This window comes from Adiantum capillus-veneris, chromosome 16 (genome assembly GCF_014529385.1).
Source record: "Adiantum capillus-veneris isolate H3 chromosome 16, ASM1452938v2, whole genome shotgun sequence".
Lineage (NCBI taxonomy): Eukaryota > Viridiplantae > Streptophyta > Polypodiopsida > Polypodiales > Pteridaceae > Adiantum > Adiantum capillus-veneris.
This window is the reverse complement of record NC_140946.1, coordinates 101,479,701-101,623,879: the sequence shown is the minus strand read 5'-3', so window position 1 is coordinate 101,623,879 and position 144,179 is coordinate 101,479,701. Positions and strand designations below refer to the sequence as shown.

The 144,179-nt window shown below is 41.4% G+C and overlaps 1 protein-coding gene across 1 annotated transcript; it reads right to left on the bottom strand.

Moving 5' to 3' along the window:
- Positions 1–38,755: 38,755 nt before the first annotated feature.
- On the bottom strand, positions 38,756–134,244 carry LOC147439548 (uncharacterized). Its single transcript, XM_086484036.1, has 5 exons — positions 134,125–134,244; positions 127,909–128,106; positions 127,408–127,645; positions 126,863–126,869; positions 38,756–39,380 (listed from the first exon to the last, which is right to left on the bottom strand). The coding sequence occupies exons 1-5, from the start codon at positions 134,242–134,244 to the stop codon at positions 38,756–38,758; spliced, it is 1,188 nt and encodes a 395-aa protein (XP_086340162.1).
- Positions 134,245–144,179: the final 9,935 nt, after the last annotated feature.

Sequence of the window (144,179 nt, the reverse complement as noted above, 5' to 3'; positions counted from 1 at the left end):
TGCATACTCTTTATTTCATATATAAATAATTTCATGCAAGCTTCTCTTATTTTTGGTGTAACTCCATCCCAATAAAAATCCAAAAAAACTAGTTTTATTTATGTGTATATTTTTTCACTATTGTGATTTTTTCCTTCCTACCAGTATTCCCTATTACTCTCATAAATTAGACCACCAAAAATATTCATCTTTTTATGTTAGACTTATAATGAGAGAGATTTATTTTGACCCCTTTATATTTTTTCCACCTATATTATTTATATTTAACATGTACATATTTTTTTAGACCCCTCAATATTTGATTTTTTTAGTTGTACTATTCACTTATATCATGATCTCAACAATATCTTCAATGATAGACCTACCAAATAAGGTCAAGGGTATATGGCATGCATGCATGCACCATGGGGAGCTCACTCTTGGAGGTATTCAAAAGAATCATCCAAAGAAGGACCTCACAAGGATTTTGTGCAGTGGAAAAAAACAGTCGGTTTTGCTGAATTTTTAAAGATCACATGCTCCCCGAATTTGAAAACGTGATACAAACAAAAGTTGTAGCTCGTGAGCTGAAATTTTACCTCAACTTTTTTCATTTTTTTTTGAGCTACGAGCTGTGAGCTATGATTTTATTGGTGGACCCCAGTTTGCCCATGCTATGCAGCCACACTCCCTCTTCCACTTTATCATTTTCCTCTTTCACACGCACTTCTCCACTCATCATCCCTACCTCTCTCACCACTCCTCTTTGCCCCCTACTCACCTTCTTCTCAACCTTGAAGAATAAGAGAAACCATGGTGAACTCATATCTCCTACACACACTTCCATTCCAAAATTAACCACCTAGTCTCATTTTTCCTCTTCCATATTACCCATATCTATCAAAAAAACCACAAAATTCAGCCTCTTCTCTTGAAAGACAGCATCATGGTGATGGATTTCTCATGTTCACTTACCTTGGCTCTCAAGAAAGGTCAAGAGTGGAGAAAAAACGTACCGTCAAAGTTAGTGGACCGTGAACAAGCGTCAAAATTGACTCTACTCAAGACACTTGGAGAATCAACATTGTAAGAAATCCATGTTTTCTTACCTATTAAGAGTTTTTTCTTCCTTATTTGTATCCTACATGGATACTCCCATTGTAAATATCCAATTCCATTTGTAAATCAATAAAAATACTAACTCTACTAATTTACTAACACTAACCTACTATGAAAAGTCCTATCACCTCCACTTCTCTCCTCTCTCTCTTCTTCATCTATCCCCACCAACTTCTTGATAATTCCAAGCAAATGAAAGTAGATAAGTGCTGAAAATATAACCCAACCATGGTTAGAGGAGTAACCCTAGCCCTCAAAATTGCTATAAAAAGAGGGTGTAGCTAGCACAAAAATGGGGGAGCCATAAGCAAGAGCACTATGCTATAGCTTGAGAAGCTAAGCTCAGCCTCTCTAGAAGGAGCTCTTGAGTGGAAGCTCATTGTCTTATGCATATGCATGTATTGTATTAGGGGTGATTAGCAAGGGAGATCTATGGCATTGTAAGAGAGAGTGATCATTCAATTGAGAGTAGGAAATCTATCATTTCTCCTACTAGTGTAAGCCCAACATTTGTTGAATCAAGGAGGGTGGATTTGGACTAAGCTTGGATACTTTGTCTCTCTTCCAACGTGAAGTAATGGACAACAATGATGTGTAAGTGTCTCGGTGCGGTCATCAATTTAGCCATAAATCCCACATACTGTAAGAGGGTGACAGGTTGGAGAGGACTCCCCTGGCCTTAAGATAATGATTGGGGTGGCTTTTCTTTTGATGTGTTGTGGTGTAATTTACTCAAGCTATGTTGAACAAGTACTAATCTCACTTTGATTGGTCATGTAAGAAGGTATTAATGCAACAAGCACCCCCCTCCCCCCTTCTCTCTCTTTCTCCCATATATAATTGTGTTTGCTTGATCACTGCCGATACATTTCAAAGCAGCCCGGCACTCTCTTTTTGTCTCTTTCTCTCTCTCTCTCTCTCTCTCTCTCTCTCTCGCTCTCTCTCTCTCTCTCTCTCTCTCTCTCTCTCTCTCTCTCTCTCTCTCTCTCTCTCTCTCTCTCTCTCTCTCTCTCTCTCTCTCTCTCTCTCTCTCCGCGTCCTAGTTCGCATCCAAACTAGGTGGTGCCCCAAATTTTTGTAGGGTTAGGTTGTGGGTTTGTGTGATTGTTTGTTGTTTTTTCCACCCCCAACCCAATTGAGTAGCACGGGAGCCTAGAAGGGTGCTTAGAGGCCACTCTTCTTGTTGCCCGCCCCGGACCGCCTCAATAGATGCCGACTTGTTTGGGGTCACTGTTGAAGGCTCGCATGCAAAAGGGGAGGTGCAACTACAGGTTGGTGGCATAGGTGTGGAGGATGTAACTGCTATGCTAAGTGAAGATTTGACCAAGAAAGAGAGAGAAGGCTATGTTGAGTTGTGTGCCTCTTTTCCAAATTTATTTGCGACGAAGTACAAGGATTAATTTATGAGGAGCGAAGGGTGCAGAGCACAAAATAGTTCTTAAAGAAGGGTGCAAACCAAAGGTGCAGAAGCTAAGGAGGTTAGGGGAGATTTAGAAGGAGGCTCTTTGGCAAGAGATTAACCAGTTTCTAGATGCAGGTATCATATACCCCATGAAGGAGTCAGAGTGGGTTTCTCCAGTGGTTATCACCCCTAAGAAGAATGGAAAATGGCGGATATGCGTCGATTACAAACCATTGAATGCGGCGACCAAGAGAAACCACTACCCGCTGCCGTTCCAAGATGAAATCTTAAATCACGTGGCAGGTCATGAGAGGTACTCTATTATGGATGGATTTTCAGGGTACTTTCAGATAGGGATTGGGTGAAATCATGTTAACCTGTCATGCTTTTTCATGTCCCGGAAAATGCTAACTAGCACAATTTTGACATATGCCAACTAGTACAATAACTTGAGCTACATCTCCAAGATCTATGACATATGATATATCAATAGAAAGCACTTGAAACAAGGAATCCAAATGTACAACCTCCGTCAAATTTTGATATTATTTGTAAAAATTACCGGATGCCCAACTTTTCGAAGATGTGCTAACTTGAAACTGCTAACTAGCACAAAAAGCGCGACAGGTTAACATGCTTTCACCGGATTGCTCTTGAAGACTAGTTGAAGACGATATTTATCTCTCCATGGGGATGCTTTGCCTATCGCAGGATGCCTTTTGGTTTAGTGAGTTCCTACGCCACCTTCCAAGACTAGATGAATAGGGTGTTTGGTCCCTACTTGGGCAGATTCATTAGGGTTTTCATGGATGACATTGGGTGCTATAGCTCAAGGGCGTATCATTTGTCAAAGCTCTGGCTATTTTTTCAAAGGCTGGACGAAGGAGGTCAATTAAACCCTAAGAAGTGCAAGCTAGCACAACCTCGAGCGCAATTTCTAGGTCATGTGGTGTCACAAAATTGAATTGAGGCGGATCCGGAAAAGGTCAAGGTGCTAGTCTTGATGGAACCTCCCTCTAGTGCGCAAGGCTTGGCCTCCTTTATACATAAGCTAAAGTACTTGTCATGTTTTTTCTCGATGATGTCATAGTATGTGTATCCTATCCAAAAGAGGGCTCAACAGGTGCATGATTTTGAATGGGATGAAGATGCTCAAGAATCTTTTGACAGGGTGAAAGAAATTTTGTGTCAGCTGCCATTTGTATACCCTCCAAGCCAAGAGGATGATTTCTATGTGTCAATGATGGTAGGTACCATGGCTATTGGGGCTATGTTACTGCAGAAGGTGCTATAAACGGAAACGTTGCGAGCCCTGCAAAATAGCAAAAACAATATACTACAAGCCATGAAACGAAAAAATTTGCATACCTCGAATCACACAAAGCATAATCCGAGTTGTACACGAGCAGAGAGAGAAAGAGGGTGTGATAGAACGAGAGAGCACGTGCAAGCAACCTCCTAGAGCGGAGTGCTACGCTGGCACGGCGAGAGAGAAGAGGGGAGATGAGAGAAGAAGTACACAGACACTGGGTGCAATCTCCCCCCGTGCAAGAGTGACCATTTCCCTCTTGTACGTATTTGTTTTATAGATTTCTTGAATGGTCATATTGGTTACAGACTGGCCGGCTGGTCATAAATGGCCAAAGCTCATAAAACAGCGATTGAATAATAAAATGTACATAAAATATGATATCCTTTTGCAATAGCTTAGCTCGGTCAAGCATTTTCCACCTGTCATAGCTGCAAGAAATAATAAGATATTAATTCCATAACATACCTCTCCGTTGGAAAGAAACTGTCCTCAGTTGCGAAGATAAAAATCTGCAAACCATACTTGTCAAAAATATGGTACGGGGCAAGGGTTGAGGTTGAAAAGTTAGCAGTGTCACTACTTGTAGCTTTTGAATCATGAAATAAATAATGACAATTGTGTATACTTTGGCAAGCTCTATCAAAGAAAACCATAGACAGTTAGAAATATAACAATGTAAAGAAGTTTTGGACTATCATTTGTAACAAAATGTAATAGAGGATGAGTATTTGTGCCCATCAAAGATAATAAATTTGCGTTTAAAAGCTTTAGTAAAGCCTTACCATGGTCATATTCGATCGTTATTTCATTTCAAATTATTTTTAGTTGAAGGTCCGCAAATATGTTGTGATATACCATAGACTCACTAGCACAAACAATTAGAACATACCAAGGACTAGAAAATGGTGTTCAAATTGTGACTACTTTTACTAGGAAATATTGAATATTACAGCTTGAGAGTATGCAAAGACAAAACAAAACCACAACAACGACATACTAATAAGATTTATTTATTATTATTTTTGTTAGATCTGGGTGAGCACGGATAGCCGAATAACAAGTCGAGTATCCCTCGAGACGAGACATGATAAGTCTCATTGTAATCTGCAAAGCCATACCAAACGAAACATGATTTCTTGCCTTATGGGGGCAATCTACTAGAGATTTTGCCTACCTTTTGTTAGCAACAGATACACACGATTGACGTCAAATTGCATTAATCGTAAACCTACACAAGTATATTGGGTCTTGTACAAAGCTTGTGGGCCTGTAGGTAAGAGAGAGGGTAATTGGTTATGCATCATCAACGTTGAGAGAGAGAGAGAGAGAGAGAGAGAGAGAGAAATGAAATGAAATGGTATATTAACCATCTTTCACAGGGAAATGGGACCTCACTTATACAATCTGGGTACAAATTGAAATGAAGCAAAGTAAAAAAATTCATCAAGCAATATCGTCAATGCTCTGTAGTCGTTTGAGTCTTGCAGCAGCCGCTGCGGAGCTTCCTCGATGTCACCCTCTGTAAGCAATCCCTGCCACGTTTGCTTCTTATTGTGATGCCCATCGTAATATGAAAGCACAGCTTGTATTGCCAGTGCATTGCATGATCTTGTGCTGCGCCATGCGATGATGCGACGAGAATTTGGTCCCAAAAAGAGAGATATGGTTGCATGGGTACGTGGGGGATGGGTTTGGTCCAATCAACTTCAGGTTGGCGAGACAGAGAGAGAATGAGTCGGACTGGAGTTGATTGGTAGGAGAGAGTGAGAGAAGAGCGACTCCTGCGTTCAATACTAGGCGCTAGTATGCATAATAAAGATAGCAAAAGAGTGGTGACCCTTTCTGCTGCATGCAACGGCTGCTCCGTCGAAAGTGTGCATGGCGGTTGTAGAGAGTTAGGGATTTGGTTGAGGAGAGAGAGAGAGAGAGAGAGAGAGAGAGAGAGAGAGAGAGAGAGAGAGAGAGAGAGAGAGAGAGAGAGAGAGAGAGAGAGAGAGTGGGAGGATCCCGTGTATTGCATGTGTGGGTTGGCAGACGATCACAGCTGTAAGGGAGTGGTTGGAGATGCCATGTGTGTGTAAGAGAGAGGGACAGTTAAACTGTGGGCAGCATGGGAAAGAGAGAGTGGGACGACAGCCTCAAAAATATGAGCGCCAGTGAAGAGAGAGATGGTTAGAATAGTATGTTGATTGTGTGTTCTACATTCATGAGAAGGGAGTTTGGGTGTGAGGTGGGCGGCGTGTGATCAGGAGCACCACTTATTTTTGTTGAGTGCATGCACCAACTGCAGGCCTCTTCAACTGCAACCCACAGTGTGTTTGACACCAGTGGCGCATGCAACTTGCTACGAGGGGTTCCGCATGCAAAATGAAACATACTACAGTTTGCTCCCCTTCCTACAGACCGCCCTCAGCCTTCGATCAGTACTAGCGGCTCATGCAGAGGTGGGTTGATGAGTGGGGGCAAAAGCGTGGACGGCAGTTGGCTAGCAGAAACCAAGCTAGCGTTTACCACAATTGGCTGAGTTTGAGGATGGTGACTACGGTCACTAGTTGATTGAGCAAAGAGAGAGCGTACAACTGTTCACTCCCAGTGAGAGAGATGGAAAGAATCTTATTATTATTATTTATTTATTTATTTATTTTGTCTTTGCATGCACTCTCGTGCCCATTCACTTGGACGGTTGGAGTACATGGACGCAAGGGATTGGCTGCTGCTTGTGCGAGTTACAGAGCCAGTTTGGCACGCTTGAAAAAGTGTCGAGATTGGCAGGGGGCTGCAATGGAGATTCTTGCCATTTGTGAGGGCGCTGTAGATGTTGACGCCAGAGGTTGCTATTAAGTTGCATTTTTTTATTTTGTCTCATCTTCCTACATCTATGGATTCTCCCCATTATGACAAATGAGGTTTCTTGTCTATAAGTCGTGCTCGCACTCGCTGCTATTTGCCTAGGTGGTGTGTGCAGACTGACGAATGTCAATAGCCCTACGAGAGAGAGAGAAAGAGTAATATATTTATTTATTTATTTATTTAAGCTCACCTTCTTCTTTGAGTTGTCTCCTTCCTAACGGGCTTAATATCCAAATTGCTACCCTATCTTGCTCGTCTTGCCGTCATAAACCGTCATCTTGCTACGCTTTCAGAAGAAAAATCATTATTACTCTATGTTAATCCCCTGAATAAAGTACTCCCTATTTCTTCCCTATATAGCAACATCTCCAAGATCTTCTTTTTATGAGTATTCTCATAAGATTCAATTTTAATATGTTATTATGTTTAATTATCATAATTACATTGCTAATCACCATATTACGACAACAAAGAAGGGATTCTCATTCATTTTCAAGACCCCTATCTGTCTTGTTCAATCACACTAATTACTACAAATGAAAGCAAATAACAAACTCTACAAACATTAAAAAAAACCAAGGTACTTAGCTGTTGATTATCTTTAATCTTTGGAGTGTAGCCTACGCCCTGATACCACTGCTATAACCGGAAACGTCGCGGGCCCTGCAAAATGGCAAAAACAATATACTACAAGCCATGAAACGAACAAATCTGCATACCTCGAATCACACAAAGCATAATCTGAGTTGTACACGAGCAGAGAGAGAAAGAGAGCGTGATAGAACGAGAGAGCACGTGCAAGCAACCTCCTAGAGCGGAGTGCTACGCCGGCACGGCAAGAGAGAAGAGGGGAGAGGAGAGAAGAAGTACACAGACACTGGGTGCAATCTCCCCCCGTGCAAGAGTGACCATTTCCCTCTTGCACGTATTTGTTTTATAGATTTCTTGATTGGTCATATTGGTTACAGACTGGCCAGCTGGTCATAAATGGCCAAAGCTCATAAAACAGCTATTGAATAATAAAATGTACATAAAATATGATATCCTTTTGCAATAGCTTAGCTCGGTCAAGCATTTTCCACCTGTCACAGCTGCAAGAAATAATAAGATATTAATTCCATAACAGAAGGTAGGAAGAAGCTATAAACCTATCTACTTCAAAAGCAGGGTGATAAGTCAGTGGCTTACACTGAAGCGGAGCAGTGGGTCATGGCATTGGTTTTTCCTTGTAGAAAGTTCAAAGTGCATCTCATTGTGCATAAGTTTTATGTGTTAACGGCTAACAATCTATTGCCGGAAATAGTACTACACTTGAATCCAGGGAAGTGGATCATGAAGTGGGTGATAGAGTTGCAAGAATTGGAGTTGGAGTTCAAGATTGACAATACAAGTCTGTCCCATTTGGCGGACATTTTGGTCATCAAAGCCATAGATTTCCCAATTTATCCAAGAGTGGTACGAGATGAAGCCAAAGAGGACCTCGACCTGATGGGAGCTTTTACCATGTGGTTTGATGGTGCATATAGGAGGGTGATAAAGAAAGCTGGTGGAGGTATGGTGATACACGATCCACACGGCAAGGTAATCTTCTCAAAAGCCTATGATTTGGAGGATGTTCATACCAACAATGAAGCAGAATATCTCGCTCTCCATCTAGGTTTGAAACAATGCGTCGAGTTCGGCATTTCCAGGTTGGTGGTCAAAGGTGATGCGTTATTGGTCATCAAGCAACTCCTAGGCCAATGGCAGGTAAAGCGCGATTCCTTAAAACATTTGTTCTTTGCCATCAAAAAGTTGTTGAAGTTCTTTAGAGAGATCCAAATCAAGCATGTGAAGAGAGAGCACAACCAAGAGGCAGACCAGCTAGCAAGCAGTAAGGTGCAGGTACATGTTGCGGGTATATATGTGGCCTCGGCCACATACACAGGTAGGGAGTCATTGAAGTAGGTGGAAGATTTTTTGAGTACCGGGCAGTGTCCTCAAGGTTTGTCTAAACTGCAAAGGAGGAGGATAGTTCAGAAAGCACACAAATTTACACTAGTAGGTGAAGACCTAATGACTTACGGCAGAGACGGGGTGCTAAGGAGAGTGCTCTATAAATAAGAGATTAACTTGGTGCTCGAGCAATGTCATGAGGAGAGCGGACACCAGGGGAAAGGTCAACTATTGTTTCGAGTGTTGAGAGCGGGTTTTTGGTGGCCTTCAGTGGTGAAGGATGTGCATGATTGGTGCAAGACTTGCCATGAATGTCAGACTATAGGAGAGAGGCGTTTGACAACTAAGTCACAGGGAGCAATTGTTGCTCAGAATGCTTTCGAGAAGTGGGGTTTGGATGCCATCGGTCCACTCCCTAAGTCTACAAGTGGTAAGAAATATGTTGTGGTAGCCATCGACTACCTCACTAGGTGGGTCGCGGCCAAAGCTGTGAAGGAGGTAAATGCACAGGTTGTGGCCCACTTTGTTTTTGATAACATTTGTTACCGTTTTGGAGTGCCGTGGGTACTCATTTGTGATAGAGAGCAAGGGTTCAGAAGCAAATTTATGCAGGCATTGGTGGAAAAACTAAAGATTCAGCATTGATTTTCCTCGCCTTATCATCCCCAATGCAATGGTCTTGTGGAGAGTGCCAACGGACAAATCATCAAAATGCTCATGAAGTATGTGTATAAGCACGAAACAGAATGGGAGATCAATCTAGAAAATTGTCTATGAGCCTACAGGATGTCCTAGAAACTGGCGACCAACTTTACTCCATTTTAGTTGGTTTATGGTAAGGAGGCAGTGTTGCCAGTGCATGCACATTTGGGTGTTTGAAAGGTATGTGGTGCATCAATGCCACTCCACAAGATGTCTTACAAGATTGGATTATCGTCCTTGAGGCATTGCAGATGGATAGAGAGGCAACAGCAGACTACTACGTGAAGCAGTGGGAAAGGAGAATGGCCAAAGTCAATGAGAGTCTGCCAGAAAGAAAGATAGAAGAAGGGGACCTAGTAATGAAGTATGAAAGCTACTTGGACTTCACCTTCCAGAAGAAGTTCAAAAAGTGCAAAAGTCCTTTTTGAATGGGACCTATCAGTTGGTGAGAGCCAATGGTAAGCTTCTCAGGCACAGGGTAAATGGCGTACGGCTCAAGCTGTACTTTGATAGGGAAGTGGTGCCCGATGTACATCAAATTGTGACCAGGGGGGTTGGGCAACCCACTTAAAGAGACTCAAGAGTAACAGACATGCAATTTTGTACATATTATACATATTGTACATATGGTGGTGTGTTTTCCAGTGTACTTGAGTATTTGTAGAGTGTTGCAAGTTTCAAGTTCAATAAAGCTACTTTTGGTTGAACATGAATGTTCAATAGGGGGGTAGGAAATTATGGTGCAACCAAAGTTGGTCCGCGCCATAAGGTGTGCTATACAGTGCAAAGGGTGCCAACAGGTGCATGGTAGAGGGCTAAAGCCAGTGTGGGAGACCTCACTAGGACAATGGCAACGGAAATGCGTGCTTAAAGTTTTATTTTAGGCCAGGGGGGCCTCCAAAATGAGATAATGATGATAGCAAGCCAAGGTGTTCAAAATGCAGAAAATGTGTCCCGAAATGTGGTAATCAATATGCTCTAGAAGCTCGTCCAGACAGCTTGCCAAACGGAGTCCAAGTGTGAAAGTTATGATTGCCCGAAGATGGAATGCTTTGTAGATCCTCGACGGGCAGGGCAGATACAGACAGGTGTTGAAAAATGGGATCAATGGATACGCATGTCAAGCTCGAGCTATGGAGCATGCCGGTCTTTTCGGTTTGCCATTCAGAGCTTAGACGAGCAAGTTATGGCGTGTTGACTATTTATCGGGGGTCGGGTATGTGCTCATCGGTAGGCGCGCCGACATGAGCTTTTTGATCTCGCTAGAGTTCTAGAAAGTGGCATGCAATATGGAAAGTCAACTGGAGTTTACGGCTCGTTGATCGAAGTTGCGGGCGCTGGGATACGTCCAAGTGCCAAGCTCACGGACGATCGACACAAAGGCAGATCGGGTTTTTTCCAGCGTTATGAATCTCCCTTCGAAGATCTGAGACAACTGAAAGGTGGCAAAGTTCTTAGGATAGGGCTTTGACGAGGAAAAAATTCAGTATGCCAGGGACAAAATGTGTGTGGTTTCGCTCATTGTCTGCATGCGAAAGGGAGGTTTGAAAATTGAGGTCCTTGACTGTAAGGTCAAAAGTGAAAATTTAACCTCAACGCTAAAAGGAAAAAAAAGAAGGGGTGAGTAAAGACTAAAGAAAAAGAAAGCTGAAGGGCACTGGCGCCAGGCGCTACCGCCAAAAAAAGGAGGTTTTTATTTTGCCTTATTTTGCCTTGAAAAGAAACAAAGGAAAAAAAAGAGGGAGGCATTTTTTCAACGGGTTTTCTGCTTGAGTTTTTGGCTTTGGGAAAGAAAGGGCAAAAAGAAGAATTGGAAGGAGAAGGGTGTGTGAGCAATTGGTGATCGAGGGCGGCACGCACTGTCCGCGAGGCGGCTTGGAAGGGCATGAACTTTGCAGGTGAAGAAGCTAGCGAGGGCTACCAAAACACGGAGCTACGGTCGAAGTGAGGCAAGAGGTGAATTTTCTATTCAAGACGTGTGCCGATCAATTCGGTTTGTCGAGGGAGGTGTGTGCCCCTCTGTATGAAGCGGCGATGACCATGGAGTAGCTTTGAGCATGGTTCATGGAGTTTGTACATGGTTTCTTGTTTGAAGCAGAAACTGTGATTGTTTATTTTGGCGTTGTCTCTCTCCCCTTCCCCCCTTTCTTCTTTGCTCATCCCCAAGGTGTGCGGTACCGATGTGTATAAGCGTGTGCGCCCCCCCGGACCCCCTGTGTCTGTGAGAGAGAAAGAGAGAGAGGTGTTGAGTTGTGGAAGACCTGGAATCATGCAAGATTGGGGTGATCGTTGTTTGGTGATCGTGCAAAGCGTGTGTGCATTCGGCAAAGTGCAAGCGAGGCCTTGCTAGTGTGAGTTTCTTATTTTGAAGGTGTTTTTGAGAGGACAGGGGTACTCTGAATACCCTAAGCTATATAGGGGCAGTTGTTTGTGTGTCGGGTGTGTTCCCCATTCCCCCTCTCCAACGTAAGTTTGAGGCTTTAGACACATCTCGCGACTTTAAACCCACCAGCTCTCCCCACATTTAGACTTCATCTTGATGGCCAATCAAGGTCTCAGAAAACAGAAAAACCCAACTGTGACCTCCTCACTCCCAACTGCTCCCAATTTGACTAGGCCTTAACTTGGCCATCAACGATCCGATTGACAAGCTATGACTTCCCTGCTGACCCCGCATGGTATGCTCTATCTTTTTAAACCATGTGGAGCCCAAAAAGATGCTAGATGGTACAACTCCCGATGTGGTCAATCTTTTCCCATAACTAGCCCCCGAAAAATCTTTTAATGTCCATAACTTGCAATACGGAATTCCGATCTGTAATCCAAAAAGACGGGTATGATCCATAATTCAAGCACTACTTTTTTATACATTGACATCCACTTGGGCCACCTGTCCCAAGCTGGCGTGTCCACTGGGGACCTTCTAAATCTTCTAACTTCAAACTTTAGTATCTTGCACAACATGGTTCCGTTTAACGAGCCTTTTTAGACCAGCTTGCATAGCACCTTGACCTCCACATTCTAGAGCACTGACTGAGCACTTTGGGCACCATTTCCTATCATCCTAGCTACACTATCCTTGAGATTTTTTTGGCCTAAAAAATCCACTTGAGACATACATTCCTGCTGCCACTGGTGTGCCTAGGGACGTCATATCTGCTCTAGCCTTTTGCACCTGCCTACAGCCTTAGCCTTGCCTTGCACATTTTCCAGCTTGGACCAACTTTGGCTCCACCAATCTGATATGAATAGTTTCTTAAAGGTGCAACCCCCAAGTTCAGTTCCTTCTCCAACACATGTTTTTTACCAGCTGATATAGAGCCTCCAAAAACTAATAAAACTTCATTCTCATATGTCACAGCTAATCTAATTCCATTCCATTCTCTTCCTATAATTTTTACCTTTGAAACAAGATGGGCGATTGCACTAATGGTCATCCTATTTTCAAATGTAGTTCGAAAGTCAGTGGTTATGCTAGTTGTGAACATTATCTAATACTCACGAGAACGTAGGGGATGAAGACAACAACTTATTTGCGATTGCTTCAAGGGGAACAACGTAGGTAAAATTTGTGGACCACTGAAGATAAAAAAATAGAGAGAGCTGAAAAAGGTAAAGCAGAGTGGGTCAAAAGGACAAAAGAGAGGGAGAGATTAAATGTGTCGCTCGTCTACATGGGTGTTGTCACCTGTAGCTACAAGCTAGTGGTGCATGCGCCTGTTCAAAGTGGTGGGAATGAGAGAAAAAGTGATGGAGAGACACGAAAAGAGTTTTTGATTGGCTGACATTTAAAAGCTAGTCCTAGCTTGTTGCATGGCGGCGGCAGCCAACAAAGTGGTGGCTATGGCTATGAGAAAGAGGAGCCGTTTGTCATGGATGAGTAAGAGGAAGACAAAGAGTTCATGGATGGTGATGTGGAATCCGAAGTACCACAGATATCATGTATGATTAGCGGTAATTAGCGCTACTATTCAAAAGAGAGAGAGAGAGAGAGAGAGAGAGAGAGAGAGAGAGAGAGAGAGAGAGAGAGAGAGAGAGAGAGAGAGAGAGAGAGAGAGAGAGAGAGAGAGAGAAAGGTTTTCTTGGCAGGTGGTGGGGGTAAAAATGAGGGGGGCTTGCAATTCTCAAAAGGGCCATGCAAAACACCCTTACATGCAACCGACATCGTTGCTCAATTTTGCAGATGTGGTAGGCGGCATCTGGTGACTGATTGAGAGAGAGGGAGAGGTAGATACTGCAAATTTGGCTCACGTTTTTGTGATGTTCTCATGCAGGTAGGTGTTTTTTTTATTTTGGCGATTATACTGGTGGTGTTAGGTAACTCACTTGCACTATGGAGACTAGTTGAATGGCTTGAGACTGGGCTAGTAGTGCATGCCTCGTTTTTGCATGCAAGTCTGCAAGAGCATTGGCAGGTGATCATGCTACCCAGTGGCTCAAAAGCATCTCTATAGTGTGTCCGTCGTCAAATGCGAGGCATTGCACCTTGAATCACAATGAGGGATGTCGACATCATGAAAAATTGAACCCGCATGTCAAACTTGGCATCCCAATTGTTGTAACCTGCAGGCATGACCTCTGGTTGCCCTGCACTTTCGTGCCGTATTGTCCATAGCTTCTAATGTTTTGTGTCTTTTCTTTCAACGTTTCTAGGGATGTTTCCCAACTTCCTCTTTAGTGTTTATTTGACAAGAGCGATATGCCTATATCTCAAGCCTCGTTCCACAGGTCTTTTCTATTGAGATTGATTTTATGATGTTTAAATCACATTCCCTCTGTAGCTCTTCTTCCCCCTTTCCTCACAACTACATGGTCTTGTAAGATTACTCCTTTAATGTAGATCTCCACTTCATCATCTTCTTCTTCTTCTACCTCGAAAGAAACTAATCAGAGCTCCTTTTCTTAAAACTCTACCATTTTAGATCTAATGTATATATAAACAATATGATAGCCAAATCTTTCTCTCTCCGTACTTGAGTTTGATTGCATGCATCCTATTAACTATTATTATGCTCTACATTGTACTTACCATACAACCAATTATCCTTACCTACATAGATTTTTATTCAACCACAAAAATCTAAAAACCCTAAAAAATCTAAACTACTTGTGATCCAAGGAGATTCATAATAATCACATACATACATTTTTAAATGGGAGAAACTAATTGCAAGTAAGCATGACTTATCTTTGTTTTACAATAATCTCCATAATCAACATCGCTGCAAGTCCAAGAGAATAACCATAGCTATGAGACCACTCCTACAAACACACGCAAAGAGAGCCTTGCACTAATACTCAAAATAGCATAATATGAACCATATAACAACAAATATGCATACCTGATGAATCCAATAGCATATAATCAAGAATGCACACAATAAAATAGAGATAGAGACTAGGAGAGAGCAAGAGATCAAATGTAGGTGCACCTCCTAGATCGGAGTGCTTCACAGGCATGGCGAGAGAGAAGAGAGGAGAGGAGAGAAGAAGAACACAAGCACCGGGTGCAATCTCCTCCCGTGCAAGAGTCAAAATTTCCCTCTTGTACCTATTTATTTATAGATTCTTAATGCTAAAAAATGAATACACATTGGTTGGTAGGACACAAGTGGCTATAGCTCATGATGAGCACTTGAGTAATAAATGTACATAAAATGTGGTATCCTCGCCTGGTTTTAGCTTTTGCCACCTGTCAGCTACAATAAATAAAGAACTATCAATTTCCATTACACTCATACATATTGAAATCACTGTGGGCTTAGGCTCTTGGGCCCTCCCAACACTCTAGCACCCCCATCCCTATTCCTCATGATCATTTATGTCCTTGTAGACTTCCCTTGGAGGTTGTGCTTGTAACATTTAATGCACTAATAACTTATGTGTAGCAGAAATTGACAAAATAGTGAGCATTTCATTAAGAACAAGCTCCTAATGAGCATAGATAGAGTACTTAATTTGAAAAAGCAACATAGCAATTTACACCTAGTAAAATTTGACATTGACAATACTTGAGATGAGAGAGAACTAGAACAATTGACAACAGTTGCGGACCGGATTTACATGGGGCCGGTCCCCTCTCTATAAAGGCTTTGTATTATAGCTTCTCCCATCAAAGGAGACTTTTGTACAATACAATCTTTGTGTTTCTTGATAAAACTAGTTGGTGTAATGAAGATGGAAGCTTCATACACCAAACTATGCTTGAAAAACACACCTAGTGTCCCTAGCCTCAGTCCCAAGACCTCACACACCTTCAAAAATGGTGAGAGATAGCAGGGAATGAGGATAGATTAAGAGGAAAATGAGGTATCTTACAAGAAAGGAGTATTCTCCTCACATAAACACTCTAATAGCATAGCTTTTCTTAGTAATTAGCATGGTAGAGGATTTGAGCATGCCATTGAAGCTTGTCTCTTGGTTGGATTTGCATTCCATAGGTAAGAGTTGTTGGTGTAGGCCTCTAGTTCTCAATGCTTACAGAAGGAGATTGAATTCTTCTTGCACACATGAGTTGTGTGTGTGTGTGTGTGTGTGTGTGTGTGTGTGTGTGTAGAAATGAGTTAGAGTAAAATGAATCCTTATCTCTCATCTTGGTCGACCCCTCTTGCTATTTGCTCATGCTAGCATCCCATTGGCCCATGTAAATTGTAGCCAATAACAAACTAGAATCATAATTGCTAGCCTTGTGACATGTGTCCCCCTTTCCCTTTTTGTGAGAGCTTTAGGTAATTAAATAATTCAATTAAAATCTCATTGGACCTCTTAGTCTTCTGGCCAATAGGAATCAGGCAAGCCATTGGGCTGTTCAATCCTCATTGGACCCCTTGGTAGACTGTCCAATAGTCTTCTAGGGAGCTTAATTTCTATTGGTTCTTTTATCAAGAATTCTTATATTGATTATACTAAATTTACTCTAGCCTAATTATCATTGGTCCACCTCTATGGCCATCCAATGGGATTTGAGAGAATCTTGGGGGCAACTGGGCTAGGGATGAGAGATAACCACACATCCTTTAATTGTATGCCTTGCATCCATCTAGAAACTTGAGAAGATATCATTGGATAGTCTTACCGCCTTGTAATACCTTGTCTTTGTGTCGGAGAATGGACTCGGGTTGCAACACCTCTTTTTTGTCCTTGATCTCCGGTGAGTCTTCAATGGTTGCTTCTTAAGGTGGCTCTCCTTTGTAAGGCTTTAATACGCTCACGCGGAAAGCATTTTGCATGAGCCAATGGTTGGGAAACTTGGTTTGATAGGTTATCTCATTGACTGGCGTAAGAATATGAAAGGGATCATAGTACCTTTTTGCTAACTTAGCATAGTGCTTTTGGTGTCTTGTAGGATTCTGTGCCTTAATCAAGCCTTGGGAAACTTGAGCAAGGCCCAATCATTTTTTTTAAAGTCTAGGGCTCTTTTGTGCTTATCAGCAGCAGCCTTTTTCCTTTGTTGTGAGATGGATATACCATCCTTAATCTTTTGAAAAGATTCTTGCAGGTTTTGGCTATATTCATCTGCACCGAAGATCTTCGCATGTACATTGAGTAGCATGGGACTTTTTGATCTTCCCTCTATCATCTCAAAAGATTCTTTTCCCTTGGAAGTATGTACAAGGTTATTGTGAGCATACTCCACTAAGGGTAAGTACTTTACCCATTGGGACTTTTGGTCTACTTTGTTGACATAAGATTTTAGTAGATCAAGAATTGTTAGGTTAGCTATTTCACTTTGTCCAACCGTTTGGGGATGATAGGCCTAGGATAAGTTTAGCTTTGTACTTCAATTCTCAAAGAGACCCTTCCAAAAATTACTAGTCATTCTAGGATCTCTATCTGACACTATAGACATTGGCAAGCCATGATATTTGAAGATTTGTGATATAAAGAGGGTTGCCATTTGATGGGATTTAATAGTCTTTTTGATAGTCATGAAATGTGCTGGTTTGCTAAACCTGTCTACTATCATCCATATTCATGTATTCCCATGGATAGACTTGGGCAATCCAAAGATAGAATCCATGGATATGCTCTTCCACGGTGAATTAGGGACTGGAAAAGGTTGAAGCAATCCAGGTTGCTTCCCTCTATCAAACTTCGTCTTTTGGCATACCATACATTTTGAAACATACTCTAGTGTATGTTTTCTTTCGTGGCAGGCCAATAGAAATATGTTTCTATCCCTTTTAGGGTAGAATGAATCCCTCTATGCCCCGCATAAGGAGGAGCATGAGATTCATACATTACCTTCTCACGTAGTGAGTTAGTAATGCATAGTCTATTGCCATAGAGAAGATAACCATCTTGTAGGGTAAATGGGTTTCCCTTCTTTCTTAGTGCAAGGGTTGAGATCACATCTCTAAAATTGAGATCATTAGTGTACTCATCTATCATAGAAGATAGATCATTGTGAGTTGCTATGGATATCGCATTCACTCTCGGCCGTCTTGAGAGTGCATCAGCTACTTCATTATTCTTGCGAGCAATGTGAGCAATATGAAAATGATTTTGCAAAAGGAAATTGGCCCACCTCATTTGTTTCTTCAAGAGCTTGGTTTGCATCATGAAGTACTTATGACTTTGGTGATCCGTTCACAAAATGAAAGGAGTCCCTAGTAAATAGTGCTTCCACAAATCTAGAGCATGTAGAACTTCTAAGAGTTCCTTTTCATATATTCCTAGAGCTTACTCAATAGGATTCAGCCTTTGACTTTTATAGGCTATGGCGTGCGTTTCTTGGAACAAAACAACTCCAAGGAAATCACCACAAGCGTCGCATTGGACCTCAAATGTCTTTTGAGAGATCTGGTAGTGTAAGCACAGGTTGAGAGATAAGCTTCTCTTTAATCTTTTTGAAAGCATTGTTCTCCTTGGTGGACCATATATACCTATTTTTTTTCTCTATTAGGTCATTTAATGATCTCTTGATTCATGAGAACTTTTCTATGAAGTGTCTATAATATGCACACATACCTATAAATCTTCTTAGTTCATGCAAATTCCCGTGGATTTGGCCATCCTTTTACTACCTCTAGCTTTAATGGAGCCATTGGAATACCATCTTGAGAGATAGTGTGACCTAAATACAGGATCTCTTGTAAGAAAAATTCACTTTTCTTTCAATTAGTATAAAGTTTTATTCTCTCATAAAACTTGAAATATTACCTGGAGGTGTTGTTTGTGTTCATCGAATGAAGTATATTAGATGATTATATCATCAAAGAACACTCTGGTAATTGTTTGGTGAGGCTTGAATAGATTCTCCATCAAGTAGTTAAATGTGGTTGGTGCATTTGTCAAGCCAAAGGCATGACAATGTAATCCTAAGGACCAAACGTAGTGCAAAATGTAGTCTTTACAATGTCTTGATCAACTATCTTTATTTGATGGTAGCCACTTTTTAGGTCAATTATACTGAAGTAGGTTGACCCTTGTAGCTTATCAAATAGGTCTTCTACCCGTGGAATGGGAAACCTATTCTTGATAGTGATCCTATTTAGTGCTCTATAGTCGACACACATACGATATGTGCCGTCTTTCTTTTGAACTAATACATTGGTGAACAAAAAGAAGATGAGCTAGGCCTAACCATGCCTTTCTCAACTAACACATGCAGTTGACACATAAACTTCTCTTGTTGAGCTTGGGAAACTCTATAAGGAGGTTTATTAGGCGGTGAGCTTCCTGAAGAAGTTCAATTGCATGGTCCTCATTACTACGTCATGGTCCTACAATAAAAAAGGTGTCATCGACGTAGATATCGACGCACTGCGTCGATATCCGCGTCCTTGTGAACCTGTCGCTATTTGCGACGCAGATATAGACGCAGATAGCGAGGCAGATAGCGACGCGCATAGCGACGCAGATAGCGACGACCATAACAAAAAAAAAATCTTTGACAGAGGGCAGGTAGGCTGGCATGTGCCCAGTTAAAAGATGGACACAGCCACAGCCAGACTTCTTGCCCTCTGCCCAAGAAAGCGAGCAGCACAAAAATCAACCATGCTCCCGCGCGCAAAAATGTCGACAGAGTTCCCTTTGTTTTAACATAAACTTTTCAAAAAAAACCATATCATGTATACGCCTCCTACATGCTATCCATGTAGGATCTCACATGAGATTTAAGGCCAATGAAAGACAAGTACCGTACCAACTGAAAAGGATAACCATAACGAACCATAACCATAACTTAAAAGCATAACCATAACGAACCATAACCATAACTTAAAAGCATAACCATAATGCAGATAACCATAACCATAAACAAAATTAACAATAACCATAAGAATAACCAAAAAGTTAAACATAACCATTAACAAAACCTGAACCATAACTATGTCTATACAAGAATAGGAGAAATAACCATGTCTATACAATGACAATGACAATAATCATAACCATAAGGGAAACAATAACTGTCTTAACAATAACTCTCTGTACAAAAAAGAGACACAGAAGCGTGTCTGTGTCTCACAAAGCATATATATGAAATCCGGTCCACTAATGACTAGGCGTCGCAACCTGCACATAGGACAACTCACAAAATTAGTATTGATATTACTTCACATATTACTTAATTAATTAAATTAACTCACACATATTAACGTCTCACCTCAAGTGATCAGCGAGATTGTACGGCCTCCCAGTCTACAGGCTCTCTTGAAGCTTCAAGATCATTCAATACTTCATAGATACCTCTGCGATATCCATCTGACTCCTCCTGGCGTGTCGGAGCTTGATGCATCGCAAGATTCTGCGTTTATACAAAAATCAAAGTAATAAGAATACATGATTCATCGCGTTTTAAAAAACGCCATAGTTAAGATTGGATTAGAAACTCACAAACTCATAGCGAAAGGTGTCGAAGCCTCCACTGCCAAGATGAGATGTCCCCCTGGTCATTTGTCGTACTTGTGCGGCCTCACGTTGCTGTCTGAACCGCGTGTCCGCTGTCCGCTCATCCTCCCTGATCTGCAACCACGTCTCGTGTGGGATGCCCGAAGGCTTCGGCGAGCCGGTCCTGAAAGCCTTCCGAGATGCATCTTGTCGATGTTTCAAGGTGTCCGTACAACACCCTTGATCCACCTCCTCGAAACAACAAATGAACCCGGAGCAGGCTGGTACTCTCTCAGGATGGTCTCCACTATGTAATTGACTTTGTCCCCATCCTGATCACCCCACGATGTCAGAAGGCTGGTCGAAAACTGCAGCTCCGTGAGCTGGCAAATTCGCTGTCGCATCTCACTCCCGACTCTATCCATGTCAACAAAACTATCTGCCTGTACAATATAGAGCTTGGAGGCACTAGGATCCTGTGCCCCCCAAGGTGTGCCAAGAGGTGTGTCAAGAGGTGTGCCTGGGTAGGATGGGGGTCGTGAGCGAGGAGGGGTCGAAGCATCTGTGGACCCTCCTCCAGAGCAACCACCACCTTCACCTAACAATCTTCGAGATCGGTGAGTGCGCCTGTGCTGTGGAGATGAGGACGTGCACGCCTCTGTCCCACCCCTAGGTGTCGAAGCGGACGTGATGGGAGAAGCAGGCGTCGTACCCATAGGCGTCCTCCCCCCCGTAGGCGTCCCCCCCCTAGGCGTCGGACCCTCCGGTGTGAAGCCTGGAGGCGTAGTACCCGTGCCTCTTGCTACCCAGTACTGAGAAGCCTCTGCCATCTAAGCAGGCGTCATCCATGTAACGAAGCCCATGAATGCATCTGCACTCATGGAAGCGAGATCTGGATTCTGGTCTGCCATACTAAAGTCCTGCACAAAGAAAGTAAAATAAAGCGTCAGAACACAATTGTTTAAATTAACTTTAAGCTTAATTTTAAATCAACGTCTATCGATAAGATCTTGCACCGTATCATCGTCTATCTCTAATTGCAAACATAACTCTGCCCCAACTCGTTCTGGCAGATTGTCTTCATCCATTGCATCTTCATCTACAAGTGTCAATTATGGCTCGTCTGCGTCATCCCTCGTATATCTGTCAGCTTCCTCTCCCATACCTTCATCCATCTCATCTAATGTCACAGCAGTATGGACGTCGTCTGACTGACTTTCCTCCATGAGATCTTGCCCTTCAAATACTTGTTTATTTCTTGGAGCAACCTGAACCACAAACCACCATTGTCGCTCTCGAGGGTCCGGTAAAAAGACCACTTGCTCGCAATGTTCAGGGAGAGCATATGTGTCGCTCGCATCTGTCCAAATCTTTGTAGAATCTATTTGCACAATTTTGTTTCCATCTTTGTGTACCGTTGCATTGTGACCAGAAGTAATCACCTTGAACCACTTCACATCCAGCAAAAACATCTCAAAACGCCTGAAGCTTACTTTCAGGATATGTGACACCAGACCATAGTAATCCAGGTTGCTAGTGCTTTCATTCGTGTCTCTAGCACTGGCCCTGCTCTTTTGCATAAAACTAACCATTACCCCACTGTCAAACGTGTTTCTTCTGCTGTCAATTTGTTGTGTTCTAAAATGCTTTCCATGTGACCACAGTGCCATGTATGTATGATACTTCTAGTCACATCCAATAGCCAGCTCTTCCTCTTCTAGGGATATGGGTTCTCCGATCTATCGAGCTGCTCTCACTGTCTTGTCCAACCATGCCATTGTAGGGAATTCAGGTAGAGGAGCAAGATAGTCTGGCAAGGGTAAGCCTCTAGTCGTTCGACTTTGCCTGAAATCCTGTCGCTCCCTATTGCGTCTCTCTTTCACTTCTTTGTACCTTTCAAGCCATTTTTGCATCGGCGCTGAATTTAGTATACAGAACTTCATGATCTTTTCTCGCATGGCCAGATTCATTTTCTGCGGCACCCCTTGTCCTTGCGGCTCCTCTCCCACCAGTCTTTCATCCTCCTCATTGCTCCACAATCGAGGCATTTCTAGGTCATAAACGGATAGAAATTCGATCGTTAATACAAGAGACTCTTGCACCAGTCATTCCTCTGCCATGCTCCCCTCTGGACGTGCTTTTTGGCGAACAAAACCCTTAAGTGTTTTCATGAACCACTCTAGAAAGAACATCCAACGTCTGTGGACTCTACCTACCACTGCAACCTCATCTACTACATGGACGAGCAAGTGCATTTGGATAGTTAGGCAGCTCGTGGGTAGATACTTCTCAATCATGCAAACTGCCTCAATGGAGTTAGCCCTTGCAACTGCAATAGATTCCTCCCGTATCTCCTTGGAAGAGATCCACCGCACTAGCTCTGAAATCTTATATATGCAAGTCCACACTTCCTCCGTTAAACACCCCTTGATCGCAATTGGAATAATGAATTGCAAGAACTTATGCCAGTCGTGCGATTTCAATCCTCACAGTTGATCGTCACGGGTGAATGCTGTCTTGAGACATCGCATATATCCTGTTGGCGTCATGAACTCTGAAATCACCCTTTTCACTTGTCGCTCTTCGTTTTTTAGCAATACCCATGGCGCTCTTGGAATTTTTGTTTGGCCAGCTGCATTGGTGAAAGGCCATAGCTCTGGCATCTTTCCAACTGACTGCAAATCATCTCGTGAAGCTCGATTGTCTTTCATTCCCATGATTGTCTTCCAGAGGAGCTCTCCCACATTCTTGAATATATGCATTGGATCCAGCAAATGGTTAATTAGTAGATCACCCCAGTACGACAACGTATGGAGAATGGACAAACGTTTCATTCCTGGAACAGGTTGCCCCTCATGTTGCTCCCATCGGCGACGCCTCTCTTGTACATGCATAGGTAAACATTCGACGCGACCAAGCTGACCTTCGTGCAAGTGATGGCCATCTGGAAGATAACGGTGGTGGCCTTGATAAATTGTCTTTCGAAGAGAGGCAGAATAGCGCACATCCAAAGACTGCCCGCAAATTGGACATGCATTGCATCCTGAAGTTGTTAGCCCTGCATATATTAAAGCATGAATCAGGCCAAGGCAAAGGGCTTGCGAATAGGGAGAATTTTGTAAATCAATAACCATTACCAGAAGATTCTCCGTATCCTGGCCAATCATGCATAGTCCACATAAGAAGTCCATGGATTCTTGCATGCTGTTGTCCTACTGGTTCAACCGCATCTGCTATGTCGATCCCATGCTATAACTCCTGGAGCTCGTCAACTAGTGGAGCTAGATAAACATCCATGTTTTTTGCCTTGAACTTACCAAGTACAATCAAGCTTAATATCAAATGACCCTTCTTGATGGCAAGCCATGGCGGGAGGTTGTAATTGATAAGGCACATAGGCCAAGTGCTCCATGACGAGCTTCTCAAGCCAAATGGATTGACTCCATCCATTGCCATGCCCAAACGCAAATTGCGTGGTTCACTCTTAAAATGTGGCCAGGTATATTCAATGTGCCTCCAAGCCTTTGAATCAGCGGGCACCCTAAATGTTGCGTCAGTGGATCTATTCGTAGAATGCCACCGCATCAACTTTGCAATGGAACCACAACGAAACATGCTTTTTATCCTAGGAATAATAGGGAAATGCCGCAACACTTTAGCTGGCACTGTCTCGCAAACTGCATCTTGTTTGTAGCGCATCGCTCCGCACTTAAGACACGATAGACAATCTGCGAATTCATTACGAAAAAGAATGCAATCATTTGGGCATGCATGAATCTTGTTGTAGTCCAAGCTATCTGAGGTCAGAAGCTGATTTGCGTCTGGCCTGGAGGGGGGCATTTCATTGCCATCCGGTAGAAGTTTCTCCCGCAATAACCTGTTTAAGCCACATTAAATTAAAAATCTCTCCGACCTCATCACAGTTGCAATCGAAAAATCTCTTTTGTAAATTACGTACCTAAACAAAGCAGTGATGCTTGCATCTAACCACCCGTACACTCATTGAAGATTCAAAAACGCCAGACAAGTACGAAGCACAGATATTTTGGCGCCTTCATAGATTGGTTGACGTGCCAACTTCCTCAACATGTCTTCAGGAGATAGGGGCACGGCTTCTGGTGCTGCTTCGTTCGTGTTCTCCTCGCTTATCTGGAAAAAGGCATCCAGCATCTCCTCCATGCCGTCGTCTTCTATCTGTAAGCCCTTTTCTGTTTCCATCCGTGGCTCTATATTGGTCGGACCTTCACGCATAATCTTTTTTCTCTCTCTCTTAGATGTAGGTGCTATGTTGCAGAAATCAATGCCCGTTCCGTAGGAGACGTATCGCAGATTCTGTACGGTTTCTCTAGCAAACTCTCCGTACTTGTGCACATGCTCATTACATATCCTACGCTTGCGCAGGATTTGATACTTGCAGAGCGTGCACGAGCATGCAATCTTTTCCTCCATGTTAGTTGACATCTACAATGATTATGAATGTTGTTTTAATATATATATATATACTCCTCACAATGTAAACTACCTCGCATTCTCTAGTCTTGCCCAATCTCCGTACACCTCGGTCCAGAGGTGTACGGAGATCAGGACCACCGGGTGAAAATCTCGTCTTTATTGGTCAAATCCTATATGGGTAGACACATACGTGCACTCCCAGGTGTACATGTCAATGCATGTAGCAGGCAAAACCCCTTTGCCTCTTTTAGTTCCATAGTTTCTTCTCTGTCTACGTACCCTATCTCTCGTTCTTTCTCTCTCGATCTCGCTCTCGCTATCTCTCTTTGTCTCTCTCTCGATCTCGCTCTCGCTATCTCTCTTTCTCTCTCTATTTCCCTATTTTCCTATCTCTCTCTCTGTCTCGACTCTCCACTTCCCTATCTCTCTCTCTCTCTCTCTCTCTCTCTCTCTCTCTCTCTCTCTCTCTCTCTCTCTATATATATATATATATATATATATATATATATATATAACTCTCTTTCTCTATCTCTCTATTTCTTATCTCTATCTCTCTCTACTTCCCTATCTCTCTACTGATCAAACGAGCGACTGAGCTAGGGAGATCTAGACGCCAACGACTGCGGAGGACTACACAACATCGATAGAGGCTGCATGAGAGGATCTATCTAGGTCACTTTGGCTCGACATGCACAACGCCCGGTGAGACTACTGACCATGGAGGAGGTTGATGAGATCCGCCAGCGACAGATGCTGGATCTCCTATGATCTACCTATCCCAACTAGCTGGTTTAGCCGTTTAGTCCACACCCAGCAGTTTAGGATTCCATAATACTTTATTTTGTCATCTTCTTACTCTGACTTTGTATCAGATCCATCACATTGTAACTTTCTTGTCTCATGTCTCATAGGTCACTTTGGCCTTTCGAAGACGTTAATATAACATTTCATTTCATTTCTCTCTTTAATTTTTTTTCTTTAATTTTAATTTCCTAAGCATACATTAATTCTCTCTCTCCCTCTCTCTCTCCCTCTCTCTCTCTCTCTCTGTCAGATTACCTACACACACACACACATTTCTTTCTCTCTCTCTCTCTTTCCTACACACACACCTCTCTCTCTCTCTCTTTCCTACACACACACCTCTCTCTCTCTCTCTCTCTTTCCTACACACACACACACACCTCTCTCTCTCTCTCTCTCTCTCTCTCTCTCTCTCTCTCTCTCTCTCTCTCTCTCTCTCTGATTACCTACACACACACACATATTTCTTTCTCTCTCTCTCTCTCTTTCCTACACACACACCTCTCTCTCTCTCTCTTTCCTACACACACACACACACAACGCTCTCTCTCTCTCTCTCTCTCTCTCTCTCTCTCTCTCTATTTCCTACACACACACACACCTCTCTCTCTCTTTCCTACACACACACACACACCGCTCTCTCTCTCTCTCTCTCTCTCTCTCTCTCTCTTTCCTACACACGTACACACGATGTAGAGAGAGAGAGAGAGGGAGGGGTTGGGGGGGGGGGGGGGGGAGGAGGGGGGGGTGTGGAGATGGACATAATACCTGCGCAGCAGATTTCGGCCAAGATGTGAGCAGGCGAAAATGACCCCTGCGCGCGGGTTTCGCTTTTTTCCCCCAAATTTTTTGCGTCGCTATACGCGTGGATATATGCGTCGATATACGCGTGGCAAATAAAGCCTTTCCACGCGTATATCGACGCACACTGCGACGCATATAGCGACGCACGCTAGTTACGTCGATATACACGTGGAAAAGCATGGCCGTCGATATATACGCGTCGATATCTTCATGTAGTGTTGTAGTGTGCGCGCATTGGGAGGTAGCTCACAAGGGATATCGTCAATAAAAATATATTGGAATCCCTTGAGGAAATTGGATAACTCTAATTCATTTTGATTTTTTATATTTTCTTTTGCTAAAGCGTTAGGTTTATTCCGAGAATCTTTAACAAAAATCATGTACACGGAAATAGAGCTCTTTATTGACTTATTGAAAGCTTGCTTATGTACAAGAGGTATGGTACTACCAAACTCCTTAGCATCTATGTACATATCTTTTTCCCTGAATCTAAAGTAGATTTGTCTTTCAAGGGATTTAACATTGGAAGCCATGCAATCAAACCATGGTGCCCCTAGGATTACATCCTCGTGCTTGAGAGGACAGATAAAGAAATCCTCCTTGTCCACATAGCTTTGGACATGAAGCCTCAATTTTTCAATTAAGGGAGTAACTGAGGCTTCTTGCCCGTTAAAAGAATCATTGGCAGGTAGGACATCTCCCATGCCATAGGTGGATTCCTAGCTTGGTGGAAAACTCTGTGGATATAAAATTGTGAGTAGAACCAAGGTCAAAGAGAATAAAAGCATCATGTTCTCAAACCTTTCCCAAATCATGGCATAGAGGAGATCCTTTGTGATGAGCATCCTCTTCTTGAGTTTTGACCAAGGTAGCTCTAGGAGGCTCATTACATGTATTCTTGTGGGGACAAGCACAATAGGCATGCCCTTGCTCCTTGCACTTGAAACAACGGCTATCTTTTTTATAACTCTTTAGCTCTTTAGGAGAGAGTTTATTTTTGCCTTTATAAATTCCCTTCTCCTTAGCTTTGTTGTTGTTGGCGTTACCTTTGGGAGACTTTTCAACGTTGTCCTTCCCCTTAGGCGTTACCTCTGGTAGACTTTTGGACATTATCCTTGTTTTCTGTGGGCTTAAGATTTCTCTTAGCCCCTTGTTGGAAGTTGATTTATGAAGCCACCATGGTATGGTATATGACTACATGTATGGTGCGTGGCCCTTGGGAGTTAACATATTTCGCCATATCCTCAGTTAAACCCGCACAAAACTGTTGTTTTTGCTCTCAAAAATTCATATTTCTAAAAACAGCGGCTTTGAGATGTAAATCCCAAAACTTGTCTACATATTTGTAGATAGATTTGGAGGGGGAGAGCTTCAAGCTTTGCCATTTGGTGAGTACTTTGTCTTCGGCATGGGTAGCCAGAACCTGCTTCATAATGAAAGCTCTTAAAGATTTACATGTTTGCGAAGATTCACCATTTGCTCGTAGGCTAGACCACCATTGCCTGGCAGACTTTTGAAAATGCATAGCTATACGGTGTAGCTTAGATGACTGCGTGAAGCCCTCATCTCCAAACTCCACATCAAATTATTGGATGAAGGCCAAGACTTTGCCCGTAGCACCAAAAGTGCCATCATAGGTAAGAAAAGATATGTTCTTTCCTACCTCTTTGAACTTTTTGAGCTTGGACGACCTCTTCCAGACGGCATAGGATTTCAAGAGCTGAACCGTCACTTTTTTCAGAAGAGGAAGAACATGAGTAGGATGGAGAAGAGGATGACCTCTTTCTCTCTTTTTTCTTCCCTTGTTCCTCCTTGTATGCACCATCACTTTCTTCAGAAGAGGAAGAGAATGAAGAAGATGGAGAAGAGGGTGACATCTTTCTCGCCTTTTTTTATCTTGTTTTCTCTCGTCCCTCTTTGAATTATGGTGTAGATAAGTATGCAATGGTCTTCTCCATCTAGGGGGTGTTGGAGAGCGTTTTTCCCACCATCTTCGTGGAGCCATCTCCGTCGAGGTGGCTGGAGACTCATTTTTTTCTCGTTCTTACGGTGGGATATTCTCTACCGTTGAAACTTGGGTTCTCCTTTGGGAAGGAGATGCGTCATCGAGTACTAGATTTTTGAGCCCTTCATATAGATACTCTTCTTCCTTTCTTATTGGAGAGAGTCCTCTTATAGAAGTCTCACTAGGAGGCTTTCTAGGTACTCTCTCTTCTTGGTGGGGAGTTTAGAGAATACCATGGGTGCGCAATTGCTGTAGCACTTTACCTTGGAGGGATGGGTTGCCGAGGGCTTGTTGAAGCTTAGAAACAACATAGTTTACAAGCATAGGGGTATCATTAGTTGCTCTTTCATTAGCAAAATCATAGCTATCAACATTCATTTCAATATCCTTTCCTTTGTTAGCCATACTAGCAAATTTTAATGGTAAAATTTTACTTGTACTTTGGCACTTCAAGCCCTAGTTAATTACTCCTCTTTACCTTCAAAGATAAGCACTCAAGTATCTATACCCGTGGCTCGAATGTTATTAATTGCAAGGAATAGAAGAGAGGGTTCAACAGAGGCAAGATATCACCAATTTCTATCAAGCTTATAATAGCTCAATAATGGTTAAGCCATAGACAAGACCCGTAGGACTCCATTATTAAGACCATAGCTCTCGACGGTGTTCCTGTTAACTGCATAAAGCAGGTATGCTTCAAGGATGAAAAATCCATATTCTACTTACTCTTTTGCATTTAATAACACCAACCATTTGTAGCAAGCTTGAAGACCCCTCTTCTTGAGCAAGAAAAGAGTAACCAATAGCTATGATGCCAATGTAACATTTAATGCACTAGTAACTTGTGTGTAGTGGTAATTGATAACATAGTGAGCTTTCATTAAGAACAAGATTCTAATGAGCATAGATAGAGTACTTAATTTGAGAAAGCAACATAGCAGTTTACACCTAGCTAATTTGGCATTGATAATACTTGAAAAGAGAGAGAAAGAGAAAAATTGACAATAGTTGAGGACCCGATATACATGGAGCTGGTCCCCCCTCCATAAAGGTTTTGTATTATAGCTTCTCCCATCAAAGGAGACTTTTGTACAATACAATCTTTGTGTTCCTGGATAAAACTTGTTGGTGTAATAAAGATGGAAGCTTCATACACAAAATTATGCTTGAAAAACAAACCTAGTGTCCCTAGCCTCAGTTTCAAGACCTCACACACCTTCAAAAATGGTGAGAGCTAGCAGGGAATAAGGATAGATTGAGAGGAATAAGAGGTATCTTACAAGAAAGAAGTATTATCCTTACATAATCACTCTAATAGAATAGCTTGGACTAGTATTTAGAATGGTAGAGGAGATGAGCATGCCATTGAAGCTTGGCTCTTGGTTGGATTTGCATTCCATAGCCAAGAGTTGTTGGTGTAGGCCTCTACTTCTCAATGCTTGGAGAAGGAGATGGAGTTCTTCTTGCACACATGAGTTGTGTGTGTGTGTGTGTGTGTGTAGCAATTATTTAGAGTAAAATGCAGCCTTCTCTCACATGTTGGTTGATCCCTCTTGCTATTTGCTCATGCTCGCATCCCATTGGCCCATGCAAACCTTAGCCAATCACAAATTAGAAGCATAATTGCTAGCCTTGTGACATGTTTCCCCCTTTGCCCTTTTGTGAGAGATTTAGGTAATTGAATAATTCAATTAAACTCTCATTGGACCTCTTAGTCTTCCGCGGCCAATAGGAATCCGGCAAGCCATTGGGCTGTTGAATGCTCATTATACCCCTTGGTAGACTGTCAAATAGTCTTCTAGGGAGCTTGATTTCTATTGGTTCTTTTATCAAGAATTTTTAAATTCATTAGACTAAATTTACTCTAGCCTAATTCTCATTGGTCTACCTTTATGGCCATCCAATAGGATTTGAGTGAAGCTTGGGGGCAACTAGCCTAGGAGCCTGACAAGTGTCCATTATTCCCTTTGTGTAAAGGGGGAGCTTTGGAGTGTGTGTGTGTGTGTGTGTGTGTGCGTGTGTTTCTCTCTCATCCCCTACTCTCACGCTCGCCCCCTCCTTGATAGGGATGTGAGAAGACTTTTTATTCTCCCCATGACCATCCAATTTTCCCCTACATTGGCCTTTGTTAAAAAACTAGGAACCTTAGCCTATTGAAGTCTTAAGGGAGCTAAACCTTAGGTCTTTTAAGCACCATTGCAGCACATTGCTCTCTTGAAGACTGTCCCCCTTTGGATTCCTGTTTTCCCTCCTTTAGATCTTTGCAGAGACCAGTCTGGAAGCCTTGCCAATATTCTAGCTTTTACTCCCCTGGTACTTCTACATATTAAATGATCAGTTTAACATGAGAAAATTATTTGGGAGAAAATTATTTGGTAGTTTGGCCTCTCTTGCAAACTACCAACTCATTGAGTCTTCACTTCATTAGTGATTTCTTAGAACCTACAAGCAAAGTGTGTCTGGTGCGATGTTATATTTTTCTTTGGCATTAACCAAATGTGTCTAAAATAATTGGGTGACCACATGACCAAAGTACATGAAACAATAGTGACTACATCAAGAGAAATGCTTTTTTGGACAATTCTAGATCTGAATATCCACCTCTAGGTGCATTACAAGATAAAAACTTTGATGTTGACAATTCCAAGATAAAAACTTGAATTTCCAAGAAAGAAGGTTTCTGCAAGAGCCATTAACTAACCATCTCAACTTCCTCATATCAACTTCCTACCTAAATTGACATGCCTTTTAGATGCAAGGGTAGGTGCTTACATTGAAATAGAGGACCTCACTTTGACTCCTTTGAGACTATCTAGAGCTTCTTGTAACTTCTTACATTGGAATATCAGATCTCACTTTGCCTCCTTTGAGACAATCTAGAGCTTCTTGTAACTGCTTACATTGGAATAAAAGACCTCACTTTGGCTCCTTTGAGAAAATTTAGAGAATTCTCACCCTTTTCCATTGGCATATGTAGTAATAGAGAACATGGAAACCACCAAGAACTTATTGGGCTTTTTTGAATGCACCATAATTGCGGATGAAAGATATATCATGCCGTACATTGTGATTTTGTAAGTGATTTATTAAGTCTATGTGAAGTTATTTATGATGCCACATTCCATCAGTACAAACCAAGCATAAGTTAGCGCCACTCACCTTGCATCCTCTCTTAATGGTTGTTCGGACCCAAGATTCACATAGGTTGCCCTCTAGAGTCTAAATTGGCATCTTCAACACTCAAAGCAAGTGTGTGTTGTAGGAATTTGTTGCCGAGCATCCATTGGCATCATTTAGTAACACTAGAGAAAGACATTCCTTTGTGCATATGTGGTGGAAACAAGAGAAATCTTCTCCCTAGACATGTGCTTTTCACTATCCATGTTGAGAGAGAGAGAGAGAGAGAAATGAAACAATATGAAATGATATATTAATGTCTTCAAAATGCCAAAGTGACCTATGAGACAAAAGAGTTTGCAAATGGTGAATCTAATACAATGTCTGTGTAAAAGACTAGAAAACTGAAATTAAACTGAACTGAAGTGAAATGGAACAAAATGAAATGGGATGAAATGAAAGGCTGAGATATTGGAATCAAGATCTTATCCTATGATATCGAGCATGGGTCTTTGGCTGAGCTCATCAATGTCCTCCTTATTGAGTACTCTTATTGGGCATCTCACATGTTGTGCCAGAATAGTCCCGGACCCTCTGATGCCGCTTACACCGATGTCTCGATGACCCTTGCGATTGTGGGCATCTAGATTTCCCAATCTCATTGGCTCTGTAAGTTAGTGTACCTCTGGTACATGTGGACTTTGAAGTTTGTTGTGATGCCTGTTTATATGAATGTCGTGCACGTAGTCTAGAAAAATCGGTGATCTGGTCTTCTCACGAGGCTCTCCCTATGTCTGCACAGCTCCAATAAAAATATCCCGCGAGAGAGAGAGAGAGAGAGAGAGAGAGAGAGAGAGAGACCCAAAGCTTGCTTCCTTGCCCTTCCTTGAATGGACATATCCTTCAATCAATGAATTCTGAGCAACCGCTTTCCGAACCAGAAGCTCGTTTATTCAAAATTGTGCTTTCAAAACCTACATACGTGAGAACCAAAGATCTCATTAACTACATGGCAAATTAATTCTAAAGCCAAATCTTTGAATAGCGCTTGCTAGAAAGTAACAAAGGGCTATTAACATAAAGTGTTAGAAAACAACAAATGGCTATTAAGCATATGTCGCTACCCCATCTTAAAATTTTGTTCTTTTGTGGTGCATTCACAATGTCATTTGATCATCAAAGCTAATAACGTATTTTTCAACGGAAAATTAAAGAGGACTTATGGAAAAAATGTAAGCATGTAACTCTCTCTCTCTCTCTCTCTCTCACACACACAGACACACACACACTCACACACATCCTCACCCCCCTTCGTTTATTTCCTAGTGTTACTTAGTGCAGAGCTTATCAAACCCAGGGGCATCTAACAAAACATCCGCATGCTTGAGAGGGGAAATGAAGAAGTCTTGATCTACATAGCCTTGGACATGTACGCTTTTAGGTGCAATGGCATACTTTCCCTTCATGGTTTTCTAGCCATTGTCATGCAATGTACAACCAAGGTTACGTTTTTACGAGCATTTCTCGTCTCTGGATATTTTGCTTGTTTTTAACTGACGAAAATGTGAGTTGTCTTGCAAAAAATGCATTTAAACTACCAAAAAAAACTATAATTCTAGGAAATTTCCAGGACAAGTGTGCATGTCAAAATGTAACCGTGTGTACAACACATTCTTTGCAAGAGAAAGTGAGTTGTTAGCTTGTAATTAAGGATAACTTGGCAAGTTTTGGTCCAATTAGGAGGGCCAAACAAGGCCAAGTTAAGTAGCTTAGGTTTTAATTCGTTACAAGTTAAAATGTCCACCTTATAAATATATCTCTCTACTACTCGGTCTACTTTCAATTTTTATTAGATAGAATCTTCCCAAGATGCTTTAGCATCTCCACGATTTAAAATCAATCCTGATGGGTAGGATTTGACCTCATCACATGGACATATGTAAAGCTCAACCTTAACCACTAAGCTACATGCTTACGCTGCCCTTTGAGCTCCCTTTAAGCATTAAAAAAAAACAATTTACACCCCCACCCCTACCCCTAGCCCCCCCTTCTCCTTTTCCTCCATTGAGACCATTTGAGACTTTTTTGCACTGCAGGGATAGACAAATCAGTATCTATTGGGAATTTGATTTCTCTACAAAGTGCGTATGAGGCCTTCTTTAGCTCCACGACTAGCATGGGAGTTAAAGATGTAATAGCATTCCTAGAAAGCTAAATGAACCATAATATTATTCCGGAGAGGAATATGCGTGATGATACACATGCACAGCATTAAAAAATAATTGGATGCACCCCTAGTGGTGCCACTACATGGCTTTCGTGCAAAACAATCAAGGGATTCCTAAGAGATATCGTTGCATGCCATCTTCCAAAGCACTTATTGCTGTTATATTTTGACTTGAATATTTTTCTTCTAGGCATCTTTTGAGCTTTGTATATTATCTATCATGCAGTTACAAGAAGTCAATGAGTAGAGGTTCCTTGTACCTTATTATGTCCTTCTTAACATCTCCTTGATGATCAATGACTCTCAATGCATAAGGAACGTGGACATGTGGGTGGAAATTGATAGTTTTATATAGAAAGCTCGTCAAGCACTTTTTGCACTATACTGCAAAGCCTGATGTTCTTCTCAAAGATCCAATGATTAGCAACCAAATTGTGAATTTGTTAGCCCTTGCAACTAGAGTTGCAACCATGCCCTATAGCTAAGAAACTCTCACTTTGCATTAGCCAATGAAAGCAATTTATTGCTTCTTGGCTTGCTCGGTGGTCCATGTCTTGCAATCATTGCACTCTTAGTGACGACATCTTGGACATGAAGCAATGCCAAGCACACCATTTTTCACAAAATTCTTCTCATAGTCTCCTCATGAGACTTTACTCTACTCGCTACATCATTTGCACATAGCTTTCGCCCATCTTTGACAGCTTCCACTCAAGCTCAAAAGGTCCAACCATCAAGCTTGGGTCACCAACATTGAATGTACACCATGATGGTTACAAATCATAGATAACATACATTTAACACCTCCAACTTGGTCATAGTATAACGATTGGCCCCATTGACTCAGCTCGTAGAGAAGGGATTTTTGAAATCCGTATCGATCAAGTGGTTTATTATCTGAGGTCATTGGGCTCGTTGTCAACCCTCAAAAAACTTCGTATGAAACCTTTAAAGCTGTAAAATGCGGGAGAGAGAGAGAGAGAGAGAGAGAGAGAGAGAGAGAGAGAGAGAGAGAAGGGCCTTTTGACATCGTTATCAATCAAGCGATTTACTGTCTGAGGTCATTGGGCTCTTTGTCAACCCTGGAAAAACTTCTATGAAACCTTTGAAGCTGTATGGAGAGAGAGACGATCATCATGCTACGAAGAAAGAGATCAGAGAGAAGAATAAGTTCAAACCTTTATAGGAACACCGCAAAGAACTCCGAGAGAGAAGAGGGAGAGAACCTCTCATGGGGCATCAGAAGCGCCCTCTGTGGGTGACATCCGAAGATGAAAAGAGATAGGATGGTCCTTACCCATTCTGAAGGAAACTACTCACACAAGAGGATTTAGGATTTTTCTCATGTGGAAAAATGGAGTGTTTTTCATACAATGCATAACATCATGAGCTTCTGTTCGAGAGGCACCACATACCTAGCTAGATACGATTGGGGGCTCGGGACCACCGGTCCCCCCACCGGGCCGATGGTCCCCTTCCCCCAATCATACCTAGCTAGGTATGCGATGCCTCCCTCACAAAAGCTCATGATGTTGAGGTAAGTCACAATGTGGGAATTATTGTGAGAATTTGTCTAAAACTTCTTGTGTCCTCTATAGAGTACAGCCGTTGTCCCTCTTTGATCAGTGTCATGTATAGTTAAGGCCACTTGACCATTCATCGTCAAGACATGTGATCAAATTGGGTTCTACTATGGCTCCTCGATACTACGTTTTTGTAGTCATTCAAGTCAATGTTTAGGGTCAATCAAAAGCTTCATCCTCTTTTGAGGCCATCCATCCAAGAATATAATAATGTTGTCAACCCGTATACGAATGCACCACTAGAAAAAATATCACCCTTGGCCATTATGAACCCTCGGTAGCACTCGTACATGTTGAAAACACTGTGGGCTTAAGCTCTTGGACCCTCCCAAAACTCCATCACCCCCATCACTATGTCTCATTATCATTGCCACCCTTGTAGACTACCCTTAGAGGCTGACCTAGTTTAGCCATTGATGCAAGCAGCCAACTCATCAAGGCTTCACTTCATTAGAGCTTTCCTAGAACCATCAGGCAAAGTGTGTTTGGTGCAATGTTGTATTTTTCTTTCACATTACCAAAGTGTGTCTCACCCTCGTCCAAAGTAAGTTGGTGATCACATGGCCAAACTACATGAACCGATAGTGACAACGTCATAAAAATGCTTCTTTGGATAACTCTAGATAAACATATCCACCTCTAGGTGCATTCCAAGATAGAAACTTTGATGTTGACATATAGCACACTGCCGCCCAATCAAATTTCCAAGCAAGATGGTTTTTGCAAGAGCCATTAACTAGCCATCTCATTATGAGCATGTTTTCTTGTATTAACTTCCTACCCGAATCGACATGCCTTTTAGATGCAAGGATTAGTGCTTATATTGCAATTATAGAAGACCTCACTTTGCCTCTTTTGAGACAATCTAGAGCTTCCTGTGAGTGCTTACATTGGAATAGAAGACCTCACTTTGCCTCCTTTGAGACAATCTAGAGATTTCTCACCCTTTTTCTGCTCACATGTGTAGGAATAGAGAACATGGAAACCATAAAAAACTTATCAACGGGCTTTATGAATGAACATTCTTGTGGATCAAAGATAAATCACACAGAATGTGATTTTGTAAGTGAGCTATTCTGTCTATGTGAAGTTATTTCATGATGCCACATGCCATCAATAGGAACCAAGCATAGGTTAGCACCACTCACCTTGCAGCCTCTATTAATGGTTTTTGGGCCCCAAGACTCGCATATGTTACCCATCTTGAGTCTAAATTGGCCACTTCAACACTCAAAGTCGGTGTATGATGTAGGTCTTTGTTTCCCAACATCCACGTCTACCATCATTTAGTATGGGCAACAAAGGGGGAGAGAGAGAGAGAGAGAGAGAGAGAGAGAGAGAGAGAGAGAGAGAGAGAGAGAGAGAGAGAGAGAGAGAGACGTTTGTATGGGCACCACTCTAATAAGGTTTTGTAACATCTCAATTTTGAGGTTCAAACATCTTTTTTTCTTCTTCTATCTCTCTCTCCCTCTCTCTATCTCAGTCTTTGTGCACTATCATGATGCAAAAACAAATAGACTCTCATCCTTCTATCACTTTAATGAGCTAGGTTGGCTATCTTTGTTCCCTCTTAACTAGAAGTTTTTTAGTTCAAAGCCCATTAGATAGATCTATAAGTCTATTGAGATTATTCTTATGACATTAAAAAATTCTCCTCTTGTTCTTCTCTGCCTCTCTTCAATGTCATGGTGCACTAATAACATGCAGGTGAGATTCGCAAACAGATTCTTAGATTCTCTTTCTCTCTCTCTCTCTCTCTCTCTCTCTCTCTCTCTCTCTCTCTCTCTCTCTCTACAAATGGAGGCACTAAAGGCTACCAACGTGCCTGCTCAATAACCTCAAAATGCACAAAGTTATTGCCTACCATAGTTTATGACCCTAGCCAAGACATTATGCGACCTTTCAATGGGCAACAAGTGTTGGGATGTGTGATATCGGAATGTGTGTGGTTTAGCTGGGAAGGTGCAGAACCTCTGGCTATGAGAGTTTGTGATGAAAGTCACAAACAGTTTTAGATAAATCGTTTATGGAAAATCAACAACTCTCTTTCTAAATATGAATGGAAATCCTAGAGCGTTTGTAACAAGATAGTCACAAGCCCTCTCTCCTATTATGCTTGAAAATTGCTTGTTTTTGTATACGGGTTCATGATGAAATGATAACCAATTCACATCCAAATTTACTTAAAAAGAGCAATAAAGAACAATAAACTTCCAGCCATGAAACTTCACCTCTCATAGAACATCTTTCAATCAAAACCCAAATCTCTTTCATGGTATAATGTAGCCTCGCCCCCAATTACATAGTCATAACATCAAACTAGATGAAAGCAATACACGAACTTCCAACTTCATGGCGACCATTTTTGAAATTTTCAGAGATTTAAGAGCTTCTAAAGTGAATCCTACACACCATTTTGATAAGGGGAAAACCTAATTCACTCCTTCACAATCTCAGATACAAGATTACGAAGAGGCAGGACTGCCCTACACATAGATTGAGCACCCATGGAAGCAATTACATAGTAGTGATAGATTTCATGTTTTTTCTATAAAAAGCAGCCCTCTCTATCTTCCCTGCGGCATTCTCAACTGATCTCTCAATTTTTAGGCCATTTTCATCTCATTTTTGACCCAAATAATACCATTTTGGATGCAAAAATTCCCAAACAGAGTTAGAAAAATCCCCAAATTTGTGGGATCACTCGCATAAGCATAAAAGGCATAGATAGGCATCATTTTTTTATATCAAAATACCATTTTGAGTCACTTTTCACGCAATTCTACGATGGCCCTTGTTAGTTGTTATTTTTGAGAGTTTTGGCCCGCATCAGTCATTATAGGCGAGATGAGTGTGCCACCATGAAACAATTGGATATGTACATTTTCCAACAAGATGAGAAATCTTGTCAAGTGGGAAAGCATGCAAAGGTGCCACATCTAGGGCCACGATTCCCCGTATAGGTATGCACATGATACCGACCGCAGTATCAGCTTTAGCATATATCACAATAGGTATATTATCGCTTTTCTTTCCATGCATGAATAAGTGTCAAAAGTGAGGTGAGTGTTTATATTTCACACTACGTATGTGCCACGGCACGACAACGCTTTTGTTGCAACTCTTGTGGGAACAGCTTCTTCCTCCTAGAAAAGTGATATGTCACTAACCCATGTGAAGAGCCTCTTACAATCCATCTGTATAGCATATCCACTTGTGTTTGTGTATAACTGCACTGTCATGGCATATGTGTATACATGTGCCTTAGTTTTTTATTGCAATATCAACACCAACTAGTGTGGGTGGGAAACATGTATTAGCAAAACGAGTAGAAAAAAAGGCCCCATAGAAACACTATTGCGATCATCCAACATCATAAACAACACCACCAACATCAGATACATAATATATCAACAAAACCCCAAACAGGTTTCAACCAACACAATAACATACTAGTAGTTACAAACCACATGATGGGGAAGCAAACCTCTTTAATCACCTTGCAAGATACCTTGACCAAGAAAATTGGAGCATCAAGCCATTCGAGTGGGCAATGTTGCATTGTCCTGAGTATCTAATGTAGAAGAAGATCAATATCAAACAACTAGGCTATAAAAGTATATATAATGGCTTATTGGCCATCTGTGCCTGAAGCCCAAAGGGCTTCCCCGGTTTCCTGAAGATAAAGGACAAGGTTCCCATCATCTTGTACGGCAAGGTAGGTTCGAGACCAGCAACCAGGTCCGCTAGTGCATTGTGTAGGGGTCCACCAAAGTGACTTACCATTACTATTGTACACAGCAAAAGTACCATCTAGGTTGATGCGAGCAAAACACTGTGCTCCATGTCCAAAGCATTTAGAATCTGGACATGCCCATAATGGCTTGTCTCCATAACCAATTACAGAATGGTATAACACCAAATTGCAATCCTGTTGCATAATCAAATAATATGCCTTACTAGGTGAGTATATGAGGTCTGGGAAGCCAGTGTGAGAATCTCCACTCACAAGAACATTGATATCATAATTAGATGTAAAGTGACCATGATTCCACGGAGGGCAATCGTTTGAAGTATCTTCTCGTGAAATAACGCTCGTTGTATTGCTAGCATTGAACGATGTTCGTGAAATGTTGTTGGTTGTGTTGCTACGAAGAATATGTGGATGCTGAGAAGGATGGCTCTGATATGTGGTGGTGGTTGAAAGCGATTCCGTAGTCTCGTTTGCTAAAGAGCTTTTTTTTCTATGGGAAACACTTGAATATATATCAAAGTGCATGATTAGATATCCAAAATGATTTTCTAGCTAATACATAACTCATTTCAAGAACATTCCTGCAATCAAATAAAAGCATACGAAATCATCACTGCAATCGTCATCTTCTAAAGGAACCCTCTCTCTCTCTCTCTCTCTCTCTCTCTCTCTCTCTCTCTCTCTCTCTCTCTCTCACACACACACACACACACACACACACACACACACACACACACACACACACACAGTGCACGTCTCCACTTGCCATTCACATTTACCCTCCTAAGAAAAGTTTGGTCTCTTCTTCAAAACTCATCTTTGGCAATTTCAATTCAAAAACCATTTTTGGCATACCAAAACATTGGTAGGGCTAGAATCCTATCTCTCACACATATAATCTCTCTCTCTCTCTCTCTCTCTCTCTCTCTCTCTCTCTCTCTCTCTCTCTCTCTCTCTCTCTCTCTCTCTCTCTCTCTCTCTCTCTCTCTCTCTCTCTCTCTCTCTCTCTCTCTCCCCAAACACACACACACACGTGCACAAACACACGTAAGGCATCAAGAAGATTATGCACAAGGGAACTGTCTAAAATGACTTCACCTGCAAAATAACTTGCAGGTTCTGGAAAGTGACTCTTTAATAGCAATGTGCACAATGCATCGGACTTAACAACTTCAGGATTTCCTTGGGTCATAAGCCTCCAAGTACTAGCAAAAGTATAGTAAGGCATGAAGAAGAGTCTGCACAAGGGAACTATCTAAAATGAATTCACCTGCAAAAATAAGTTGCTCATTTATATCCTTGACACCAGCAAGAAAAGTGTCCATATCATCTTCCTCATGCATAATCTTCAATTCCATCTCTTTACGCAACAAAGCAATTTTAGCCTCATTGCGGCTTGCATAAAGAGCAGCGAGAATATCCCAAGCCTGTTTTGCAAATTTTGTTGAACGAATGTGAGGAGTGATGGTGTGCTTCACAAACAATGCAATCAACACATGAGCCTATGCATCCTTTACATCCATACGAGCTTGTTCTACCATAGGCAAAAAAACTCTAATAGAAGCAATCCTTGTAGCAAGAATTGCAACATCCTCAACATTGCCTACATCCTTAGAACCAGGGCATACATCAATGCCCTGCACAATATTTCGGATGCTCTTTGACACAAGAACATGTTGCATCATGTAAGCCCAAATACGGTAATTATCCCCATCCAACCTGTCCTCAACAACATACATCTTGTACACATCTATGTTGTTGTCAACCATGGAAAATATATGCACCTTATGTGAAAACTACCCGAAATGAGGAGTAACCGAGTGACATCATCACTCCTATATAGCACAACCTGCAGTAGGCTGTATAGGACCTGTTATGCAAAAAATGACACCGACAAAGATTTGCACCAAATGGAAAAATTGCCTTTGTAGACCTTCCTATAGTGGAAACGAAGGCCGAAATGAGCCCGAATAAAAGATTTGAGAAAATTTAGATCTATGAGCTTTCCCAAGATATTTGTCAACCTGTGAAGCTCGCCAAACCTCACTGAAATCAAAGAAAGTGAGCAGGCGTGTGCTGTAGTAGTTGTCAACTAAGCCCAGGAGGATGCAACCTGCTCTAATATCAATTGCTGGAATTAGGGTTGCAGGAAAACACACACAGGTTAGAGAAGATGAAGGAAGCTCAAGGCACACAACGTAGATTTTATTTCTTAGTGCGTAATGGAAAGATAGATAGCCCTAGAGTGAATGGGCATATATACAATGCATGGGGAGGGAAACCTCCCCGTGCAAAACCTCCTAAAGAGGGAAAAAATGCCCCGATAGTCCTAGTGTGTTCACACACATCACTACCACATGTATATGGTAATAGTGTCATCTCTTGGTGTTGGATATGATTGGTTTCATTGCACTGATGATACAGACAAAGTAGCAGATAAATTTTTTGATGTACATGCTGAACTTTGTGCTACAGAAGCGAAAAGATATTTGGATGAGGGTGAAAGACTTGAAGGGAAGTTTACAATAGATGTGTTTAGTATGCATGTCATATGTGGAAATCTTAGTTTACAGCAGCCTGATACGTGCAAGATGAAGGAACCTTCTAAAGCGGTGGACCTAGATCTTCCATGCTTATTGGATGAAGCTTTGGAAGGATTCTCAAAATACAGATGCTAAGGATACCAATCAATCTAGATTCATGCATGATCAAGTTTGCGCAAATGCAAAGGATGATGACCTTGTGCATTTGTTGGATGATGCTATACTTGATTTTGAGCCTCTACAAGATAGAGAATTGTTTTTTGATGCACCTTGCGAGCCTTATGAAGAGAGTTTTTCTAAAGACTTGATGTATTCATATGCATGATTAGGATTCCAATACTAGTGAGAGCGAAGATGCACTATTAATGCTTTTATCTGTGATTGATTGTCGACAATTGGATGAGCCAATTGCACACATGATATGGAAGTATCTAGTGATACCTGATGCTATATTGGATCTGATATTACCCTATGATGTAGGGGATTTTGAGCTAGCTTTTGAACCAAGAGGTGACATAGATATGCATGGTCCAGGGCAATTAACTTACATGCCATATGATCCAAGTGGTTTTCATGAAGATTTGTCGGTTAATTCATGTTTATGCTCTACTGATTAGAAATTCTTCTGTTTTCTCTATGATCCTTGAGGATGGTGCAATTTTTTTTTGAAGGAATGCTCACAGTGGGGCAAATGACTGGTATCCTGTTTGATCACGTGGTCTACTAAAGTGCAAGTTGCAAATTTGAAGAGTAGTAGTTATCTATTGTAGCAGGTTGAATGGTACAAGGTTTTGGTTTCTGGATTATGATAAGTCAAAAGATTTTTTGGTTATGCGTTCAATAAGATTACATGACTGGCTTCTAGTTGACTTCTTTCGACAATTGATGAAGTATCTTCACATCTTTTGAATTGGTTATGCTACCAAAACTTGAAGTAAAGGACTTGACGGCCATTCCGTGTGCAGACAAAGTAAGACATACTTGAGCAGACAAAGTCCAAGTTGATGAGATAATATGGCTTGATGCCGGTGTCAGTTGCTGCACTACAAGAGATTGTGTGCATTTGTGACATTTTTAGTGAGGGAAATACATTGGGTTTTTATATCCCTAGTGTCGCTAAGATCGTCGCTATGTGCGTCGCTATATAGCGATGTAGATAGCGATGCAGGTAGCGACAGTTGCAGGCTTCCTATAGCGACGCTCATAGAGCCTTATATAGCGACGTCCAAGAGTTAACAAAACTCGGTGGCAGGGCATTCACCCATCAACCATATTGAATATTCAATAATAGAGTAAACCTAAATGAATCCAAGAAAAGCCTAGATTCACCTTTGAAAGAAAGTGCAAGGTATAGACACATAGGCGATGAGTGGAATAAAATGGTAACCATCTTTTTGCAACATTTGTCAGCCTACTCAACGTCCTCTTCCTCATATGTGTATATATTTTTCTACGCTATTAAGTTATCTAGAGTAAATTCCCCCTCTTCGTTTAACGTTTGTGGTGACACATACATTATACTCTTCCCAAAAATGTCACCTTAGTCATATATTTATATTACCACCCTTTTCTTTTTTGCTTTGTAAATAGAATAAGCATACAATAACCAACTATATACCCCCAAACTTTCTTACCTCTTGTGAATTAGTAGTAGAAAAATAATATATTCATCTTCCGCCCCATATAGATAAATTCCCATGGAAATCAACTCTCCACTTGTCTTTACCAAAGATTATGGTCCCTCTCTACAAGTCTTCTATGCCCCCTACATAGGTGGCCCAATATCTCTTAAGAATATACATATAGTTTCTCTCCTTTCAAAAAGACTCCAATTGTATATTCTTTTCACAAGAAAATAATATTGGGCCCTCCTCTATTTGTTTAAGCATCATAGCCTTTTGAAAAAGCATGATTCCCCTTGGATGCATACAAGCAAAGGGCCCATACAAGAAGACTTGGAAGCAAAAGGTTCCCTAGCCTACTGTGGACCTTCCAAACCGAATTCCTTGGTGCATGGGCGTGAAGAATAGTCCAAATTCATAGCAAACATGTTGAGAAGGTCAATTTTTCCTTTTGAAGCATGTCATTCCGAGCTACAGGTAAAAAGTTATGGTCAAAATAGTGTAAATCTGTCAGATTCGCAGCAAACGAGAACTGTAAATCAAGTAAATCAAGAGGGTGAGATCTTATTTTTCCCCTACTCATCTTCTAGAAGAGCAATGAGTATTCAAGGTCACTTGCATGTGATGGGACCAACCTAAAGATGCTTTCTAAATGCCAAGACAGACAAGTTGCGATACCCCGCAGGAGCCACCCATAGGGCCTCATGGTGGGGCCCACCTACATTATGCACCCCTATGGAGCCTTCACGGTCTAAAATGATATTTTTGGTGAATAAATAGTCCCTTTTATGTCCAATATTCAATGAGTGGTCAAAGGACACTTAATTAGGTCTAATCACTTACTCTAATTAAGTGTAGCATAATCCCACTCCTACACAACTATAAATAGCCCCCCTTGGAGAAACTCAAGGACACACACCTATATTTTCAACTTCATGTTGTTTCTTGATCAATAGTAGAGAAAACCCCAACTCTCCCTCTTTCACATCCTCCCTCCTAACCCTCCTCTTTGGAGGAAGTGCAACTCTATTCTCCACTCTTTCCATTCTACAATCTCTTACTCCATCAACCCAATAAATCATTTGTAGCACCTCAATAACTTGTAAATACATCATGATCTCTCTCATGGTTATGTTAATGATCATGAAATCATCTTCAAAACTTTCAAGTGTCGCAATTCGTGATGGTTAGCTAGCGTCTGTCCTCCCCTTAAAAGGTGTGCGAGAAATCAAGTAAGTGTTCTATTCTCAATTTACCATTGGTTTGTTTCTCCACACTTATTCAATTGGTCTAAAGAAATTTCTCACTCCAACTCTCTTTTGCTTCATTACATATGCATGTGGCTACCTCTCATGGTGATTTTATTTGTGTCACGGCATTGCATAGATGGAGGTGAGCTCTCTATGCAAAGTGTGTTAGTTTGATGTAAGTGATTCTCTTGTGTGTTTGAGAGGCAAGTCTTGTGCGCATGATTTTTTGATGAGTGCTTGAGAGAGGAAGAGTTTGGATGTATTATGGGTATTATTATGGGGAGAAGGTGAATGCTATTCCACAAATTGCATATTTCATTTTGATGCACGGCATTGGGTTGCATAATCGTTGATGGTGTTCAAGTGTCCAAAGTGTATATAGAGTAAGGGGGTTTTCAAAGTGTGTTGCTTGAGTGGGTGAGTGCAAGTGTTATTTTGATTGGTTTCCTTCTCCACCCCCAAAAGAAGGTGGTGCCCCAAGTAGTGTGCGTACCTCTTTACGAACATTTTGTGAGGGTAGGCCCATTGGTTTGGGTTTAGAGGCCCCATTTCAAAAAGCTCGCCCTCATAAAGTGGTGCCCCCACTGAGGAACATATTTCTAAGTTACCTTCAAATTTTTTAGTGATGAACAATGGAGTTCCCATCTATCCATTTCATTTTGCACAACACATTGGAGTAAATGTTCACATAGATAGAAAAGTCTTTTTCCAACAACGCATTGTTTTTATGTTTGGTGCAGAAAGACTTAGAGAAATACTGGCATCACCCAATCCAATTATACTTCCAATCATCAATTATGAAACTTCTTTTGATGTTCACGTTTTCATTTTTTTTAAAAGGCAGGAACAAGGAGTGGTGAAGGGTTGCTCAAGGGCCATATGAAGGAACGAGGTCTTCAAACCAACAACGAGGAGTAGCACATGAGTCACGATCAAAACAATGAACCTTTTAGGCCTATTGCTCGGCAATCCATTCATATAATCATTGCAACTAAGTTTAGGTTTCAATCTATCATAAGGAGGATATTTGGATCCACTCGCCTCAATGAAATCAATGCTTCAATTAATCCATTTATTCTACCTATGATAAAGTACGAATTAACAATGGATGTGTACATCTTCATTTTAATGTAATCAGATTTATAGTGTCAATAATCTTGTGCGGCCCGTAAGAGAAAAGTTTCTTTAAAAAAAAGAGATTTCAAAAAGTCTAAACAAAATGTCAAGTTCTTTTCCCACGTTCTATGCAAGAAGTGGGGAAGATGCGCAAGAGTTTCTTGACAACTTGGAGATGGCACATCTCATATCCGGGAGAGATGAAGAGGAAGTAAAGCTACGAGCCTTCCCGTTGGTTCTAAAAGCAAAAGCTAAAGCATGGCATGAGACCTTGCAACCCCAAATCAAGTCCAATTACGAGCCTTCTGGTGTACGGGTCTGAGCCCACTTGGTTGCATTGAAGGGTGTGCCATCTGGCGTCATTTTAGCCTCCCCAAGGTTCTCGGTGGCAGTGTGCATCATGAGGAATCAGCACAAATTGACGGTTCACCAATCGGGTTCCTGGTCCGCAAGATACTGCAGGTCAAAGTTGGGGGCTATCGCTTGGGTTGTGGTTACAGATGCTTTTCTTGTGTTTTGTCAGCCTGGAAGAAACAAGAGTGCGGTGAGAATGGGGGGTTCAAAGTCAGGAAGCAACTCCATCAATTGAACCGAAATCCGGTTACCGGGTACCAATTGGCAATAAGACAAGCAATGCGGAAAAATTGTTTTTTTATGGAGTGTTTTCAAAAACATTACAAGGCTTTGAAGGCCATGGGCCAGCAGCAGCCATGTGGCACCAAAATGAACCCACATGCGCTAAGAGGAGCCGGAACCGCGGGGTATAAGTGCTGGAGCGAGCACCATATTGGGTATGTGTGAAGCGAAGAGGAGCTTCGAGCTCCGTGGCTATGGTGTTGGCAACCGTGGGTGCTGCGCAGGCGGAGACGCCGGAGGTTTTGGCGTGGCCGGCAAGTCGGGGCGGCGCGCCCGCCGCAGAGAAAGGTGCAGTGGTACCCGTCGGTCTGATTGATGACGTGACACGGTAGTTCCCATGGGGTCTCGAAATTTTGAGGAAAAGGGAGAGGGCAATAGCAACATCGCTATTGCCTCCCCCCCTCATGTAAGGGGAAAGTCCCACATCAGGGTAAGCGAGCCAGAGAAAGGGAGAAAGAGAGGAAGAGAGTTCGAGGGCAGTAGAGGCCATCCGAGCAAGGGCCAAATGGGCCAAACCAAAGGTTGTCCAGGCAAAGACAAAACCAAGTGAGCCAAAGGGCCAAAGGGAGCGAGAGGTCGGATAGAGAGAGAAAATCAAAGTCAAGCTAGTCAAGCAGTGCAAGGCTAAGCCCAAAGAGGATAAAAATGAAGATGAAGGAAAGTTAAAAAAATAAAAAGCCAAAGGGGCAATAGCGACATCGCTAATGCCCCCCCCCCCCCCCCCCCCCCAAAAGTGCAAAGAGCGAAAATGATAGAGATAGAGAAAGGCGGTGCCCCCCTTCCCAAAAGATACCAAAAAAGGATGCCCCATGGACCAATTAGATAGCAGTTTCCGCAAATTAAACCCCCCCCCCTATAAAGGTCAAAAATGAATCAAATGAGGGGATTCTTTTGGGATTTTTTTGGCCTTTTGAGGTGCCGTTTGAAGCCTGCAAAGTGGAGTTCTCAAGCAAGCTAGCCCCTTTGTAACTTTTGCTTGAAAATCGCCATGGTGATGGCATAGCGAGCCTGTGTATATGTTTTTTGAAGTGCAATCAAGCCACAGTTGCCTCCCATTCTGTTCTTTCCCCTTCCCCGCTTGTATTTCTCCTTTCATGGTTCTCCTCGATGACGGCTGTGTGGAAGTGTGTGCCCCCCCGGATCGATGGTGTTTTGAGTGAGAGAGTGAGATTGAGTTGTTGTGTGCGTGTGTAAGGGTGGAGACAGGCACTGGTAGTAGGTGTACCTTGTGTGGTGGTTTGGTGGAGTGTGTGAGCAATAGAAATCGAGCAGGCAATGGTCTGCTAGTGTGAGTTGTGTGTTTGAAGGTGTTTTCTGAGAGGATAGGGGTGCTGTGAATACCCTGAGCTATAGAGAGGCCTTTTTGTTTGTGTTGGGCGTGTTCCTCCATTCCCCCTCTCCATCTTCTGGTGCCCCCACTGAGGAGCACACTGATTGATCCTAGTTGATTGAAAAGAAGCGGTTTTTCATGTTGGAAGTCATGGCAGCTAGAAGCTATGGACCGATTTTCACAAGAGAAGATCCCTGACGAGTGGATGTCAGATTTCGAGCTGTACATGCTATCGTTGAGTATGCCGAACGAGGATAGCAAAATGCAGACTTTTCCTTTGGTGATGCGTGGTAGAGCTAAAGCATGGTACGAGGCATTGGAAGGTGAGTCGAAGCAAGCATGACCGGCTCTACGGGCGAGGTTTCTTCACGACTTCCGCAAGGAGACTTCCCCAGTCAAGATGGATGCAAAGCTAAAGGCGCTTAAGCAAGATGTAAGGGAAGAATTCAATCTATTTTTGGGTCATTTTGAAGAGTGTTGGGCAAACTAGCGGCAACCATGCAATTGGCCAATGGAGAGAGAGAAAGTTGATTTCGAAAGCCTAGAGAATTACAATGGTGCGGTAGACATTGCACGATCGAAGAGCAGAAAGATAAAGAAGAAGATAGAGCAGGGCATGTCAGGCTACGAGATGATGGCCCATGTTCAATCGTAGAGTCCGAGAGAAGCTATACACGAGGATAATCATGGAAATCCAGGTGTAGCTGTTGTGCCACAAAATTGGGTGCGCATAGTGCAAGATTTATCGGAGCAAATGCAAGAATTGCGGCTCAGTGTCGTGGATAGAGGACAGCCATGAGGAACAAGGGGCAGGGCAAGGCCACTACCTGGTAGGTGTTATAATTGTGGAGAAGAAGGGCACTATGCACCCAATTTTCCTCAACCACAGAGGGACAAAGGAGGTATGTACCAGCTTTTTGGTAGAGGTCGAGGTCAATGACAATACAATGGTCCAAGAGAGCAAGTGGTGAAGAATCCTGTGCAACCAGCTCCGCAAAACCGAGGTGAGGTTCCAAGAGTAAACATCATAGGGGTGGATAAGTAGGATGCCAAAGTTTTGGCCAATAAGAGAACAAGAGCTGAGAGGGAGACAGACACAGAGCGGGAAACTAGAGCTCCCAAGGGTAAAGAGAAGGTGTACGAAGGTAGAGAGCAGTCTGAGCCTAGAAAAAGGAGGGGTCGCAAGATCAAAAGAGTGGATTTCTAGCTAGGACGTGGCTATACCGAGTACAATCTGGTGAGTGATGTTAAAAATCAAAAATCAAATATTACGTTTGGTCAGTTGTTAGCTTTAAATCCAAAGTTAAGAAGGCAGTGGTCCACAAGTGTTAGCACCAGACTGCCAAGAGCTAAGGGGAATGTGCAAGCACTGCAAAACATGGCTTTGAGGGAATGTAGCCCCACTGATGTTCTTCCGCTTATGGATGCGATTATAGAGAAGAGGATGCAGTACAAGCCTACATAGACGGTGGAGCACAAGTTTGTGTCATGACGGAGGTAGCCATGAAAGAGACGGGAGTCAAGGCAGTAGTCAAGCCAAATGTACGCATGAGGATGGCCAACCATACTAAAGCCAGGTGTCTGGGTGTGGCTCACGATGTGAAGGTCAAGGTGATGGGCATAGAGTGCCTGATAGACTTTTTTGTAATAAAGGCAAGGGATAATTCTTATCCAATCATTTTGGGTAGGCCATGGCTTTTGGCAATAGGAGCAAAGAAGGATTGGGAGAGCAAAGTGTTCACTTTGCCTGACAAAGAGAAAGGCAGACAAATTGTGCTTGATTTGAAGACTAAGGAGAGCATTTCTCGTCCTATGGAAGTTAAAGATGAGGGTGACACGATGAGCTATGAGTACGAGTCCGAGACGGGCTTCGGATAAAGGCTATACTAGCACAGAGGAAGAGGAGAGCGAGGATGACATGCTGAAGATAGATGCAGATTTATTCAAGGTCACCATAGACGACTCTCCGCCTAAAAAAGAAGGTATGCAGTCTCAAGCTCATGGTTTAAGCATAGACGAGGTTTCAAGCATGATAAGTGAAGACTTAATCAAGAGTGAAAAGGAAGGCTATGTTTAACTGTGTGAATCCTATCCAAACTTGTTTGCGACGGAGTACAAGCATTTGCGAGGTGCAAAAGGGGTGGAGCACAAGATTGTTCTTAAGGAGGACATAAGCCTAAAGCACAGAAGCTGAGAAGACCAGGAGAAATCCAAAAGGAAGACCTTTGGCAGGAGATCAATAAGTTGTTGGAGGCGAGCATCATATATCCTGTGAAAGAGTCAGAGTGGGTCTCACTAGTGGTCATAAACCCCAAGAAGAATGGGAAATGGAGAGTGTGTGTCGACTACAAGCCATTGAATGCCGCGACCAAGAGGAATCACTATCCCTTGCCGTTTCAAGATGAAATCCTAAACTAGGTGGCTGGGCATGAAAGATACTTGATTATGAATGGCTTTTTGGGGTATTTTCAAATAGGGATTGCACTTGAAGACCAGCTGAAGACCACATTCATATCGCCATGGGGTTGCTTCGCTTACCGCAGGATGCCGTTCGGATTGGTAAATGCATATGCCACCTTCGAAGATTGGATGAAGAGGGTATTTGGTCCATACTTGAGCTGTTTTATTAGGGTCTTCATGGATGATATCGGCTGCTACAGTTCAAGATTGGAGCACCTATTGAAGCTCCAGTTATGCTTTCAAAGGCTTGATGAAGAGGGAGGTCAGCTGAATCCCAAGAAGTGCAAGCTAGCACAACCTCGAGCACAACTATTAGGTCATGTGGTGTCGCAGAACGGTATAGAGGCTGATCCCGAGAAGGTGAAGGCATTGGTGTTGATGGAACTGCCATCAAATGCTCAAGGTTTGGATTCATTTGTTCATAAGTTGAAGTATATGTCACATTTCTTTTGGATGCTATCGCAATATGTGCATCCTCTTCAAAAGAGGGCTCAGCAAGTGCATGGTTATGAGAGTAGAATCAAAAGGCAGATTAGCTAGCTAGTAGCAAAGTACAGGTGCATGTTGGAGGTCTATATGTGGCCCCAACCACTTATGCAGGTAGGGAGGCTCTCAAATAGATTGAAGGTTTTTTGGGTACAGGGCAATGTTCAGAAGGTTTGTCCAAACTGAAAAAGAGAAGAGTGGTGCAAAAGGCCCGCAAATTCACACTGGTAGGTGAAGATCTCATGAACTATGGGCACGACGGAGTACTTAGAAGGGTGCTATACAGAGAGGAGATAGGAATGGTTCTGGAGCAATGCCATGAAGAGAGCGGGCACCAGGGCAAAGATCAGGTTCTGTTTCGAGTGCTTAGAGCAGGCTTTTGGTGGCCTTCCATTGTGAAGGACGTGCATTACTGGTGCAAGACGTGCCACGAGTGTCAGACTACAGGTGAAAGACGACTGGTAGCGGAGTCACAGGGCACCATCATCGCACAAAGTGCTTTCGAGAAGTGGGGTCTGGATGCCATAGGCCCTCTCCCAAAGTCTACAAGTGGTAAGAAGTACGTGGTTGTAGCCATTGACTACCAAAGGTGGGTTGAGGCCAAAGTTGTGAAGGAAGTAAAGGTAATGTGGTGGCTCAGTTTGCGTTTGATAACATATGTTTCCGTTTTGGTGTTCCATGGGTGCTAGTTTCTGATAGGGGTCAGGGGTTTAGAAGCAAGCTCATGAGTGCATTAGTGGAAAAGTTAAAGATTCAGCATCGGTTTTCCTCACCCTATCACCCCCAATGCAATGGTCTAGTCGAGAGTGCTAATGGTCAAATTGTCAAGATGTTAACAAAGTACGTGTATAAGCAGGAAGCTAAGTGGGAAGAAAATCTAGAGAAGTGTCTGTGGGCGTATAGAACATCCTATAAAGTGTCTCTACAAACATTACTCCATTGGAGCTAGTCTATGGTAAAGAGGCTGTGTTGCCAGTGCATGCACAGCTAGGTGCTTTAAAGGGTATATGGCGTGTCAATGCCACTCAACAAGGATTTCTACAGGATCGGATAGCCAGCTTGGAGGCTTTGTGGATGGACATAGAGGCAGCAACAGACTAGTATGTAAAGCAGAGAGAGAAGAGAAAATAGAACCCGTTGGAAGAGAAAATAGAGGAAGGAGACCTGGTCATGAAGTACGAAAGCTACCTAGATTTCACATTCCAAAAGAAGTTCAAGAAGAAGTGGACGGGTCCATATAAAGTGAAGAAGGCCTTTCCGAATGGGACGTATCAACTGGTAAGAGAAAATGGAAAGCTTCTTAGGAACAGGGTGAATGGTGTGCGGCTCAAATTGTATTTCTAGAGGGATCTAGTGCCTGAAGTGCAACAAATTATAGTCAAGGGGGGTGGGCAACACACCTAAAGCATGCAGTCTATGAGAGAAAGGAGATGAAGCTTTGTACATAGCGTGTACATACAATTATGGTTTTGTGAGCTCTTTTTATCATCAGTTTGGTGAACCAATTTTAAAGTTCTGTACATATGCTTTCGATCGAACATAGATGTTCGACGAGGGGGCTGGGAAATGATGGTGTAGGCAAAGTTGGTCGAACCTAGCAAGTGGTCTATGATGGCCAAAGGGTGTAGTTGATTGCAGTGCAGAAGTCTAGGGCAGGTGCTAAGGACCTTGGCAGCCAAAGGGTAGCGGAAATGTATTCTTAAAGCGGTTTTCTAGGCCAAAAGTGTTGCAGTATAGTCCAAATGGGATGGAAGGTGAAGATGTCTGAAATGCCAAGTCAAAGGTCTAGAATGTAGTACTCAGCGTGCTCTAGAATCCAGTCCAGACGGCTCATCAAACGGAGCCCCGGTGCTCAAGATATTGTACTTTAAAGAAAGAGTACGTAGCCGATCCCCGATGGACAGGACAGTTGGGGACAGGTGGCCTGGGCTGATGCCAGTGCATACATGTGTAGATCTCAAGTTACGGAGCATGCATGTCTTCTCGGATCGCGAAGCGGAGCTCTAGATGGCAAGTTATGGCCATTAGAAGATTTTCCAGGGGTCGGGCCTGAGCCCACTTGGTTGCATTGAAGGGTGTGCCATCTCAAATCATTTTAGCCTTGCCAAGGTTCTCGGTGGCAGTGTGCATCATGAGGAATCAACACAAATTGACGGTTCACCAATATGGTTCCTGGGTCGCAAGATTGGGTGCTATCGTCGGCGGTGCGTAGGCGGAGACGCCGGAGGCAAGGATTTCAAAATGACCTGGAGACCGGCTCGTAGCCCGCCGGGCTAATTATAAGTTGGCCCTCCGGGCTAGTAAATCTTCCCGGCGGTCACGCCAGGTAAAGCTATTTGCTTGCCGGGCCTGTCGTGGCTATATAAAGGTGACGTCGGTGCTTGTCTTTTCACAAAAGAGGTACATTGAAAAGTGTTCACCAAACTTTCTGGCAGCTTTCCACATTCTCAAAGCAGTGTAGCAGTAATTTTTTAAACCCTTCCTTATTTTATTGAATTTTTTTTGAGTTTTTTGCATTAAAAGCGTACGATGATTATGTTTTATACCAGTCATTCATGCTTCGGCACATGGTTGCAATTGCGAATAGGTGTGTTGCTGCTAGAATGAAAGGAGCATCTATTTGAAAGAAGTCACCGTGAGTGGATGCACTAGCACATGGTTTCAATTGTGACTAGGTGTGTCATTGCAAAAGCGTAGGATGACTATGTTTTATGTTGCTCCGAGTCATTCATGCTTCGGCACATGGTTGCAATTGCGACTAGGTGTGTTGTTGCTAGAATGTCAGGAGCATCTGTTTGAAAGAATTCACCGTGTGTGGATGCACTGGCACATGCTTGAAATTGCGGCTAGGTGTGTCATTGCAAAAGCGTAGGGTGACTATGTTTTATGTTGCTCCCAGTCATTCATGCTTCGGCACATGGTTGCAATTGCGACTAGGTGTGTTGTTGCTAGAATGATAGGAGCATCTATTTGTAAGTTGTCGTACGGTGAGGCATTGGCAAATGGTTTCAATTGCGATTAGGTGTGTCACTGCAAAAGCGTACGACATCTATGGTCTATATTGCACTTTTTCTTTCACGTAGAAAAGATCCAAATGCAGTGGCACATAGTTATATTTCACAATGTGTTGTTTGCAATAATACCATTGTAGGCAAAATGGATCCTTCTGCTACTTCAATGATAGAGTTCAAAAAGAAAATTAGACAATTGTTGATTAGGATCGTCAGTGCACTAGATCCCGACGATATAGCGCAGATTGTTGCAGATGAGTCTAGATTGCAATCATTATACAGTGAGATTTCCCGCAAAATGTTGTTGTTATATCCAGAAAAAACAACCGAATCAAGAAACTCATTACTGAGCAGTTGGGTGGGAAATTTGCCCAAGGTGGCCTCTGATTTGAAAGAGGAATGCCCTCAAGAAGTAGACAAGGATAAGCTAGAGCATTAGAACACTAGATGGAGAGATCAAAAGGAGAGGTCAAGGTGATCATGTCACATAGACACACAGTTTGGCCAAAGCAAGAAAATGTGAATGGCTATCACCAGAGTTGTGGGGAGCAGCCCAGTTGGAGAACCGTTTATTGAGGAGGCTGCCATTGAGGGAACATCGGGTTCTACTGCTTCTACTAGTCACCTGGAGAGCAAATAAGTCCAAATAAGAAGATCAAGAAACTTGGGTCAGGGGATTATGGCACAGGGTGGCAAGTTCAAATCAAAGGGATCAGTTTCCTTCCTGCAACGAATACTTATTGTGCCAAGGAGTTCAAAGGACAGGCCAAGAATCAGTGGAAAAGCTTTGCATCAGAAAGTGGGGTAGATCTCAACCATAGAGGGATTGTGAGGAGTATTGCCCACTTTGTAACGTTGCCATGATTTCTGATATTCCTCTACTTCAATGGGGGAACTTTAGGTGATCTTATGGAGACAGTGCCCCATCCACATGGCTCTTTCATGACGCTTGTAGCGCATCAAGAGGGGAAAGGAAATATCCCTGCAGACTTTAAATGGGAGCAGCCCTCTGAAGACCAGAAAACACGTATCAAGAGCCTGCGCAATCATGCTCCTTCGTTGATCCATGCCTTGGTGAAGGCATTGCGATTGGCACATGACGAGGGAGTGATCCACAATGATCTCTATCCATGGAACATCATGTTGGACTTTACCAAGGATCTCACTCCCCGTATTGGAATAATTGATTGGGGATTGTCTCTACGTGTTGGCTTACAGACACAAAAGACCAACAATACCAATGAAAACTGGCAAAAGCTTCATCCTTGAGCTCCTGAGTTACTAGATGGCAATCACCCGTGCCCATGGACCAAGGCCACAGATGTGTACGCCATAGGATGGGTGATATGGCAATTTTGTAAGTTTTGTGGAGAGTTCTCTGACTACTACAGCACAGATTGGTTCAAACATAAGGTTTCAGTGGAGGTACAAGCCATATCTAGGATTTTTGTGGAAGAGAGAAAGACCTTGGCACTTTTGGACGAAGAATTAGAAAGATTTGAAGCCCAGCCAGAACGATGCTTACGTCCTCCCTCTGAAATGAGAGTAGCCTTTTTTTGATGGATATATGATGTACTTTATGAAACAAGGTTTTCTGAGACTTTTGACTTATAAAAGCACTTTTAAAATTTGGGTTTTATGCGCCATGGATGATGTATGAGTAATAAAAACACTTTGTTATATCTCAATAGACAACAAATTTTCTATGAGTTTTGTTTTTTCTCTTAAGTCTCAAGCAATAAGCCACGTGGAATCACTGATTGTCATTCATTGATTTTAAAATGGTGGTTACTCTTATATCAATTGATTGTCGTAAGATGGTGGTTATTCTTATATCAATTGATTGTCGTAAAATGGTGGTTACTCTTATATCAATTGATTGTCGTAAAATGGTGGTTACTCTTATAGCAATTGATTATCATTAAGTTTGTATGCCGTAACTGAAGAATAGTGTTTAATCAGGATATGGATAATGATAATCAAAGGGCTAAGCGTGCTTTTGAGCGTCTCAGATCCATGTGTCAAGGCGGTGGAGTGAATGACACCGCTCGAATTGCAGCTCGTTGCTCCCAGTGGGTACACAATGGAAAGAGGTGAACTCTAGGATTGATCGAGAAATGGTCAAATCCATATGGCCAGGCGTTGCATATGACAACATCAAGAAAGGCCGACTCAAGCTATCACAATGCATTAATACAGACATACGAGACAATGGAGAGAACATATATCTCGATGTTATGGGTCATCGTATGCATCATATGGATTGTCCATTCAAGTTTGCCAAGATGTTATAGATGCATTTCAAGGACACCTCATATGACGGTTGAGGACATTCGGAGCAGTGAAATCACCGTCACACGGCAAGAGATGTCATTGGCACTAGAAGGTGTATCAATGGAAGTGCACCAAGTTAAGGAGGAGCTTCAAACTCAACTCAGGCAAGCATCCCAAGCTACACAAGGCTCTCATGCAGAAGCAACCCTAAATAGAGACTTGCAAAGGGACGTGAAGGTGCTATCTCGCCACCTAAAAGAGTTAGAGGCGACTATAAAAAAACAAAATGCTGCCACATTGATTGAGCACCCAACATCTATTGAGGCCCCTCCAGCTTCTGTTGAGCACGGTGGTCCTTGCCCCATATGTAGATCATTCTTTCATGAGTGGTGTGGTCACTTCAGCTTGCCATGCGGACATATGTACCATATATCATGCTTGATGCAAAGCATGATGAATAGCTTTCATTGTGCTATATGTGAGTATGAGATATCCAAAAATCTATATGCAATGTTCAAAATGTCTGAACACTATAATAAGCTTAAAGGTCAGTGTGAACAGGAGAATGAAGATATTCTCACAAATATTTCACTATCACTTGGATAGTTTTTGTAACATTTGAAAACATTTACTCGTTGTCTTGCGATAATTTATTAGTGAATTGTGAATTGTCTTCACTTCAGCTTCAATTATGATATGTGATAATGCAAAGATTTGTTAGGGCTTTGTATATTATGAAGCTTTAATAGTGATTTGTGGCCTTGTAAAGGTTTTTAAGGGCTTAGTTTATTAAGAAGCAAATGTCTAAACCTTAAACTAAATATAAAAAAAAGCTTATAAGATAAACAGTTTCTGAACTTAAACAGAAGTCACTCAATGGATTCGATAATCTATTAATTAAACCACCGTCGTGTTACTGCGACGGGTCAAAGTTGGTTCAATTTCCAAATTCTCTTCAATCTCTTCTAAAGTACATTTAGTTTCTACTTCATGAGATTCCCCTTGCAGCTCAGTGTCTTCGTCCACCTCATCATTGGTTACATCGTAAGTCCACCGCGGCATGTCCTCTTTGTAGTTCTTAGCTTGCACTCTTGCCAATAGCCGATGGTTGCAGTACATATACACCAATTTTTCAGCTCTTGAATTGAGAAGGCGGTTTCTGATGGTGCAATGTACATATTTATATGTACTCCACTTTCTCTCAGAACTTGAATTGGATGCACATTGGGCTAGGATTCTAACAGCTAGGCGTTTAAGGGTGGATGCACTACCACCATTCATCATCCACCACTTCCACGTTGGTTGCTCCGTGGCAAGTTTCTGCACAAATTGTGTACCAAACTTACCCTCTTTGAGTTTAAACTTCGTAAGATCAGTAATAGCTGATGCATGCTCATCAATATCAGCATAAAACCTGCCTATCACATCATAAAAGTCTTCCATCACCTCCTCATCAAGTTTGTCTATTTCCATTGCCCAATACTCTAGATCCAATAAGAAAGCTACGGTGTGTAGTGGACTATGTGCTCCAATCCATCTACCATGCACATACTTTCTCAGAATTTCTCTCCTCTTTTGAGTGAATGGTGTCTTCCAAGGCTTCACAATTGGCTCATGGGGCTCCTTTGGATTTTCAAGGCTTTCTTGAACACTCCACCAAGCCATCCACACCTTACCTATGTTAGGCAAGGCAGAATCCGGTTGGCGTAATTCACGCATAATTGGCATCATGACATTGTGCACATCCACCACATCATCCCAGAAGTGGCGATCAGCTAGTAGATCTCTGATCACCCCTAGTTTCCTTTTTATCTTCTCCCTTTGACCGGCCTCCCATTCAAAAAAAGTGGAACAAAGAAATGTCTCCATCACAACATTCTTATTTTTTATTAGTGATTCTACCGTATATAAGTAGTTGGTGCAAAATCTAGTTTCGCACGGCAGTTTTTGTTGAGATGTCGAGCTCTACATCTTGAGCTGGCATCCACTACAGGTCTTGGCCGCTTACGGAATTTACTCACTAGCGCGTTAGGTGACCGACATGGAGGATCTCTGCCAGTGATTCTACAGCTGGACTACACTTATAGTGCCAGCCCAGTACGCTTCTAGCGTGTTCACACTTAGTGACCGCATGTACATATGTGCTACTTTTTAGCTTTAGCACTTAGTCATTTTGTACTCTCTTTTCTATGAGAAGAAGAAGAAGCTTTCCATCTCTGTGTGCTTTGTGCTTGTCTTGTGTAGCTCTCTTGCATCCTCGTTCTTTACAGTTTTAACATAGTAAACATCCTGTGACGGTACATGTCAAGAAACCTCTAACGCTTCAAAACAAACTTGACTATTAAGCGAGCATTGTCTAATATCCATTTGAACCACTCTGTGTCATTACTCTTGTACCAATCTTGCAATACCAAGTTCAAGTTGTGTGTACTGCAACCAGCACTATATAGGTGAGAGAAGCGACTTTCAAGTATCCTACCTGCAGCCCTGCAATTTTTGGCATTGTCCATGATTACTTGGACAACATTTTCTTTTCCATGTTCCTCAACTGCGTCTCCAATGATGTCAGCTATAAAACTGCCAGACTTTATTTGACCAGAGATATCCACAGCTTTGATAAAACATTCACCACGAGGACATCCAAGCATGATGTTGATCAATGGCCGCCTTTGAACGTTGGACCAACCATCACTAACTATGGTGTATCTAGATTTTTATGTTGCATTTAATATTACCCTTTGAATATCCTGTTGTGTGCTTGTGTAACATTTATCCAACTGTTGGTTTCTCATATGGTGATATGTTGGAGGGGTAAATCCAGCACCATACTCCCCAATGCGTTTCCAAGATGACTTCCATGCATCACGGGTGACAATGGCCAATGATCCCCCAGTGAAATAGACGGCTTTAGCTAGTGCAAGTTGTGCTTATTCTAAGGTAAGCGTTTTGAAGCTTGTCTGTAAGCTAACATGTCTACTTTTTGACTATCCTACCTGAAAGTCAGGAGATCCATGGTTTGGAGGTGTAGTTCCATCGATATCAGAAGTTGGTTCCCTGCTTTGAGTGCTTCCATTGGTGGGAGTTACACCCAATGATCCCTCGTCTTGGTTTGATCTTATCGATACCGGGGCGTGATGGTCGAAAGTAGAGAGTTTTGATCTTTTGCTCGTGGAAATTAGCTTACCAATTAAAGCTTTTAAGCGCATAGCTGCTTCTTCTGCACCTAAGCCCTTGCACTTTCCTCCTTGGATTCTGGTATTTCCACCTAGCAAATGATCCCTTATTCTTCGTGCTCCTCCAGATTTCTCTTCGCCACAAAAGTTACATTTCCAATCTTGATACTTATTTAAATTTGTGGCATCGAGGTAGGTGGAAAAAGTCCAAAAAAGAACTAATGACCCATGATTGGAGCTCTAATCGAAATAGCAAGCAAACATAGCGGTGAATCAAACATGTGATCAGTCCATCCCAAAAGTAGAGATATCGACCCAAAGATTCACCTTCCTACCTCCTTTCATGAATCATTCCAGTCCAAAAAAGAACTAATGACCCATGATTGGAGCTCTAATCGGAATAGCAAGCAAATACAGCGGTGAATCAAACATGTGATCAGTCCATCCCAAAAGTAGAGATATCGACCCGAAGATTCACCTTTCTACCTCCTTTCATGAATCAGTCCAGTCCAAAAAAGAACTAATGACCCATGATTGGATCTCTAATTGGAATAGCAAGCAAATACAACAGTGAATCAAACATGTGATCAGTCCATCCCAAAAGTAGAGATATCGACCCAAAGATTCACCTTTCTATCTCTTTTCAAGAATCAGTTCAGTCCAAAAAATAACTAATGACCCATGATAGAAGTTCTAATCAATATAGCAATCAATTTAGCAAATATAACGGTGAACCAAATATGAGAGCCGCCAAATATGGAGGGGGTACACGACGGGCCCGGTGGGATTCTTGCTTGTCTCGCTGGGCCCGTCGGGTTTCATATTAAACCCGCCGGGCCTACTGGGATTGTTGGTTGTCCCGCCTGTTCTACGTTTTCTACCGGTTTTCGTAGGTCATGACATTAAAGATGTTATTAACATGAAAAAAATAGTGATAATAACAACAATAATTAACATTTAACAAAATGCATCATCGCATAATTAAAATCCCTGGCCAGAGGTTTTGGCAGTGGCTGGCAAGTCGGGGCAATGCGCCCTCGGCGGAGAAAGGTGCAATGGCGCCCATCGGTCTGATTGATGATGTGATAGGGCAGTTCCCACGGACCCATGGGGCCCCAAAATTTTGAGGAAAAGGGAGAGGGCAATAGTGACATCGCTATTGCCTCCCCCCCTTAGATAAGGGGAAAGTCCCACAGCAGGGTAAGCGAGCCAGAGAAAGGGAGAAAGAGAGGAAGAGAGTTTGAGGGCACCAGAGGCCATCCGAGCAAGGGCCAAATGGGCCAAACCAAAGGTTTTCCAGGCAAAGATAAAACCAAGTGAGCCAAAGGGAGAAAGAGAAGTCGGATAGAGAGAGAAAATCAAAGTCAAGCTAGTCAAGCAGTGCAAGGCTAAGCCCAAAGAGGGTAAAAATGAAGGTGAAGGAAAAATAAAAAAATAAAAAGCTAAAGGGGCAATAGCGACATCGCTAATGCCCCCCCCCCCCCCCCCCCCCCCCCCCCCCCCCTATAAAGGCAAAAAATGAATCAAATGAGGGGCTTCTTTTGGGCTTTTTTTTGGGCTTTTCAGGTGCCGTTTGAAGCCTGCAAAGTGGAGTGCTGGCCCCTTTGTAACTTTTTCTTGAAAATGGCCATGGTGATGGCATTGCAAGCATGTGTATATGTTTTTTGAAGTGCAATCAAGCCACAATTTCCTCCCATGCTGTTGTTTCCCCTTCCCCCTTCTCTTCCTCCTGCTTTCATGGTTCTCCTCGATGACGGTTTTGTGGAAGTGTGTGCCCCCCCGGATCGATGGTGTTTTGAGTGAGAGAATGAAATTGAGTAGTTGTATGTGTGTGTAAGAGTGGAGACAGGCAGTGGTAGTAGGTGTACCTTGTGTGGTGGTTTTGTGGAGTGTGTGAGAAATAGAAACCGAGCAGGCAGTGGTCTGCTAGTGTGAATTGTGTGTTTGAAGGTGTTTTCTGAGAGGATAGGAGTGTTGTCAATACCCTGAGCTATAGAGAGGCCTTTTTGTTTGTGTTGGGCGTGTTCCCCCATTCCCCCTCTCCAACGTCGTCTAATCAGACGTCTCATCGTGTCCAAGCGGTGTATCTGTCGGATTTTACAAAAAAAACAATAAGACTTTTTGTAAGTATAAACATATAATTTACAAAAAATTCTGTTTTCTTAGCTTATCGTTAAAATAAAACAAAAGTAAAAGAGTAAAGTGAAATACTAACCATGCCGCCGCAAGAACTCACAATGTTCATCAAGGCGTTTAAACCCTTTTTGCCTGCGTACTCGCGCTCGTATGGTGTGGGATCACATCCTATCATCGAACACTATTCAAAACATACAAAGAATCCATTATGTTAGAATTTAAAAGAACAAATAAACGTAGCTACCAAAATTACAGAGCAATGCAAAAACCCTTACAAAATCAGCCTCAAATAATTCCCACCTTCCGCTCCCCAAGTGGTGCAAGCTCCTTGCCTCTACTCACGCTTTCACTGCCGCTTTTGTTGCTTGCACTTGTTAGGAATCTCGCCCGTTGTTGGCTTCACATTCTTCCAATCTTCTTTGCCCAGTCAATCTGGTCTATTCCACCCATGATTTATTGCTTTTGTACTTCCGAATGCTTGTGTTTGCAGTATTGGCGCACTCGAACCTTCATAAGGTCTTCATTGAAGCGCTCATCCTGACTTGACATGGGAAACTTGTCATGAAATATGTTGATGACTCTTTCTTTTAATTCACTTGGAACTTCACTCTAGGTGTTTAGTATGTAGTGTCTAAACACCTGAGAGCAAAGACTGCGCATGCACGAGATCACCTTCTTGCCTTCGTCATCCAAGATGATGCCGCCACAAATGTTGACCGAGTACGACAAGCCCTCTTGCCTGTGACGCGTGATCCTTGGGTGTCTGGGTAGTGGTCTCTAGTTCCATCTTGATGGGGGTACGGATGTCAAGTGTCTCCACTGGAGTCTATGTCCCGAAGCGAGGAGTTTCGACTGGGGTGACTCCCGGAGGAGTAGCTAGTGGTGTGTAGCTAGGAACGGCCGATAGCTGTGTAAAACCTGACGAAGATGATGATGTCGTGGCTATTGTGGCGTGGGCAAAGAAGGGGAAGGTAACGAACCTTATTGAGGCATCAGTGGTGGCATCCCCACAGCAACCGTCTCCGCCACCACTAGAGCATCGATGCCTAGACGATGTGAAGATCATCTTGTTGACACTGAAGATTTTGAGCGTGCTGAATGCTCCAAAATAGAGGGAGACATTGAAGGAGTAGAATGACCTGATGGTTCTCTAGAGCGATGACGCTCCTTGTACCACCTTGTCTGCTGGGGTGACAAAGAAGAAAGAAACTCATCATCATCCATACCTGCATTAAACACACGAACATTTAATCTTAATATTGAATGGAGAAGAAAACATGAACAAGTTATAATCTATACTATAGATAATAGGGAGAGGGATTCTTGTGTAGAGAGAGAGAGAGAGAGAGAGAGAGAGAGAGAGAGAGAGACAGATAGAGAGGACTCATAAAGGGGGAGAGATTCTTGTGTACAGAGATTCCTACGAAGTTGTCTCCCATGTGCATTCTACATATCTTGTAAAAGAATGAAACTTGTAGTCCGATGGAGACTGAGGTTGCAATCGTGAAAGAGCTGATCCGCCCCTCCTCATATATGCAGCATCTATGAGCAGGGATGGATCACCTCCTTTGTGATTGCAGCCTCAATCTCCATCGCACTCGGAGCGCAGTGCTGCATTGGCATATTAGACTTTCACGACACATTGAGGAGTGTCCCTGCTTGTGAGAACATACCTAAAGCATACCTGGAGTGAAAGCAATGATGATTAAACACAATTTAAATTTCTCAAGTATAGCATATAGACAGGAATGACAAACCCACGTGAATAACAATATAAAACTGAGAAAAATTGTTCAAATACAATGTTTATGGCTTTAAGAGGTCTCTCTCTCATCCTCACATAGCTCAGCATAACTCCCTTTGTCTATATAGAGCTCTTCGTTTAGGCTGATGTCCTCCATTTCATTTTGTAGATCCTCTGCATACACCCCATAGAGAGTAGCAGCTTGATGCTCGTCTGGAACCACCTCACCAGCTTTTTCTGAGCATCTTCTCTGATCTCCTCCATTGATGCCACTGTGATTGGTACATGGTAGCCCTCATATGTCCCTGCACTACGAGGGGCTACCTCTATGACGTACCACCAGTTTGATGTAGACTTTGTAGGATGAAATATCACCTGCCAGATCCACATAACTTACATGAGATCTTCCAAGCACATAACTTCTAAAATTAGATGTTAACTATTTATATACTTACTTGTTCACAATGCTCGGGTATTACGAAGTTGTCTCTTAGGTCGGTCCATTTTTTAGCTGAATCCACCTCAAGAAAAGCAGACTCTCCTCTGTGCACAATAGCGTTGCAACACTTCATCTTTATCTTGAACCATTGCACGTCGAACAAGTCGACAAAAAATTCCTCTATAATTTTTCCACAAAATTGCTTGTAGTGTGCCGAAGTAAGTGAGTTCCGCCACCACAGGATCTACATCAGAGGACCGTCGTCGACTCGACTGTTCAAATTTTGCATGATTCCAAAATCTTGAGTAAAATGATTTTTGTCGATCTGTTTCACCCTAAAATGTCGACCTTTAAACCATGCTACTCTGTATGACTTTTGATTATGAGTGGTCGTTAAAACATCGAGAAAGTCTCTAGTCGTACATTGCAAACTTGTGTAAGTATACGTCTAGAGTTTTTTATTGAAGTAAACACATTGAAATAGATCACCTGAAAGCACTGTGACGCTAGTGTCACTCCATCCAAACATTGCATGCATGTTGAGAAGAACTAGGAGTGCCTTCAATCTAGACACACATGCTCCATCATACAATGGCGTATCGGCTTCACTTTTCATATCATCATAGATAAGCCTTTCTCAATCCATGATCATCTCGATCATTTCATCGATCTCGGGCTCAAACATTGCCTTGTTGGGAATGTGATATGCATGATCATCCTCCGAGCTGTCAGAGGCTACATCTTGTGGCCTCACTTATGCTACTTGACCAAAGTGCCTACGAACACGTCTATTGGATTGCAAGATTTCTTCCTGTTGGCCAGTGTTAGAGTTCGACGACTTATAATTGGCAACAACATGATCTTCGCAAATGTGTTGCAAAGAAATGCGTCTTGTCCCTTGAACAGCATGCTTTCATTGCTTACAAGGACATAAGATCCTTGTTGAGAGATAGGTGTTTCGGTTGGATGGCCCCACATTCTCGTAACTGCTCACAATAAATGTAAAAACCTCATAACTTGGACATAAATTTAATCTTCTATTGGATGGCCCCAAATTCTCGTCACTGCTCACAATAAAGTTATTTATCCACTTAGCCACTTAGGGCTAGTTGTGTACGTATTATTAGGGCTTGTCATTGAAATCTAGTCGCTTGGGTATTTAGTCTTCAATGTTGCAGCACATGTAGCATCAGAGCCCTCTCTGCCCAAAAAAAAATTACTAGCTTTGATGCTGGTACAAATGCCAGTATAGGCGTCGAAATACATAGACATTGGTATGAGTGCTATAATAGAATTTAAGTTTTTGATGCCTATTTGATAGTCTATTCTGATGGCTATTTCAATGCTTACTGCTATGATTGAAATACCAACACCTATACCAATGATACAATTTCTATACTGATACCAACACATATACTAGGGTTTTTTAATTCTTAGAAAAAGCTTTGACCCATTGATAACCACATCAATTTTCAGGCGACATTTTGTAGTAAAGATAGAGAGGATGTGTTTACAGGTTTAGTTTCAAGAACCTAAAAAAAAACTACGGCTTTTTAAAACTTTGTTCATGTCAGCTATGCTTTATGCGGTGCAGATATGGGGACCATCAATGGACTGCCATAGGCTGGGGGCTGGCAGTTTGATGGATGGAAGTGCATGGAGAGGCCTCTAGTCCCTATGATTTCTTGGATGATTAGGGCCAAGGCCTCTTTATCACAAGATATTATCCATGCTACTCCTAGGATTGGTCATCCAAGCACTTGTCACATCCATTTATTTCATAGACAATATCTAGGATCTCCCGAGTGACAGATATGCCCATCTAACTTTGGAGTCTTCTCGATAGCTTGCCTCATAGGGAGACACCTCTTGTTTGGTATGAAGTGATGATAGCTTGGTTCAAGCAGCATGACGAGGAGTGGATTCCATTTTGGTTCGATAGATGTCAAGGCTAACATCGAACGCTACAATGCCAATGTCATTCACATGAGTCGGATTGGGATGTTCATGCTCATATACCAACACTCCCACACCGAGATGAGCCTATGGTTAGTATTTATTTTTCTATTATATATTTATTTAGATTCTTATAGCTAAATGTGTCAATATTATAGATAATATCTCACATGTAGTGGCATGCATCTCTAGTTGATGATGAGGATGCCATCTATGATCACGCATTCTCATTCACACACACAAGATGGTCATGCAATCGACAATTGCAAATGGATCTCTTGCAATGATTTTTGCCTCTTGACCTTGAGAGCAAGACTCATGAAGATTATGCGTTGCCCAATCATCTATTTTCTTTTGTGAAGATGTATATTCATAGATGCTATGGGGGATGTCATGGAAGACCTCTTATAGAGATGGAGAGGTTTTTAGCTTGTGGGGTGCTTGTTACATGATAGCTCCTTCTAGCCTTCCAATGGAGGATGTGTCCTATTCATTGCACAAAATCTACATGTCCCACCACATTTGAAGGTGACCCTTATGTGCTTCTTTGGACCCATATATGGATGGGGCCCTTGGCATCAATTGTAATGATATATCCATAGCATGACACTTATGGTTTGTGTCTCAACATAGGACCCTTTCAGATATAGGCATTACCCATGCAAACATCCAAATACTTTATGTAGATGGTAAACCAAATACACATGAAAAATATAGCTGGCTTAATCAATAGTAGTTGGGGGAGAAATGCAAGAACCAATTGCAGATCCGTCGAATGTAAAAATGGGCATGAACCACAATACGTGAGCATAGATGTTCCAAAGTACATTCTTGCTAAATGCTGGAAAGATCACCTCCATCTCTAGATTGAATATCTAAAAGTGTACAAAAAAACGTGCACTTTTGGATTATGTCTCAAATTTTTGAAATTTACATGTGTATATTTGATACTAGTTAGTTTTGTGCTAAATCCATTTGTTTCCTTCTTAAATGCTAAGTATGTGTTTACAAAATATTAAGTTTAATTTTTGTATATAGATGATGTTGAAAATGATGTGTCTCTACCATCTCATGCATGTCAATTGAGTACATTAAACTCCTTTGCAAGAGTGATCCAAATAGCTATGAGAGATTAAAGAAACTATACGGTTTCCTTTTGACAAAAAGAATGATGTTTTTGACGACGATGATGACATGGATGATTTTAGATAACAAAAGTTTTCTTATTTTGAAAGCGCTTGAGAAAATCTAAGAAGGTACAAATTTCTCATGATTAAGCACAAGTTTTCTTATTATGAACCTCTAGAATTGTTATGCTTGGAGTAATACATCCATTTTGGTACTATTAAATTAAATGCCTTCTCCATTGTAAATGCTTCTTATATCATTTTTTAATGTTTTAATACTTCATTTGTATGTGGTTTTGCTCAAAATGTTGCAAGTTGTTGTCTCAAAAGTTCTTACCCTCAAACAACATTCTTTTCTACATTAAGAGATGAAGTGAAAATAATATTGAGAAATCTTGGACTAGATAACAACACCACACATGCACGTGGCAATGATTGTATTTTACATAGAGATGAAGAAAAAAATGAAAAGGTATGTCCAAAATGTAAAACATCTTGCTATAATGATCCAAGTGGACAACTCCCTTCTAAGGTGCTTTGATATTTTTCCTTGGTACCCTGCATATAGCACATGTTTCAAGTTCCACATTTGGCAAGACTTATGGATTGGGGAGCAAAGAATGCAAGTATGGATGGATTCTGAGAACTCCCTTGGATTTTCCCTGCTATCAAACATATCAATACAAAATGGCCTAAGTTTGAAACAAAACCATGACACATTAAGATGGGCGTTGACTTAGATGTGTTGACGAGGGAGGAAGATTGAGAGAGAGAGAGAGAGAGAGAGAGAGAGAGAGAGAGACAGAGAGAGAGAGAGAGAGAGAGAGAGAGAGACGACTTCACAATTGCAAGCCCCAAAAGTGTACAGACTCTACACATTGAGTGTATATATATAGTGGGTATCCCAATCTATATATAGTGATAGCCATTTTTCGGCTCTCTGTGATTGCCATACTGAGTTATCTCATCCTATCAAATCACTCAAACACTGTGGCTACCCTCACCCTTTCACTGTATATAGGTGCGTGTGAGTTAGGGGACTTTTCCCATATCTCGTTACTGAAATAAAAAACCCTCAATTAGCTAGTCATTGGGCTAGTTGAGCCAAAAAAATATAAAATATAAAAAATATAAGTATATTATGGCCCATGCGTATGTAAATATTTCTTTGTATATAGGGCCTAAATAAAAGATTTTTTCATAATTATTTTGGTATTTATTTAAATATTTCTACCTAGGTGTGTGTTATTTATGCTCTGTACATTGCCTCACCACTACCACAATTTTTCTTACCATTTTTCATACTCTATATTCCATATAGAAATATTTTCATGTAAGCTTCTCTTATATTTGGTGTAACTCCACCCCAACAAAAATCCAAAAAAACTAGTTTTATTTATGTGTATATTTTTTCACTATTGTGATTTTTCCCTTCCTACATCTATTTTGTTTTTTTACTAAAAAATTAGAACACCAAAAATATTTATCTTTTTATGGTAGCCTCATAATGAGAGAGATTTCTTTTGACCCCTTTATATTTTTTCCACTTATATTATTTATATTTGACATGTACATATTTTTTAGACCCCTCAATATTTGATTTTCTTAGTTGTACTATTCACTTATATCATGATCTCAACAATATCTTCAATTATAGACCTACCAAATAAGGTCAAGGGTAGGTGGCATGCACACATGCACTATGGAGGGCTCACTCTTGGAGGTATTCAAAAGAATCATCCAAAGAAGGACCCCACAAGGACCTTGTGCAGTGGAAAAAAGCGGTCGGTTTTGCTGAATTTTTAAAGTTCACTTGCTCTCCAAATTTGAAAAGGTGATACAAACAAAAGTTGTAGCTCGTGGGCTGAACTTTTGCCTCAAATTTTTTCATATTTTTTTGAGCTACGAGCTGTGAGCTATGATTTTATTAGTGGACCCCAGTTTTCCCATGCTATGCAGCCACACTCTCTCTTCCAGTTTATCAATTTCCTCTTTCACACACACTTCTCCACTCATCATCCCCACCTCTTTCACCACTCCTCTCTGCACCCTACTCTCCTTCTCCTCAACCTTGAAGAATAAGAGAAACCATGGTGAACTCATACCTCCCACACACAATTCCATTCCAAAATTGACCACCTAGTCTCATTTTTCCTCCTCCAAATTACCCATATCTATCAAAAAAACCACAAAATTCAGCCTCTTCTCTTAAAAGACAGCATCATGGTGGTTGATTACTCAGCTTCAATTACCTTGTCTCTCAAGGAAGGTCAAGAGTGGAGAAAAAATGTACCGTCAAAGCTAGTGGACCGTCAACAAGCGTCAAAATTGACCCTACTCAAGACACTTGGAGCATCAACCTTGTCAGAAATCCACCTTTTCTTACCTCTTAAGAGTTTTTCTTCCTTATTTGTATCCTACATGGATACTCCCATTGTAAATATCCAATTCCATTTGTAAATTAATACTAACTCTACTAACACTAACCCACTATGAAAAGTCCTATCACCTCCATTTCTCTCCTCTCTCTTTCCCCACCAACTTCTTGATAATTCCAAGCAAAAGAAATTAGATAAATTTCTGAAAATCTAACCCAACCATGGTTAGAGGAGTAACGCTAGCCTTCAAAATTGCTATAAAAGGAGGGTGTAGCTAGCACAAAAAAGGGGGAGAAGAAAGAGCACTATGCTATAGCTTGAGAAGCCAAGCTCAACCTCTTGAGAAGGAGCTCTTGAGTGGAATCTCATTGGCATTAGGTATATGTATGTGTTGTATTAGGGGTGATTAGCAAGGGAACTCTATGCTATTGTAAGAGACAGTGATCATTAAATTGAGAGTAGGAAATCTATCATTTCTCCTACTAGAGTAAGCCCAACATTTGCTGAATCAAGGAGGGTGAATTTGGACCAAGCATGGATATCTTGTTTCCGTTTCAACGTGAAGTCATGGACAATAATGATGTGTAAGTGTCTTGGTGTTTTATTTAAGTTCTTGACAGCTTGTCTCCGGGTATTGTTATCAATTTAGCCATAAATCCCACATGCTGTAAGAGGGCGACAGGGTGGAGAGGACTCCCCTGGCCTTAAGACAGTGATTGGGGTGGCTTTTTTCTTGTGATGTGTTGTGGTGTAATTTACTCAGGCTATGTTGAACAAATACTAATCTCACTTTGATTGGTCATGACAGATTTGTAAGAAGGCATTAGTGCAACAAGAACCCCCTTCCCCCTTCTCTCTCTTTCTTACATATATATATTTATGTTTGCTTGATCATTAACGATACACTTCAAAGCAGCCCGAGCACCATCTCTCTCTCTCTCTCTCTCTCTCTCTCTCTCTCTCTCTCTCTCTCTCTCTCTCTCTCGTGTTTTAGTGTGTGAGAGTGTTCCATTGGTGTTAGGGTTAGTGTAAATTCCTTGCTTGTTTGTGTGTTGCTCTAATGATTCTCCTCTTTTGCGTCCTAATTCGCTCTTAAACTAGGTGGTGCCCCTTGTGTAGTTGGGATTTGGCTGGGGGTTTGTTGTTTTGGTTTGTGTTGTGTTGTGCCCCAGTCCCATTGAGCAGCACAGGAGCCTTGAAGGGTGTCTAGAGGTTGCTCTTCTTGTTGCCCGCCCCGGACCGCTTCAAATTGGTGCCCCCACGGAGGACAGGCTTGTGTATGTTTTGTGAAGGCTCAACCTTTAGCATAATCAAGTAGCTTGCATGAATCACGAGAATTTGTATCATCCCTTCATTCCCATTGCAAGGCAAAAGATACACATAATTGTTAGTACTAAGTTGCAATTTCAACGGGTAATTCGTAGGATTTTAGGTCCTCTTAGGTTAGCCGAGATAAACACTTTGGTAAATCCTTTTTTTTTGCCTCTCATTAGGTACGATATTAGCTTGGACGTCTATGTTTTTGTGTTATTTTAAGCATTAGGACATGCATAGGCCATGGATAATGGCCCAGGAATAGAGGTTTTTTCCTTTCATTTTACTCCACACATTAGAATAAACGTTGCAATTAGTAGAAAGATCCATTTTCAACAACGAATGGTGTTCATGTTTGGTGCCCAAAGAGTAGGATAAATTCTTGCATCACCAAACCCTGTCATTCTACCTCTCATCAACTACCACACTTCTTTTGATGTACATGTGTTCATTTTATTTTAAAATGAAGTGCAGCCCGGAAAAATAGTGTGTATGTTTGTTTTTTCTTTGTCCAAGTTGTTACAAGAAACAAAAAAAGATCATTTGTTCCAACAGGGAATGTGTGTGCAGTGAAAGTTCAATCCTTAGAGATCTAGCTCTATTACCAATTGAGTTGCAGGAGCAAGTAGTAAGGCGTCTCCCTCATAACAAGAGGGTGGTGAAGTTAAGAAGAAAGGTCCTACGCGTGGATTCCATTTTCCTCTTGTTGTTGGGCACTAAGGAAGACCGTGCATTCATCCAACTAGTGTGTGCCCTAAGATTGGTAAATAGAGTGAAATTTGGCGTTTGGCGAGTGCATTTCACCATTGAGGAAGACTCTTCAGGAAACTTGCGGCCAGAGTTCATGCTTCATAGACTCACATTTGGTGAATTTTTCCCTCATTTGCGTCTTATTAATAGTCTTCCTTTTGCTTTCAACAAAGGAGATAGGGAGCTATTCAGAGCTTGTCTTAATAAAGAGAGCATAGAGAAGATTGCAAATTTGTATAAATTCTCATCCTTCTCTACTTTCTATGACACTTTGTTCATAGAGACATTGTAAATCTCTTTATGCTTTTGAATGATCTAACCATAATCCTAAGGAGTTTTTGTCCAGGAATTTTGTAGCACAAGTGGAGTCTTTAAATCTCACAAACTTGATTGGACTTGATGAGGATGTTCTTTATGAAATTGTGAGAAGGTTACCTCACTCCGACTGTGTGGAACTCGAAGGAAAGGAGCTCCTAGTCAATTGCTACTTTCTCACGGCCTTCGACGAGCATGAAGATCTAGTTTTTATACAAACCGCTTGTGCATTGGGAATTGTAGAGCAAGTGCAATTTATCACTTGGGACGTGGTTGCTCTTTTGGATCCAGAAAATGAAGTTCTAGAGATTTCTGTTTATCACCTTAGCTTTGAAGAATTTCAACCCTTCTTAGAGATCATCAATAGTCTACCTTTTTGTTTTGATCAAACAAATCGAGACCTCATTGAAGCTTGGATAGCTGAAGAAGAAAACCTAGAGTGGTATTTTCTTACTTCTTCATTTGCAGGCGAGTGGTTCTAAATCTCTATTGTATCCCTTATTGTAACTCGTGTTATAATCTTTCATAATAATGGAGAGCCAACGCCAAATGTCTGGATATCCTCTTTTCTTTGGAGAGCCTGGAGAGGATGCAGAATTATTTTTAGCAAATTTCAAGATGTCTTGCCGTATCAAGAGGATAGTAACCGATCAAGAACGTGTATAAATGTTTGAGGTGGTCCTTAGGAAAGATGCTAGTACTTGGTTTGACTCTTTGCCTGAGGAAGTTAAGGGGAATTACACAGAAGTTTTGAATCGTTTTAAGAGATACTTCTTTGATCCCCAAAACACTCAAAAACTATGGCAAGACATTGTTTCTTATAAGCAAAAAGACTTAGATGACTACTACTTGTACAAGCAAGAGTTTCTACGTCTTTGGGCTCTATGGATACGAAATGTTGCTAACCCTGGTGATGGTGCAGAATTTCTAAAGAAGGAGAGGTTCATAGCCGGACTCTTTCCTGACCTTAAGGTAAAGTTGAGGTGGGTGCACCTGCTACTTTTGATGCAGCGGAAACTAGGGCTGCTAAGAAGTATAGGAAACTCAAGTGCTTAAGGGGAGAGGTTCCAATAGAAGGTCTTAGACCCAAAGGTAAGTCACAAGCATCAACATCTAGGGAGCTTCCTGAGGTAACGGCTGAAGTGATTGAGAAGTTAAATGAATCTTTAAGCAGCCTGTCAATTCACCTTGCACAAGGTGTAGGTCCAAAGGGACAAGCAAAGAAGTCAGAAGAGAGAGAACCACGAACTAGGAGAGTCTTGCAATGTTGGAATTGCGGAGAGTCTGGACATGGGATGTATAATTGTCCTTGGCCCCGTGGAGAGCCAGGGAGACCTAACTTGAATTAGCCAGTGATGAATGCAGGAGAAGGAGCTGGTCAACAACCAAGGCTTCTACAAAGGCCAAATGGACCAAGACCACCTCCACAAGGAGTGGAAGGAGTTCTACCTTTGCCAGACCCAAACGTGCATGTGGTAGAGGTGACAAATTCAAGAGAGGTTGACATGGAAGCAAATGGCATTAAGCGTGGCCAAGGGAAAGGTAAGGAGAAAGAAGGAGTTACATCACAAAGTGACCATGGACGAGAAAAGAAGGCAAAGGAGACCAAGAAGGCTAAGAGGACTCGATGTCGTATCAACCTCCAAGACTTCCCTCTTGGACATGGAATGGCTCCATACAACCTGTTGGAAGACATGAGAGGTAAGGGTCCTGATATCTCATGGCCTCAATTTCTTGCATTATGTCCACAAGTTAGGAGGGATTTAACAAGGGCAATTAGCACTAGGAGAAAGGTGAAAGAGAGTGTGCCTGTTGTAAAAATTGCACAAGCTGAAATGAATGAGGACATTACACCTGTGCTAGATTGTTACATAAAAGGGAGATTGGTTAGGAAAGGTCTAGTAGATGGGGGTGCACAAATTTGCATCATGACAGAGGGACTCATGCAAAAACTAGGCATGCACATCCATGAGACACCTGAAATTAAGGTCAAGATGGCAAACAATAGCAAGGCTCGGTGCGTAGGCATTTGTAAAAATGTTTTTGTGGAGGCCTTTGGCATTAAGAAGGTAGTGGATTTCTATGTCATGTCTACCAAAGGAAATGGTTACCCATTTATCCTAGGGAGACCATGGCTAATGAAAATGCGAGCTTTTCAGGATTGGGAGAGTGGAAAGCTAATTTGCAGGAATGACAATCATAAGAAGGTTGTCTTTGACATGAAGGAGAAACGCCAAGAGGAGCTCCATGAAGAATCATCTCAAAGTGAGACGGAAGAAGGTTGGACCGATAGCACTTCAGAAGAAGAAAGTAGCGGCAGCATTATTGAAGAGGAGTCTTCCATCGAAGTCATGGGGGTAAGGTTTAAGCCAAGCAACCAAGAGACCTCTTGTCAAGGCTTGGAGGAGGTAGGTCCTCAAGAGAACGAAGGTGTTCAAGATGAAGGGATGCTGGAAGGTATGCTATCAACAACACTTACAAAGGATGAAAGAGAGGAGTTCAAATGTGTGCTAAGGAAGTTTCCTAGGCTTTTTGCTAAAGACTACACCGACGTGCGTGGGGTAGATGTTGTTCAACACAAGATTGAGTTAAAGCCTGAGGCCACACCTAAAGCTCAGAAGCTACGAAGGCTAGGAGTTATAAAGGAACAGGCTCTACTTAAGGAGGTAAGAAAGCTTCTAGCAGCAGGTTTCATTTATCCAGTGGAGAATTCAGAGTGGGTCTCTCCTGTTGTTGTCACTCCTAAGAAAAATGGCAAGTGGAGGGTGTGTGTGGATTACCGTCCCCTCAATGAGGCAACAAAGAGAGATCACTTTCCACTCCCATTCCACGATGAAATACTAAATGAGGTGGCTGGTCATGAGAAGTACACTGTGTGCGATGGTTACTCAGGTTACTTTCAAATAGGGATTGCATTGGAGGATCAATTGAAAACAACCTTTATCACTCCTTGGGGTTGTTATGCTTTTAGAGTCATGCCATTTGGTCTGACAAACGCTCCTGCAACATTCCAACGTTTCATGAACATGGTGTTTCAAGCATTCTTTGGAAAGTCAATTAGGGTGTTCATTGATGATTTCTTCATTTATAGCTCAAAATCATTGCATCTACAAAGGGTAGAAGAAGGTTTAAAGAAGCTCTACGACATGGGAGGTGAACTCAACCCCGACAAGTGCCACATAGATGAGGATGAAGTGATCTTGCTCGGTCACAAGGTTTCCTATAAAGGCATTGAGGTGGATCCTTCAAAGGCAAAGGCTCTTATTGAGCTCCCATCACCGAAGAGTCTTAAGGAGGTCATCTCTTTCATTCAGAAGGTGAAGTATATGTCACGCTTCATTCACTTAGCCTCGGAGTTGCTTCATCCTTTGCAAAAGTTGACACAACAAGTAGAATTTGCATGGTCTGATGAGCTTGAAGAGTATTTTTGTAACATTAAAGTCATTTTGTCAAAGCTACCAACACTCATGCCTCCTTGTTGGGAGTACACATTCTTTGTTAGCTCTAGTGTTGGAAGGGAAACAATTGGTACTGTGTTGCTACAACAAGATCCCCACAGTACAAGGATGCGACCCATCTACTTTGCTAGTAGGGTCATGAATGCTTTGGAGAGAGACTACACAGAAGCAGAACTCATGATGCTTTCTCTCATGTTTGCGATAAGAAATTTTAGATCCTACTTGCTCCCAAAACCTTTTGTAATCCTCACCGCAGAGAATTTGTTCCCTTGGGTGTCATCTCAAATGAATCTTAGTACTAGGATCTCAAAGTGGATTATGGAGTTGCAAGAGTTTCAATACTCTTTCAAGGTAGAAGATAGTGTGCGTGCACAATTGGCAGGGATTCTCACTTATAGGGTACATGAGAAGGAAATTAAGGTGCCTCAAGTAAAGACCCTACCATTGCCACCACCAAAAAGTATTCCTAATGCTTTTACCTTGTTCTTTGATGGAGCTTTTCGTCGAGCCACAGGAAAAGCAGGGGGAGGGCTAGTGTTGCTCAACCCAAGTGGAGAGGTGGTCATGAAAGAGAAGTTCAATCTACCAAGTTCAGCTAGCAACAATGAAGCAAAATATGACACACTACTTCATGGTTTAAAAATATGCATTGGCCATGGTATACAACGTCTCATGGTAAAAGGGGATGCACTTCTCATTGTGAAGTAGATTTTAGGCATCTGGGCATGCAAAAATGAAAGACTAAGGGCCAAATTTCATACCATCCGTAGGCTATTTAATCAATTTGAGGAGGTGCAATTATATCATATTCCTAGGAAACAAAATGAAGATGCTGATTTACTTACACAACAAGCCGTTGCATGTGTAAAGAAAGAAGTGCAGGTCATCATGGTGGCGGTTGCTGTGAAGCAACCGAGGTACCATGGATTGGAGTCATTGGCTCCCATCATTGGCTACATTTTGGAGGGTGAGTTTCCACCAGACTTCACAAAAGCTAAGAAGAGGAGACTCATGAAGAAGGCAAGCATGTATCTCTTCCTAGAAGGCTCCCTCTATCAAAGAGGGAAGGATAAAGTGTGCAGAAGAGTACCAACTATTGCGGAAATTCCAGCCATTCTAAAAGGTTTGCATGAAGAGGCATGTGGTGGTCATTTTTCCCAAGAACTAACTGTGAAGAAGATTTTGCTTCCGGGGTATGTTTGGCCAAGTCTACATGTGGATGTCCAACATTGGTGTAAAGGTTGTCACAATTGTCAGGTAAATGGGAATAGAAGATTGATTTATGGTCCAAGGCAAATCGTGCTTGCAAATGGACCCTTTGAAAAGTGGGGCATTGATGCTATGGGTCCTCTGCCTAGGACAAAAAATGGTAAACTCTACATTTTCGTGGCTGTAGACTATATGACTAGGTGGGTGGAAGCACAAAGTGTGGCAAAGGTAAATGAGAGGACAGTGAGCAAATTCGTCTACACTCACATTTGTTGTAGATTTGGCACACCTTTGGAGATTGTTTTTGATAATGGTCCAGGGTTTAGAAAGGGATTTCTCACAGAAGTCTGTGAAGAACTTCTCATTCTACATCGTCACAGTACACCCTACTATCCCCAATCAAATGGTTTGGTAGAAAAAGCTAGTGGTGTCATTGCAGGCATCATTAGAAAGATGGTGAAAAACAAGACAAAGTTGTGGGATGACTTCTTGGATGGTGCCTTGTGGGCGTATCGAACCACATATAGGGAAGCCACAGAGTTCACACCATTTCACTTGGTCTATGGTCAAGAGGCTTTACAGCCAATTGAGCTAAACATTCCAACAATGCGACTTCATGGCAAATCAACACAAGATGATCAAGAAGCATGGATGGATCGACTTCTTACCTTAGCTGAGCTTGAGTGGAAAAGAGAAGCAGCATACGAGTGCTATAAGAGGAAAGCCACACAGACAAAGGAGAAGCTTGACAAGAAATTGAAGGATAAAGGCATCAATGAAGGAGATCTTGTGCTAAGGTATGACAATCGACTTGATAATCGTTTTAAAGCCAAATTTGAAACAAGATGGCAGGGGCCATACATAGTCAAGAAGGCTTTCAATTCAAGTTACTATCAACTTATGGACTTGAATGGGAAAGAGCACTCCAGGAAGGTAAACGAGTATCGCTTGAAGCCTTACTTGAGTCGCCTTCTACCAAAGGATCTACCAGAGCAAAAGGCAACTATCCCATGTAAGTATTGTTCCATGAAGCATGAGTGTAACACACACCAAAATTCCAAGGGGCCAAACAATGAAGATCTTGTCAAGGACTCTGAAGCACTCTCTTTGGAAAAGATTCCTTATTATGGTACATGAATATACCATCATCCTAGGGGAGGGCTAATGATAGCCATTTTTCGGCTCTCTGTGATTGCCATAGTGAGTTATCTCACCCTATCAAATCACTCAAACACTGTGGTTACCCTCACCCTTTCACTGTATATAGGTGCGTGTGAGTTAGGGGACTTTTCCCTTTTCTTAGTTGTACTATTCACTTATATCATGATCTCAACAATATCTTCAATTATAGACCTACCAAATAAGGTCAAGGGTAGGTGGCATGCATACATGCACTATGGAGGGCTCACTCTTGGAGGTATTCAAAAGAATCATCCAAAGAAGGACCCCACAAGGACCTTGTGCAGTGGAAAAAAACGATCGGTTTTGCTGAATTTTAAAAGTTCACTTGCTCTCTGAATTTGAAAACGTGATACAAACAAAAGATGTAGCTCGTGGGCTGAACTTTTGCCTCAAATTTTTTCATATTTTTTTGAGATACGAGCTGTGAGCTATGATTTTATTAGTGGACCCTAGTTTTCCCATGCTATGGAGCCACACTCTCTCTTCCAGTTTATCATTTTCCTCTTTCACACACACTTCTCCAGTCATCATCCCCACCTCTCTCACCACTCCTCTCTGCACCCTACTCTCCTTCTCCTCAACCTTGAAGAATAAGAGAAACCATGGTGAGCTCATACCTCCCACACACAATTCCATTCCAAAATTGACCACCTAGTCTCATTTTTCCTCCTCCAAATTACCCATATCTATAAAAAAAACCACAAAATTTAGCCTCTTCTATTAAAAGACAGCATCATGGTGGTTGATTACTCAGCTTCAATTACCTTGTCTCTCAAGGAAGGTCAAGAGTGGAGAAAAAATGTACCGTCAAAGCTAGTGGACCGTCAACAAGCGTCAAAATTGACCCTACTCAAGACACTTGGAGCATCAACCTTGTCAGAAATCCACCTTTTCTTACCTCTTAAGAGTTTTTCTTCCTTATTTGTATCCTACATGGATACTCCCATTGTAAATATCCAATTCCATTTGTAAATTAATACTAACTCTACTAACACTAACCCACTATGAAAAGTCCTATCACCTCCATTTCTCTCCTCTCTCTTTCCCCACCAACTTCTTGATAATTCCAAGCAAAAGAAATTAGATAAATTTCTGAAAATCTAACCCAACCATGGTTAGAGGAGTAACCCTAGCCTTCAAAATTGCTATAAAAGGAGGGTGTAGCTAGCACAAAAAAGTGGGAGAAGAAAGAGCACTATGCTATAGCTTGAGAAGCCAAGCTCAACCTCTTGAGAAGGAGCTCTTGAGTGGAATCTCATTGGCATTAGGCATATGTATGTGTTGTATTAGGGGTGATTAGCAAGGGAACTCTATGCCATTGTAAGAGAGAGTGATCATTAAATTGAGAGTAGGAAATCTATCATTTCTCCTACTAGAGTAAGCCCAACATTTGCTGAATGAAGGAGGGTGAATTTGGACCAAGCATGGATATCTTGTCTCCCTTCCAACGTGAAGTCATGGACAATAATGATGTGTAAGTGTCTTGGTGTTTTATTCAAGTTCTTGATAGCTTGTCTCCGGGTATTGTTATCAATTTAGCCAAAAATCCCACATGCTGTAAGAGGGCGATAGGGTGGAGAGGACTCCCCTGGCCTTAAGACAGTGATTGGGGTGGCTTTTTTCTTGTGATGTGTTGTGGTGTAATTTACTCAGGCTATGTTGAACAAATACTAATCTCACTTTGATTGGTCATGACAGATTTGTAAGAAGGCATTAGTGCAACAAGAACCCCCTTCCCCCTTCTCTCTCTTTCTTACATATATATATTTATGTTTGCTTGATCATTAACGATACACTTCAAAGCAGCCCGAGCACCATCTCTATCTCTCTCTCTCTCTCTCTCTCTCTCTCTCTCTCTCTCTCTCTCTCTCTCTCTCTCTCTCTCTCTCGTGTTTTAGTGTGTGAGAGTGTTCCATTGGTGTTAGGGTTAGTGTAAATTCCTTGCTTGTTTGTGGGTTGCTCTAACGATTCTCCTCTTTTGCATCCTAGTTCGCTCTTAAACTAGGTGGTGCCCCTTGTGTAGTTGGGATTTGGTTGGGGGTTTGCTGTTTTGGTTTGTGTTGTGTTGTGCCCCAGCCCTATTGAGCAGCACGGGAGCCTTGAAGGGTGTTTAGAGGTTGCTCTTCTTGTTGCCCGCACCGGACCGCTTTCGTAGCATGAGGTTGATCTCTATAGATAGCTCCAAGACCCGGGCTCAAATCGAGGTCCCTAACTGTGGATGAAAAATCCTTGGGGATACAAAGGAAAAACTCACAACACTATATATATACACTATTGTAATAAAAAACATTTACACAATTATGTTACCGATGAGCTACATCACTCCATAACATACAACGATGGCCATGAAGGTTGATAAAAATTCTAATGGACACAAATTTAAAGTATTTAATTACATAGGAGCTACATCACTCCTCTACCCTTGCAAGGATCTTTGGAAATTGAATAACCCTATACAATTGAGCTATTGCAAATGCTTTCCGAGAGTAGCTTTAACTTCTTTGATCCCTTGTATATGTTGCTTGATATGATTTTCTTGTAGTCAACACCAACTCAAGAAACATAACAAAATGTGAAGGTTAAAAATAATCACATCACAGAAATATATCATGTAACATATCTATGGAAAGATCTCAGCAATGCGCTCCAAATTCACTATTGTCTGACAAATTTGAAGTTAAAATGCTCAATTATGGCCAGTCAAAAAATTAAAAAAATTGGTAGACCATGGCCACCAGTCTTGTAACAAGAATGGACTATGAACATTGAAAATAGCAAAATAGGAAAATTGTAGTGAGCATTTTTATGGGAATACTTTGTGAAAATAGAGAGAGAGCTTGATTAGAGGTAGCAACATAACCATTACACCTGACAAACTTGGCATGAACAATTCTTTGCAAGAGAGAGAATTAGAGAACTTGACAACAGTTGAGGATCAAATTTATGTGGAGCCGGACCCCCCTCTAAAAGGCTTTTGTATTATAGATTCTCCCATAAAGAGAGACTTGTTACAATACAAGCTTTGTGTTCCTTGAGACCTTGATGGTGCAATGAAAATAGAGAGCTTCATGCACCACAATTATGCCCCTAACTTAGCTATATATCTCAAACACCTTCAAAGTTGGAGAGAGCTAGCACGGAATGAGGATAGGGAAGAGAAAGAAGAAGTAAATTACAATAAAGAATTAGTGTCCTCTCATACCATTACTCATAAGACTTAACATATCATAGTAGCTAGTAACAAAGATGAAGAAGATGACTAGCATCGCATTTGAAGCATGGATCTGGGTTGGATTTGCATTCCATAGACAAGAGTTGTTGGTGTAGGCTCTCAAATTCTGAAGCTTGGAGAAGGATATGAAGTTCTTGAACTTTCACCAAGTGAGAATGAGAGCATGTGAGTATGTGTGAGAGAGACTATACCCCTAAGAACAACCCAGCTTGCTTTGGTCGACTCCTCCTTGTAGCTCATCCTTGAATTTTATTGGACCCATGCAAGCCTAGCCAATCACATGATTAGTGCATATCAAGCAACGAGGGTAGTATTTGGACAAGGATCCTCCTTACCCGTCTGAGAGATAGGGCTTGATAATGCCTATATAATTATTTGAATAAACTACTCACTGGACCCCTTTAGAGGTCAACCAATAGGCTTTAGGCACCTTATGAGGGCAACATGGGGAGGATCTTGACATCTGTCTTTGTTGGATCTTTGGACATGGCTTGCCTTGAGTGAGTGTGTGTGTGTCATCTCCCATGCCCCTACTTGTACGGCTCCCCCCCCCCCCCCCCCCCCCCCCCCCCCCCCCCCCTTATGTAGGGATGTTGTTGACTTTTTGGAACACCTCACCCCTTAAGAACCTTATCCATGAAACCCCTCAAGCACCTCAATCATAAAACATGACAAGCATCTCAAGAACCTTAATCATCAAGCATGACAATCACCTCAAGCACCTTAGTAAGCAAGCACGACAAGCACCTCAAGCTTGGGCCCGCTTGGGCCCGATTCCCACCTCCAGGTCCCTAGTTTGCTCTAGGTCCTAGGTGTAAGGACTTTTAACACCAACCTTTGGAGGTATTTAAGGAATATAACCCTAAGGTCTTTTGAGCTCCATTAGTTGGCATTTCTCATTGCTAGACCATCTCCCATCTAGACCCATTTCCTTTGGTCCCATATTGAGATAAATCTAAAAGCACATGTCTATATTGTAACTCTTACTCCCATTTATTCTCCCACATTATATGATCAGTTTTATATGAGAAAATCATTTGGGCTAGTTAGATATTAGATTTTATGACATTACCTCTCTCTTGAAACCATAGTCGTCCTTGAGTGTGAGGTAGAGAAGACAAAAACTTAGTCATTAGTCTAATTTTCTTAATGGGTAGACGATCCCTTTTTACCCTATGACATCATTCCAAAATGGATGATTAATCCATTTGAGGCTTGAGGGACTTAGCTGCCGCAAACATGTATGATCTTGAGTCCATTTCATCATCTTGAGCCCATTTCATTCTCTCAAAGTAAAGTGAAAAATTCTACTTGGTGTTTGAGAGAGGCCATCATCACAAACATGATTCTAGGTATGCATTCTACTTAAATTTGTGCACAATAACAACAAAAACTAGTATTATCATTTTTCATTTAAAAAGTATTTGCATTTGCTTACTCTATTGTATCATTATAGGCATTGACAATGTTCATACTATCCTTAAGTTGTGTTCCTTGCATCCATCTAGCATCTTTAAAAGGATAATTTTTTACTTTTTAATATTTGAAGAAGCTCTTCTTGATCTTCGATCTTAGGTGGTCCGCAATGATTGGCTCTTATGGTGGCTCTCATTTGTAAGGCATAAGTAGGCTCACATGAAAAGCATTGTGAATGAGCCAATGGTTGGGAAACTTGAGTTGATAGGCCATCTCATTGATTGGTTTTAGGATTTGAAAAGGACCATAGTATCGTTTTGCTAGTTTAGCATAATATTTTTGATGGCATGTAGGATGTTTGCCCGTAGTCTACTGCCTCAATCCAGCCTTGAAAAATTTGAGCAAGACCCAATAATTCTCCTTAAATGATAAGACCCTTTTGTGCTAGTTAGCAATAGCCTTTTACCTTTGTTGCGAGATGGATATATAGCCTCCTTTAATATTTTGGAAATATTCTTGAGGGTCTCGGCTATACTCATTGGCAGCAAAGATCTTCCCATGTACCTTAATTAGCAAGGGACTTTTAGGTCTTCCTTCAATGATTTTGAAAGTTGCCTTCCTTGTAGTAGTATGAATAGTGTTATTGTAAGAATAGTCTACAAGAGGTAATAACTTTTCCCATTGGGAACTTTGATCTACTTCGGTAACATAGGTCTTAACTAGATCTAGGATTGTAAGGTTGGCAATTTCACTTTGGCAATTCTTTTGCGGGTGGTAGGACGAAGAGAAATTAAGCCTATTATCTAGATTCTCAAAGAGACCCTTCCAAAAATCACTAGCTTTGAAATTATCTCATAAGTTTCTAGATTAACTTACTGATTATTCCATTTAAGTTTTTGCTAGAAATAGAGAACCTAGAGTCTAATAATTAGTGAAACTAATTATCATTTTTGTATTTTTATATTTTTCATTAATTATACGTTGAAAACACATAAGTTTTTATAACAAATACCAAAATTAGGGAGATGATTTTGATATAATTTCCATAGCTTTCAAGAAAGACTATACCGGGAGCTACAAAAGAGATGGATCTAAAGAATGTTTTGGAATCTATAGGGGATCTAACTCTTGCTCTTTACAAAAGATATACAATATTCTCAAGAAGATAATATGCAGTGTGTACAAAATGCTCTCAAGGAGATAATATGCATGGTTTTCTCTTTACAAAATGTTGGCTCACAAAATGTTCTTGGGAGCTTTGGGAATCCTATGAATCTTTCTTGTGTTGGCCTCCTTTGATCTTCTTGGACTCTTTGTTGGTGTCTTTGGATCCTCTTTGTGTTTTTTTCCTCTTTGGGATCTTGCTTTGTTGGTGTCTTGTTTTCCTTCTCTATCTCCTTGGGCTTTGGTTATTTTGGTGGTTTCTTATATTTATTGTCCTTCTCATTGGGATTTGATTATTTATATGTCTTTCTATGCTTCTTCTTTGTCTCCTTTTTTTCCTCCTCTTTGGCATGTGTTTTTGTTTTTCTAAGGCTCTCTGAGGGCAACAAGGTCCTTTTCCTTCTTCTTTTCCTTTGAGACATCCTCTACCTTCCTCCCTCCTTTTTATTTTGTGTGGGTTTGCCTTGCCAGACGTGGTGCCATGCCTCTTTCTTTGGCTTATTTGGGCCTTTGGGGGATTTTGTGTTACTGTGGGTAGTGGCATTTGGACACTAACCATGTATCTAATCAACTTTTTCCTTACCCACTGATAGCCATTTTTCGGCTTTCCATAATTGCCATAGTAAGCTACCTCACCCTATCAGATCACTCAAACATTTTGTTTATCCCTACCATTTCACTGTACATAGGCGTGTGTGAGTTAGGGGACTTTTCCCATATCTTCTTAAAAACCCTTAATTAGCTAGTCATTGGGCTAGTTGAGCCCAAAAAATAAAAATAAAATATAAGTTTATTATGGCCCATTTGTGTGTAAATATTTCATTGTATATAGGGCCTAAATAAAAGGATTTTTCATAATTATTTTGGTATTTATTTAAATATTTCTACCTATGGTGTGTTATTTATGCTATGTACATTGACTCACCATTACCATATTTTTTCTTACCATTTTGCATACTCTTTATTACATATAAAAATAATTTCATGCAAGCTTCTCTTATTTTTGATGTAACTCCATCCCAACAAAAATCCAAAAAACCTAGTTTTATTTATGTGTATATTTTTTCACTATTGTGATTTTTCCTTCCTACATCTATTCTCTATTACTCTCATAAATTAGACCACAAAAAATATTCATCTTTTTATGGTAGACTTATAATGAGAGAGATTTATTTTGACCCCTTTATATTTTTTCCACCTCTATTATTTATATTTGACATGTATATATTTTTTTAGACCCCTCAATATTTGATTTTCTTAGTTGTACTATTCACTTATATCATGATCTCAACAATATCTTCAATTATACACCTACCAAATAAGGTCAAGGGTATGTGGCATGCATGCATGCACCATGGGGAGCTCATTCTTGGAGATATTCAAAAGAATCATCCAAAGAAGGACCTCACAAGGACCTTGTGCAGTGGAAAAAACAGTCGGTTTTGCTGAATTTTTAAAGATCACATGCTCCTCAAATTTGAAAATGTGAAACAAACAAAAGTTGTAGCTCGTGAGCTGAAATTTCACCTCAAATGTTTTCATATTTTTTTGAGCTACGAGCTGTGCGCTATGATTTTATTGGTGGACCCCTATTTGCCCATGCTATGCAGCCACAATCCCTCTTCCACTTTATCATTTTCCTCTTTCACACACACTCCTCCCTCTCCTTCCCACTCCCAAACCTACAACTCCCATGTCCTAATTCACCCTCTTCACCATTTCCACATCTCTCACACCTCCATAGCCTTCATCCTCCATTGCTACACACTATGTGTCCCCCTTTCTCTCTACATATATGTCCATATTACCATACTCTCTTCAGCTTTGTAAAGAACTTAAAAAAAGCAGCAAAAATCCAAAGATAACCTCTGCAAATGAATGCTTTTATCATGAATTTTCCAAGGTTTGAAATAACATAGCTTCATCGACACGCGCTGCTTCGCCATGCTGACTTCTTCTTTTTCTGGTGATGTAAAGAGGTGAATGTCAACTTCTCCAAAGCTTCAACCTCTCTTTACAATCTCATCCCTTCTCTAAATTTTCTCATCATATATCTCACCATTTGGTGAATGATTTTGTAAATATTTTTTACTGATAATTACTAACTACTAACTAGTAACCACTAACCTTATTTTAAAATGCACCCTCTACTAGAGTAGGCACTCCCAAATTATTCACTCAATCCTCTCTCCTATCATCCTCAATAATTCTCTTCCCTTGAGCCCACATCCATGTGACTCAAAGGACAAGAGAGACCCACATTCATTAAAATATATATATATATATATGCATAATTTTTTATTCCTTCAAATAAACTTGATTAGGCCTAATCCTAATCGGGGCTTCTAAAACCTATAAATAGAGCCCTTCTCTCCCTTGTAAATCATCCCATGATCACACTACACCACACTATTTTCAACACATAACACACCACTCTTCAAGCCTAGTTGTGTAGAGTCTGTGCATTGTGAGTGCTCTATTCCATCAATACACCTAGGTGTATGGAGAAGCTTGAAGTTAGTTATGCCATCTAGAGGAGTGGAGTGATACTATACTCTGCAATCACAATTGTAGCCTACTCTTGTCCATAAATAAGATTCATAGTTTTGGGTGCAATTGTATGCTGCAACTACGACTCTTCTCTCCAAATTGACTTGATAAGTTGGCTCATCAGGTGGTTGAAGGTATATTGTCCTTGAAGTTTGTTGTGCCATTTCATGCTTGGTGGTTTGAGGGCTTGTTGAATTGTTTGCCTAAAAGGTCAATTGTAAGAGGGTGCTCGGTGAGAGGGCTCCCGTGACCCTAAGACAATTTATGTATTGGCAACAAGGTCAATTTTTGTGTTGTCTCTCTATTTCTCATCAAGCTTTGTGTGCATCTAGTCTTTAAAGCTAAGAATGAGTTGCTCAAGTTGATTTGTGCGCTTTACCTCTCTCTGGCATGGTGAAGGTTTGTGTTTGGTGTGTGTGGCTATCTTGCATTCCCCTCTCTTTGTGCGTTTGAGTACAAGGAGATATCACGTGCGTCCTAGTTTGCATCTACAACTAGGTGGTGCCCCTTTTCTTGTTTGGTTTCTGGCTGTGGGTTGTTGTTGTCTCTGATTGGGGCTTGCCACAGTCCCATTTGAGCAGCACGGGAGTCTTGAAGGGTGTTTAGAGGCCGCTCTTCTTGTTGCCCGCCCCGGACCGCCTCAAATTGGTGCCCCCACTGAGGAACAGCTTGTGTATTTTTGTGAAGGCTCAATGGTTAGCATAATCAAGTAGCCTGCATGAATCACGAGAATTTGTATGATCCCTTTATTCCCATTGCAAGGCAAAAGGTACACATAATTGTTAGTACTAAGTTGCAATTTCAGCGTGTAATTTGAAGAATTTTAGGTCCTCTTAGGTTGGAAGAGATAAACGCATCAGTAAATCCTTTTATTTTGCCTCTCATTAGGTACGACCTTAGTTTGGACGTCTATATTTTTTTTTTTTTTTAAGAATTAGGTCATGCATAGACCATGGATAATGGCCCAAGAATAGAGATTTTCCCCTTTCATTTCACTCCACACATTAGAATAAACATTGCAACTAGTAGAAAAATCCATTTTCAACAACGTATGATGTTCATGTTTGGTGCCCAAAGAGTAGGATAAATTCTCACATCACCAAACCCTGTCATCTTGCCTCTTATTGATTATCATAGGTCATTTGATGTGAATATTTTTATTTTGTTGTAGAATAGATTGCAATTTAGAAAACATTATTGTGTAAATTTTTTAAGAAAGAAAAACAAAAACGTGTTGTCACTTTGAAACCGATTCAATGGAGGCCCAACGCCAAATGTCCGGATATCCTCTTTTCTTTGGAGAGCCTGGAGAGGATGCAGAATTATTTTTAGAAAATTTCAAGATGTCTTGTCGTATCAAGAGGATAGTAACTGATCAGGAACGTGTAGAAATGTTTGAGGTAGTCCTTAGGAAAGATTCTAGCACTTGGTTTGACTCTTTGCCTGAGGAAGTTAAGGGGAATTACACGGAAGTGTTGAATCATTTCAAGAAATACTTCTTTGATCCCCAAAACATTCAGAAATTATGGCAAGACATTGTTTCTCATAAGCAAAAAGACTTAGATGACTACTACTTGTACAAGCAAGAGTTTCTACGTCTTTGGGTTGTATGGGTGAGAAATGTTGCTAACCCTGATGATGGTGCAGAGTTCCTAAAGAAGGAGAGGTTCATAGCCGGACTCTTTCCTGACCTTAAGATAAAAGTTGAGGCGGGTGCACCTGCTACCTTTGATGCAACTGAAACTAGGGCTGCTGAGAAATATAGAAAACTCAAGTGCCTAAGGGGAGAGGTTCCAATAGAAGGTCTTAGGCCCAAAGGTAAGTCACAAACATCAACATCGAGGGAGCTTCCTGAGGTAACGGCGGAAGTGATTGAGAAGTTAAATGAATCTTTAAGCAGCTTGTCAATTCACCTTGCACAAGCTGTAGGTCCAAAGGGACAAGCAAAGAAGTCTGAAGAGCGAGATCCACGACCTAGGAGAGTCTTGCAATGTTGGAATTGCGGAGAGTCTGGACATGGGATGTATAATTGTCCTTGGCCCCGTGGGGATCCAGGGAGACCTAACTTGAATTACCCAGTGATGAATGCAGGTGAAGGAACTAGTCAGCAACCACGACTTGTACAAAGGCCAAATGGAGCAAGATCACCTCCACAAAGAGTGGAAGGAGTTCCACCTTTGCCAGACCCAAATGTGCATGTGGTAGAGGTGACAAACTCAAATGAGGTTGACATGGAAGCAAATGGCATTAAGTGTGGCTGAGGAAAAGGTAAGGAGAAAGAAGGGGTTACATCAGAGAGTGACCATGGACGAGAAAAGAAGGCAAAGGAGACCAAGGAAGCTGAGAGGACTCGACGTCGTATCAACCTCCAAGACTTCCCTCTTGGACATGGTATGGCTCCATACAACCTATTGGAAGACATGAGAGGTAAGGGTCCTGATATCTCATGGCCTCAGTTTCTTGCAATATGCCCACAAGTTAGGAGGGATTTAACAAAGGCAGTTAGCACTAGGAGAAAGGTAAAAGAGAGTGTGCCTGTTGTAAAAATTTCACATGCTGAAATAAATGAGGATATTACACCTGTGCTATATTGTTACATCAAAGGAAGATTGGTTAGGGAAGGTCTAGTGGATGGGGGTGCACAAATTTGCATCATGACAGAGGGACTCATGCAAAAACTAGGCATGTACATCCATGAGACACCTCAAATTAAAGTCAAGATGGCAAAAAATAGCAATGCTAGGCGTGTAGGCATTTGTAAAAATGTCTCTGTGGAGGCCTTTGGCATTAAGAAGGCAGTGGATTTCTATGTCATGTCTACCAAAGGAAATGGTTACGCATTTATCCTAGGGAGACCATGGCTAATGAAAATGCGAGCTTTGCAGGATTGGGAGAGTGGAAAGCTAATTTGCAGGAATTACAATCATAAGAAGGTTGTCTTTGACATGAAGGAGCAACACCAAGAGGAGCTCCATGAAGGATCATCTCAAAGTGAGACGGAGGAAGGCTGGACCGATAGCACTTCAGAAGGAGAAAGTAGCGACAGCATTACTGAAGAGGAGTCTTCCATCGAAGTCATGGGGGTAAGGTTTAAGCCAAACAACCAAGAGACCTCTTGCCCAGGTTTGGAAGAGGTAGGTTCCCAAGAAAACCAAAAAGTGGAAGATGAAAGAATGCTAGAAGGTATGTTATCTACAACACTTACAAAGGATGTAAGAGAGGAGCTCAAAGGTGTGTTAAGGAAATTTCCTAGGCTTTTCGCTAAAGAGTACACCGATGTGCGTGGAGTAGATGATGTTCAACACAAAATTGAGTTGCAGCCAGAGGCCACACCTAAGGCTCAAAAGCTACGAAGGCTAGGAGTCATCAAGGAGCAAGATTTACTCAAGCAGGTAAGAAAGCTTCTAGCAGCAGGTTTCATTTATCTAGTGGAGAATTCAGAGTAGGTCTCTCCTGTTGTTGTCACTCCTAAGAAAAATGGCAAGTGGAGGGTGTGTGTGGATTACCGTCCACTCACTGAGGCAACAAAAAGAGATCACTTTCCCCTCCCATTTCAAGATGAGATACTAAATGAGGTAGCTGGTCATGAGAAGTACACTATGTGTGATGGATACTCAGGTTACTTTCAAATAGGTATCGCATTGGAAGATCAGTTAAAAACAACCTTCATCACTCCTTGGGGTTGTTATGCTTTTAGAGTCATGCCATTTGGTCTGACAAATGCTCCTGCAACATTCCAATGTTTCATGAACATGGTGTTTCAAGCATTCTTTGGAAAGTCAATTAGGGTGTTCATTGATGATTTATGCATTTATAGCTCAAAATCATTGCATCTACAAAGGGTAGAAGAAGGTTTAAAGAAGCTCTATGACATGGGAGGTCAACTCAACCTCGACAAATGTCACATAGGTGAGGATGAAGTGATCTTGCTTGGTCACAAGGTTTCCTATAAAGGCATTGAGGTGGATCCTTCACAGGCAAAGGCTCTTATTGAGCTCCCATCACCCAAGAATCTCAAAGAGGTAATCTCATTCATTCAAAAGGTGAAGTATATGTCACGCTTTATTCACTTAGCTTCGGAGTTGCTTCATCCTTTGCAAAAGTTGACACAACAAGTAGAATTTTCATGGTCTAATGAGCTTGAAGAGCACTTTTGTAACATTAAAGTCATTTTGTCAGAGCTACCAACACTCATGCCTCCTTGTTGCGAGTACACATTCTTTGTTAGCTCTAGTGTTGGGAAAGAAACAATTGGTGCGGTTTTGCTACAACAAGATCCCCACAGTACCAGAATGCGACCCATCTACTTTGCTAGTAGGGTCATGAATGCTTTAGAGATAGGCTACACGGAGGCAGAACTCATGATGCTTTCTCTCATGTTTGCGGTGAGAAATTTTAGATCCTACCTGCTACCAAAACATTTTGTAATTCTCACTGCAGAAAATTTGTTCCCTTGGGTGTCATCTCAAATGAATCTTAGTACTAGGATCTCAAAGTGGATTATGGAGTTGCAAGAGTTTCAATACTCTTTCAAAGTAGAAGATAGTGTGCGTGCACAATTGGCAGGGATCCTTACTTATAGGGTACATGAGAAGGAGATTAAGGTGCCTGAAGTAAAGACCCTACCATTGCCACCACCTAAAAGTATTCCTAATGCTTTTACCTTGTTCTTTGATGGAGCTTTTCGATGAGCCACAGGAAAAGCAGGGGGAGGGCTAGTATTGCTCAACCCAAGTGGGGAGGTGGTCATGCAAGAGAAGGGCAATCTACCAAGTTCAACTAGCAACAATGAAGCAGAATATGACACACTACTTCATGGTTTCAAGATATGCATTGGCCAAGGTATACAACCTCTCATGGTAAAAGGGGATGCACTTCTCATCGTGAAGCAAATTTTAGGCATTTGGGCATGCAAGAATGAAAGCCTAAGGACAAAAGTTCATGCCATTCATAGATTGTTTAATCAATTTGAAGAAGTGCAACTATATCATATTCCTAGGAAAGAGAATGAAGATGCCGATTTACTTGCACAACAAGTAGTTACATGTGTTGAGAAAGAAGTGCAGGTCATCATGGTGGCAGCAACTGTCAAGCAACCGAGATACCAGGGATTGGAGTCATTGACTCCCATTATTAGCTACATTTTGGAGGGTGAGTTTCCACAAGACTTCACGAAGGCTCAAAAGAGGAGACTCATGAAAAAGGCAAGCGCGTATCTCTTTCTAGAAGGATCCCTATATCAAAGAGGGAAGGATCAAGTGTGTAGAAGAATACCAACTATTGAGGAAATCCCAGCCATTCTAAAAGGTTTGCATGAGGAAGCGTGTGGTGGTCATTTTGCACAGGAACTCACTGCAAAAAAGATTTTGCTTGCCGAATATGTTTGGCCAAGCTTGCACATTGATGTTCAGTATTGGTGGAAAAGCTGTCACAACTGTCAGATTAATGGAAACAAGCGTCTGTTATATGGTCCATGTCAGTTAGTCCTTGCAAATGGTCCATTTGAAAAATGGGGCATTAATTCTATGGGTCCATTGCCTAGGACTAAAAATGGGAAATCGTATATCTTGGTGTCCATAGACTACATGACGAGATGGGTAGAAGCACAAAGTGTGGCAAAGGTAAATGAGAGGACAGCGAGCAAATTTGTCTACACTCACATTTGCTGTAGATTTGGCACACCTTTGGAGATTGTTTCTGATAATGGTCCAGGGTTTAGAAAGGGCTTGCTCATAGAAGTCTGTGAAGAACTTCACATTCTACATCGTCATAGTACACACTTCTATCCCCAATCAAATGGTTTGGTAGAAAAAGCTAATGGTGCCATTGCAGGCATCATTAGAAAGATGGTGAAAAACAAGACAAAGTTGTGGGATGACTTCTTGGATGGTGCCTTGTGGGCGTATCGAACCACATATAGGGAAGCCACGGAATTTACACCATTTTACTTGGTCTATGGTCAAGAGGCTTTACAACCAATTGAGCTCAACATTCCAACAATGCGAATTCATGGCAAAGTAGCACAAGATGATCAAGAAGCATGGATGGATCGACTTCTTACCCTAGCTAAGCTTGAGTGGAAAACAGAAGTAGCATACGAGTGCTACAAGAGGAAAGCCACACAGACGAAGGAGAAGCTAGACAAGAAACTAAAGGACAAAGGCATCAATGAAGGAGATCTTGTGCTAAGGTATAACAATCGACTCGATAATCATTTTGATGCCAAATTTGAAACTAGATGGTAGGGGCCATACATAGTTAAGAAGGATTTCAATTCAAGTTACTATCAACTTATGGACTTGAATGGGAAAGAGCACTCCAGGAAGGTAAACGGGTATCGCTTGAAGCCTTATTTGAGTCGCCTTCTACCAAAGGATCTACCAAAGATCTGTCAAAGGGCAGCAATCTCATGTAAGTATTGATACATGAAGCATGAGTGTAACTCCAGCCAAAATTCTGAGGGGCCAAAAAATGAAGATCTCGCCAAGGACTCTGAAGCACTCTCATTGGAAAAGATGCTCTACGATGGTACATGAATATACCATCATCCTGGGGGAGGGCTAATGATAGCCGTTTTTCGGCTTTCCATAATTGCCATAGTAAGCTACCTCACCCTATCAAATCACTCAAGCATTTTGGTTATCCCTACCATTTCACTGTACATAGGCGTGTGTGAGTTAGGGGACTTTTTCCATATCTTCTTAAAAACCCTTAATTAGCTAGTTACTGGGCTAGTTGAGCCAAAAAAATAAAAATAAAATATAAGTATATTATGGTCCATTTGTGTGTAAATATTTCATTGTATATAGGGCCTAAATAAAAGGATTTTTCATAATTATTTTGGTATTTATTTAAATATTTCTACCTATGGTGTGTTATTTATGCTATGTACATTGACTCACCATTACCATATTTTTTCTTACCATTTTGCATACTCTTTATTCTATATAAAAATAATTTCATGCAACCTTCTCTTATTTTTGGTGTAACTCCATCCCAACAAAAATCCAAAAAAACTAGTTTTATTTATGTGTATATTTTTTCACTATTGTGACTTTTCCTTCCTACATCTATTGTCTATTACTCTCATAAATTAGACCACAAAAAATATTCATCTTTTTATGGTAGACTTATAATGAGAGAGATTTATTTTGACCCCTTTATATTTTTTCCACCTCTATTATTTATATTTGACATGTATATATTTTTTTAGACCCCTCAATATTTGATTTTCTTAGTTGTACTATTCACTTATATCATGATCTCAACAATATCTTCAATTATACACCTACCAAATAAGGTCAAGGGTATGTGGCATGCATGCATGCACCATGGGGAGCTCACTCTTGGAGGTATTCAAAAGAATCATCCAAAGAAGGAACTCACAAGGACCTTGTGCAGTGGAAAAAACAGTCGGTTTCACTGAATTTTTAAACATCACATGCTCCCCGAATTTGAAAAGGTGAAACAAACAAAAGTTGTAGCTCGTGAGCTGAACTTTCACCTCAAATGTTTTCATATTTTTTTGAGCTACTAGCTGTGAGCTATGATTTTATTGGTGGACCCCAGTTTGCCCATGCTATGCAGCCACACTCCCTCTTCCACTTTATCATTTTCCTCTTTCACACACACTCCTCCCTCTCCTTCCCACTCCCAAACCGGCAACTCCCATGTCCTAATTCACCCTCTTCACCACTGCCACATCTCTCACACCTCCATAGCCTTCATCCTCCATTTCTACACCCTATGTGTCCCCCTTTCTTTCTACATATATGTCCATATTACCATAGTCTCTTCAGCTTTGTGAAGAACTTAAAAAAATCAGCAAAAATACAAGGATAACCTCTGCAAATGAAGGCTTTTATCATGAATTTTCCAAGGTTTAAAATAACATAGCTTCATCGACACGCGCTGCTTCGCCATGCTGACTGCTTCTTCTTCCGGTGATGTAAAGAGGTGAATGTCAACTTCTCCAAAGCTTCAACCTCTCTTTACAAGCTCATCCCTTCTCTAACTTTTCTCATCATATATATCAACATTTGGTGAATGATTTTGTAAATATTTTTTAGTGATAATTACTAACTACTAACCACTAACCTTATTGTAAAATGCACCCTCTACTAGAGTAGGCACTCCCAGATTATTCACTCAATCCTCTCTCCTATCATCCTCAATAATTCTCTTCGCTTGAGACCACATCCATGTGACGCAAAGGACAAGAGAGACCCACCCTCATTAAAAAAATATATATATTGTAACATTTATTGGCCTAATAACTTATGTGCAGCGGAAATTAGCATGAACATAGTGGACATTTCATTAGAGTAGATTCCTAATGAGAATTACAAGAGTGCTTGGGTGGAGAGAGCAACAAAAAGCATAACACCTAGTTAGATAGCATCGAAAATACTTTCAAAAGAGAGAGCAATTAAGCTATTGACAACAGTTGAGGACCGGATTTTCATGGAGCCGGTCCCCCCTCCAAAACGCTTTGTATTATGGTTTCTCCCATCAAGAGAGACATTGCACAATAATATTCTTTGTGTTCCTTCAAAACTAGCTAGTGCAATGAAGATGGAAACTTCATGCAATAAGCAAAACACTTAACAAACACAACTTGAATTATACCCGTTCTCAGACCCAACACCTCACACACCTTCGAAGATGGTGAGAGCTAGCAGGGTATGAGAGTAGATTGAGAGGAAGAAGGAGTATCTTACGAAAAAGATGTACATCTCCTCACATAATCACTCATATGTAGCATAGCTTAGCTTAGTAATTAGATTGGTAGAGGAGATGAGCATGCATTGAAGCTTGGCTCTTGGTTGGATTTGCATCCACATGCCAAGAGAGTGTTGATGTAGGCTTCTACCTCACAAGCTTGGAGTAGGTGATGAGTTCTCCATTAAAGCTTCGGAAGATATAGTCTTCTCTTTCTTCACACATGAGCTTGTGTGAGTGTGTGTGTGTGATAATACCTTGCAAAAATAAGTCCCCTCTCTGCCTCTTGGGCGAGCCCTCTTGCTAAATGCTCTTCCTGAGGCCTCATTGGCCCTCCCCAAGTCAAGCCAATTACAATTAAGCAGCATAAGTGATAGCCTTCTGACATGTGTCCCCCTTTCCCCTTTTGTGAGAGCTTTAGGTAATTAAATAATTAAACTAAACTCTCATTGGACCCCTTTGCCTCCTGGCCAATAGGAATCAGGCAAGCCATGGGGCTCCTGAATGCTCATTGGACCCCTTGGGAGACTGCCCAATAGTCCTCTAGGAGACTTAATTCTCATTGGTTTCTTTTATTAAATGTTTTTAAATTAATTAAAATAGATTTACTCTAGCTTAATTTTCATTGGTCCACTTCAAGGGTCATCCAATAGAAATTGGGCACTCCTTGTGGGCATCTGGCCTAGGGAGCTGACATGTGTCCCTCATTCCCTTTGTGTAAAGGCAGACTGTGTGTGTGTGTGTGTGGCTTTCTGTGTCATCCCCTACCTTTAGGGCTCGCCCCCTCCCATGTAGGGATATGCAAAGACTTTTAGGGCACACACAAAGCATCCAATTTTCCCTAGGGTTGACCTTTGGACACAACCTTTGAATTTTGGAACCTTTGCATTTTGGAAGTCTTAATGGGCTGAACCTTAGGGTCTTTTTAGCCCATTGTTGCACATGGCTCTTTTGCAGATGGCCCCCCCTTTGGATCCCTATTTTCCCTCCTTTGGATCCCTTTTGTGGCCGGTCTGCTAGCTTAACCAATATTCTAGCTTTTTCTCCCCTGGCCTTCCCCACATTAAATGATCAGTTTAATATGAGAAAATCATTTAGGAGAATTAGATATTGATTATTATGACATTACGTCTCTCTTGAAATCATACTCGTCCTCGACTATGGTGTAGAGAAGATAAAGCATGTTCATGAGTCCTTTTCTTAGCGGGTAGAGGATCCCTATGTTACCCTACGACATCATTCCACAATGGATGACTAGTCCATTTGGCGCTTGAGAGCCTGAGGCTGCCGCAAGCATGTCTACACATTAGTCCTATCAATCTTCCATAGTAGAGTGACAAGCTCTACTTGGTGTTTGGGAGACGTCGTCTCCGCAAACTTGATCTAAGCATGCATACTACTTCATTTTTGTGCACAAATAAAGAAAAAGAGAGTCTTATAAGACAAAAATTTTGTTCATTTTTAACATTTTTTACATTTGCTTACTCTTCAGAAGCATTGTAAGCATTGACAAGGTTTAGGTTATCCTTTAATTGTATGCCTTGCATCCATCTAGCATCTTCAAAAGGATAATTCTTAAACTTAATAAGATATCATCGGATAGTCTTACCACCTCTTAGTACTTTGTCTTCATGTCGAAGAATGGACTTGGGCTGCAGCACCTCCTCGATCTCTGGTGGGTCTTCAATAGTTGGTTCTTGAGGTGGCCCTCCTTTGTAAGGCTTTAATAGGCTCACATAAAAAGCATTGTGTATGAGCCAATGATTGGGCAACTTAAGTTGATAGGCCATGTCATTGATTGGCCTAAGAATCTGGAAGGGACTATAGTATCTTTTTGCTAGTTTAGCATAGTACTTTTGGTGGCCCGTAGGTTTCTTTCCCGTCATGTGCCTTAATCGAGCCTTGGGAAACTTTAACAAGACCCAATCGTTTTCTTTAAAGGCTTGGGCTCTTCTGTGCTTGTCAGCAGCAGCCTTTTGCCTTTGCTGTGAGATAGAGATAGCATCCTTAATCTTTTGGAAAGATTCTTGTAGGTCTCGACTATACTCATCTGCAGCGAAGATCTTCCCATGTACCTTAAGTAGCAAGGGACTTTTTGATCTTCCCTCAATTACCTCGAAATGTGCTTTTCCCGTGGAAGTATGTACACTGTTATTGTAAGAATACTCCACTAAGGGTAAGTACTTCTCCCATTGGGATCTTTGATCTACTTCCGTTACATAGGCTTTTAGTAGATCGAGAATTGTTAGGTTAGCTATTTCACTTTGGCCATGCGTTTGTGGATGATAGGCCGAAGAGAAATTTAGCCTTGTCCCTAAATTCTCAAAGAGACCCTTCCAGAAATTACTGGTCATTCTAGGATCTCTATCCGACACTATGGACATTGGCAAGCCATGGTATTTGAAAATTTGTGAAATGAAGAGGGTTGCCATTTGATGGGCTTTGATAGTCTTTTTGACAGGTATAAAATGAGCTTGTTTACGGAACCTGTCTACTATCGTCCATATTCCCGTATTCCCATGGATAGACTTGGGTAATCCAAAGATAAAATCCATGGATATGCTCTCCCATGGTGAATTAGGGATTGGCAAGGGTTGAAGCAATCCAGGTTGCTTCCCTCTATCAAATTTTGTCTTTTGACATACCACACATTTGGAAACATACTCTTGTATGTTCACTTTCATGGTAGGCCAATAGAAATATGTTTCAATTCCCTTTAAGGTAGACTGAATCCCTCTATGTCCCGCATAAGGTGGAGCATGAGATTCATACATTACTTTCTCACGTAGTGAGTTAGTAACGCATGGTCTATTGCCATAGAGAAGATAACCATCTTGTAAAGTAAATGGTTCTTCTTTCTTCCCTAATGCAAGGGCTGAAATCACATCTCTAAAATCGGGATCAATAGCATACTCATCTATCATTGAAGATATATCATTGTGAGTTGCTATGGAAACCGCATTCACTCTCGGCCGTCTTGAGAGTGCATCGGCTACTTGATTATGCTTGCCAGCAATGTGAGCAATATGAAAATGAAATTGCAAAACGAAATTTGCCCACCTCATTTGTTTGTCGGAGAGCTTGGTCTGTGTCATGAAGTACTTAAGACTTTGGTGATCCGTTCGCAGAATGAAAGGAGTCCCCAATAAATAGTGCCTCCATGAGTCTAAGCATGTAGAACTGCAAGGAGTTCTTTTTCGTATATGCCTAGAGCTTGCTCAACAGGGTCGAGCCTTCAACTCTCATAGCCTATGGCGTGCCCTTCTTGGAGCAAAACAGCTCCAAGGCAATCACCACAAGCATCGCATTGGACCTCAAATGGTTTTGAGAGATCCGGTAGTGTAAGCACAGGTTGAGAGATAAGCTTTTCTTTAAGCTTTTCGAAAGCATTGTTCTCCTTAGCAAACCATGTATACCTAACGCTTTTCTTTGTTAGGTCATGTAATGGTCCGGCAATTTGTGAGAACTTTTCTATGAAGCATCTATAGTATGCACACATACCTATGAAGCTTCTTAGTTCATGCAGATTCCTTGGTTTAGGCCATCCTTTTATTACCTCTAGCTTGGATGGATCCATTTGGATGCCATCTTGAGAGATAATGTGACCTAAATACTGTATCTCTTGCAAGAAAAATTCACTTTTCTTTCAATTAACATAAATTTTATTCTCTCTTAAAACTTGAAATATTACCTGGAGGTGTTGCTTGTGTTCCTCCAATGAATTAGAGTAGATGATAATATCATCAAAGAACACTCCAATGAAGGTTCGATGAGGCCTGAACAGCTTCTCCATCAAGCGGTTGAATGTGGCTGGTGCATTGGTCAAGCCAAAAGGTATGACAATGTATTCGTAAAGACCAAATGTAGTACGAAATGCGGTCTTTACAATGTCTTGATCAACTATCCTTATTTGATGATAGCCACTTTTTAGGTCAACCCTACTGAAGTAGATCGATCCTTGTAGCTTATCAAATAGGTCTTCTACCCGTGAAAACGGGAAACCTATTCTTGATAGTGATCCTATTTAGTGCTCTATAGTCGACACACATACGATATGTGACGTCTTTCTTTTGCACTAATAGCACATGTGAGCAAAATGGAGATGAGCTTGGCCTAACCATACCCTTCTCAACTAACTCATGCACTTGCCGCATAATCTCCTCTTGTTGAGCTTGAGAAACTCTATAAGGAGGTTTATTAGGCGGTGAGCTTCCTGGAAGAAGTTCAATTGCATGGTCATCATTACCTCGTTTAGAAGCTAGCTCACAAGGGATGTCGTCAATAAAAACATCTTGAAACCCCTTGAGAAAATTGGATAACTCTAATTCCTTTTGGTTGCTTTTATTTTCGTTTGTTAAAGCATTAGGTTCATTTTGAGAATCTTTAACAAAAATCATGTACACGGAAATAGAGCTCTTTATTGACTTGTTGAAAGCTGGTGTATGTACAATGGGGATGGTGTTACCCATTTCCTTAGCATCTATATACATGTCTTTTTCCCTGAACTTAAAGGAGATTCTCCTTTCAGGAACTTTAACATCGGCAGCCAGGCGGTCAAACCATGGTGCCCCTAGGATTACATCCTCATGCTTGAGAGGAGAGATAAAGAAGTCCTCTTTGTCCACATAGCCTTGGACATGAAGCCTCAATTTCCCAATTAAGGGAGTGACTGAAGCTTCTTGCCCCTTGAAGGCACTGTCTGCGGGTAGGACATCTCGCATCTCGTAGGATTGTATTCCTAGCTTGGTGGCCAACTCTATAGATATAAAATTGTGAGTAGATCATGTTCTCTTACCTTTCCCCAAGCATGGCATAGAGGAGATCCTTTGTGATGAGTTTGGTGAGTCTCCTCCTCTTGGATTTCAACCAAGGAAGCTCTAGGAGGATCTTGGGGCTTGTTCTTTTGGGGACAAGCGCGGTACGCATGTCCTTGTTCGCCGCACTTGAAACACCGGTTATCCTTACGATAACGCTCAAGCTCTTCAGGAGAGAGTTTATTCTTACCTTTGTAAACTCCCTTCTCTTTAGCTTTGTTGGAGTTGCCCTTAGGAGACTTTTGGACATTGTTCTTCCCCTTAGGCTCATTGGAACCCTTATTTTATGGGGGCTTATTATTTCTTTTTGCCCCCGTTTGGAAATTGATTCGAGAGGCGACCATAGTGTGGTGTATTACCGCCGATATGGTACGTGGTCTTTGGGAGTTGACATACTCCGCCATTTCTTCGGTTAAGCCCGCACAAAATTGTTGCTTTTTCTCTCCAAAATCCAACTTTTTGAAGACAGTGGCTTTGAGTGGTAGGTCCCAAAACTTGTCTACATATTTGTGGATAGATTCATTGGGAGAGAGCTTTAAGCTTCGCCATTTGGTGATTACTTTGTCTTTGGCATCGGTGGCCAAAAACTGCTTCATAATGGAAGCTCTTAAATCTTTCCATGTTCGTGGAGTTTCACCGTTGGCTCGTAGGCTAGACCACCATTGTCTGGCGGACTTTTGAAAGTGCATAGCTACATGGTGTAGCTTAGAGGACTCCGTGAAGCCCTCATCTCCAAACGCCGCATTGAATTGTTGGATAAAGGCCAAGACTTTGTCCGTAGCACCAAAGGTACCATCATAGGTAAGGAAAGAGATGCTCTTCCCTCCCTCTTTGAATTTCTTCAACTTGGATGACCTCTTCCATGCGGCATAGGATTTCCTATGACCTCTTATTTTTGATGGTTCAAAGGTTGCACCATCACTTTCTTCAGAAGGTGAAAAATTTGAAGAAGGTGGAGAAGAGGGTGACCTCTTTCTCACCTTTTTCTTGTCTTGATCTTTGTCATCTTCACCATAGCTTTCATAAGAGGAAGAGGATGAAGAAGATGGAGAAGAGGGTGTCCTCTTTCTCGCCTTTTTCTTCTCTTGCTTTTTATCATCCCTCTTTGAATTATGGCGTGGAGAAGAGTGTGATGATCTTCTCCGCTTTGGTGGTGATGGAGAGCGTTTAGCCCGCCGTCTTCGTGGAGCCATCTCCGCCATTGTGGCGGGAGACTCGCTTCTTTCTCGTTCCTTCGGTGGAGGCTCTTGAGTTCTCCTTTGGGAAGGAGATGCATCATCAAGAAGTAAATTCTTGAGCCCTTCATATGGATTCTCTTCTTCTTCCTGAATCGGAGAGAGACCTCTTTTGGTAGTCTCACAAGGAGGCTTCCTAGGTGTTCTCTCGTCATGGTGATGAGCTTGGAGAATCCCGTGAGCACGGAGCTGCCGTTGCACTTCACTTTGGAGAGATGGATTGCCCATGGCTTGTTGAAGCCTAGAAACAAGATAGTTAGCAAGCATTGAAGCATCATTAGTAGCTTGCTCATGAGCAAAATCAAAGTTATCAACATTAATTTCACTCTCTTTACTATTGTCAGCCATTCTAACAACTTTTAGGTATACTTTGGCACTTCAAGCCCTAGTTGCTACTCCTCTTTACCCCTTTAGAAAAAGCACTCAAGCTACTGTACCCGCGGCTCCAATACCATTAATTGCAAGGAATAGAAGACAGGGTCTTTCGACACCAAAACAGCACCGGCTCCTGTCAAGCTTCTAATAGCTCAATAGTGGTTAAGCCGTAGGCAAGCCCCGTAGGACTCCGCTATTAAGACCATAGCTCTCAACGGTGATGCCCAGTTAACTGCACCAAGGCAGGCGCACTACAAGGATGAAAAATCCCTATTCTACTTACTCACAGGAAATTAATAATACCAACCATTTGTAGCTAGCTTGAGGACCTCCCTTCTTGAGCAAGAAAAGAGAAACCTTGAGCTCTGATACCAATGTAACATTTAATGGCCTAATAACTTATGTGTAGCGGAAATTAGCATGAACATAGTGGGAATTTCCTTAGAGTAGATTCCTAATGAGAATTACATGAGTGCTTGGGTGGAGAGAGCAACAAAAAGCATAACACCTAGTTAGATAGCATCGACAATACTTTCAAAAGAGAGAGCAATTAAGCTATTGACAACAGTTGAGGACCGGATTTTCATGGAGCCGGTCCCCCCTCCAAAACGCTTTGTATTATGGTTTCTCCCATCAAGAGAGACATTGTACAATAATATTCTTTGTGTTCCTTCAAAACTAGCTAGTGCAATGAAGATGGAAACTTCATGCAATAAGCAAAACACTTAACAAACACAACTTGAATTATACCCGTTCTCAGACCCAACACCTCACACACCTTCGAAGATGGTGAGAGCTAGCAGGGTATGAGAGTAGATTGAGAGGAAGAAGGAGTATCTTACGAGAAAGATGTACATCTCCTCACATAATCACTCATATGTAGCATAGATTAGCTTAGTAATTAGCTTGGTAGAGGAGATGAGCATGCATTGAAGCTTGGATCTTGGTTGGATTTGCATCCACATGCCAAGAGAGTGTTTATGTGGGCTTCTATCTCACAAGCTTGGAGTAGGTGATGAGTTCTCCATTAAAGCTTGGGAAGAGATAGTCTTCTCTTTCTTCACACATGAGCTTGTGTGAGTGTGTGTGTGATAATACCTTGCAAAAATCAGCCCCCTCTCTCTCTTGGGCGAGCCCTCTTGCTAAATGCTCTTCCTGAAGCCTCATTGCCCCTCCCCAAGTCAAGCCAATTACAATTAAGCAGTATAAGTGATAGCCTTCTGACATGTGTCCCCCTTTCCCCTTTTGTGAGAGCTTTAGGTAATTAAATAATTAAACTAAACTCTCATTGAACCTCTTTTCCTCCTGGCCAATAGGACTCAGGCAAGCCATGGGGCTCCTAAATGCTCATTGGACCCCTTGGTAGACTGCCCAATAGTCTTCTAGGAGACTTAGTTCTCATTGGTTTCTTTTATTAAATGTTTTTAAATTAATTAAACTAGATTTACTCTAGCTTAATTTTCATTGGTCCACTTCAAGCGTCATCCAATAGAAATTGGGCACACCTTGTGGGCATCTGGCCTAGGGAGCTGACATGTGTCCCTCATTCCCTTTGTGGAAAGGGATCCTGTGTGTGTGTGTGTGGATTTCTCTCTCATCCCCTACCTTTAGGGCTCGCCCCCTCCCATGTAGGGATGCGCAAAGACTTTTAGGGCACACACAAAGCATCCAATTTTCCCTAGGGTTGACCTTTGGACACAACCTTTGAATTTTGGAACCTTAGCATTTTGGAAGTCTTAATGGGCTGAACCTTAGGGTCTTTTTAGCCCATTGTTGCACATGGCTCTTTTGCAGATGGCCCCCCCTTTGGATCCCTATTTTCCCTCCTTTGGATCCCTTTTGTGGCCGGTCTGCTAGCTTAACCATTATTCTAGCTTTTTCTTCCCTGGCCTTCCCCACATTAAATGATCAGTTTAATATGAGAAAATCATTTAGGAGAATTAGATATTGATTATTATGACATATATATATGCATAATCTTTTATTCCTTCAAATAAACTTGATTAGGCCTAATCCTAATCGGGGCTTCTAAAACGTATAAATAGAGCCCTTCTCTCCCTTGTAAATCATCCCATGATCACACTACACCACACCATTCTCAACACATAACACACCACTTTTCAAGCCTAGTTGTGTAGAGTGTGTGCATTGTGAGTGCTCTATTCCATCACTGCACCTAGGTGCATGGAGAAGCTTGAAGTTAGTTATGCCATCTAGAGGAGTGGAGTGATACTATACTCTGCAATTACACTTGTAGCCTACTCTTGTCCATAAATAAGATTCATAGTTTTGGGTGCAATTGTATGCTGCAACTACGACTCTTCTCGCCAAATTGACTTGATAAGTTGGCTCATCAGGTGTTTGAAGGTATATTGTCCTTGAAGTTTGCTGTGCCATTTCATGCTTGGTGGTTTGAGGGCTTGTTGAATTTTTTGCCTAAAAGGTCCATTGTAAGAGGGTGCTCGGTGAGAGGGCTCCCGTGACCCTAAGACAATTTATGTATTGGCAACAAGGTCAATTTTTGTGTTGTATCTCTATTTCTCATCAAGATTTGTGTGCATCTAGTCTTTAAGGCTAAGAATGAGTTGCTCAAGTTGATTTGTGCGCTTTACCTCTCTCTGGCGTGGTGAAGGTTTGTGTTTGGTGTGTGTGGCTATCTTGCATTCCCCTCTCTTTGTGCGTTTGAGTACAAGGAGATATCATGTGCGTCCTAGTTTGCATCTACAACTAGGTGGTGCCCCTTTTCTTGTTTGGTTTCTGGCTGTGGGTTGTTGTTGTCTCTGATTGTGCTTGCCACAGCCCCATTTGAGTAGCACGGGAGCCTCGAAGGGTGTTTAGAGTCCGCTCTTCTTGTTGCCTGCCCCGGACCGCCTCACCACCAAACATGTTTGTGGATGTAGCAATTTCTACTGATCTAGCCAATAATAATGAGTGTATTAGGCCTTAGAAAGAAAATTTCAAGTAGTAGATTTATTTTATATGGCTGCATTCTTATCTAGATATTATTTACTTTCTTGCAATTGGTGTAGTCAACCACTAGCTTTGCATTCATTATCACTCTCCATTGACATGAGAAAGACTGATCTTGCAAGGGAGGCTACACAAACACAAGTTGGAACTAATCATTCCCTTAGTACATATCCTGCTTCCTAAAAATGCATGTGAAAATACATCTACATGTGTCCCTATACCAGCATTCCTAACTGTAACCTTGTTCAAAACTTTCATATCCTAGTTAGAGCATAAAGATATGGAACCACCTCTTTGGATATGGAACTCAAAAAGGCTCCAATATACCCATCTTGATCTTTTCATTCATGATCTCAATGAGTTTTTGCAAATGAACCTTTGGAGTTAAAATAGGCTGCAAGCTCCAAGGTACATGAGGGATAGTGAAGATTACCATAGGACAAAAAGTGAAAGGATCAACAAACTCTATCTCATGTGGGTAGAAATGGAAAAGCCTTTCCATGTTTGGAAAGCCTATTTTCAAAAAATATATTTTAAGCTTCTGTCAAGATATACACAACCAACCTTTAACTCCTTCAAAGAATCATGCATAAACTTATGCCACTATTTCTCGAGTTACAAAGAGTAGGTTGCAAAGCACCTTGCTCCATCTTATCCTTGCAATCATTTGGTAGTGGTAATGCTGCAAGTTTCACTTTATTTACCATATAATAATACTTGGTCTCCACTGATCACCTCAACACCTTGAGAATTTTCAAAATCCTCGATTACTTTGAGAATTTCTATAAAGCATAATTTTACGACCTCAGTTCCCATTCAAGAATCACAATACAAGAAATAATTTAACTCTTTCATGCTATCCGCAAAATGAAAACTTGACACACTTACAACGGATTCATCATCTTCTAACAGACCATTCTTCCTTAAGACTTTTTATACACTATTTACATGTTTTCTTTCACCCTGCTTCAAGTAGTCACACTTTTCAAAATGGTTAGATCCATAGTCTATTATCCCTAAAAAACTTGTAGAATAAATCTCCTTTGCATATACACCATGCAGGAAATTTTCTTTTCTTGTACCACTGCAATCTTGCTCTAAAAGGATACATGGCCAAAACCCCTCATATCCTTGTAGTTCGTAAATTCTTTATTTTGTCTTTTGATGGGGTTGACCTCTTAAAGTCTGATTGTTTCTTTCATGATTCACACAAACAATAAGAAATTGAACCACACGCTTCCCATCCTTACTCATTATCCTAGCACAAGCATTTGTTTCCATTGGAGTAGTATTGATGTGTGGTTTCCCAAGGATAATAGGATATGTAGAAATCTCCTAGAAAAATAAGTTTTTTCATCTTACACATCCCCTTTAGTCACCCTTACATTTGAGCAAGCTCCATATAGCTTCCCCAATGAGTTGTTGCACGGACCATCCATCCACGTTTCATTATAATTGTCCATTTTATTTTTTGAAATAGACTCTTGGACATGTGCAAGGCCAAGGGCAATCCGCGGGCTCACAGACCTAGGCCAAGGGCCCAGACAGCTTGGAATGTGCACAAGGGATCCAAATGGACTAGGGTGATGAGTCTTATGGTCTATATATAGAGTGATAGGGAGGTGGATCTCCCAAATAGTCTCTTGGTTTCTTAGAAAGGTATGAAGAGCAAAGTTAAATTTTTGGGGAAAGGGCATGATCACATCTATCAACTTGTGTGCCATGCTCATGCAATTTTATAGGAACGAGATAATGGTCGTGGCCGTGTGCAAGAGGGCTTGCTAAGCGTGAGGAACCTTGACCACGTGCAAGGTCTCTTAGGGGTGAAGAGGAGCCAAGCTCAAACGGAACTTGGGCTAGCTTGTTTGAGAGTTCAAGGCCAAGAGGGGAAAAACCCGTTCCACCAACCACCCTCGCAAAGCAAGGGTTGCTTTGTGAGGGTTGCACCAACAACCCTTGCAAGAGGAAGAGATACTGGCTTAAAAAAATTTAATGTAGGGAAATTATGTTAGATGTAATAAGCTAAAAACTATAAAGCATTTGTTTCTCAACTGTAGGCAACTGAATCTATGGTGGAAGGATCTCCAAGATTACTATTTGTTGTGCTGACAAGTTAAAATTACCAAGTATAAAATGGTCTCTAGGTTAATTCAAACTGATGAAGTGGATCTTCACTTATGCTTGTCTATCAGAATATGGATTCTTTTCTTTATATGGCAGGCCATGAATGCAACTTTATTTTTTAAGCACTCTTGTACATTTTTGTTGCCTTGGAGTCTTTTGAAAAATAGACTTCTTGAGGATTACTTCACTTTGCTTTAAGCCTTTGCAAAAGCATATGTAAGGGGATGAAAATGTAAATAGGAATGTTCACAACAACGTACACATGTAGACAAAGCTTCCCCCTAAAGAAGAGAGAGAGAAAGGAAGAGCTTCTAGAAGCTCAGGGTTCCCTTGCTTAGACTAAGCATCTCTGGGATGGGAAAATAGACAAACCAAATTTAAAAAAAAACTTTTTGAGAGAAAAAGAGAAAAAGTGGAGGGATTTTTTTTCTTATTTGAAAAAAGGAGAAATAAAATCATGCCTCTTTTCATAAGGAGAATGTGTACATAATTAGGGACTACTTTTCCAATATTTTCTCTCCCCTCCCCTTGAGAAATATGGACAACACAAATGCTAAGGTTGCTCAATTGAGGGAAAAAGAAGTGCCTAAGCATATTGCTTCATTGCTTGATTTACCTATATCATAGGGGTAGATCAAAGTAACCATTGAAAAATTGAAAACTAGTAAACCTCCTAGGATCAAGATGGTGTTCCTAATGAATCCTATATTCCCTACCAAGATTTTTTTGACACCCTACTTGTTACTCTTTTGGCAAGAATCCCTAGTTGTGGGAGCTCTATCCTCCTCCATCAACAAGACCTAGCTCAAGGGTTGACTTATACAGTTTAAGAACTATCACATGTCTAACTTCTATTTACAAGATCTAATCTAGCTAAGAGAATTACCCCCCTCATGGACCGGTTCATCTTGAAAGAGTAGCAAGGATTTTTAAAGGCGAGACTTATCCTTAAGGCAATAATTTCACTATGGGAAGGAGTTTAGTATGCAGAGAAATCCGAAAAGGATTGTATTTTTTTCCAAATTGATTTTGATAGGCCTATGATAGAATTGAATGGAAGCTCATTTTACAAAGCCACTATGGCATGGTCTAGGTGAACTTTTCATCAGATCTGTACATATTCTTTTTGGTAATGCATTGGGTAGAGCTATAGTGAATGGTACTCTTACTAATTCTATTCCCTTGCATAAATCCATTGCAATTTATTGTTTCCTTCAACCATAGATGGGACTAGGTTCAAGAAAAAGGTCTTTCTCTAGCATAATCATAAACCTAACTTGTCTACCCTATTATTTTTTTTGAGCCATTACTTACTGTCTACTCTACTCTGTTTTTTTTTCATATCTTTTTGGTCTCCCTCTCAATAAAACTCAACAAGGTTTTCTCCTTGCCAAGGAGAATCTTGTAGGGTGGATCAAAAGAATTGAATATAACTCCAAAAGTTTTTTGACAAGTTTGTTGCAGCCTAGAACAAGGAGGACTTGGCATTCTCAATGTTCAACACCTGACTACCAAGCTTGCCACTAAATGGGTTATGAGAGCATCCTCCTCCTCTAACTTTTGGGCCTTCTTGATTAAAAAAGGAACCACCCAACTCCACTTGAAGGGTATAGGGCTTGGCAATATCTCTCACTCAAAGATTTATAAACATCAAGTGCTAATTTTACCCCTAGAGGGCCTTCTATTGTTTGTAGGTTTTGGAATGCTTGGAGCAGTCAAACGGCTAGTTGGTCTCCTCTAGAATCTTGATGACTTTCATGCAAGAATCCATCTAGCTTGGATGGTTTGGTTTCTCAGAGAGATGGGACCTTTCTAGGAGGGCCCATAAATGCTTCACAGAAGACATCAGGTGTTGGAAGGGTATCTACAAGGATGGGGTTTTTCTTGCTGCAGAGGAACTTGTTCAAAAGTTCAACATCCTTGAAGGATATGTAGTTTGGTAAGTGAGAGGAGTGAGATCCTCAAAGATAGATTGCAGCAATGTGCCAATGGTCACCTTATTTCCCTCTCACAAATTTGTCTCCAAGTTTATCTCCATAATCTGTTGCTTTTAAGATGGATCCAAATTTAGTAAGGAAGCTAAACAACAAATGGGCCATTCATTGGAGAGCCAATCAATGAGACTACATGTTTAAATGCATCTTGGACTACCATAGGTCATCAAGTGCAACTTTTTTACGTGGTTGATCCGCCATCAAGGAGCTTGGATAGGTTCAAAGACAGTGAAATTAGGGGTTATAGATGGAGTTTTCTCCATGTGTAAATTCCATTAGGAATCCATTCTACATATTTTTGTTTGCTATAAATATATTCTTATTTTTTAAATTTGAACTACAAAAAGCTTGTAATGTAAGGGAAACTCAGTTGAAGTGGAGATTCCTCCTGCTTGGGGAATGTAGTTTCATGGATGTTCCTTTAAGGACTTGCCTAATAGGGACCCTACTTTAGTAGATCTAGCTTGAGAGAAATAAATCTCTTCATGGTTGAGGTCACTCTCCCTGTGAAGTAACTCTATTGGCCAGTTTTATTGGTGCTATGAAGGATGTCTTTGGCATGGCCTCAGATGCATCAAACATGGATGTAAACGACTATAGAAGATTCTTAGATGGCAAGTATGGAGACGGGTCACCTTTATGAGCTTCAAGGATGTATTTTTTTCTTATATATTTTTTCCCTATGATGTATCCCTTCCTCTCATGGTCTGCAATATCAGAGCCAAGATGGCCCCTATCCTTCCTTAGGGGTATTTGTATCTCTTTCTTCTTTATATTAATTCACTTTCGCTAGTTTCAAAAAAAATAAAAACACTCATCTCACAAAAAGCAAGACAAGAAGAAGACTTTTCAAGTAGCGAAGATTTCTAATCAAGCAAAAACAAGTAAGAATGGGTCACCTATGTGCCTTGTTTCCTTGGGGGGGGGAGTCACATACAACACATATGCCCATCACGTTGTTGTGCAGCTTCAATCCCTTGCTAAGAAATATACCAGGAAGATGCACATTGGAGCTTAATTGAAGCTTACCAGATTCATGATCATTGGTCAAGTCTTGCTAACAAGCTAGTTTTACAATTAATGTATGTCAGATGAGGCTTTAAAGCGACAATAGATTCCTTAATGATTCTAAAAAAGAGTATGCTTGAAGTGATCATAGATGGGATTTTATGATCTAGAATTGTAGTGCTTGAACTGCTCTACTCGCCTATCTTTATGTCTTGTTGATTGGAGCTACGGTGAAGAAGGTATTAGCAGTTTGAAGTTTAAGTTGATGTAGATCGATACCATATTAGGGCAATTGTAGCTGAGGGGAGAGAAATGAATTAAGTGAATGCATGGGCGTGAAGTGCTCACTTTGTGGATCACGTCAGTCTTTTCAGATCATCAATTGGAGATCTGGTTGCCAAGTTATTACCATTTTAAGTTTCCTGAGGGCCAATTCTATGCCAGGTTGAGCGCCTCGATCGGTGTACCATCTGGGAATTTTAAGTCTCAGAAGGGTTTGTATGCGTTCTATGAAGCTTGAGAAGTCTATAGGAATTTAGAGCTTGTCAAGAAGAGTCCGGGTTGATATGATAATATGGCTTGAGGCGAGTGTCAGTTGCTGACACTGCTGAGCTGGATAATTTTGGCATTAATTGAGAAGCTGATACAAGCAATAAACAACCGAGTGTGAGGGAATGGCTTTCGGCAAGTGCAATCACCTATACGTGCATCTTAGAAGCATGTGGCATTATTCAGGATGCTGGTATGGGCACTAAAATTCACGATGATATTGTTACTAAATACTAGATGTCGTGCTAGGCACTCGTTTGGCCGGAATGTATACAAAATGTTCTACTAGGCACTGCTTTGGCCTATACGTGCATCTTAGAAGAATGTGGAATTATTTGAGAGTGCTTGTATGGACAATAAAATTCACGATGGTATTGTCATTGAATACCAGATGTCTTGCTAGGCATTGCTTTGGCCGGAATGTATACAAAATGTTCTGCTAGGCACTCGTTTGGCCGAAATGTTTATGAAATGTTTATGAAATGTTGTGTTAGGCGGTACTTTGCCCGGTATGTATACCAAATGTGGTGCCCAAGGAACCAAATAATACTGGTCACCCAAAATATGACCAAAATGACCGCCCAAAGGCCCACCAATGACCTCCCACTATGACAATAAGACTGCCCATAACAAATAGAAAAGAGGGCTTTAATGTGAATGGGAAAAGAAATCAAAGGCCATGGCATGTAGGCAGTGAGCACGAAAGCAGGGGAGGAGAAATGTGTGGTAATATCATGCAATTGAGAGCTCGCATGGTGTCAGCCTATGAAAAAAATTTGATTAGCTTGCGAAGGTGCTTGCATTCGTAATCAGTAGTGCTACTTTTGGAGCGAGCTTGAATCCGGCCTACCACGGCGTCAAGGTCCTTGTCACGCCGCCGTGACAAGCAACAGGGCAATCCATAAAGAAAGAAAAAGGGTTTGTTTTTGGGGGGCATTGAGAGGAATTTTTTATGACGAACGGGGGAATCAACAGGAAGGAGGAAGGTGACGAGATCTCTCTCCCTCTCTAGACCAAGATCCCCTTACCTCTCTCGTCTAATCTCTCTCCCTCCTCAACTAAATGAATCAAGTACAAGGCTCTCAATTGAGTACGCGCATGAAAAAGGATTAAACCAGAGGTACCGGGGCATGAAGAAGCGAGCACGATCTCTCTCCCCCTATCTTGGGGTCCTTGAAGGCTATTATCACTCCACTAAATCCTCTCTCTAGGCTTGAAGAAAATATGATTTCCTATCTCTCTTTCGACCTTGAAGAAGAGGAAGATTTTCTCTCACTCTCTCTCTCTCTCTCTCTAAAAGAGGGATTACCATTCTCTCTCTTCTCTCGACTAAGGTGGGATTTTAAGGAACATCACTCTCTCAAGCAGGAGGATCCTAGAGAGCAAACAAAGGGGAAATTTTGTAGTGATCTTGAGGGAAATCAAAGCACGGCAATTGGAGTAGAAGTTTGAAACTTATTGTCGGTAATTGAGGTAGTAGCAAAGACAAATGTCTTGAGTGCTATTGAAGCAAGGAAATATCTCCATAAAAAGAGAAGATTTGAAGAATCCAAGGGGTAGTTGAAGCAGGGAAAGTGACATGCCAAATATTTCCTTCACCGTCATCAGTCTGAAGATTAGTTAATCATCTTATTAAACCGCAATGTGGTTGATGGCCCGATTAATCTGCAAAGGGAGCTTAAAATCCTATTTACCACTTAATCCAAGTGCTGGTGCTGCTAACAATCAGGCTTGGCTACCGATTACATTGTACTCAAAGGTTCACTCGATTAATTGAAGTTTACAGTGATCTCCATATCCTTTTGCATTCGTTGTTCTTATGTCTCTAACACCTCTCAAATCCAAAGGCCCCGCGCCTACCCAACTCACGTTTTGAACACACATTCCCTGACATCTTTGGTGAACCGGACACAAAACGAGCCGGGGTGGGAGGTGTAGATGGACAATTTAGAGCAGATGATGAAGCTGATCGAGGAGTTAGTGCAAATGGTTTTGATGATAAGTCAACAGTTTCATATTTTTCAAAGATGCTTCAATCGGCTCAAGGATATCTGCTCAAAATGGAGGTCATGAAGAAGAAGAATCAGATGGATGAAGCTTTGGATGCATCTCTAGATGCTGAGACTCGAGTCTTCAATGGTTATGATCCAGAGGGGCTACCTAGAGTGGTATGAGTTGCAAACCCAATTAAGAGGGATACTAGAAGAGTTAATGATCAGATCCTTTGAGCAGTTAGTGAGCTCAAATTTGAAGGAGCAAATTCATGAGGTTACAAAAGCTTGCAATGACAACTGGGAATATTTCAAAGAATCTATTGTACAAGTAAGTTATGAGCATTATGCAAGCCGTCAAGAACAGAGAAACTCTACCAAACTACACAGATATTTAAGGACAAGTACGATCAAAATTAGAAGCTGTGATTGATGACTGTATTGTACAAGATGCTACTTTCTCACAGGCTAATGATGAAGATATAATTAAAGCTGTGTATGAAAATTTGGGTTTTGCAGATGCCTTGCATGAAGTAGAACTCTTTGAGGATGAGGCTCTACTGCCTCAAGATACACAGGGTGAATTTTGCAAATAGCCTATACGTGTAGTACAGAAGGAAAAAAAACACTACAAGAGGCTATTCATATTAGCGACGCTCACACAGCGATGCTCAAAAAAAAAATTCCCGGCATTGCTATGAGCATCGCTATGAGCGTCGCAAATTTACTTGTAAATTTGCGAGGCTCATAGCGACGCCGGCTGGGCTAAAAAAATAACAGAGAGCGCCCAAAAACTCAGATCTCAGATCTGAGTTTTTCGGCGCCCTCAAGCAAGGAGCAGGTAACGCTCTCCCTCTCTCTCTCTCTCTCTCTCTCTCTCTTTTCTCCACACACACACACACACACACACACGAGGAGAAGAAGAAGAGCCAGGTATGCTCCTTCCCTCTCCTCACTCTCATGTTCCCTTTCCCTCTGTCTCTCTCCCTCTCTCTCTCTCTCTCTCTCACACACACACACATAGTGTTTTTGAGAGAGAGAGAGAGAGAGAGAGAGAGAGAGAGTACAAACATAAACAAAAACTCACACACACATACATAAACAAAGAATGCACACACACATTGAGAGAGAAAAAGAGAGAGAGAGAATGCATAAACAAAAAACGCACACATTGAGAGAGGAAAAGAGAGAGAGAACATGCATAAACAAAAAACGCACACATTGAGAGAGGAAAAGAGAGAGAAAACATGCATAAACAAAAAAACGCACACACATTGAGAGAGAAAGAGAGAGAAACTAATTTAACGTCGTAGGAAACTAATTAAAATTAAAAGACCTAAAGATCTAGCCGACGAGGAGTTGAACTCAAGACCTATTATTGAAGAGGGAAATGGCATAACCAATCTATCATACTTGGCATGGGTGATAGAAAGGTTATACCATTTATCTCTTTTTATTGGCACACACATCCACACACGCGCACACACACAAGAAGAAGAGAGTTATAACGTCGTAGGAAACTATCCTAAAAGACGTTAAAGATTAAGTTAGATGTAGACTTACGTTAAATTAGATTTAGGTTTATTTAAGTTAAATTATATTAGATTTAGGTTTATTTTTAATTATATTTACGTTTATTTACGCTAGATTTAGATTTACGTTATATTAGATTAGATTTAGGTCTCCATAGACTGCGATGCCTGCATGAAGTGGGTGAAGAAAGCCCTCAATGGAATATAGGGTATTGTTGACTTCACTCATGGTGGGCTCCGTCGATCCAAAAGTACTGGTGAAATGTCTTCAGAAGATAGGGAAGAAGGTGGATCTTCAGGGCGGCAAGAGTCACTACATCCCCAACACAATGACCATCTAGACAACCTCTAGTCATTCAACAGCAACTTCAAAGTTAGTAACAAAGAACGGTCTAAAGGGCCAATTGCTGTCGTCAGATGTGGATGGAGATGAGGCAGCGTCACCGCCAGAAGTTAACTCTCACATCTTTAGTGATGAGAATGCCAACTCTTGCCGAGTTATGTGAAAAATTATGTGTTAAATCAGTTTTAAGGTTCTTATAATCCCTGTTAGTTTAGTTCTTTGTTTTTAATATAACATAATTTACGTTAGATTTAGATTTATGTTATATTAGATTAGACTTAGGTTTAGGAAGGTTTACCCACACACACACACACACACACACACACAAGAAGAAGAGAGTTTTAACGTCGTAGGAAACTATCCCAAAAAACGTTAAAGATTAGGTTAGATGTAGACTTACGTTAAATTAGATCTAGGTTTATTTTTAGTTAGATTTACGTTTATTTAGATTTACGCTTATTTACGTTAGATCGAGTCCACGCAAGAATTACTTACGGTTTAGGGTTTAGAGTTAGACGAACAGTGAAAAGATCTATTGTGAAAAGATGTTAAGATGCTAGTGACTTTATTTCTAAACGTTTGAACGGCCACTCATAATCTTTGTTCGTTGTAGTATAAGTCATACACAGCAGCATGGTGTAAAGGTCGACATTTTACGGTGGAACAAATCGACAAAAAGCGTTTTACTCAAGATTGTGGAATCATGGCAAAATTTGAACAGTCTAGTCGACGACGTTCCTCTGATGCAGATCTTGTGGTGGCGGAACTCACTTACTTCGGCACGCTGCAAGAGATTTTGAGGATCGATTACAGAGGATTTTTTGTCGACTTGTTCGACGTGCAATGGTTCAAGATAATCATGGAGGGTCGCAATGCTACTGTGCGTAGAGGAGAGTCTGGTTTTCTTGAGGTGGATTCTACTAAGAAATGGACTGACCTAAGAGACACTTTCGTACTACCCGAGCATTGTGAACAAGTAAGTATGTAAATAGTTAACATCCCCCTTTTACAAGTTATGTGCTTGAAAGCTCTCATGTAAGTTATGTGGCTCTGGCAGGTAATATTTCATCCTACAAAGTCTACATCAAACTGGTGGTACGTCATAGAGGTAGCCCCTCGTAGTGCAAGGACGTATGAAGGCTACCATGTGCCAATCACAACGGCATCAATGGAGGAGATCAGAGAAGATGCTCAATCAGAAGCCGCTGCGGTGGTGCCAGACGAGCATCAAGATGATACTACTCTATATGAGGTGCAAGCAGAGGAGCTACAAAATGAAACAGAGGATATGTGTTTAAACGGAGAGCTCTATATAGATATAGGAAGTTATGCTGAGTTATGCGAGGATGAGAGAGAGATCTCTTAAAGCCACAAATATTGTATTTGAACAATTTTGCTCCGTGTTGTAAAAGCTCTGGCTCTCTAAGTACCTTCCATGGTGTATAACGCTCTTTTCTACTCGCGCTCACATCTTTTGATTGAAAATTCTGAGTTTTCGACTTGCCTCTTCTATCACTCAATTCATTGCGTCATTGTATTTATATGCGTCATTACGTCATTGTATTTAATGGTCTTTGCGTCATTGTCTACTCTATTCATTCAATATTAAGTTTAAATATTCGTGTGTTTAATGCAGGTATGGATGATGAGGAGTTTCTTTCTTCTTTGTCACCGCAGCAGAGACAGTGGTACGTGGAGCGTCATCGCTCTGGCGCATCATCGCGCGTTCCTACTCTATCCGCATCTCCTTCTCTTTCGGAGCATTCGGCGCGGTCCGAAGCTTCGGCGTCGAGGAGACAAGCTTCACACTCGTCTAGACACCGGCGCTCTAGTGGTGACGGTGGCGGTTGTTGTGGGGATTCCGCCACTGATGCCTCCACACCGCCTCGTGTTCGACAAGGCTCTTTACCCTCCCCTTCTTTGCCCGCCCCCACACCAGCCACACCATCGCCATCTACTCCAGGTTTTGCACGGCTGACTGTTCCTAGCAGCTACACACCTGTACCTACTCCGCCAGGAGCCACCCCACTCGACACTCCTTGCTTCGGTGCCCAGATGCCGGTGGAGACACCTGACGTCCGAAACCCCATCGACACGCCGCTAGAGACCCCTGCCGGGACACCCAGGTTCACGCGTCACCGGCCAGAGGGCTTGCCTTACTCCATCGACTTCAGCGGCGGCATCATCATGGATGATGACGGCAAGAAGGTGATCTCGCGCATCCGTAGTCTTTGCTCTCAGCTGTTTAGACACTACATACTAAACAAATGGAGTGAAGTACCAAGTGATTTACAAAACAGAGTTATCAGCATACTTCATGATGAGTTTCCCGTTCCAACACGGGATCAACGCTTCAATGAAGACCTGATGAAGATTTGAATGCGCGAAAAAAGCAAACACAAGCGTTCAAAAGTGCAAAAATCAATCAAGCATGGGTGGAACAGGCCAGATTGGCTGGCCAAAGAAGATTTGAAGAATGCGAAGAAAGCAGCACGCGAGAATCCCGACAAGTGGAAGCAACAAAAGGATGCAGCCAGAGCGCGAGTAGAGGCAGGGAGCTCGCACCACTTGGGGAGCGATGGATGGGCATCGTTTGAGGCCGATTTTGTAAGTGTTTTCGCATTGCTCTTTATGTTCGATAGTTTAGGGTTTATGAGTTTTTTAATTCTAACATAATGAAATCTTTGTATGTTTTGACAGTGGTCGATGACAGGACGTGATCCCACACCATACGAGTGCGAGTACGCAGGCAGGAAGGGCTTAAACGCCCTGATGGACATTGTCAGTTCTCGTGGCGGCATGGTTAGTAGTAGGGTTTACTCTTTTCTATTTTTTGTATTGTTTTATAAATGTCGTTACATGTTTTTACTTACTGAAAGCTGTCTTATTGTCTTTTTTTGCAGAATCCGACAGATACGCCGCTTGGACGCGATGAGACGTCTGACTAGACGACGTCAGTTTAGCCGTAGCTAGATAGCATTAGTTTAGGGTTTCTCATAGCTTATGTATCATGAGACGGATTTTATACGTCTTTTTGAACCATGTATATTATTACATTTGTCACCGCAGTTCATTTTGCCAATCAAATCTTTATGCCTATGATGTTGTACAATTGTCATTATTACATTTGCCAATCAATTCATTTTGCCTATGATGTGTACAATTGTCAATTTTATGCTTGTCAATTTTGCAAACAATGCGTCTTGTGGGTGACTATTTTGGGTCTATTATCTACCCTTGCACTTGTTTTAAAAAGTGAATCAAGTACAATATGCTTGATGGGTGGCAGGGCATTCAATGCCCTCACTACAAGAGGCTCTTCATATTAGCGACGCTCACACAGCGACGCTCAAAAAAAAAATTCCCGGCGTCGCTATGAGCGTCGCTATAAGCGTCGCTATGAGCGTCGCAAATTTACAAAGAAATTTGCGACGCTCATAGCGACGCTTATAGCGACGCTCGTAGCGACGCTTATAGCGACGCTCGTAGCGACGCCGGCTGGGGTAAAAAAATAACCGAGCGCGCCCAAAAACTCAGATCTCAGATCTGAGTTTTTCGGCGCCCTCAAGCAAGGAGGAGGTAACGCTCTCCCTCACTCTCTCTCTCTCTCTCTCTCTCTCTCTCTCTCTCTCTCTCTCTCTCTCTTTTTCTTCTCCACACACACACACGAGGAGAGGAAGGAGAGCCAGGTATGCTCCTTCCCTCTCCTCATTCTCATGTTCCCTTCCCCTCTTTCTCTCTCCCTCTCTCTCTCTCTCTCACACACACATAGTGTTTTTGAGAGAGAGAGAGAGAGAGAGAGAGAGAGAGAGAGAGAGAGAGAGTACAAACAAAAACAAAAACGCACACACATATACATAAACAAAGAATGCACACACACATTGAGAGAGAAAAAGAGAGAGAGAGCATGCATAAACAAAAAACGCACGCATTGAGAGAGGAAAAGAGAGAGAGAACATGCATAAACAAAAAACGCACACATTGAGAGAGGAAAAGAGAGAGAAAACATGCATACGATACAAAAAAACGCACACACATTGAGAGAGAAAGAGAGAGAAACTAATTTAACGTCGTAAGAAACTAATTAAAATTAAAACACCTAAAGATCTAGCTGATGAGGAGTTGAACTCAAGACCTATTATTCAAGAGGGAAATGGCATAATCAATCTATCATACTTGGCATGGGTGATAGAAAGGTTATACCATTTATCTCTTTTTATTGGCACACACATCCACACACGCGCACACACACAAGAAGAAGAGAGTTATAACGTCGTAGGAAACTATCTTAAAAGACGTTAAAGATTAGGTTATATGTAGACTTACATTAAATTAGATTTAGGTTTATTTTTAACTCGATTTACGTTTATTTAAGCTAGATTTAGATTTACGTTATATTAGATTAGATTTAGGTCTCCATAGACTGCGATGCCTGCATGAAGCGGGTGAAGAAAGCCCTCAATGGAATATAGGGTATTGCTGCCTTCACTCATGGTGGGCTCCGTCGATCCAAAAGTACTGGTGAAATGTCTTCAGAAGATAGGGAAGAAGGTGGATCTTCAGGGCGGCAAGAGTCACTACATCCCCGACGCAATGACCATCTAGACAACCTCTAGTCATTAGACTTACGTTAAATTAGATTTAGCTTTATTTTTAGTTAGATTTACGTTTATTTAGATTTACGCTTATTTACGTTAGATCGAGTCCACGCAAAATTTACTTACGGTTTAGGGTTTAGAGTTAGACGAACAGTGAAAAGATCTACTGTGAAAAGATGTTAGGATGAAGTGAAGTGCTACAGCTAGAGAAGAGGCAAAGGGGTTTTGTCCACTACATGCAGTATCATGTAGATGTGGGTGTGTAGATTTCTTGTACCCACAAATATAGGTATTGACCAATAAAGACGAGATTATAACCCGATGGTTCTGATCTCCGTGCACCTCTAGACCGAGGTGTGCGGGGATTGGACATGACTAGAGAATGTGAGGTAGAGAGAGAGAGAGAGAGAGAGAGAGAGAGAGAGAGAGAGAGAGAGAGAGATAAGACGAAGAATGCCAATAGAATATTAAATTTGTTGTCCAGGTTATAAGTTTTTTATCCTCATTATGAGTAGCGACGAGGATGTGGGACCGTCCAACCGAAACACCTCTCTCTCAACGAGGGTCTTATGTCCTTGTAATCAATGCAAGCATGCTGTGCGACGGACAAGACGCGTTTCTTTGCAGCACGTTCGCAAATTTGGCGAGTTCGATCCATCTATTATAGATCGAGTTGTTGCCAATTATAACTCGTCGGACTCTGACGCTGGCCAACAAGCAGCAATCTTGCAACCCAATAGACGTGTTTGCAGGCGCTTTGGTCAAGCAGCATATGTGAGGCCACAAGATGTAGCCTCTGACAGCTCGGGGGATGATCATGTAGAGCACATTCCCAACGAGGCAATGTTTGAGCCCGAGATTGATGAAATGATCGAGACGATCATGGATTCAGAAAGGCTTATCTATGATGATATGAAAAGTGAAGCCGATACGCCATTGTATAATGGAGCACGTATGTCTAGATTGAAAGCACTCCTGGTTCTTCTCAACATGCAGGCAAAGTTTGGATGGAGTGACACTAGCGTCACAGCGCTTTTCAGGTGATCTATTACAATTAGTTTACTTTAATAGAACTCTAAATGTATAATGATCTGATAGATTTTTACACGACTGTATCATATTTTTATGTTGTGTAGATTGCTGAAAGAGCACATACTACCAGCTGACAATGTGATGCCAGATTCCCGAGATGAAGCAAGAAAGATTTTGCGAAACTTGGGGATGGATTACAATTGTTGATGAGGTGGAAATAGCTGGCACAGTTCATTCCAGATGGATGTTCTTCTTAGAGCGTTTCATAAAAACGCTTAAGGGATATGTGCGTCGAAAGGCACGTCCGGAGGGTAGCATGGCAGAAGGTTGGTTGGTATCAGAGTCCCTAGTGTACATTGGAGAGTGGCTAGACGGATTTGATAAATCCCGGGACACGCTATGGCGAACCATAGATGATGAGCGCATATCTGGGATCGTCATGTGCAATCTCGGTGTTGAGAAGAAGATAACGGAAGATCTAGAGGCTATAATCAACCGATTTTGCATGCTTCAAAATCCAGTGATGCAAAAGTGGATTTCACAATATGAGGATGCAAAGCAAGAGCGACAAAGGGCACGAATCGAGTGGAGAAGGGGAAGACGACCACCGATGCACTATCCAGCGGTTTTGGAGAGCCTAACAACCTTCATGAGCTTAAGATGGTTGCACAACCAATTGAAAAGTGCACAACAATGCGGTGACGAAGTCACTGAAGAAGAGTGGGAGTACTCTCGGGGTTGCGCGACCAAGGTAAGTTTGCAATGTACGACTAGCAAGTGACTTTATTTATAAACGTTTGAACGGCCACTCATAATCTTTGTTCGTTGTAGTATAAGTCATACACAGCAGCATGGTGTAAAGGTCGACATTTTAGGGTGGAACGAATCGACAAAAAGCGTTTTACTCAAGATTGTGGAATCATGGCAAAATTTGAACAGTCTAGTCGACGACGTTCCTCTGATGCAGATCCTGTGGTGGCAGAACTCACTTACTTCGGCACGCTGCAAGAGATTTTGAGGATCGATTACAGAGGATTTTTTGTCGACTTGTTCGACGTGCAATGGTTCAAGATAATCATGGAGGGTCGCAACGCTACTGTGTGTAGAGGAGAGTCTGGTTTTCTTGAGGTGGATTCTACTAAGAAATGGACTGACCTAAGAGACACTTTCGTACTACCCGAGCATTGTGAACAAGTAAGTATGTAAATAGTTAACATCCCCCTTTTACAAGTTATGTGCTTGAAAGCTCTCATGTAAGTTATGTGGCTCTGGCAGGTAATATTTCATCCTACAAAGTCTACATCAAACTGGTGGTACGTCATAGAGGTAGCCCCTCGTAGTGCAAGGACATATGAAGGCTACCATGTGCCAATCACAACGACATCAATGGAGGAGATCAGAGAAGATGCTCAATCAGAAGCCGCTGCGGTGGTGCCAGACGAGCATCAAGATGCTACTACTCTATATGGGGTGCATGCAGAGGATCTACAAAATGAAACAGAGGATATGTGTTTAAACGGGGAGCTCTATATAGATATAGGAAGTTATGCTGAGTTATGCGAGGATGAGAGAGAGATCTCTTAAAGCCACAAATATTGTATTTGAACAATTTTGCTCCGTGTTGTAAAAGCTCTGGCTCTCTAAGTACCTTCCATGGTGTATAACGCTCTTTTCTACTCGCGCTCACATCTTTTGATTGAAAATTCTGAGTTTTCGACTTGCCTCTTCTATCACTCAATTCATTGCGTCATTGTATTTATATGCGTCATTACGTCATTGTATTTAATTGTCTTTGCGTCATTGTCTACTCTATTCATTCAATATTAAGTTTAAATATTCGTGTGTTTAATGCAAGTATGGATGATGAGGAGTTTCTTTCTTCTTTGTCACCGCAGCAAAGACAGTGGTACGTGGAGCGTCATCGCTCTGGCGCATCATCGCGCGTTCCTACTCCATCCGTATCTCCCTCTCTTTCTGAGCATTCGGCGCGCTCCGAAGCTTCGGCGTCGACGAGACGAGCTTCACACTCGTCTAGACACCGGCGCTCTAGTGGTGGCGGTGGAGGTTGTTGTGGGGATTCCGCCACCGATGCCTCCACACCGCCTCGTGTTCGACGAGGCTCTTTACCCTCCCCTTCTTTGCCCGCCCCCACACCAGCCACAGCATCGCCATCTACGCCAGGTTTTGCACGGCTGACTGTTCCTAGAAGCTACACACCTCTACCTACTCCGCCAGGAGCCACCCCACTCGACACTCCTCGCTTCGGGGCCCAGACGCCGGTGGAGACACGTGACGTACGTACCCCCATCGACACGCGGCTAGAGACCCCTGCCGGGACACCCAGGTTCACGCGTCACCGGCCAGAGGGCTTTCCTTACTCCGTCGAGATCAGCGGCGGCATCATCATGGATGATGACGGCAAGAAGGTGATCTCGCGCATGCGTGGTCTTTGCTCTCAGCTGTTTAGACACTACATACTAAACAAATGGAGTGAAGTACCAAGTGATTTAAAAAACAGAGTCATCAGCATACTTCATGATGAGTTTCTCGTTCCAACACAGGATCAGCGCTTAAATGAAGACCTGATGAAGATTTGAATGCGCGAATACTGCAAACACAAGCGTTCCGAAGTGCAAAAAGCAATCAAGAATGGGTGGAACAGGCTAGATTGGCTGGCCAAAGAAGATTGGAAGAATGCGAAGAAAGCAACGCGCGAGAATCCCGACAAGTGGAAGCAACAAAAGGATGCAGCCAGAGCGCGAGTAGAGGCAGGGAGCTCGCACCACTTGGGGAGCGGTGGATGGGTATCATTTGAGGCCGATTTTGTAAGTGTTTTCACATTGCTCTTTATGCATGTTCGATAGTTTAGGGTTTATGAGTTTTTTAGTTCTAACATAATGAAATCTTTGTATGTTTTGACAGTGGTCGATGACAGGACGTGACCCCACACCGTACGAGCGCGAGTACGCAGGCAGGAAGGGCTTAAACGCCCTGATGGACATTCTCAGTTCTCGCGGCGGCATGGTTAGTATTAGGGTTTACTCTTTTTTATTTTTTGTATTGTTTTATAAATGTCGTTATATGTTTATACATACTGAAAGCTGTCTTATTGTCTTTTTTTGCAGAATCCGACAGATACGCCGCTTGGACGCGATGAGACGTCTGACTAGACGACGTCAATTTAGCCGTAGCTAGATAGCATTAGTTTAGGGTTTCTCATAGCTTATGTATCATGAGACGGATTTTATACGTCTTTTTGAACCATGTATATTATTACATTTGTCACCGCAGTTCCTTTTGCCAATCAATTCTTTATGCCTATGATGTTGTACAATTGTCATTATTACATTTGCCAATCAATTCATTTTGCCTATGATGTGTACAATTGTCAATTTTGCAAACAATGCGTCTTGTGGGTAACTCTTTTGGGTCTATTATCTACCTTTGCACTTTTTTTAAAAAGTGAATCAAGTACAATATGGTTGATGGGTGGCAGGGCATTCAATGCCCTGCCACCAAAAAAAAAATCTCTCGGGCGTCGCTATAAGCGTCGCTATTTATGGCTCTGTAGCGTCGCTATGAGCGTGGCTATAGTCTTTTGTATAAACGTCGCTATATGCGTCTCTATGAGCGTCGCTATATAGCGACGCGTATAGCGACGCTCATAGCGACGCATATAGCGGCGTCTATAGCGACGCTCTCGTAGCGACGCTCGTAGCGACGGTTTTAGCGACGCCGGGGGTTATAAAAACCCAGTGTATTTCCGTCCCTAACAGCGTCACAAGAGCACACAACCTCTTGTAGTGCCTGTCACCAAAAAAAAAATCTCTCGGGCGTCGCTATAACCGTCGCTATTTATGGCTCTGGAGCGTCGCTATGAGCGCCGCTATAGACTTCTGTGTAAACGTCGCTATAACCGTCGCTATGACCGTCGCTATATAGAGACGCTCATAGCGACGCTCATAGCGACGGTTATAGCGTCGCATATAGAGACGCTCTCGTAGCGACGCTATTAGCGACGGTTTTAGCGACGCCGGGGGTTATAAAAACCCAGTGTATTTCCGTCGTTAACAGCGTCACAAGAGCACACAACCTCTTGTAGTGAAAATTCAAGGGATCAAAACAACGAAGTGGCTAAAGCTCAAGAAGAAATTTTGCAAGTGAATGAGTGCAACCATATTCAAGTAGACATGCATGAAGATTCTATTACAACTGATACTTTTGCTATTGACTCAAAATTAGACCAAAATGTTTTTGGTAGAGATTCTACCATAGAGTGGATTGATGATACAAATGTTATAGGTCAAAGAAAGGTCGCAATTGAGAGCAGCAGGACCATGGATTTGGGTACACTACACTTACCAAATTTGGATATACCATCTTTTGAAGACTTGGTTAAGCAAGAGTATGTGTTTGAAGATCGGGGGTGATGACTCCTTCTTTGACAAGTTTCTATCACCGGAAGCTAATGATGTGGCAAATTGAACCTGGATTTGGTGATGATTTAGAGGGGTTTCACAGAGGGAGTGTAGAGTGAAGTTACATCTATTGTTGGAATTTGGATGCAGGAAAACACACATAGGTTGGAGAAGATGAAGGAAGCTCGAGGCACACAACAGAGAGTGTATTACTTCGTGTGCAATGGAAAGATAGATAGCCCTAGAGGGTGAAAGCATGTTAACCTGTCGCACTTTTTGTGCTAGTTAGTAGTTTCAAGTTAGCACATCTTCGAAAAGTTGGGCGTCCGGTAAATTTTTTACAAATAATATCAAAATTTGTCGGAGGTTGTACATTTGGATTCCTTGTTTCAAGTGCTTTCTATTGATATATCATACGTCATAGATCTTGGAGATGTAGCTCAAGTTATTGTACTAGTTAGCATATGTCAAAATTGTGCTAGTTAGCATCGTCCGGGACATGAAAAAGCATGACAGGTTAACATGCTTTCACCCTTGAGTGAATGGGCGTATATACAGTGCACAGGAGGAAAAACCTCCTAAAGAGGGTAAAATGACCCGACGATCCTAGTGTGCTCACACACATCACTACCACGTGTATATGGTAACAAATCCCCTCTAGAGTGATGCGTTGAACGAGAGCTTGCACATGAGTAAAGGGAAGTGTCATGCCCTGAGGACATGATCAATCCACAAAGGGGAGTAAGCCCAAAGTTTTGTAGAAAGCTTTGAAATTCTCACGAGAGAATGCCTTTGTGAACAAATCTGTAAGGTTGTCCTATGTTGGCATATAAGCCAAGCTGATCTCTCTTGCTAAGAGCCTCTCCCTGACATAGTGGTAATGCAACTCAATGTACTCTCAGGGAGCATGAAAACTTGGGTTCCTCGCAACTGACAATGCACTCTGATTCTCAGTGTAGATAGTGTTGGTAGTGTCCTGTCCAACACCCAAATTAGTCACAGGGTGTTTGAGCCATACACACTCAACCGTAGCTATGAAGACTACCCTTTACTCAGCCTCACAACTAGAAGTGACCATAGTAGGTTTCTTGTTGCTCAACCATGATATACATGAACTGCCAAGCATGAAACAAAAACCACTTGTGGACACTCGCGTGTCAAAATAACCAGTCTAATTTGAGTTCAAAAAAGCATGTAAGTCTGGCGGCAATGATCTCCCCTTGGGATAAAGCAAGCCAAGACTAAAGTGCCACTCAAGTAGCAGAAAATCCTCTAGATAGCCTACCAATGCTTAGACCCTGGGCTATGCATAAATTTTCTGACCTGTGAGACTGAAAATTGAATATATGGACTCGTGCTGCATACATAAATGAGGTAGCCAACAACAGCTCCGTAAAGAGTGACATCAGCAGGATCACCAACATCATGTAGAATCAATTTCAAACCTGTTTCCATGGGAGTGGCAATAGGTTTGCAATCGTCAAGTCCAAAGTTACATAGCAATGTCTCTATGTAATTTTCTGACACAAGAAAATACCTCCATCACAGTACTTAAACTATATGTCCAAGTACTGATGGAACAGCCCTAGATCTTTCATCTTGAAAGTAGCATTCAAATAGTCTTAAATTCAGAAATATGTGCCTCATTGGGACCAGTGATCAGCAAATCATCCACATAAAGAACAAACAGTGAGAAGTACACTGCCCTCATGCTTTACATACAATGTGCTTTTTGCTGGACTGTTATGAAAGCCTCGTTTGACCAAATGAGTGTCAGCTTTCTCATACCAAGCATGAGGAGATTGCTTCAACACATACAAAGCCTTCTTACATCTACACACTTTGTCCTCTTGTCCTTTTTGGACAAAACCGCGAGGCTGTGTTACATAAACTTCCTCAAATATGTCACCATTCAAGAAAGCAGTAACAATAACTTATCCAACCAAAATGAGCTACCAATGCACATCGAAACGAATAGTAGTCATATGAAAAGTGGGAACAAACATTTCTTCATAATCTATGCCTTTTTGTTGTGCATAACCCTTTGCAACAAGTCGAGCCTTACTTTGTATCAATGGACTTTTTACGAGGAGGAAAATCACATAAAGTCCATGTGTCATTTTCTAAAAGTGCATCATATTCTAATTGCATGGAAGTCAATGTCCAATTTTTTGAATTTTGTGCTTCATCAAAAGACAGAGGTTCCTCAACATCATGTAGGCTAGACACATCCAAAGCATAACAATCCAATGCATAAGATGCATGGCGAGAACCTAAAGGAGTACAACTAGACAAAGGTGCGTCCAATCTACTATCACACGATGTATGCACCAACCATTTTGGCATACCTCTAGCCTACTCCTTTTCAACCCTTTCCTCATCGAGTGCATCATGTACATCTATATCAATAATAAGATGATCTATAACATTTTCAAAAACCTCCATAGGCTGAACATTTTCCTCATTTGAATTTACATTTGAACTTCCACCACTGAAAAGAGGCAACAAAGTGTCATAAATGTCATGTGAGCTTACATTACTGTCTTTAGTACATGGCAACACGAGCTGAACAGAATCTTCCACAAATACAACATCCCATGAAACCAAAATACGCTTTGTTTGTGGATAATACAACTGGTAACCTTTCCTTTCAGCAGTATAACCAACAAAATACATTTGAAAATCTTATCATCCATTTTTTTGCATTGTGTTTGTGGCACCAAAGCATATGCCAAACAACCAAAAACACGCATGTGCTCAATAGAAGACTTTCTATCATGACATGCTTCATATGGAGTAATAGACTGCAAAGATTTTGTAGGACACCTGTTTAGTACATAAGTGGAACACATGATGGCCTCAAGCCAAAAAGAATGCAGCAAAGCTTGACTTTTGACCATACATAGTGCCATTTCCATAAGTGAATTGTTTTTCCTCTCAGCAACACCCTTTTGTTGAGGCTTATAAGGCACTATACTTTGGTTTTTTATCCCACGACTAGCCAAAAATGCATTAAATTCATGAGACATATACTCCCCCCCTTGATTAGAACGGAGGGTGCCCATAGTACATTTCGAGACATTTTCAGCCATATCTAGAAATTGTTTGAAGCACATAAACACTTCGGAATTCACTTTAAGCGGATATACCTATGCATGCCTAGAGTAATCATCAATGAAAGTCACAAAGTAGAGGTAATTGCCCAAGGATGAAGCTTTCATGGACCCGCAAATGTCACTATCCGCAAGATGCAACCTATATGTGGCCCTAACTGAACCATGCTTTGGAAACATTGAACACTGCATCTTACCCAAAATATAGCCTTCACAAACATGTTTGACAGGTGCTTCAAGAGGTGGCAAAGAAGCAACCATATCAGATTTTTCCAAACGCAGCAAACTGGAGAAATTTAGATGACCAAAACATGCATGCCAAAGTTTTTCATCTGAAATATCCTTTGATTCCACAATTGCATTTGCAAAATTTTGCCCACACTTGTGATACAAAGTGAGCTTATGTAGCCCATGAAATAATATACCAAATGCAACAATCTCATCACCAAATTTGAGATCATGTACTATACATCTGTCATCCACAAACTTGACTACAAGTCCAAGTCTAGCAAGTGCAGATACAGACAAGAGATTCTTCTTGATCCCAGGCACATAAAGTGCATCAACAAGTGTGAAAGAACTACCATTTGTAGTAGTAAGCACGACCTTTCCAATTCCTTGAATCGGACAAGAGGTATTGTTGGCACAAGTGACAAAATTCCCATGAGGGACAAACTTGAGAGAGGTGAACAATTCACGAGAGGTAATGTGCTTTGTAGCACCACTGCCAAAATACCACACATGTGAATCTGCAGCAATGGACATGCATGCATCATGGACAACAGGATTGTAAGTGCACTTTGCACTAAAAGCCCATTCTACATCATAGTCTCCTTTCACAGAAGACTCAACAATGGTTGCATTTCTAGTGGAATGAACATTTGCAGAGGAACCACCCTCTTTCTTCTTAGCCTCTTTGGCCTTCATCTTAGGATACTGCTTGATCAAGTGATCATTGGCTTTACAATAATGGAAACGCATCTTCTTTTTTCCCTTATCACCAAAGTTTCTAGATGAATTGCTGCAAGCAAAAGCATTAGGAATAGAAGTCTTACCACTCGCAGCAAAACCATAAGAAGTGGCTACATTGTTGTTACCACCCTTTGTTTGAGAATCAATAAAAGCATGTTCAATTGCATGTTGTCTAGTCCCGTTCTTTCTAGAAAGTGACTCTTGCAATAACAATGTGCACAATGCGTCAAACTAAACAACTTCAAGGTTTCCTTGGGTCATAAGTCACCAGGTACTAGCAAAAGTATAGTAAGGCATAGACCTTTGTCTCACATACGTGTTTGTGCGCATATGCACCCCATACAAGGTCTGGTCTCTCTCTCTCTCTCTCTATGTATATACGTGTGTGTGTGCATGTAGCTATGGCACTTCCATTTTTTTGTTATGCCAATCAATATATGTGTAAATGCATACAAGATAGTACCTGTACTCACAGAAAGCTCATTGTGGCGATCGGGATTATTATCTGAGCCACCCTCTGCCTCTCCTGTGTTAGGGGTCGATGCTCCCTCGTCAGTTCCACCTATCTGCTCCACCCAATAATAGAATTGTATAGAGAGACCTTCTTCAACTAGGGTTTGATCACCTGCACCCTCCGCCACAACTCCAAATCCGAATCCATTTCTGATTTGATTTCGTATGGTTTCAAGCATATTGTTGACAAATATCTATACACAAAGAGGACAAAATTGGGAAATAATCTAATGTGCCAAAGCTTAAAGCAGTTCAAAGGTATGTAAGTTGAAATGATGTTTTTTGTTAGTCTAATTTGATTCGAGACTAATTATTGTATATTATGCAATTTAAAGATTAAGCTACAACTTTCACAAGGTGATTTTGAGGTTATATATCCTAGACTACTATTGTTCATACTGATAATGAGATTTGTGTACAATATGCATGACTAAGATCATAGTGACCATGCCTCAACAAGATCGTATCCTAAAATCGTTCCAACACCTTTTCCAAAGCATGGACCAGAATTGTGAAGCATTAAACTTCTATGAAGACGTATTGTATAAGAGATTTCAGTGTCTATGGCGGATATAAATCCTGGAGGATAGTATTCATCACTATCAATAGGTCCTGTCATATGGTTCTCAATGTCGTCAATTGCCTCTTCCTGTGCCTACACATTCAAATTGAAAAACTTTAGTAATGGCTACTATCATCATTCTAAATACACACATGTATTCTCTTTCGAAGGTTGGAACCTTGTATGGTGGTACAATTCCTTCTTTATTTACTATTATGGGTCCAAAATGTACTACTAGGTCCAAAATCACTCAACTGAATTAATTTCTCACGTAGATTCTTTTCGAATCTGGGAGTTCGATGGAAAAGGGCATCATCTCTCCCTCCCTACGTGCCACCATCGCTAGCCTGCTCTCTCTCTCTCTCTCTCTCTCTCTCTCTCTCTCTCTCTCTCTCTCTCTCTCTCTCTCTCTCTCTCTCTCTCTCTGTGCGTCGCCATCGCTGGCCTCGTCTGCATCAAACCGTGTCGTCCTTTCATCCACTGTTGCCCTTAGTAGCACTGTGCGACGAAGGAAGCAAGCAATGCAACGCTCTCTCTCTCTCTCTCTCTCTCTCTCTCTCTCTCTCTCTCTCTCTCTCCATGCAGGGACTTGCATCATCGCTCCATCTCCATGCCCTCCTGCTGGTCTATGTGGACAGTAGCAGTATCACCATCTCCCTAGCATAACATCGGAAGAAAACTGCACACCTCCCAATACCATCCAGACGATATCCGCCATCGGAGCCAAGCCAAAAAAATCCTTTGGCACTTACCGTAGACAACATATCTCTCTCTCTCTCTCTCCTACATGTAACCAACCGACTTTTGGGCCACCTTACCCGTCCAAGCCTAGATAAATACGCGAGACACGCAGTTGACCATCCTTGCCAGTCCCTCTCCTCCACGTGCCACATGCTTTTCCATTTCCTTCAATCACCAAAGCATCCAACGAGATTCTATTTAATAAACCTTTTGCGAAAATTGGTGGGGCTTATTGGGTCCTTTTTTTTTTTTGTCATACTCACAATAGTGAGTTGAGAGAATTTATATTAACACGATAATATAATGGGTCTTATTACAAGGAATGTGCCTTACTACAACTATTATCAACGAGAACTTTGAGCGAAAATAGCAAATGGCACATAACAAGGTTTCGACCTTTGAATTTATTGACATTTGAACCACCTTTAATGGGCGCGCTCTTGTTTTCCCAGAAAAAGATCGTTCACATATCGACCAAAGTTTATTAACATTGCCTTGTCATTAGATTAAAAAATTGACAAAGTTCAAAAATTGAGCCTTCTTTACACAGGACATGATATTTTTAAAATTGGCACCATTTCTTTCAAAGAAGGTGAAATACCACACTCTCTACTTGACACAGTGGAGAGTTGGGATGCTTGAAATCAAGCACCCTTAAAAGAGAATCGCGCCCCTGCCCCCGCCCTCCCAACCTCACCTCCCCTCCCCTCCCCTCCCTCTGGCATTGTCCTCAAATCCCCCTACTTTGATAGCTACATTAGCACGCCAAATGCTCTCTTGGTTCTCACCGCGACGCTCTGTTAGTGGTAAGGTGCAGGCATGACTCTCTGAATTCTTGGAGTCATGACATGAGAAGTTGGTTGTGATTCAATTTTGTAATGGCTTTTATTGCACCACAAGGAGATTTAGAAACTTTCTCATGTAGGAAAATGGACTCTTTTCCAGTATTTTTCATACAATGCAAAACATCATGAGCTTTTGTGAGGGAGGCACCACATACCTAGCTAGGTACGATTAGGGGACATGGGACACCCCCCCCCCCCCCCCCCCCCCCCAAAACCTGGCCGACGGTCCCCTTCCCCCAATTGTACCTAGCTAGGTATGTGCTGCCTCCCTCACAGAAGCTCGTGATGTTGAGGTAAGTCACAATGTAGGAATTATTGTGAGAATTTGTCAAAAACTTCTTGTGCACGTTCTCACTTGCCATTCAGAGCGCCTTCCGCTCGGGTGTTAGAGGGGTTGCAATACTTCAACCTCATATGCATCAGGAGTGGAATGTTGTTGTCTTGCTGTTACCCCTAAAGTGCTATGCAAGCTAATCGCAATTGGGTATGTACTTCTAATTGAGGACGCTTCACATGGAGGCTATGACTATAGTGACTCAATAGATTGCTCCCTTGGAAGTTGGCACTTATCCCATCAGTTTTTGTAATGAAGCCTACTGAAAAGTGGGAAAATACTACGATTGTGCAATGCTTGAACAACCAACACCTCAAAGCTCTGCAGTCCCTCGACATGACAAGGCTCTTAGCTAGAACATGCTCCACTTGTACATGACCGATCAAGGGTAGGACTTGTTAGGTGGTCTCCATCGAGAGTAGTGTATGAGCAAGTATTCTACGAAAACAAAAGGACAACCTTCGAAGTACACACACAACTCATGAGTGACCATGCGAGCATTCTTCTACGCATATCATTTGATAAATATCTCAATAACATACGTCCTCTAAACACCAAAAATCTCTCTCTCTCTCTTTGTCTCTCTCATCCAAGGAAAGGGAGGGAGGGTAGAGAGAGGAGAAGAAGAAGAAGAGTGTTTTAACGTCGTAGGAAACTATCCCAAGAGACCTTCTATATCTATATTATACATGAAGCAGCTTAAATTTTTCAAGGAAGGAGAGACCCTCCATGTGTCACTCAATGCTTCACTTAAGAGAAAACCTTGCAAAACAAAACTAAAGGGTTAATTTTAAAATACAAAAGTAAATTGTAACATTGTAAGAAGTGACCGGCCTTTTCAGGCATGTAAAGTCAAGACTTTCTATTTTGTACTTTGTATAGAATAAATATTTTATTTTAAATTTAAACGTACATAACAAAAAGGGGATAATTTTAATAAAAAAATTATTATTTAATAAGAATTTAATTTTTGGTTTTATCTTTTCAAGAGATTTTTTTCAAGACAAATGTTGATATTTTTTAGAGATTTTTGAAAGTTTATCTTTTTTGAAAAGATCGAGACAAAAAAAAGCTCGCCTCAGGTCGACTTGATGATGTTTTGCTTCAAGGACATGCATGCAAATAAAGAGGTTGATCCATGTTATTGGATGAGAGAGAGAGAGAGAGAGAGAGATAGAGAGAGAGAGAGAGAGAGAGAGAGAGAAAGAGAAAAGGTTTTATTGTTGAGCTCATATGCACTATATCTTAGGAAGGGCATCCTTCAAGCCCTTCCAATTTCCAAGATTTTATGGGTTTCTTTGCATTATAGTGTAATTTTAATAGGACAGGGGATAATTTTAATGAAAATTTTATTATTTAATAAGAATTTAATTTTTGATTATATATATTTGGCTTTATCTTTTCAAGAGATTTTTTTCAAGACTAATGTTGATATTTTTTAGAGATTTTTGAAAGTTTGTCTTTTTTGAAAAGATCGAGACAAAAAAAAAAGCTCGCCTCAGGTCGACTTGATGATATCTTGCTTTGAGGACATGCATGCAAATAAAGAGGTAGATCCATGTTATTGGGTGTGAGAGAGAGAGAGAGAGAGAGAGAGAGAGAGAGAAAAGGTTTTATTGTTGAGCTCATATGTACTATATCTCACGAAGGGCATCTTTCAAACCCTTCCAATTTCCAAGATTTTATGGGTTTCTTTGCATTATAGTGTAATTTTAATAGGATAGATGATTGTTTTCATTGGTAGAAAATGGATGAAATGCCTAATCAAAACCAATCCTCACATTGATACTCTGAATGAGGAGAGAGATTGCCCTGTTGGACGAACCTTTTACGAGTTCTCATATATTTTGTCTTTTTTATTTTTAACAATTAAAATGTGGGCCATGCTTAAAAACTTATAAATTCTCAAAATTTTGACACGCAAGGGTGTCTATTAAAAATCAACCCCACAGAGAGAGAGAGAGAGAGAGAGAGAGAGAGAGAGATAGAGGGGGAGAGAGAGGGAGAGAGAGAGAGAGAAGATATTTTTGAGCGCCAATGAAGAATGCGTCAAGGAGAATTAAGGAGAGAGAAAGACACAACAAAATGTTTAAGGGTGTGGGAACAATTTAAAAAGACACTAAAAATTGCTAGAGTCTTCAACAAAAGCGAATATCTAAGGGGCGGGGGGGGGGGGGGGGGGGGCGGGGAGCAGAGAGAGAGAGAGAGAGAGAGAGAGAGACCGTCGACCAATCATAGTCCATGCAAACTACTATCCACCCATGTGTGTGTGTGTGTGAGAGAGAGAGAAAGAGAGAGAGAGAGGTTTTGTTGCCAGGAGAGAGAGCATAGAAATTTTGAATGTCATAACTACTGTACTAGAACAAGAGCAGGAGGCCTCATGACCTATGTGGCAATTCTTTGATTCAAGCACAATACACACACACACACACACACATAGATTTGCAACAATATTACAAAGATGAATACAACATTGAGAGAGAGAAAAAAAAAACGCTATTTAAAAAAAAAAAGAGTACAAAAATACCTATTTATATAGACACAAAAGATTCTCAAACTTTTCATCTTTATTTGTCTTTTGATTTTCCATCTTTATCTTTCTTTTCATTTAGTAAACTCACCCTTCACTTATACACTTAATATGTTTACAAAAAAAAATTAGTTTTCTGAGATTGGAGAGACCTAATCGTGCCAAGACAAATAAATAATTAATTAAGCATGTTGCATGGTCGTGCAAGGCCGGCTTATCTATTTAACCTCCCAACTATACATTGAACTTCACAAATATACCAAATAAGGTCATGCATTCACAAAGGTTAGGATAGTTATTCAATTAACACGCTAGCCTCTTGCGCATTCAATGTGTAATAACTGAGCCATGGTCACAATTATGGGCAAGCACAATTGTCAACATCACTTGCATGCGGCAATCAACAAAAGCCACATCAAGGATATTACCTTTGCTAGCATGTAGAGAAGAGAGAGGATCTAGAGAAAGAACATTGATTCCTTTGAAAGCTACCACATTATTACAAACACCCCCTAGTGCAACAATATCAAAATCGACATAGTTATAAGAGGCTATGCTTGGTAGTACTGATCTTACTTAGTAGGATATGTGTGACCACATTGCCAGCTCAAATATTTGACTGAGAAACTGATAATTGAGCCTTGTTATCACTTTAAATAAATGATAACTAACCACCGAAGTTACCCCACGAGACTAAGTGACACAAAATTTAATGGGGGGGAAGGGATCAACGGTCTGCAAGTGCGAGGCGGGATCTTGAGGCGGGCTAAACCCAAGCAACGCAAAAATCGAGGCGGACGGAACACGAGTAGCGCAAAATTTCATGCCTTCGCCGGTCGGATTTGAACCGACCACCTCGCAGCCCAAGTTTTGGGTCACGTGAGCTAATTAGCTCACCCGTGCGCACATGTTGTACTCACGCATGTTTTTATGATGGAATTTGCTTAAAAATGTGGATTGCTCAGGTGTAGGGGGTCCAATTTGTGGCCGGGTTTAGTTTTTGATAGGACTGTTGTGGCTACGATTGTATAAAATCTCGTGTGTGGAGTTCGCAACCATAGATCCCTCACCACCCTCCATTCAGTTTTGTGTGTTACTTAGTCTTGAGGTACTCTGCTGCACTTGTTCCCACCTTCATTATAAGAGTCAGATTGTATTATTGGATATTCCCCCAGCTATAGGTCCTAAATCATAAACAAAACATCATTCATCGAGAGGCTTACAACAGAATAACCCTAAGGAATCTTTGCGTTCCACTGATCGAGCCCACTTACGGAGTTTTCTCTTGCTCTGCATTTTCAGCGCAGTCAATAACAACAGTACTCAAGCTTGATCTGGCCACTCCGAACTCTGCCGTGCCAGCGTGCGAATGGGCTCTTAGGAGCACCTTGCCCCTCTACGACCACGCCATTCTGCCCTCTGACACCGGATAGCTCTCCTAATATATTGGTAGCTGCCTGCGCCTGCCCCCGACTTCATGTAATTACCTGCAATGACAGAACTCACAGATACGAGAACGAGAGAGAGAGAGAGAGAGAGAGAGAGAGAGAGCGTTGTAAGTCTCTCCAAACTCCAATGTCATGGGATAAGTTCAAAGGCAACAATACAAGTCAAATTGTGGAGCCATAACAAACAGTAGCAAAATAAAACGCATGGCTTACATTGGTGTCGGAGAGGTCGCCCTGCCGGCCCTGCTCGCTGGAGAGTGCACGAGCCTGCAATATTATCAAAGAGAGCGTGATGAGCAAGCAGCTGCGTATATAAGATGATGCAGCTGCCATGGGGATCGGAAAGCTTCTAAAACAGCAAGATGTTAGCTGGCTATTATTTATATATATATATATATATATATATATATATATATTGCAGCCACTGGAAAATGTCACTCACATCCGACATCGATCCCTTATTTAACAAGAAGATCTCTTCTCCCTTGCATTTGGCATGTGCCTCCACGTCCTCTCCGCCATTTGTCACCCTATATGCTTAGTTTGCTTCACCAGAAATCACATCCTTGCCTTTCTTTGTTTGTAAGCTTCTGTCGACATCGATCGATGAGCCAATGAAGATAGGTTGCTAACTCGTATTTGTTGTGTATCACTGCATCGGGCTATATATTATCATAGTAGAAAGAATCTCATAGTGATATGAATTTGTGATTGGATCCAAAAGCAAACACAATAGGACTATCTTGGTGACATACCCCATGCACAACATAGAGCTTGGAGGGTCATACTATGAAAACTCACTAGATCATGTGAGTTCACTACCTATTTTAAAATTCCCTTTTGTGTGAGGTTTTGAATGAATACAATCGATCATTTTCTACTCAAATCTCTATTTTTTCCAAAATATATTAAGTAAATCCTATCTTTCAATATATTTCTATAAGTTGTAATTATCTATAATATCTTTCTATTGCACTCACATTGTCGGAAGATATGTGTTCGAAACGTGATCCGGATAGACGCGAGGGAGAATAAGAACAACATGTGCAAAAGGATATGGCAATCATCGTAAACTTCAATTAATCGAGTCAAGATTTGAGTACAATATAATCGGTAGCCAAGGCGGGCTGTTAGCAGCACCAACACTTGGATTAATTGGTAAATAGGAGTTTAAGCTCCCTTCGTAGATTAACTAGGCCGTTAACGACATCGGGGTTTAATAAGATGATTAATTAATCTTCGGACTCCTGACGGTGAAGAAAATTTTTGCATGTCGCTTTACCTGTTTCAACTGCCCCTTGGATTCTGCAAATCTTCTCTTTTCATGTTGATCTTTCCTTGCTTCAATAGCCCTGAAGATCTTTCTCTTTCCTAGTGCCTCAATTACCAACAATAAGTTTCAGACTTCTGCTCCAATTGCCGTACTTTGATTGCCCTCAAGATCACTTTAAAATTTTCCCTTTGTTTGCTCTCCAGGATCCTCCTAACTGAGAGAGTGATTTTCCTTAAAGTCCCACCTTAGTCGAGAGAAGAGAGAGCATGGTCAACATGCCCTACATGCCCTATATTCCCTTGGTAATCCCTCTTCCAGAGAGAGAGAGAGAGAGAGAGAGAGAGAGAGAGAGAGAGAGAGTCTTTCTCTTCTTCAAGTTCGAAAGAGAGATAGAAAATATTCTTTTCTTCAAGCCGAGAGAGAGGATTTAGTGGAGTGACAATAGCCTTCAAGCACCCCAAGATAAGGAGAGAGAGATCCTGCTCACTTCATGCCCTGGTTCCTCCAGTTTAATCCTTCTTCATGCTCGTACTCGCTTTCCCTGCCTCACCCCTATCTCCCCTATCCTTCCCTCTCATGCAACAACTCCTGTTTCAACCCTTCCTCATGCTCTCGTTTTATGCCTTGCACTTGATTCATTGAGTCGAGGAGGGAGAGAGCTTAGATGAGAGAGGTAAAGGGATCTTGGTCTAGAGAGGAGAGAGATCTCCTCGCCTTTGTCCATCCTCTAGATACCCCCTCTTGTCGTCAAAAACTCCTCTCAATGCCCCCCAAAAACAAACCCTTGTTCTTTATTTATAGCTTGCCCAGCTGCTTGTCACGGCAGCATGAAAACGGTCTTGATGACGTGGGAGGTTGGATTCAAGCTCGCTAAGAAGTAGCACTGTTAATGTCGAATGGAAGCACCCTGGCAAGATAATCAATTTTCTTTTCATGGCTAACACCGTCCGAGCTCTGTATTATGTGATATGAATACATTCTCCCTCCCCTACTCTCGCGTTCACTACATGCATGCCATGGCCTTTGATTTCTTTTCCCATTCACATTAAAGCCTTTTTTTCTTATTTGTTATGGGCGGCCTTATTGCCATAGTGGGCGGACATTGATTGGTCTTGGGGCGGCCATTTTGGTCATATTTGGGTGGCCATTATTATTTGGGCCCTTGAGAACCACACTTGGGCACCACATTTGGTATACATAGCGGGCAAACCAGCACAACATTTCGTATACATTCAAGCCAAAGCAGTGCCTAGCACAACGTTTTGTATACATTTCGGCCACAGGAGTGCCTAGCACGACCTCTAGTATTTAGTGACAATATCATCGTGAATTTTACTGCCCATACCAGTATCTCGAATAATGCCACATGCTTCTAAGATGCATGTATAGGTGATTTCACTTGCCGAAAGGAATTCCCTTTGCCCTTGGTTGTTTATTGCTTGTATCAGGTTCTTAAATAATGCCAAAATTATCCAGCCCAACAGTGCCAGCACTACAAGAGGTACTTCACATTAGCGACACTCGTAGTGCGACGCTCAAAAGTGAAAATCCACGGCGTCCCTATGAGCGGCGCTATTTTCTTTGTTGCATAGCAACATCGATAGGGGTAAAAAATAAACCGAGTGCGTGAGAAACTCAGATCTCAGATCTGAGTTTTGGCGCTCAAGCGAAAGAGGTAAACCCGTGCTCCCCCCCCCCCCCCGAAACACACACACACACACACATACGCAGAGAGGAAGGAGAGCCACGTATGCTCCTTCCCTCTCCTCTCTCTTATGTTCCCTTCCCCTCTTTCTCTCTCTCTCTCTCTCTCTCTCTCTCTCTCTCTCTCTCACACACACACACACACACACACACACACACATTGTGTCTTTGAGAGAGAGAGAGAGAGAGAGAGAGAGAGAGAGAGAGAGAGATCAGTACACACATGCATAAACAAAAAACACATACACACACACACATGCATAAACAAAGAATGCATACACACACATTGAGAGAGAGAGAGAGAGAGAGAGAGAGAGAGAGAGAGAGAAAGCAAAGAGAGAGAGAGAGAGAGGAAAACAAAGAGAAGGAGAAAGAGGGAAAGAGAGAGAGAAAAAAAAGTGAGAGGGGAAGAAGACGGAAAGAGAGAGGTATGGGAAGAAAACAAAGAGAGAGAGAGATAGAAGTAGAGAAAATATGAAATGAAAAGTTATATTCAGATTTAGGGTTAGGTTAGATTTAAAATTACATTTAATTGAAATTAGATTACATTAAGATCTAAGATTAAGTTAGATTACATTTAAATTATATTTAAAATTTATGCCAAATTTAAAATTAGGCTAGACTTAAGATTAGGTTAAGATTTAAATTAGATTTAAGATTAGGTTAAATTACATTTAGATTTATGTTTATGTTGAGTATACGATTAAGTTAGATTTAGATTTATGTTAGATTTAAAATTAGGACAAGATTTAAGATTGGCTAGGTTAGATTTAAGTTAGATTTAAGAAACCGAGATGGAATCTTGCTCTTATGCATCAATCCTAAAGAGAAAGACCAATACCTAAGTCAAGCACATATTACCATAGTGGGACTTCACTTTGCGGAAGACCAAACACGATTAAGTTAGATTTAGATTTATGTTAGATTTAAAATTAGGACAAGATTTAAGATTGGCTAGGTTAGATTTAAGCTAGATTTAAGAAACCAAGATGGAATCTTGCTCTTATGCATTAATCCTAAAGAGAAAGACCAATACCTAAGTCAAGCACATATTACCATAGTGGGACTTCACTTTGCGGAAGACCAAACTATGCAAAGGATCTTGAGACTTGGCGTATTTTGGCCAACTATGACGAGTGACATTTGCTTTTTTGTAAAGGACTGTCTTCAATGTCAAAAACAAACACCCATACCTCATGTAACATTGTTTCAAATGTCACATGTTCCTAAGTGGAGTAACTATCTAGTTACTTATTATCGATCCATACATTTCTTGAGGATATGAGTAAATGCCGTCAAAGAGAAATTGAAACTGAAGCAAGAGACTATGCTCTTATTGGAAACCAATTGTATTGGAGAGGTAAGGATCAACATCTACCTCTTTGTGCAAATGAAGACGAATATATTCCAATTATAGAACAAGCACGTGCCAGATTAGCTGGAGGTCACTTTTCTAGTGAGACCACCGCAAGAGAAATCTTGACGGCAGACATATGGTGGCCAACACTTTTTTCAAATGCCAAAGAATATGTTCGAAGATGTGATGCTTGTCAATGAACAAAAATGCCAACACGAGTAAATAGCATGCTCTTAAGACCAATGATGGGAGCTAGAGCTTTCGCAAAATGGGGTATAGACTTTGTTGGACCAATACAACAACATGCTTATAGAACCTGCTAACAACCGCGAGGCAGGAACTAGCAACATGGCAAACAACGGTAAAGCACCGAAGAGAGAGGAAAATCCGGCCATCTCACGAGGCATCGAAGAGGAAATTCATAAGGTAGGAATAATTTAACTTTTGTATTTTATAATAAGCATTGTATTACGACAACTTTAGGAATATTTATACTCCCCAAACTATGTTGGACATCCAACCGAGACAATAGCATTGATATTTTTTTGAAATTTTATTTAAATTTAAGTTTGAAGTAAATAGGATATAATTGCTTTATGGAAAGACTTCTTTGAAGAAGAAAAGAATGGTTGGTAGGAAAAACTATCTCAAACAAATTTCATTAATTATTACAATGTGGATTTAGTCTGAACCCCCTACTCATCATAGGACAGTAGATCACGAATTTATCACATGAGCTAAATCCACGACTTGCTTTCTATGCGGTGGAAATTGTTGGAGCTATATATGGCTCACTCTACTGAACTTGGTCTCACCTATATATTTGTATCTTGTCCTCAATATGAATCAGTCTTTGGGAGCGTATATGGTGTGTCTCTTGTCTCGTCTCTCTCTCTTTCTCTCTACATCTCAACATGGTATCAGAGCGGTAACGATCACGCGCCGATTCAATTCATGGTGACAACAGTATGTGTATGCGATTCGCATGTAAGATTCAAAAGTGTTACAAATTTTATTTTTGAGCGTTGATTCTTGTTAACTGTGGTTGTTTTGTGTTAAGAAGAATATGATTAGTGTTTTATATGGCGTTTATTTATAGTCAATCTAATCGTTGATTACGTTTTCTTGTTAATGACACCCTGAACTTCATCTCAATTTTTCTTGCTGTTCTGCTCAAAATTTGGAGAAACGAGAAAAGCGCAATGGAGCGTAGCGCAATGGCGCTACGCACTTTTCATCCAAAACTTGTTCGTCTCCTTGAGCTCTTCGATTTGAGTTCTAGGTTTGCGTCAATCGGAGTTCGCAGCAGAAAGTTATGCTGTTTTTACTGCAATAGAGCTTGACGCAGCTTTCTTCGTCCTACTTCTTCGTGAAGCGTCCGCGATCGTTTTTCTTATTTTGGCGTTAACTTTTTCGAGAAGATTTAGCTTTTTGCTATTCGTATTGTGGCCGTCAATCTTGCGTCTCACGCCACTCTATTTTGAGGACTCGTTTATTATTAACGTCTCCTTTACCCTGTCTTTTTTTTGGGTGACGTCTCTCACATCTTTGGACGTTCCTTGAGCATCCTTCTTACGTTTATCGTTGACAGAACGCAGTACTCATATCTCTCTCATTCTCAATTGCGGCCTTCACCATATATGGTGTGCAGATTCTGCGATCTTATCTTATACGTCTTCTCGCAACAAGATATGGCTATGAATATTCTCGTCAACGGCTTTCCTTCTGGCCAACGTTCTGTTCCTCCTTTCCAAGGTCAAGGATTTCCAGGCTGGAAAGCAAAGATGTTGTTAATTCTTGAAGGCGATGAACTCTCCGATGTTGTTCTTGGAAATCGTGTTTGTCCGCCTCAGCCTGTTGATACGGATAATGATAATGTGCTTATCACTGAAGGACCTATATTTGAAGATTGGAATGTTGCCTATACGGATTGGCAATGACGTGATAAAGCAGCTCGTCGGTATATTCTTTCTGCTCTTACTGATTCCCTTTTGCTTGATATGTATGAACTACCTACTTCCCATGACGTATGGAAGTACCTTATTGCAAACTTTCAGAAGAAATCTGTTACAGAAATACTTTATTTGAGAGGGTTGCTTAACAAGTTACAATATGAAGTTGGTACTGCCATGACGGGACATATTGAATCTTTCAAATCTATTATTAATCAACTTGCTGCTGCCGGTGATCCTGTTCCACAAAAGCAACTGATTACACTTCTCCTTGATACGGTGAAGGACTCTTCTTATGATAACATTGTTACTATTCTCTCTAATAAAGATGGTCTTGATTTCGACCAAGCTTGCATGTCTTTAATTGAATACTCTCAACGTCAAGAACGTCGGAATGCTGGTCACGATACAGCTATGATTTCACAAGAGGAGACTGAGTCACAACAGATAGAACGTGCTTTTTATGCTCGAAGGCATCCATTTCAACGAGGAAACCGCAGAGGTGGCCGTCGCGGTAATATTTTCTCTCGTCTCAAATTTCCTAATAAGCAATGTTCTTACTGCAACAGAAATGGCCATACTGAAGATGATTGTTGGGCACGTCAATATGATGAAGAACACAATATTACCACAAAACAACCACGTTTATCTAGAGACTCTTCTTCTTCTTCTTGTGAATATTGTGGACGATTTGATCATCCCACTCATATGTGCTATAAGCGTCGATTCGACACAGATCGGAATAGAGCATATGCTACTGAACATCGAAACAACATTGTACCAGAAACAAGCTGCGTCCTATGTTCAGTTGCTCCAGAAAGAATACTTCATGTACGTGATGGATCACTTTTTATTGTCGATTCTGATGCTTCAGGAAATATGACATATCAGTCTAAGTGGCTCCATAACTATCATCCACTGCAAGTTCAACGTGTCGTTTATCTTGCTGATGATACTACTTGTCAAGTAAAGGGTATTGGAGACTTATATCTTGGTACCTTATCTTCTTCCACTCGAATTTTGCGAGGAGTATTACATGTACCAGATCTTCAACGTAATCTTCTTTCAGTTGCTAGACTTGTTGATCTTGGTCTGTTTGTTGGATTTGATTATACCAAATGCCCAATTGAGAAAGATGGACAGACTATAGCCACTGCTCCTCGAAATGGTAATTTGTTTGAACTCTCTCTCAATGATGCTGTAGCAAATATTATCACTGCTCCAGGTGATCATGATTGCAAAGTATGGCATCACCGTTTTGTTCATGCTGATTTCTCAAAACTCCTTGATCTTCAACGTCGTAATCTTGTTCATGGCATGGATCTTAAAGCCCATCCCCATATGGGAATTTGTGAATTTTGTGCTCTTGGGAAACACAATCGTAAACCCTTTCCTCTTTCAAATACAACTCATTCTCATGACATCTTGGATCTTGTTCATACTGATATATGTGGACCTCTACCTTCTTCGAGATCACAATATCGCTACTTCATTACTTTCATTGATGATTTCTCAAGGTATACGACTGTATTTCTACTTAGACAAAAATCTGAAGCCTTATCTATTTTCAAACAATTCCACAAGGCTGCTGAACTTCAAACTGGTCGTCGCCTTAAGAAGCTTCGTAGTGACAATGGAGGCGAATATGTTTCTCGAGAGTTTGTGAGTTACTGTGCTGACAGTGGAATTCATCATGAACACACTATTCCATATTCGCCTCAACAAAATGGTGTTGCTGAACGAAAGAATCGCACTATTCTCAATGCTGTAAGATGTATGCTGATTCATTCTGGCTTATCTCGTGTTTTCTGGGCTGAAGCTACTTTGACAGCAACATTTATTCAGAATCATCTTCCTACTACTGCACCCTCTGGTAAGATACCCATCACATCATGGACAGGTGACATTCCTTCTGTATCTCATTTTCGAACCTTTGGATGTATTGCTTATATTCATGTTCCCAAAGAAACACGAACAAAGCTTGATGCTCCTGGTCTTAAAGTTATTTTTATTGGATATTCTGACACTTCCAAAGGCTACAAATTCTATGACCCTTCCTCCAAGAAAGTAACTGTGAATGGTGATGCTACTTTTAATGAACAGCTTATGGGAGTCTCATGGTCCATGGATGATTCTAATGATACTAAATCATTGCTTCAGGCTTTTCCATTTCTTTCAGAAGATGAAACTCTTCCTATAGAGCAACTTTCCTCCTCACAACCATCCATTCCAAATGTTGCCAATGATGATATTGATATTTTTGTTGATCTGCCTATTGATTTTGAACATGGCTCATGTCATGTTTATGATGACGATATTGCTGATAATGCTTTTTCTACTTCTGAAGATCCCGTTACTTATGATGAAGCTATCTCTTCACCACAAAAGGATCAATGGCAAGAGGCTATGGAAGCAGAGTACGATTCTCTTATCTCTAAAGGTACATGGATACTAACTAAATTACCTCCTGGTCGTACAGCTATTAAATGTAAGTGGGTGTATAAAACAAAAGTAAAAGCAGATGGATCTTTTGATAAGTTCAAGGCGCGTTTAGTTGCAAAAGGTTACTCCCAAGTAGCTGGTGTTGATTATCAAGAGACTTTTTCACCAGTTGTTCGCATTACAAGTGTTCGAGTTTTATTGGCATTTGCTGTTCAATTTGATTTAGAAGCTCATCAAATGGATGTGCGAACTGCTTTTCTTAATGGTGACTTGGAAGAGGAAATTTATATGGAACAACCAGAAGGGTTTGTTATTCCAGGTAAAGAAGACCTTGTTGCTCAACTCCATAAGGCACTATATGGTCTCAAACAAGCTTCGCGAGCCTGGTATACAAAATTTGATCTTTTTCTCACCTCTAAAGGATTCATCTCTTGCTCGTCATACCCCAACTTATACATAAAATGCCAAGGTAGCAGTTTTGTGATTCTTGCTCTTTATGTGGATGATACCATCCTTGTTTCCAATGATTTGGGATTTCTTCAGCAAGTGAAAAAGTTATTGTCTTCTGCATTCGATATGGTGGATCTTGGAGAGATTCACTCTTGTCTTGGCATTCAAATCCAACGGAACCGTACAAAAGGTATTTTATTCCTTCGACAGTCAAAGTTTATTACAGATACTATTCAAAAATTTGGTATGGAATCTGCACATTCAGCCAACACACCTTGTCTTGCGAGCTCTACGAAGAATACTTCTGACAATGGCGGTCAACTTGTCACAAATCAACCTTATGCTAACTTGATTGGATGTATTCAGTTTGTTGGCATGAACACTCGTCCTGATATTCTGTTTGCTGCTAACTATCTTGGACAACATCTTGCATGTCCTTCTCTTAAGCATTGGTCTGCTGCAAAGCGTGTATTGAAATACTTGAAAGGCACTACAGATTTTGGTTTAGTCTATCGACGACAACTCACATCGGATTCTATGCAATCTCTTTCTCTTTTGGGTTACACAGATGCAGACTGGGCAAGCTCACATTTATCTATGCGATCTACTAGTGGAAATTGCTTCTTTATAAATGGTTGTCTTGTTTCTTGGACCAGCAAGAAACAACGTTGTGTTGCAGTTTCTACGACTGAGTCAGAATATGTTGCGGCATCACTTGCAGCTCGTGAGTTGATTTGGCTTCGACAAATACTGGCTGATATTGGTCACTCTCCTCTTTCTAGCACACCCTTGCGATGTGACAACCAAAGTGCTATTAGTCTTGCAAAAGACTATGTTCAACATAATAAGTCAAAGCACATTGCTGTCCATTATCATTATGTCAGGTATGAAGTACGCAAGGGAACCATTATGGTTGAACACTGTCCAAGTGACCAGATGATTGCAGACATTTTGACCAAAGGCCTCAATGAGTCACGTTTCATCCTCTTGCGCTCGGAGCTTGGAGTTGCTTCGGCCTCACTCTTTCTAGATTAGCTTCTTTTCTATTGTAATAGCTTTGTACATATGACATTGTAATCTTTTAGGTACC

Bases quoted from the DNA above. Each gene is read 5' to 3' on its own strand.
- LOC147439548 (XM_086484036.1), bottom strand. From the start codon at position 134,244: ATGGCAGCTGCATCATCTTATATACGCAGCTGCTTGCTCATCACGCTC. The intron at 128,107-134,124 runs GTAAGCCATGCG...TTGAATGTGTAG, and splicing joins GCGACCTCTCCGACACCAAT to GCACAGGAAGAGGCAATTGA. The intron at 127,646-127,908 runs GTTGAGGCATGG...CTTTGTGTATAG, and splicing joins CGATTTTAGGATACGATCTT to ATATTTGTCAACAATATGCT.